Source organism: Canis lupus, chromosome 23 (assembly GCF_048164855.1).
Source record: "Canis lupus baileyi chromosome 23, mCanLup2.hap1, whole genome shotgun sequence".
Taxonomy (NCBI): Eukaryota; Metazoa; Chordata; class Mammalia; order Carnivora; family Canidae; genus Canis; species Canis lupus.
Window position 1 is genome coordinate 21,903,149 of NC_132860.1, and position 120,669 is coordinate 22,023,817.

The following is a 120,669-nucleotide window of genomic DNA, read 5'->3' on the forward strand; positions in this document are numbered from 1 at the left end:
CCCTAAGGCAACCTCTATGGTCCACTACTTTTCCTTCCCTCTCCCTTTCGGCTTTATTATTTTCTATTATTTTATCTTCTATACCACTGATTCACTCCTGCGCTTCATCTATCCTTTTTTCTTTATGGCCTCCATTTGGGTTTGCACCTTAGTTTTAGCAGTTTGAATTGTGGCCTGACTGTATTTTTGTTCTTTTAACTCACCAGTAAGAGATTATTCCAGTAAGGGATTCTCTTGTGTCTTCTATGCTGTTTTTAAGCCCAGCTACTATCCTTATAATTGTTGTTTTAAATTCTTGTTGAGACATCTTGCTTATGTCTATATTGATTAAATCACTGGCCTTGAGTTTTACTTCCCAATCTTTCTTTTGTGGTGAATTTCTCTGTCTTGTTATTTTGTCCAGAAAAGACAAGAAGAAAAAAAAACAAAACAAAACAACAACAACAACAACAACAAAAAACGAAAGAAAACACAAAGGAAAAAAAACAAAGGAACCCTCCCCCAAACAAAACAAAACCTCTAATTCTTGGATGTATTTTCATCTGTTTGTTAAAGAATTTGTTAAAGAATATATATACACATATATATATACACATATATATTATATAAATGTGTATATATATGATTCTATATATAATATTATATATGTGTTATGAAAATAAAAATAAGAAAAATATATGTCAGAAATACTTAAACACAAAAATTTTTAAAAATTAAAAATAAAAATGAATTGAAGATAAAAATAAATGAACAAATAATAATAGCAATAAAATGAAGAGTAAAACTAGAAAGGAATCTATATCCTGTTTCCCCTAGAGCCAAAGCTTTGCAGCACTGTGTTCAGTAGACCTGGTATGAGTGAGTTGTTTGTGCTGGTCTTCTGGTGGAGAGGGCTGTTTTGCTGATTTTCAAGATAACTTGTTTCAGTGAAAGTATGCCTCCAGGGCACATGGAGGTGGTCTTGATGTGAGTGGCTTCCCTCCATGATGTGGTGCCATTTCATTCCCAGAAGTCTTTCAATGCTGATGGGCAGGATGAATATGGCAGCACTCTGCTCTCTAGCCCTGGAGCTGAAATTCTTGATGCCCTGCTCAACACACTCTTCAGAGAGCACTCACAGAAGAGCAGTCAGTCACCCCTCTTGTGTTCCTAGTTTCTGTCTGAATGCTGGATTCACCCTCCCTGTGACTGAGCTTCTTTATCCCAGGTGTATGACTGAGGTTCAAAACTCTAAATTTTAGGGACCCCCTCACTGTTCTTGGGAATGGTCTTCCTGTGATTTTACCATTTGCTGGCTAGTCCCAGGGAAGCCTTTACTTCACTGCACAGTGGTTCACAGTTTATGGCAACACAGACGAGAAAACTGGCACCAAGCCCCATTGCTCCCAACTGTCTTTCCTCTTCCTATACCTAGAAACAGTGCAACAAGTTGGTGCCAACTGATATTCTTGTGACTCAAGGTATCCTCTGACCATGCTCTCACTCCTGGATCTTGGGGTAACTTAGTAGGCAGTCCCCTTCCCTACAGACATGTTCACAGCTGTATCTCCCCTAATTCAACTATCTGTGCCCCTCCTACCTTCCAAAAGGTGGTCACTTTTTGATGTGTAGACTTCCAATTTTTGTTCTCTGACCTCTGATTAGTTTCTTGGGTGTTCAGAGTGATTTGATAACTATCTAGCTGTGTTTGAGGGACAACATAAGCTTAGAGTCTCTCTACTTCACCATCTTAACTCCTTCTCTTTGCAAACAAAACCTTCTCTTTGCAACTGTTTTATTTTTTGAAACATTTGGTTCTTCTTTATAACTGAATATCCAACCTATTCTCTCCAGTATTTATTAAATTTTTGAGGATTTTAATGCTTTTGTTTATCTAACAAGTACTTTCTGCTTATATGCTAAGTCTTCCTAATTTATCCTTATTTGTTATTCTTTCTGGCACATTAGTTCTAATTGTTATGATATGGTTGTTCAATTCATTCCCTTTTCTTTTTTTAAAGATTTTATTTATTCATTCATAAGAGACACAGAGAGGGAGAGAGAGAGAGAGAGGCAGAGACATCGGCAGAGGGAGAAGCAGGATCTATGCAGGGACCCTCGCATGGGACTCGATCCAGGGACCCCCAGGATCAGACCCTGGGCTGAAGGCGGTGCTAAACCACTGAGCCACCTGGGCTGCCTTCATTGCCTTATTCAATAGTGTTATTATTTTCTTATTTTATATCCTGTATATGCATATGTCCCTGGGGTAATGATTTTCTTAAAATTTTCTTTTCTTAGGTTGCTTTATTGTAACAGTTCATTATATAATAAATATACCAAATGTGAGTTAGCCAACTATCTGGTTATTGGTGTGTCAGTGAGTAGCAGGCTATTAGTTAAGTTTTCTGAGGATCCAACGTTACACATGGATTTTTGACTTTGTAGTGGGTCAGTACCCCTAATGCATTTGTTGTTCAAGGTTCAACTAAATTGCTTTGACAGCATTTCAAGAATTTTGATGTGTTGTTGTATTTCAATTTTTTTTCTGTTCACAATACTTTCCACTCTCCATTTTGATTTCTTTTTCTCATGAATTGTTTAGGAGTGTATTGGTTAGGGATCCCTGGGTGGCGCAGCGGTTTGGCGCCTGCCTTTGGCCCAGGTCGCGATCCCGGAGACCCAGGATCGAATCCCACGTCAGGCTCCCGGTGCATGGAGCCTGCTTCTCCTGCCTGTGTCTCTGCCTCTCTCTCTCTCTCTCTCTCTCTCTCTGTGACTATCATAAATAAAAATTTAAAAAAGGAGTGTATTGGTTAATTTTCAAATGTTTGGGAATATTTTCAGACATCACTTTATAGTTGATATTTAATTTAATTTCACTGTGGTGAGGGAATATACTTTGTATGAATCTATTCAGGTGTCCTGGGCTTATCTTTATGTCCCAGAGCATAGTCTATTTTGGTTAAAAAAATGCATAATGCATATTCTAGTGTTGTTCTTGGCTTTCAAACTCATCTTTTTTGACATTGTTTTAGGTATTCCAGTTTTCTTTGTGAAGTGTTGATATGGTGTAGTTTTCCGTTTTTTTTTTCTTTTACTTTTCCCTGTTTGTGTTTATATTTGATGTGCATTTTGTGTTGGCAGCATTTATTAAGTCTTTCTTATTCATTCAATCTGACAAGCTTTGGCTTAATTGGATGTTTAGTCTATATGTACTTACTTTGATTTACGGATGTGTTTAAGTATATCGTTTTAGTGATTGTTTCTTTTTCCCTGCGTATATACAGTACACCTCTGTAACTAATTAGAGTACTCCTTCAAGTGACAGCATATCATTTCACATATATAGTGAGGTTTTACAATGATATGGTTTCATTTCTTCCCTCTTGGCTTGTGCTATTTATTATTGTCATACATTTTAGAAACCACATTTGTTACAGACAGTTATTTTAAAATACATTTAAATATTGACAATTATTTATTTACCCATGTTGTAATATATTCTGATGCTCTTCAATCCTTTGTGTAGATCCATTGTCACATTGATAATTTCCCTTTCAAAAGAATCTTTGAAAACGTTGTAGTGTGAGTCTACTGGTGATGAGTTTTGTGTACATTTTACCCCAGTTTTTATATAAATATTCCTTTACTGTCATTTCACTTGCATCGTTTCTGAAATCTGCTGTTGTGCTTAATTTAATCCCTTTGTATGTAATGTGTCTTTATTTCTGGATTTTACAATTTTTTTCTTTATCATTACTTCTGAACAATTGGTTTATGATGTACTCTGGTATATTCTCAAGTTTCTTAATCTTGGGTCTCTTGAGCTTCTTGGAGCTAAAGGTTTATAATTTTTAACAGATTTGGAAACTTGCAACAATTCCTTTTAAAATATATTTTATCTCCCTCTTTTGTCAAGAGATGTTGCTTTAACACAGCAAATATCTTTATGTGCACTAAGAGGACAGTAAAAACATATGTAAGAATTTCTTCTTTACCTGTTTAAACTATTCATTTATATGGTTTATGTTTTATAATGGGCCACATAGGCCCATCCATTTTCAATGTCTTTTAAACATGAAGTTACTTATATAGAAAACTACAGGTGGCCTTGGATGAAGGTAATCATAACTTCTTAAGTGATCACAGTCATTTTGAAGTGCTTTTTTAAAAATATTTTATTTATTTATTTATTTATTTATTTGAGAGAGGGAGAGCACAAGTAGGCGTGAGGGTCAGAGAGAGAGGGAGAAGTAAGCTCCCCACTGAGCATGGAGCCTGACACAGGGCTTGATGCCAGGACCCAAGATATTGACCTCAGCTGAAGGCACCCTTTTAATAGGCTGAGCCACCTAGGCACCCATTGAGGGCTTTCTTCTTGCGACTCTCGTATTTTTGTTCCCTTTAACCTGACCACTACATCTTTTTGTAATCTCCATGCTAATGTCCGCACAGCAGAAGTAGGGATGATATAGGGATTCAGCAGGGCTTTTGCTGGGCTTCCTTCTCTTCTTCTTATTTATTATTTCCTTAGGCCCTTCCACCTACTCCATTGCTTCAAGTATGATCTGTCGTCAATTCTCAAGTGTACATCTTATTTGAGTGTTAAACCCGTGTGTAGTAACCTGTGCTTACTATATACTTATACTTGTGTTTCTCATGAGTATTCAAACACAGTACCTAAAAATGTACTTCTGATCTTACCTCTAAGCCTCCATCTGTCCCAAGGCAATATTTTATACAGTCTTCAGATTTCAGACCATGGATTCTTGCATGAGATATAGTCTCCCTCACTCTTAATATGCAATGTAAGAACACAGAGAACAAGGACCGTATCTGAATTATATTCTTAGTAACTAGCATACATTTAATCATTTATTCAACTTGTATTCAGTCATTGATTTCACAAGCATTTATGGTCTCTCCTGTACACCTAGCACTGTTTGGACACTGGAAATACAACAATGAGCACATCAGGCAAAAGTTCTTGCCCTTCTGCTCCTTATATTTTAGTGAATGTAGGCTGACTTAATAAATAGATGAGCAAAATATACCTTTCAGTGCATGTGGGCTGACTAAATAAATAGATGAGCAAAATATACAGTCAGTATATAGTGATTGATGCTGTGCAGAACAGGGAAACAGAGAAAGTGTTAGAATATCATCTGTGCTTTGGGGGAATATTGTTGAACACTATTTTTAAATACTGTAGTCAGGGAGACCCAAGGAGGGAACGAGCTAAGTGGTCGGAGGAACAACAAGCAAAAAGTCCCAGAGACAGTGGTTCATGTTTTTGAGAAGCTGTTAGGGAGGCAGCTCTGACTAAGGGACTGAAGGAGGAGATCCGATATGCAAGGAATCCCACCTACACAAACAAATTCCTCTCTCCTCTGGGCTTATGATGAGTTTTAACCTAACCCTTCTACATTGATTTTACATGTTTTTGGGTTTTCCACCAGGCCTATTAGAATAATGGGATCAAGATTTATGTATGTTAGAGTCTCATTTTCTAGTTCTGTGCTGGATATAACATAAATTTCAGTAAATATGTTTGAATGCCTGAGGGAAAGGTTAAAGCATAATGGTTACTGTCAATATTTTTTAACAGTTGCTTTTTAATCTCATTTTACCTTTCTAAAGTCAATGCACTGTCAGTAAATACCGATGCTTCTTCCTATCAGCCACACATCTTTAAATAAGTATTTATTTTCTATCACACTGAGTCTAAAGGGATTTAATCAGGAGCAGACAATGAGATGTAATGTTCAGTCTTCAGCATCATGGCTGGGGGCAGTAAGAGGGAAACCATACAGTTCATATCTACAGGCATGTCCAGAGAGAGGATTAGGACTGTAATTTTATCTCCAAGTCCCTGCCTTCCAGCAGTGATTTTGAACATTGGTGGTTGAGAGAAGTCAAGCTAGAGTACAATTACTTGCATCTCTCTGCTACCCTCCTCAGTAACTTCCTAATTCCCTCTTTAATCTCCTGGGTTCGTATCCCATAAACAATGGGATTGAGAGCTGCAGGAATTACATGGTGTAGGACATTAAGTAAGATGGGAATCTCAGGGGAAACTTTTTTTTTGGCAATGTGGGTAAAAACCAAAACCAGCAGGATGGTGCTAAAGAAGAGGATGAGAATGAAGTGAGAGCCGCATGTGCTCAGAGCTTTGGCAGCTGCCCCTTTTGCCTTGAGTCTAAGAACAGTTTTTAGGATGAGGATATAGGAGAGGAAGATGAGGATGAGATCACAGCTCAGCAGAGTCCAGGCCACAATTAACTGGTATATTTTGTTAAGGGTAACATTATCACAGGAGAGCTTGGACACAGAGAGGTTGGCACAGATACAGTTCTCAATTATATTTTTTCCACAGTAATGCAGCCGGGCCGAAAGGATGGGAGTAGGTGTAGTAAGAAATGTGCTCCGGGCCACGATGAAGAGAACAGCCTTTACCACAAACTGGTCAGTGATGATGGTTGGGTAGTACAGAGGCTTGCAGATGGCGACATAGCGGTCATAGGCCATGGCCAGGAAGGTGCATGATTCCATGGGCAGGAAGCTATTCATGATGAACATCTGGAGGAAGCAGGCAGAGAAGCTGATGGACCTGAGATCAAACCAGAAGATAGCCAGGACCTTGGGGATGACAGTGAGGCAGAGCACGATGTCCAAAAGGGAAAGGAGGCCAAGCAAGTAGTACATGGGCTCGTGCAGAGAGGCCTCTAGCTGTATAGTGATCAGGAGGACGGCATTGGCCCCCATGGCCACGAGGAAGAGGATGCTGAGGGGCAGAGATAGCCAGTGCTGCCAGCTGGGAGACCTGACAAAGCAATTCAGGATGAAGTCTGAGACTTCAGTAGAGAGGCAGCTGCTGTTATAAGGTAGCATTAGCAGTGATTTTACTGAGGCAGATGTCTTTGAGTAGCTGAAGAAGAGATAAGGAGTTAGTCCATCATAGACTCTGAGGACTATGGACTTAGCTTGTAAAATCTATGAGGGTAACATCTACTCTACAGCCCTGTGCCTAGAACATTTTTTTGACACATAAGAAGTGGCTAATAGACAATTATTGAATATATAATGGCTCCATCATTGTTCTTTTGTTCTTTCATCTACTTTTCATCTCACATTTTTTCTTGTGTGAATGTGTCTTTTCAGTTTGTTGATCTGATTAATATTTAATGAATCAAAAATAATTTCAGCAACAAATGTTACTTAAATGAGACACATAAGATCAAAATCTTAGAGTACATTTCAGTTTAAAATTTAAAATGTACAGAAATGCATTCCAAGGGCTAGGTGGGATCCACAGTGAAGCTTTTAAGGAAGTAAATGGTGATAGTATCCAGTGGTATGATGAACTGGGGTACCTAGAACAAATGTCCTATTGAAAATGCATCAATTCATTTCTATGATTATGTCTGTATCTAATCTCTCTTTATCAATACCCAATCCCATAGTCATACCCACACATATACCTGTTTCTATGCCTATTTTTATATTTGACTGTCTTGAATACACCTATGAGCAGGTAAAAAAGAAAGAATTTTCAGGCTAAGGATTGAATGAAATCCAAACACTGAAATCAAATATTGGTGTTGGCTTTCAACCTGAGGGCACTTGTAGCATTCCATGAACTTAATCACCCATCTCCATTACCTGGGGAGCTTGAAAATCTAAAATCCAGGGACAGAAGATAAATCTAGGTTTAAGCAGGTAGAGAATGTAGTAGGGGGTTTCCCAATTAGATAGGACTTTACAAAAGTACATCCTGAATAAAACATTGTGCACTAGAAATGAACCCATTTCTTTACCTTGATTTCTCACTTTCACCTGGAACTTCATACACAACTGACTACCTCAAAGCTTGTTATGTGAGAGAAGACTTCCCCATAAATACTGAACCATAGGCTGGTCCTCATGTGACTTTGCAGGCTGAGTTCACACTGTTTGTCTCAGAAAAGAATTTGAAATCACCCTGGATTGGTAGCCGTTTCAGAAAATAACAGAAACAAACCCAACTCCTTTCTTGAGGAAGAAACTTTCATCTCATGCCTCAAAAAATTTTAACACAGAAACAGCTGAAGAAATTGAGTTGCTTGTAGTAAAAAGACAATTTATTTAAAGAGAAAAAAATTATAAGTGGAAGGCCTCGAGAGTGTCAGCCAAATCTCTGCTACAGAAACTTAAAACACTGTAGTTATTTGATAAAGAATATTGAAAAACATTATTTTAGCTAAGTTTTAAATTAAAAAAAGCTTGAAAATAAACACAAAGAAATAAATACACACCAAAGAAGAATCAGTCCTATATCCTAGAAACAAAATATTATATATAATAGTTAAAATTAACAAGACAAGATATAGACTTAGGGGTAGGTTAGCCACACTTCCAAAGGATAATTAGTAAGCTAGATTATAGAACTTAAGAAGTTTTTTAGAATGAACTTCCCAAGGAAACACTGATAATGCAAATGTGTAGTTAAGAGCAAGAGCATGGGATTTTGAATAGACAGAGTTGTTCTCAGGTTTTTTATTTTCTTAGGATTAAGAAAATGAAGTCACGAATTAATATTTTGCTCTGGGCACTGGCATCTGTAAAAAGTAACAAAGCAGATTTGAATAAAAACCAGATATATTTGAAATAAAAAAAAGAATATAAAGAATAAGAATTCGGTGATGAATTAAACAGTAGATTAGGGCCAGCTAATGGGAAAGTCTGTAAATTGTCAGAAGAGTGGTCAGAAGAATCTACTGAGAATGAAGATGGAAAGAAAATAAAAACAGACTGAAAATACTGAAGAAGATATAAGAGCAATAGTGGGTGGAATGGGAATATGTAACACATAGAATCAAAACTCCAGGTTGAAAAAGAAAGAGAATGAGACAGAGAAATCGGAACTTTTCAGGAGAGATGAAATACATCACTAACCAGATTCAGGAATTTCAATAAATCTGAAATGGGATAAATAAAAATAAATGCACACCTAGATATCATGGTCTAACTTCAAGTACCAGAGACAAGGAGACAATCTTAAAGATCAGTATGATTATTACAATCAGAATGGGTGTGAGGACACCTGAATGGCTCAATTTGTTATGTGTTATGTGTGACTCTTGATCTCAACTCAGTTCTTGATCTTGTGAGTTTAAATGGGTTTGGGCTCCATGCTGGGTGTGGATCCTACTTAAAAAGAAAAAAAAAATTGGTGTGTGTAGGGCCATCTGTACTAGGATTCCAGCTTAAGGGCTGCAAAGTCACCACAGGATTCTTGGCCTCTTTTTTGAAGAGTACTCTTACTGTCACAGCACTTTCATGCTTTCCTCCTAACTCCATGTAATTGTACCATTCTGCCCTTGTTTCCCCATTTGCTAGGTTTCTTTAACCATGTTAATAAGGTCTCTATGTCCATTTTGTGCACTACTCCAGGTAGCCTTCTTGGGGCAGCAATTATGACTTCTAAGGGGCCATTGCACAAGGGACCTTTCTCAGTGTCTCAGCCTGTAAGATTGTTGTTCTTGGTGTCAATAGGGGCCACGTCTATGCAGAGACTTTTCTAAATAATCTTTTTGGGTACTATGTTGGAGTATGTAGAAGGTGGATACAAATCTGTGTTAATCTCAAAAAATTATTGGGTCTGATGCCAAAGCTGTCAGTGGGGCCTGGAGGCAAGAGAACGGGATGAAAAGTGAAAAATAATGATGAGGGGAATGGAGAAAGTCATTGAGTGGAAATTGGGGCTCTAAGCTTGCTTCCCTTAGGGGCTCTGTTGATCTGGAGGAAGATACAGTGGGGGTGAATGTAGGCCTTTCAGATGAAGGATAGGCTGAGAGAAAGTAGAAGGGTTCAGGAGAACAGAAGCATGCATGCACAGAAAATAGATGGTGGACAGAAGATGGAAACAGAGAAGAAAAAACTGAAATTAAAGCAGAAGAGATTAGAGGGAGAATACAGAGGAGGAAGGAAACAAAAGAAGTAAAGGACAGAACAGAAAGCAGAGCAGGTACTTCTAGGGAATGAGAAAGGCAGTACAAGGCAGATTAGCAAAGATTTCCAAGTAGTGGCAAGTCAAGAAGTGTGATTGGAAACTTTCTTTCCCTTCCTAACCTGCATTCTCCTTTGTGTTCCCACAGTGTTCAATGAAGGAAGTTCAAGACATCTGATCCCCCGTGATACCCTGCTGCGGATCTTTGAACCCCTATCTGGTCCAGACCTCTCTGCAGAGCGCACGGAAGTCTGGCTCAGCATTGGCACAATCATCTCCATCTGGCCCTGTGTCATTCCTCTCTCTCACCTCCCTTCAGCCTTCCATCTTCAAACCTCAACCCCGTAGCTTTTACAGTTGCAAGCCTGGCTTTAGTCCCACTGCAACCCTTGCTCTGGTCAGGTGTCTAATATGGCACCTCCATTCTCTGCTGGAGCCAAACTTACTGGATGGAGACAGTGACCTTGGCTTTGGAAAGATATTCCTGGCTCTGTCCGAATCTCCTACACTCTGGCTTTCAGAAAGGAGAGTCTATGCCTGAGGTTCAGCTTCTTTGCTTCCCCAGGGAAAGACTGCCTTGCCGGCCCTGAAGGAGCCCAGAATCAGCAGCCCAGCATTTACTTATCCTTCAGGGGAAGTGCTTTCCTCTCAGCTCTTCACATTCTGCAGTCCTTAACCAGAGGCAGTACTGCCCTTGAAGACATAGGGACAGGCTCACAGTTAATTATCCTACACCAGCTGAATGGGTAGAATGTGATCCTTAGGAAATGAAACTGTAGTTAATGATACAAAAGTGAAACCTTAGGGCAAGAAGGATCAAGGCAAAATGTCAGTGAACCAAATTCTGATTTTCCAGAAACTTATTGTTAGAAAATTTGCATAAGATACTTGAAACCAATCATGTGTACTCCTATATTGATACTTTGTAGAAAGTATGAGACACTCAGATCTCCTCCTTGATTTTTGTTTATGACCAGTAGTTCTTTTGAGAAATGGTTTCAAGAGCCCTCTTCTAGTGACACTCTTAATACAAAAATCCAAGAGGATTGCTTATATCTAACTTCCTTCATGATATACCCTCTTAGTGCCTGGCAGGTCAAAGATACGGTTGATGTTGTGGTAATGACTTTTTCTAACTGTTCCCCACCCCTGTGGCCAACAGGCCAAGGTTGGAGATCAGAGGGAGCAGAATTCAACTCCCAGCTGTGTCACTTGACAAGCTGCTTAAAATCTCTGCCTCATATTCCTCATTTGTTATTTGTTGTGAGGAGTAAATATGATCATGTTAGCAAAGCACGTAGTGGTTATTACATTATTACAATTACTATTACTATAAAATTTGGTTTGCCAGCATTTTTTCATGCATGTGTGTAGAAAACCATTAGTCAACAATAAATGATTACATACCTGCTGCTAATCTTCTTGGAGCCTTTTACATAGAACTGCTCCTGTCAGAAGCTGTTTGATCTCAAACAGGTGCCTACTATTTGGAGCACCTTTACTTACAACTGTTGGTTTTACTCTCATTTTCTTTTTATAATTTTCTTTGCTCACACCATCTTAATAAATGTTTCAGACACCAGCAGTCACAAGCACCTCTGGGGTAGCTTTGGTTCATCTTTTTTATATTATTACCTGCCTCTTGGGGATGACCCTCCCATGCACCACCCCTCCAAAGTCAATTCTGTATATGCCTAAGAGCTAGTTTTTTTTTTTTTTTAACTCATACATCCCAGTGCCTGTAGAGCTATTTTCATTTGGTCGATAACCAAGATAAACTTAATTCAATGAAATTTAAATTATATAGGCTTTCTTTTTATTGTGTTGAATTGATTCATGTTGGGTGGTTGGGATTGGAGTGCTTTTCATGCCCATAACCCTCTAACAAGGTCAGTTTCAGGGCAACAAATGAACACTTGGGTCCCTAGAAGCTTTAGGTAATCACCATTTCCTCTCTTCTATGCTCTTTCCAATACAAAGTCCGTTGCACATTTTTTGTGATCTAAACATTTATCGTATCATATTATTTTTTTATTCAATTATCATATTATGATACTTCCTTGTAAAAACAAGCTTTGTTGAATGTTTTCTGAGAGTTTATTCTCAGCATAAAAACTATTTATTAACCTTTCCATATCCCTTTAGGAGATCTTGATGTTGGAAAGAGGCTCAGGGGGCTGCCAATATTTACTGCTTTCTATGGAAGTCATCTCAACATCAGAATTCTGTCTTCCACATATGGCTAACACCTGTTCTAGCACCGACATGTCACTGGGGAACACAGTATTAGATAAAACTTGAAAGGTGAGCTGTTCACTTCCCTTCAACAATAGATGGTGCTTAGCCTTCACATGACTAACAAAATCCTCTAGAATTCTGATGCACAAATTCTTCAGTTCCCATTCAATCCTTTTACACCCTGCCTTAAACAAGAATGCTTGTTTCCTGCAGCGTAATACTTTTATTTTCCCAGACTTCAGTAACTATAGTTAGAGGTTGCAATTTTTTTCTGCTCTTACTTATACTTCTAGCCTCATCTCCACAAAGAATTGAACAAGTAATTAAAAAATTTATCAAAGAATGGAGAGTTGTGGGCTGGAAACAACTATTGGAAAGGCAAAGCTAAGGTATAAGTTTGATAAGGCAGAAGCAACGTAGCTGAGAGATGTCCTCCTGAATAACTTGGGAAATAAGACTGAGAAATAGGTAGTAGCCACAAGTGAATGGTCAACATATGGACTAAGAGAAGGATTTCATGACATCTGGAAACTCCAGCATGACAAGCCAATGTTGCTATGAACCAGAGAGAAAAAAAGTAACAGAGGGTTTCTCCTCATTGTAATAACTCCTGTGACTTACCAACTGTTCCTTTAAGACGTTCCCACTGTACAGTTCAATAACATCTCAAAACACCAGCAGGCCCTGTTTTATTATTTACTAGGAAGGAATAAAGGATTGACAATATAAAAAATGCCTTATTCTACCAACATTTATTGAATACTATTTTTTTTTCTTTTAAGAAAGAGCATGTGTTCCACAGAGGCAGGCACGGGGGGAGTGAGAGAGAGAATCTTAAGCAGGCTCCACACCCAGCGCAGATTCTGTGGTGGGCTTGATTTCACAACTCTGAGTTCATGACCTCGTCAGATCCTTAACTAATTGAGCTACCCAGATGCCCCTCTTGAATATTTTATGTTATTCACATACTTTTTCCCCCCTTAATTTTCACAAAAATGCTCTGAGTTAGCTTACGGACTAGACTACTAATGCTCAAAGCAGTTAAGTAAATTGACCTCAAAAAGCTAATAATTGGAGAAGACAGGGTTAGAAAGAAGATAGATGTAATTCCAGAGCAGAACTCTATAGTAACACTGCATCATCATCATCAGTGCCTATGGAACAAGGAGTCATTGGGAACAAAAATAATCCAAAAGAGGGTAGATCACTATTACCAAATAGACTTTTAAAGGACTTTTACAGTTTTAAAAGGACTTTAAAACATTTTAATTTAATTTAAAAAAATTTTAAATATCTTATTTATTTATTTGTAAAAGAGTAAGCAGGAGGGAAGGAAAAAGACTGTGAAGCAGACTCCACACTGAGCACAGAGCCTGACATGGGGCTCAATTCCATGACCTCAAGATCATGACCTGAGTCCAAATTAAGAATTGGAGGCTTAAACTGACTGAGCCACCCAGGCACTTCAAAGCTTTTTAAAACTTAAATTTGCAAAAAAAAAAATAAAAAAAAATAAAAAAAAAATAAAACTTAAATTTGCTTTAACAAATTATGTTTATATGTACATTTCCTAAAATACATTTTGAAGAAAAATGTTTTGAAATAAACCCCTAACATTAAAATTACAGATCCCACACTAGTTGAGAATCACCATCTAAAGTCCAAATAGCAGAATTCAATGATAGTGAGTAAGTCTTGCTTGCCCTTGAGATATACGTATGCCACATGTTAGACTAACCTTACCTTTTACTTGACAGTCCTGATAGTTTTAATGTGTATTCCATTTTTCCAATAGTGCTCTGGGCTATATTTTACTATTTCTGGTTATACATTCGTTCATTTAATAAAATATTTGAGTATGTAATATGTATCAGACATAGTGCTGGGTGCTGGTGATACAGAAATGAATGAGAATTGGTGTTGAGTCAAAAAGTAAAGGTATAACTCCAAATGGATGTGGTGAGTTAAATGATAATCCATACATGGGAAGTCTAGAGACACAGATTTGGTGCCCCAAATCAACCTAGAGTGGTGGAAGTGTTACCCCGGGGAAGGCTTCTCGAAGTTTCTGGACCATAGCTTATTTGAAAAGTAGAAGCCATGGAGACTGGAGGCTAAAATGAAACTTTTAGACCTATGAGCAGTAAAAGCAGAGGCCTGGGTCAAAGAAGTACATTAGTTATGTTGGGATCTATAAGCAGCCTACTGCTGCCACAGAGAAGTTTAAAATAGGAATAGAGTGTTATTTAACTTCAGTTACATCAGTACCCATAGTAAGAAGGAGAGACTGAGAAGACAGCTCATCTTAGCTCATGCAAGAGAGAAAAAGGGAAAACATGTGATTTGCCAGTTGCAAAGGAATAATGTATTGGAAGATAGGCTTTGGAGTCAGACCGCCTGAGTTTAAATCCAATCTCCATCAATCAGTTTCTTGTGTAATATTGGGCAAGGTGCCTATTCTTTCTGAATGTCAAATACATCAGCTATGAAATGAGAATAATAATGTCATCTTCAAGCATCTTGGGAGAGTCAATGAGATGATGTAGGTATTGATTCAATTTCACCTACACATATCAGATCCTCAAAAACTGCTTACTGGGAGCAAGAGCTATGCATTCAAACGTTTTGCTATTATTAATAGAAATCCATACACATTGTTTGAGATATGTGTAAAAACTTATGAAAGGCCATGCTATGAGTATAAATACAAAAAATACATGTCAGAATTTGTGCCTAGTTGCTAACAATGTGCACACATTAGTAAAAATTTGTTTGTTGTTTGTGCCTACTGCGTGCTCTGACTTGCCAATGAATTCCATCCCATGTGAATAAAGAGTTCTCAAGTAAAAACACATTAAGTTTATTGGTTTTTAGAGAAAAAAAAACATTTTTTAGGTCACCTAGGTGGCTCAGTCAGTTAAGCATCCAGATCTTGATTTCAGCCCAGGTCACAATCTCACGGTCATGGGATCATGTCCCCCATCAGGCTCTGCACTCAGTGGGGAATCTACTTGAGATTCTCTCTCTTCTCTCTCTCATTCTGCTCCTCTCCAATTCTGTCTCTCATGCTCTCTCTCTTTTTAAAATAAATAAGTAAATCTTTTAAAAAAGAAAAAATACCTTTTAATAATTAATTCATTAAGATATACTGCAATATACATTTTATTAAAACATAGAATGAAGACAATAGTCAAGATGACTTTAACAATTCTTTAGGTTGAACTTGATAGAAATTTTGAAGATGGCAAACTTAAATACTACTAAAATAATCCTGAACTATTTATATTAACTTCTAAAATTATTTTTCTTTTTCCAAATATTTATTGTGGTGGAATAGAGATGACACAAAATTTATTATGAAAACCATTTTAATATACAGTTTATTGGTATTAAGCACATTCGTATTGCTGAGTGAGCATAAACATCTACCTCTAGAATTCTTTTCATCTTGCAAAACTAAAACTCTGTAAGTATTAAAGAAAAATTCCCCATGACCTTCTCCCTTCTGCCTCTGAAAGCTGCTGAGATGTTAAATCATTATTATTGTTCACAGTGGTCACTATTTCATAACATGCAATTATCTGGTGAATGTTTCAAAACCATCTGAAATAAAAACAAAAGAGGGCTTTATGCAAAAAAATCATCCAGAGTTTAGCAGTAGTTGCAGTAACCGTGCAGCATAGAACTAGTTCTCTGGACTAAATTTACAGAAGTTTTGTCCTCTGCTTTGTTTGTGTTTTATTTTTTAATCTTCCCAGTGATTCTTTGAGCCATTATTTCTCTTTTAGGTTTTATTTATTTATTTATTTATTTATTTATTTATTTACTCAACACACCTACAATTATGTATCATTGCTTGAAATTAAGAATTGTGATTGAAATTACTAGTGAAAAATGTGTGATGGATATATCCTTCATGCAGTAAATATCTATGGAGCATCTCCTATGTGCCCAACAGACTTGACAAAGAGGAAAGACATGGTCTTGTGTTTTCATAAATGAATGCAGAGTGGTAGTTAATATACTGATGCTCAGGTTAGACTAGCTGGTTAGAACTTTGGCCTCATTACTTGCCATACATGAATCATTTGACAGTTGTTTTATCTTTCTGTGCATCCTTTTCCTCCCCTGGAAAAATAATTATAGCATCATCTACCTCACGTTTATGGTGTATGTTAAGTGAGGTAACATATACAGGACTAAATGTGGTGCCTGATATATAGTTCTTTGCAAATATTATAAGGAACCTTTAGTAGAGAGTGTAATTGTGTAGAGGGAGTGGTAGGCATTGAACCATTAGAGACAGGTGTGGTCAGTTTCAAAGAAGAGGAATTTTGGGGTGCTATAGAAACCACTGATCAATGTCCCTCAGAAATAAGGACACATGGGATGCCTGGGTGGCTCAGTGGTTGTTTGCCTTAGGCTTGAGGTGTGATCCTGGGTCCTGAGATGGAGTCTAGCACTGGGCTCTCCCCAGGGAGCCTGCTTCTCCCTCTGCCTATGTTTCTGCCTCTCTGTGTCTCTCATAAATAAGTAAATAAAATCATTTTTTAAAAAAATAAAGGAATAAAGACACAAAGCACTTTAAAAATTATTGGAAAATTGAATCCTCCAAAATATATACTACGGATAATAAATCATGATCAATTTTTGGGTTGCAAGTTGGTTTATCATTAAAAAGTAAATTTTTAAAGAAGTGTTTTTAAAAAGATTTAATTGGAAAATTTAATGTGGAATTTAATTTAATGTGGAAAATCCTACAAGGTCAATTAAAATAACTATACATACTAAAAAGTAAATACAGAAAGGTACAGGGATACATGGTCAACATATAAAAATCACATTTATTTCTATATATTAGAAGCAAATATTAATAATTAAAAATTAATTAACAATTGGAAAATGGACTTTTAAAGCATTTAAAGAGTGCTACAATATAATATTAAGCAATATATTTTCGAAATATGTGCAAACCTAAAATCAACAATACGAACAACATTGTGTTGGCAATGATGTGGACAAAAAGGAACCCTCTTGTATTTTTTACAGGAATGCAAAGTAAAGAGAACCCTCTGGAGAACAGTGTGGAGGCTCCTAAAAAAGTTAAAAAATAGAACTACCCTATGATCCAGGAATTGCACTACTAGGTATTTACCCAAAGAATACAAAAATACTGGTTCAAAGGGGTACATGCATCCCAATGTTTATAGCAGCATTATCAACAGTAGCCAAATTATGTATAAAGCCCAAATGTCCACTGACTGCTAAATGGATGAAGAAGATATATATATGCAATGGAATATTCCTCAGCCATAAAAAAGAATGAAATCTTGCCTTTTGCAATGATGTGGATGAGCTAGAGTGTATTATGTGAAGTAAGTCAGTCAGAGAAAGACAAATACCACATGACTTCACATAGAGAACAAACTGAGGGTTCTGAGGGTTTAAATGGGTTATGGGCATTAAGGAGGACACTTGTGATGACCACTTGTGATGACGGCGGAGTGTTGTATGTAAATGATGGAATCACTAAATTGACTCTCGAAACCAATATTACACTATTTGTTACTTAACTGCTATTTAAATAAGTAAAGAGTTGAAATGGAAGAAAGAAATAAGAAATCAGTATGAAATATAACACACAGTTTCAAAAAATTTAAAATAAATGAAAATAAAAGCACTTTTGTGATCTTGTGGAATGTTCCTTAAATAGGATCCCCAAAGAAAATTTATTCATAGTAAAACAGAAATTTGACTTAAACAAATTGAAGAATTTCCATTGAATAATGGAAAGTGTACACTAAAATTCACAGATATATGACTGGCTAGAGGAATACTAATAATATCTAGTCAAAAAGGGACTCTAAGACTTAAAATATGCACAGATTTTGAAAAATATGCAAGAAAAACAAAAATTAGTAGAAAAAACAGGCAAAGGGTATCAAGATATAAATCACAGCTTGAAAATCACAAATGGCTAACACCACTCAGTTATATGAACACCATTCAGTTATGAGGAGAAAATCAAACAAAAATAAAAAGATATTATGTTATTTCCACCAAACTTAAAAAAAGGTAGCATCAAACGGTACGAGGAATGTGAAAAATGAAGAAACTATAAAAATTTTATAGTTATGCTAACAAATTATTTTATTAATATTTTGGAAATAGATTTGGTAATTTCTACGGAATTAAATATTTTTATGCACCGTGAGTTTAAAAATTCCCACTCCTACACACACTACTATTTTAGGACTAGAAGATAAATATCCGAGGATATTGACAATAATAGTATTTTTATTTACAATGGATTATAGGTATTTGTGTGTTGTCTACTCACATAAAATAGAAAATGCATATCATGGAAATTGAATAGCAATCAAAAAAATGATATACACAGAGCAACAGGAATGGTTGTTACGATTTAGTGTTGAGTCAATAGCCAAACTGTGGAAAGAGCCTCGGTGTCCATCGAAAGATGAATGGATGAAGAAGATGTGGTTTATGTATACAAATGGAATATTACTCAGCCATTAGAAATGACAAATACCCACCATTTGCTTCAACGTGGATGGAACAGTAGGGCATTACGCTGAGTGAAATAAGTCAATCGGAGAAGGACAAGCTTTATATGGTTGCATTCATTTGGGGAAAAATAATAGGGGAAGGGAGAAGAAATGGGTAGGAAATATCAGAAAGGGAGACAGAACATGAAGACTCCTAACTCTGGGAAACGAACTGGGGGTGGTGGAAGGGGAGGTGGGCCGGGGGTCGGGATGACTGGGTGACAGGCACTGAGGGGGGCACTTGACGGGATGAGCACTGGGTGTTATTCTGTATGTTGGCAAATTGAACACCAATAAAAAATAAATTTATTTAAAAAAATTTAGTGTTAAAAAAAATTTAGTGTTGAGTGAAAACTAAGATAACGTCTGATTTATGATCCAATATCATTTATAAAATTCAATATCCAGATCACTCTTTCATAGGTGGACATGTAGTTATGTTAGCAAACTTATGATTAATTACACATATTTTAAAAACACTGGATTTTTCACTTTTCTACAGAGAAAAGAAATAGGAATAATGTTGGGATATGACAAAGACAGAAAAATAAAAATAGCAATAAAGAAACTGATGATGATGGCACAGCACAGAGATTATACTCAATGGTACTGTAATAGCAGTTTGTGGTGATAGACGGTAGCTCCACCTGTGGTTAGCAGAGCATAACTGTATACACAATCGAATCACCACATCTTCTTTATCCACTCATCTTTCGATGGACACCGAGGCTCCTTCCACAGTTTGGCTAATGTGGACATTGCTGCTAGAAACATCGGGGTGCAGGTGTCCCGGCGTTTCACTGCATCTGTATCTTTGGGGTAAATCCCCAACAGTGCAATTGCTGGGTCGTAGGGCAGGTCTATTTTTAACTCTTTGAGGAACCTCCACACAGTTTTCCAGAGTGGCTGCACCAGTTCACATTCCCACCAACAGTGCAAGAGGGTTCCTCTTTCATCCTCTCAAAAATAATGAAAACTAAAAAATCTAAAGAAACTGATGATGCTTGCTCCCATAATTTGAAGGATATGAATAATTCACATGAGGTTCAAAATGAAAATGAAAAAGAAACAAATTGTGTTTTGAAGTATACAGTTGTAAATATATTGCATTTAAAAAATCTTTCATCTACAAAAAATTACTATAACATTTTCTCTTTTATTTTTTTTTAAGATTTTACTTATTTATTCATAGACACAGAGAGAGAAGCAGAGACACAGGCAGAGGGAGAAGCAAGCTCCATGCCAGGAGCCTGACGTGGGACTCCATCCCAGGTCTCCAGGAACACACCCCAGGCTGCAAGCGGCGCCAAACCGCTGCGCCACCGGGGCTGCCCAACATTTTCTCTTTTAAAAACATACTGCATTTTCTCATTAATATGTTTTTCAAGTTACTCTAGCATTATTATCATTATGATGCCATCATAAAAATCATGATAATTAACATCAGTGCATTACATAGCATGGTTTGGGAGGGTTTATCAAACGATTACGTGCAGGAAGCTCATGAGAACTTCTGAATGAGCTTATTGGACCCATGGAAGGCACTGAGTGTTCATGTGCAAAGGAGTGTGAATGTGGATGGACAGATGGATATAACAACTTTACATCCAGGAAATGGATGTAGCACCCCTACATCCAGGAGACTAGCTGCCTACAGAGCACCCAGTCAATGTTGGGCTAGATTAACAGAGCTCCTCACTTTTAGAGAGAAAGAAAATAATTTCCTTCTCACACCTGCCTGCCAGTCTGTCCCAGGAGGACATTTTAATCCCAAAGAGTAGGGATGGCAAAAAGTTCCCAGATGCCTATGTCCCTCAAGCCCTGGAGCTATAACTACACCAGATACTTGAAAAACTAACCAGAACTCCAGTATTGTTGGGGCCAGCCCCCCTGCTCACATCCTCTGTAGGTGAGTCTGGTAAGAGGGTGCCTGAGAGGCAACTATACCAAGATTAGCCAGAACATGGGGAACATCTCTCTCTTCAGTCCAGATCTGTGCTCCATTCCATTCCTGAGTCAGTACAGCTGAAGTACTTGGAAGATGGGGTAGTAGAGACTGCATCCTGTCCCAGGTCAGGAAGCACATGTGAGAATCTGTGTTCTGGGACCTGCCCTTTTTGCCTTTTGCCTTTTCCTGATCTTTTGCTGGGTGGTGAAGAAGGAGATGCAGAGAAGCAGAAATTTGTCCATAGGAGATTAAAGTAGGGAGCCTGGAAAGTACATCTTGTGGAGCTTAATTTAGATGATTTGGAGTTTTCTTTCTTTTCTGTTTTTAGGATTTTTTTTATATATTTGAGAGAGAGAAGGAGAGAGTGTGCATGCAAGTGGTGGTGGGTGTTGGGTGGAGATAGAGGGTGAGGGAGAAGCAGACTCGTCACTGATCAGGAAGCCAGACCTGGGCTATATCCCAGGACCCTGAGATCAAGAACTGAAATGATGTCAGATGTTTAGCTTATTGAGCCACCCAGGCACCCCTAGATGATTTGGAGTTGTCAACTGTACATATTAAAGTGTCAGGGCTGTAGAGCAAAGAATCTGTACATAAATGCATGAATCATGGGGGAAGAATTAAATTTCATCTAAATAACATTAGAGGCTGAAGACAGAGCTGACAGTTGGGGTCGGTGGAGTCAGCAAGCAGTTCTTCAGAGTAAGGTCAATCTAGAGAATTTCTAAAAACTATGCTTTAAAAACAGAAAACTATGCCCGGAAAGTCACTGAGGTACCTGTGACGGGTTGCACTCATTAATGTCCTAAACCTTATTTGAGAGAGCTGTTCCAAGTCCTGTCTGAATTTCTGGAGTTAGGCCGTCCCTACAATCATCATCATCATCATCATCATCATCATCATCATCATCATCAAGAATAAGAGACACAACATAAAAGAAAACAGAAAGACAATTGTACTCCGAGTAGGGAAAGCAGGAGTCATAGTTGTACGTGTAAGAAAAGGGGAGATTCGAGATTTCTAGAAAACTGTCCAAGAATTGCAGGAACATGCGTGATTGGAGGCAAGAGAGAGAAACCTAAAAACATATAAAACAAAATGCCAGATAAGATATTCATTTCTACATCACTGTGGTCACACAGGACACAGGTGTTTTCACATATTCACTGGTTTGATCCTTTTATTTCTTCCACATCTGAACCCTACTGTAAAGAAATAGCAATTCAATTAAGAGTGAAACTTGAATGAATCAAACATCTATAAATAAACCATTCTCGAGTCCTCTATACTGCTTAAAGTGAGAGGAATGACCTGGGAACACCACACAAAGGATAAACAGATGAATTCACATGGCTCTGGATGATCTTCTAGAACTCACATGTCAGCTAAGCAAAGCCAATTAGTCTAAATTCATGTATCATGTTACTAGCTAATTTTTATCCTAATTTTACAGATCACTGAAAGAAAACTGTAGAAATATTTGGCAAAATATGACAGCACACCAAAATGGCACCATCTCCACTGGGGCTTCAGAGTTTCTCCTGAATTGTTTTGTCAGGTCCCCCACTTGGCAGCTCTGGTTATCCCTGCCCCTCGGCCTCTTGTTCCTCGTGGCCATGGGGGCCAATGGTGTTCTCCTGATCACCATCTGGCTGGAGGCCTCTCTACACCAGCCCCTGTACTACCTGCTGAGCCTCCTCTCCCTCCTGGACATTGTTCTCTGCCTCACTGTCATCCCCAAGGTCCTGGCCATCTTTTGGTTTGACCTCAAGTCCATCAGCTTTGATGCCTGCTTCTTACAGATGTTCATCATGAATTTCTTCTATGCCATGGAGTCCTGCACATTCATGGTCATGGCCTATGACCGCTATGTGGCCATCTGCCACCCACTGAGGTACCCATCCATCATCACAGAACAATTTGTAGCTAAGGCTGCCATTTTTATTTTGGCCAGGAATGCTATTTCTACATTGCCTATCCCCATTCTCTCATCCAGACTCCATTATTGTGGGAGAAATGTCATTGAGAATTGCATCTGTGCCAATATGTCTGTCTCCAAGCTCTCCTGTGATGATGTCACCATCAATCGTCTCTACCAGTTTGCTGGAGGCTGGACACTGCTAGGATCTGACCTCGTCCTCATCTTCATCTCTTACAGCCTCATACTTCAAACTGTGATGGGATTAAAGGCGGAGGGTGCTATGGCCAAAGCCCTGAGCACATGTGGTTCTCACTTCATCCTTATCCTCTTCTTCAGCACCGTCCTTCTGGTCTTTGTGCTCACTCATATGGTGACAAAGAAGGTTCTTCACCATTGAGCAAGATGTTCCAGTTTTGCTCAATGTCCTCCACCATGTCATCCCTGCAGCCTTGAACCCCATTGTTTATGGAGTGCACACCCAGGAGATCAAACAAGGAATCCAGAGATTACTGAAGAAGGGATGGTAGTGAGGACAACTAGATCTCTGCATTCCTAATACAGGATGAGTTTTGACTCAATAATGGGTGAGTGGGCTGAAAGTCATGTCTATGAGTTATAATTCAAAGTGGGTACATGTGATATTGTCTTCTTTAATAAAACTTAAGGTTTAATAGTTAGTTTTGCTTCCTCTTATTTCTCCTTTAAAACTATCCCTGACCCCTTTTGCTTTCTCCCATCCATACGATCATATTTTAAAAGAAACTGGAATTTCCTAGGTAGGTTCTAAAGTGAGAAATCCATATTTCTGAATATACAGCTGTTAATATGTCATGTCTTTATATTCTTGAATATACAGCTACAGATATTTTTGGGTAGAGTTGCGTAGCGAGTAACGGGTTCTTATTCTTTTTTCCACAGAAGCGAGTATATTGGAGACAAAGAACTAAGAGTGAAATTTCAGTCAGTGAATGTTGGAAGTTTGCTTGTGACCTATTATTGGTTTTGCAATTGGGTGGTCTTTCAAAATGTGCATTGCAAGAGGACAGGGACTTCACATGGATTTCTTACTGTGCAACAATTATCAATGAGTTTCATTAGACTTATGAGACTCCTAAATTCTCCTCCAAAGTGGCTTTGTGCTTTGGACATATATCTTTTGGATCCAAGGTGTCATAGTTTACGGTATGCACACATAGCTCTAGTAATGAATTAAATACAGATTGTAAGGATTGTAATATAAGATCCAGTAATGAATCTAAGTATCAAAAATATAATATCTGAGCATAGTTTTGTATTAATCAGACAGCTTCCTTTTTAAAAAGATTTATTTGGGAACACCTGGGTGGCTCAGTTGATTAAGAGTCTTCCCTTGGCTCAGGTCATAATCCTGGTACCCTGGGATTCAGCCTCAAGTCAGGCTCCATGCTTAGCAGGGAGCCTTTAAGTAGACTCTGTTGAGCCTGGAGCCAGACAGGGATTGGTTCTCACCACCCATGAGATCATGACCTGAGCAGAAACCAAGAGTCAGAAGCTTTAACCAACTGAGCCAGCGAGGCACTCCAAATTGATCAGGTTTTTTTTCTCTTTTCATAGAGATTTTCTTTATTTATTTGAAAGAGAGAGAGAGGGAGAGACAGAGAGAGAGAGCCTGTGCAGGGGGAGGAGGCAGAGGGAGAGGCAGAAGCAGACTCCCCACTGAGCAGGGAACCTGATGTAGGACTAGATCCCAGGACCCTGGGATCATGACCTGAGCCAAAGGCACACATTTAACTGATTGAGCAACCCATGCTCCCCAAACCGGGTAGTTTCTAAGCACACCTTGTGTTCTCTGAATTCTGTTAGCTATTAAAACATAAACATAGATAGCACATTTTTTTAAATCAGTCTCTTATTTGTTGCCAATGGGAATGAGCCCCAGCTGTCCACAGCAATAACTTACTCATCCATGCATCCTGCATTGCCCCTGAACCAAAAAAGAACAACTTCCCTCATCATGGTCAATATAGTGAATCACATCCGATTCTGCATCCTGTGATGAACTGGCATAGAAACTAAAGGGGTATAAGGTGGTGGTCTGCAAACACATGTCTATTTAAATTCGTAGTATAGTCCCTGCATAAGCCATAGCTCATGGCAGATAAAGGTGGATAAAAGTAAATTTTACCAAGTTGTATCCTCAGTAACAACTACTGTGCCAGATGTGGCATCTTAAATACACAAGGTCTCTAGCATTTCTTATCCAGATATTGTTCTGGCTGATGTGTTCCCATCAGTTACTCCCCACCAAGAAAATATCCCAAGAGCAGTTTGTACTGAATTCTACCAAGGCAACGGTGCAAATTCAAGGACTTTCTCTAGCTACAGTAACTGTTCTTATCTTTGTCACAATATAGACTTAAAGAACCTAGAATGTTTTAAATGATTTTTTTAATAAAAGAATTTTAAAAGAATGTGTTTGTTGTCTTTATTTTTATTTATTTCTAAGTTTTAGTTTAATTAACATACATATTAGTTTCAGGTGTATAATACTGTGATTCAACAATTATACACATTCCTCAGCGCTCATCATGATGTTTTATAAATAGTTAAAAATAGACCTGCCCTACGACCCAGCAATTGCACTGTTGGGGATTTACTCCAAACATTCATATGCAATGAAATGCCGGGACACCTGCATCCCAATGTTTCTAGCAGCAATGTCCACAATAGCCAAACTGTGGAAGGAGCCTCGGTGTCCATCGAAAGATGAATGGATAAAGAAGATGTGGTCTATGTATACAATGGGATATTACTCAGCCATTAGAAACGAGAAATACCCACCATTTGCTTCAACATGGATGGAACTGGAAGGTATTATGCTGAGTGAAGTAAGTCAATCGGAGAAGGACAAACAGTGTATGTTCTCATTCATTTGGGGAATATAAATAATAGTGAAAGGGAATAGAAGGGAAGGGAGAAGAAATGTGTGGGAAACATCAGAAAGGGAGACAGAACATAAAGACTCCTAACTCTGGGAAATGAACTAGGGGTGATGGAAGGGGAGGAGGGCGGGGGGTGGGGGTGACTGGGTGACGGGCAGTGAGGGGAGCACTTGACGGGATGAGCACTGGGTGTTATTCTGTATGTTGGTAAATTGAACACCAATAAAAAATAAATTCATTATTAAAAAAAAAACTAGGGAAAAGGCCTTCAGGACAGGAATCAGTATCATCTGGATTTCTAATTTCTCCAGGAGCATATACTGAAAAGAGATTCCTTGCAAAATCATATTTGTCATAAATCAGATTGAAATATAACATTTGCTTTTTCTTCTACTCCCCATTCTGGTTAGTTGGTCTATCTTTCAATATCACACTATCTTAATTAGGCAGTTTCATAAAAATTCTTGAAGTGTGTAACCACATATGTCTTCTCTTTTAGGTTCTTTGCATTACCTTGTGCATTGAAAATCAACTTGCCAAAATATCTGTTGACATCTTTATTTGAATTGCATTTAATCTATATACCAATTTGGAAAGATTTGCATTACTGAAACTTCTAGTCCACAAACGTGATATATTTTTTTATTTATTTTAAGTCTTGATTTATTTTTCTCACCAATATATTCTAATTTCAGTGCAGACAACTGGGACGTCTTTATTCTGAGGTATTTGGTATTTTTGATGCAATTAAAAATGGTATTGATTTATGAATTTCATTTTCCATTTTTTGTTTGTTTCTAGTTGGGACTTGTAATCGATTTTTGTGTATCGAATTTCTAGGTAGCAAACTTACTAAATTTACTTATAAATTCAAATATTCTGTTTATTGGTACTTTTGGATGTTTCTATCCAAAGAATGAAATTATTTGCAAATAATGACATATTTACTTCTTCCTTTCCAATCTTTATACGTTTCCCCTTTTTTTTTCTCAGCATTTACTATTTTTAGCACTGAGTATGATATTGGCTATAGATTTTGGGAAGATAACCTTTAACAGATAAGGCAATTCCGTTCTATTTGCACATTCCTGAGATTATTTTCATTATCAATGGATGGTGAATTTTTTTACATGATTTTTTTGAATCTACTGAGAAATTTATATTTCCCCATCCATTATTTAAGTTTAAAGAGGTGAATTAAATGTAGATCAATTTTTAATGATTAAAGTTGACTTTTCATTCCCATAATAGACCTCATTGTTCATAATGTATTAATTTTTGTTGTTTTATACTCAATTTCAAATATTTCGTTAAAATTTGTATATCTATGTTCATGAGAGATGGTGGTTTATAATTTTCTTGTAATTCCTGTCAGTATTTGATGCTGGGTTTATGATGACCTCAAAAATACATTGGAAAATATTCTCTCAGTTCCTATTTTCTGAAAGCATTTATGTATTTCTTCTCTCACTCTTTAGAATATTTCACCATGAAGGTAATCTAGGCCCAGAGTTTTTTCTATGGAAAAATTTTCAATTTGCTTTAATCTTTAATGGATATGGAACAACACAGATTTTTTTTTCTTTTTGTCTTTTGCCATCTTTGAAAAGTTGTATTTATTAAGGAATTTTTACATTATGTAACTGTCAAATTAATTATCATAGGGATTCATAGTATAGTTTTATTACATTTAAAATATCTCTAATTCAAATGTATTTTTAAAAAATTAAAATTTATGTTTTATGTTTCTAAAAGTTTATATCTTATTATTTTTCAAAACATAACTTCTGACTTTGATATTTTCTATTATATATTTTTTTGCTTTATTGTTTTTTGTATTTGTATTCTTTTTTATCTTCTACTTTTTGGGGTTTAATTTTCTGATTTGTTTTGTTTTCTTTAGCTTTTTGAATTAGAGCTTAGTTCTGTGGGTCAGAAGTCAAGTCATGGCTTAGTTTGGTTTTCTTCTTCAGGGTCTCCTCATATTACATTCAATTTTTCGCCAGGACTGTAGTCCCATCTGAGGCTCTATCTATCTATCTATCTATCTATCTATCTATCATCTTAGAGAAAGACAAATACTGCATGAACTCACTTATATGTAGAATAGAAAATTTAAGACTTCACAAATACAAAAAACAGAATTGTGGTTGCCAAAGATACAAGGTAGAGAGGTTGTGGAAATGGGTAAAGGTGGTCAAATTTTAAGTTAAAATTTTTTTTTAATAAAGCAATTACGTAAAATTAGCAAAGTGATTTTTTAAAAATGTGGTGACACATGAAACAAGGACATGTCTCTTCTCAGCAACCATATTGAGCTTAACTTCTGCCATAAACTTATGGGCATCAAATTAACATTTTTAATGTGCTTATTAAGTGCCAGACACTAAGCTTGGGCTGGGAATATGAGAAATTTGGAATGTAACTCAAGAGTTTTTTGTAACTTACTAGGTTATGCTATCGCACAGCCAAGGTTGAGAATGGTAGTGTGGAAAAAGTTCAGGCTTCAGGAATCCAAGCAACATGGATTTACCTTGGCTTAATTGCTGTAATCTTAGAATCATTTGACTTCTATGAGCTTTAGTTTCTTCATCTAGGGCCAACAGAAAAACTTCTCATGGAAAATGTATAGGTAAAGTAAGAATGTATAAGAAGTGTCTGGCATATAGTAGGTATTCAATTAAAAGTAACTCTGTGGAAAGGAGAAATTGGAAGAAATAAAAGAAAAAGAGAACTCAGCCAACTTAATTCCTTGATATTTTGATGAGATCAATGTTATGAAATGTGATATAATAGACCCTAAGAAGGGTCTTTCAAAACCCAACACTTCAAAAACACATGCAGAAATGTAGCACCCTCCAAAAACAGACAAGTACCAGGTATCTAGTGCCAAAGAAAGACTTCCTTCCCCTCACCCCCCAGAAAAAATTCTCATCACAAGAAAAAAGTTGTAGCATCTGAATTGATGGATATTAACTAAACATATTATGGTAATCATTTTGCAATACACATATATCAAATCATCATGTATATTTTAAACAATGTTAAATATTAATTATATCTCAACAAAACTGGAAAAATAAAAGATAAAATGATACATAAGGAGAAATACTGTAGAAATATTAATTTCAATACAAGACATTCATCAAAATCAAATTTCAGTACAAAAGAAAGTAGGAGAGTCTAATGGGGAATGTCATTCAAATGATGTTTGGAAAAATGATGGACCACAAATTCTTAAAAGAGAAGTCTTAAGTTACTACTAGAAAATAATCCTCAGAAACATAGAACTAATGTGTGACATAATTAAAGAGGGGATTGAAAGATAGTTCAATGCACTTATCTGTGAAAAATCAAACACTAAAGTTTCTATGCCTGGAAAACTGTCAACAGCTACACCAGCCACAGCCCAGAATGGAGTGTTAGTGGACATGGTAGAGTCTGGGAGAGGTGTGCCTGTGATGTGATGGGAAGTTCTAAGTTCCTTATAGGAGGCATATGGGATAAAGTGAGGATTACAGGGTCATGAGGCTGAAAATAATGAGGAAAAGGACACATAACACATTATATAGTACAACTCCTCCCCCTTCCCTGCAAAAGCCCTAAAAAAGTGTCAATCTTCTTAATAAACAACAACAACAAAAACAAAACTGAAGAATCTTAGTAGAAAGAAAAGGAAAGAAGAAAGAAAGAAAGAAAAAAAGAAAGAAAGAAAGAAAGAAAGAAAGAAAGAAAGAAAGAAAGAAGAAAAAGAAAAGAAAAGAAAAGAAAAAAGAAAAGAAAAGAAAGAAAAGAGAAAGAGCCATCCAGATAAGACTGTACAGATGGAAAATCTTAACAGGCTCTATGAGGATCTGAGGACCTAGAAGATGGCACATCTGCCGTGAGTGTATGGGGATTGTCCAGAGTAAAGCACTTGACCCAAGCCAAAGTTCTGGGGTAACATATATACTTCTGCCCAACCAACTCCTCATGACACAAAAGTCATGTCTGAAAGAGGAGGCAGGAGAGGGATCTATGCTCTTTGTAAATCAGAGGGCAGACATCTCTTTAAGTATAAAGTTTACTTCTTTAGTGGCCAAATACTCCCACTCCAATTGAGCTCCATCTGGCTAAGGTTTGGCAGGACTCTCAGATAAGGAATCAGTCAAGGCAAATTCCCAAGTGACCACAAAATCCAGGAAAGGAAGATTTCCTTTGAAGTAATAGGAAACAAGGAATCACAGAATGTTTTCATTGTTGTCTGAGATAAAAGAGTCAGAACTCATTCTGGGATTAAAAAGTAAAATTTACTTTCCAATATAAAAGTAATTCCTGACTTTTATTAATAATTCCAAAGGTGGATATGATCCTTTTACCTCTTACAACCTTCTCAGCAGCTTCTGGATTCCTTGGTTGATCTCCTTAGTTCTCACACCATAAACAATGGGGTTCAGAGCTGGGGGGATGAGGTGGTGCAGGATGTTGAGTAGGATGGGGACATCTGGGGGAATTCTCTTCCTGGCCAGGTTAGTGATGACCAGAACCAACAGGACTGTGCTGAAGAAGAGGATGAGGATGAAGTGGGAACCACATGTGCTTAGGGCCTTGGCTGTAGCACCCTCAGCCTTGATCCTTAGCACAGCTTTCAGGATGAAGGAGTAGGACAAAACAATAAGGATGAGGTCAGAGCCCAGTAGGGTCCAGCCTGCCACAAACTGGTAGAGCCGATTGAAGGTGATGTCATCACAGGAGAGTTTGGACACAGACAGGTTAGTGCAGATGCAGTTCTTGATAATGTTTTCTGCACAGTATCTAAGCCTGGAAGAAAGAACAGGAACAGGAAGAGAAAAGATACTATTCCTGGCCACAATAAATATGGCAGCTCTAACCACAAATTGGTCAGTGATGATGGATGGGTACCTCAGTGGGTGGCAGATGGCCACATAGCGGTCATAGGCCATGACCATGAATGTGCAGGACTCCATGGTCAAAAAACTGTTCATGATGAACATCTGGAGGAAGCAGGCTGAGAAGCTGATGGACCTGAGATCAAACCAGAAGATGGCCAGGACCTTGGGGATGACAGTGAGGCAGAGCACAATGTCCAGCAGGGAGAGGAGGCCGAGTAGGTAGTACATGGGCTCGTGCAGAGAGGCCTCCAGCAGGATAGTGATCAAGAGGGTGGCATTGGCCCCCATGGCCAGGAGGAAGAGGAGGCTGAGAGGCAGGGACAGCCAATGCTGCCAACTCTGGTAGTTAGGGAAGCAGATGAGGAGGAATTCAGAGACTGGAGCAGTGGAGTAGTTGCTGGATGAAGCCATGTAAAGTATCCTGATCACACTGGAAATACAGAGTTTCTAAAAATATAGGACAAAATATGTTTTAAAAGACTATGTGTTCTAGATATAGCAAAACTCGGGTTTCCATTGGGGGCGCTAAACCTGTTTAATGAAATTTTCAAATCATCATTATTATTGCCATCATCGTCATCATCATCATCATCAATCATTGCTGATATTTAACCAAATACTTACTATGTGCCAGTTCTAAGTTGAATGCTTTATAATGATTACCTTATTTCATCCTTTACAAAAAACCGTTTATGAGTAATTAATAGTTATCTTAATTTCACAGATAATGAAAGTGTACAGGAAAAGGGGGACAGAAGAGTTTAATCAAAATTTGATAACCAGTAAGTGGTGAGACCAGGACTGTGACAAGAGTCTGACTGTAGAGTCTCTGTTTTCAGTCTCTACACATTATTTAGCTTCAACAAGCACAATTAACTGACCCTACCTTCCCTCAGAGTTTAGAAGGAATAGCTATGTTTAGCGGATTGTGTGGAGGTCCTAGAAAAACCAAGCCCCCTACTCCATAGATATGGACATAGTCTGACTTCAGCTCCCTACTCCATAGATATTTTTATTCAGGAAATAATTGGATTAGAGGTACAACATCCTTGACTGCACCCAACAGCAATAATTTCCTCCAGCCTCAAGGGGATTTCACTTTGGGGCATAATGTTTATCTCTTTCTTACTGGATTATTTGCCGTTGTTTTTCTTTGGAAGCTTAAAGAGTAGTTTTTTGTTCATTTAGCCCTTTCAGATGAGCCTGCGTTTTATATTCTGGTGACAGAGGCAGTCAGTACTGAGGGGTACACTAGGAGGGTTTAAAAATTGTCAAGTACTGGATTAGATAAGTGATGGAGATTAAGGAATATACTTGTGATGAACACTGGGTGATATATGGAATTGTTGAAACACTGTAGCATACACCTGAAAGTAATATAATACTGTATGTTAACTATTTGGAATTTAAGTAAAAACTTAAAAATTTGTATGACTATTTTTTAAAATGACTTAAAAATGACTATTTTTTAAGTAAAAAAACAAGTCTTTGAGGGGGTCCAAAAGAAAAATACATTTTGAAACTTAGAAGGAAGGATAAATATCCTGTTAGCCTGGGCAGGAAGTTGAGAGAGGCCTGGAGGCCACAGCAATATGAAGAGTTTAGGCCTAAAAATAGCTACTATTCCATGTCTGGAGGATTGAGTAGAGTGGTGTTATCTCCACCTCCCCCATGTGGGTTCCTTGGCTTGTAGGACTCTAGAAGGACTTTGGAATCCCTTGCTATAGTGGCAACAAACTAACCAGTCACAAGAATTCCATCCAAAGTTGAGCCACTCTAATCATGGGGCCTTGACTGAGGCACTGTTAACCCTTTCCTTTCCCACTCTGAGGGAGTCCAGGCTTAAACAGTTTACTCTGCCAAAAACTGTAAGGCATGTAAACCTATGAATCATTTTGGAGGCCACTTCCTGCTCTATTCTCTGGCTGAGTTGGTAGAGTCCTCTGAATTGTCTTGTGTTGCTGAAACTGTATCAAACTTCTACCTGCTCCTGGAACAGTGGTCTTTCCTTTATACCAAGAGCCATTCCTTGTTTCAGGATGGACAGGAAGCAATGGAGTAGACAGACATTTCAAAATCAGAATCAGTAAGAATTACATGTAGGGGATGAGTAAAGAAAAACATTTGAGGATTAATTACTCAAAAATTGCCCCAAAATGTACTTGCTGCTCATATTGGGCCAAGTGATAGAAGAAAATGGAATAAAGCAGGGTCTTGAATTTCACATCACAGTGTTAGAGATGACTTTATGTTTTTGAACTTGAGTGACAGAAAGAATGAAATATTTCCTGAAAAATAGGAAAAGGGAATAAAAAAGGAAAGGGTTTTCAGAGTAAGCATATGAATTTACATTTGAAGTGTTATGCAGGAGATATTTGTAAAATATACAAGTAGAGTTTTCAAGCAATCATTCAAAATATAATATGCTTGGAGTCCAATAGGAAGTTCAAGTCTCAAAATGAAGATTAAAAAGAAATAAGGTAAAGAGGCAGTGAACATAGCCTAATGTGAAACTTGTGGAATCATTTTGTACACTTGAAACTAATGTGACATTGTGTCAAGTATACTGAAATAAAAAAAATAATTTTTATTAAAGATTTTATATATTTAATTCATGAGAGACACACAGAGAGAGGCAGAGACACAGGCAGAGGGAGAAGCAGGCTTCTCACAGGAAGCCTGATGTGGGACTCCATCCCCAGACACCGGGATCATGACCTGAGCCAAATCAATGATGCTCGACCACTGAGCTGCCCAGGCATCCCATAAAATTAATTTTAAAAAGCAATGCTAATGGAATCATCACTGTCATATAAGAGACATCACTGAGAAATAGAGCTAGATACCTTTAGGAAAAGTATTCAAAATAGTTGAAGTTGACCAAAGGTAAAATGGAAGCTAGATAATAAGTCAGTTCTGGCATGTAAACCTATGTAGGTAGGAATTTTTATTTATTTATTTTTTAAGATTTATTTATTTATTCATTCAGAGATAGCGAAGAGAGAGGCAGAGACACAGGCAGAGGGAGAAGCAGGCTCCATGCAGGAAGCGCGATGTGGGACTCGATCCTGGGTCCCCAGGATCACACCTGGGCTGCAGGTGGCGCTGAACCGCTGCGCCACCAGGGCTGCCAGGTAGGAATTTTTTACCTGGTAAGCAGGATTGTCTGTGATTCCTTGTGGCTCAGATCAAATTATCCTAGCATGTGGAATCTATAATCTATAATCTGCTTTGATGAATTTCCGGGGTTTCTTTGGTGGGTGGTGGTGGTGGGTACTATCTTTTTCCCCCTCACTGCTAAACAAAGAAATGAATGGCCAAGTACTAAGAAGGATGACAGTAAAGGCTGTCATAGCCAAAGAAGCAGAAAAGAGCTGGGGAGTCATGGCAGACTAAGTAAGAGAAGGAGCCCAGGAGGCAAATAATTAGTATAGTTGGGAATCACTGATCCTACTCAGCTGTCCCATTGACAAGTCTCCTCTAGGAGAGTGATGTGTGCATGAGAAGGTATGAGACTACTGCCAGAGAAGATAATGAAGGTATTGATTTGATTCAAGGACTTTCATTTTTAATATCCCAGGTTTTACAAATACAGATTATTCACACACACACACACACACACACACACACATCTTTCTACCTTTGTAGATTTCCAAGCAAACCAAAGACTCATGGGTTAAATATGGGGTAGAGATAGATCTCTTATGCATTTACATGTGTGATCAGGAAAATGACTCTTAGTATGAAATAGTGAAATAAGAAGATAGAAAACATATCCACTGGGTACCTTAAAAAAAAATATCCACTTTTTTGGAAAAGCTGTGTCCTTTCCATAAGCTCTTCTATATCCTGAGAATGACCTGATCTACCGAATAAACAAAAGAGTTGGTGCCTTCCCTGTACCTGGTCTTAATTAAGCATACAAATGTATAGCAAAAATTGGTATCCTAATTAATAGAGGAAGACACAATACGGTTGTGGTAATAAAGATCATCTTAGAAACAAACAGTGGGAAAGAGACAAATGTGCAGATGAACAAAGCAATGTTATATGGTTGAGAAGTTGGCTTCAGACAGAAATGAAACCCGGCTCTTATACTCATTAAAGGCCCTGAGAACTATTACACTCTATGATATATACACTCCTCATTTATGAAATAGATAAATGATATTTAACTTTAGGTGTTGCTGCAGAGAGACAAAGGCTATGATTTCCAGAAGTCCTGTGGGGTATTATGCTGAGTGAAATAAGTCAATCAAAGAAGGACAAACATTATATGGTCTCATTCATTTGGGGAATATAAATAATAGTGAAAGGGAATAGAAGGGAAGGGAGAAGAAATGGGTAGGAAATATCAGAAAGGGAGACAGAACATGAGCTCCTAACTCTGGGAAACGAACAAGGGGTGGTGGAAAGGGAGGTGGGTGGGGGGTGGGGGTGACTGGGTGACAGGCACTGAGGGGGGCACTTGATGGGATGAACACTGGGTGTTATGCTATATGTTGGCAAACTGAACTCCAATAAAAAAAAATAAAAAAGGAAATCAAACAAAACAAAACAAACAAACAAACAAACAAAAAACAGAGATCCTGTTAGGCCCAGAGACACGATAAGCTGAGAATATCAGAGAAGCATACAAAAATGAGGCAACATTCACCAGGAGGAGGGGACTCTCTTTGTAGGCAATGGTAAAAGAAGAAACTTCTATGTGGATGTTCAGTATGATGGGGTGCTAGGGGATGGTAGATCCTAGTTCTTTGGGGAAGCAGGAAGGAGAGTAGACTGTCACCAGACATGGTTAAGGTATACAGAGGTAGTCATGTGAGGTCACCCTGAGAGTAGTAGAGTATGCACTATAAGGGAAGCACAGAGGATTTGAATGGGGAAATGATGTGCTGTAGATGGAACACAGAGAATTACATAGAGGGGAGGGAGGCTTCTGGAGAGTTCTGAGGAATCCAAAGGAAAAGTGATGAAGATCTGAAGGAAGGCCATGCAGGTAGAGAAGAAGGATGTATCTGAGGCATGGTGAGAAAAGATGAGTGGGCAGAGAGACTGGAGTCCAGAATGTTACCAAGGATCTTTTAACTGATACAGAGAAGAACCAGTTTCAGACCTCCTATAACACTGATATTTTCTCCCAGGTGGTTACATATTTTCAGCTTAGTTTTAGTAAATTCCTCAAGAGCTGGGACCATTCTTCCTCTCTGTCTGTATTCTCCTTAGGGAAACTGAGGACTAATCTGAGAAATGAGGACTCATTGGCCATCTGGAGCATTGCTCTGATATTTAGTATCCAGTTCCATTCATTTGTACTGGGGGACTCACATTTACAAAGGGCTAACCTTGTTCTAAGTGCTATTGAACAAACATGGTCTCTGGCAATGATTGACAGTCTGGAAAGGTCAGATAAGCCTTGAATAAATAAAATATGACAGAAGACCCATACCCACATAAGAAAACAGACCAATCACCTTGGCTCATAGTGCAGACTAGTGTAGAAAGGAAGAATCTGATCCAGCCAGTCACAGGGCCTTGGTCTCCCAGCCATGATATGGGTGGGGGGTCTTTAAGTCTACAGAAGTTTGCAAACCCTGGATGGACACAAAATGACTCAGCCCCATCTCTGATGAAATCACAGCATAGGTCGGTCCCTTCCACTCAGCCTTTTACTTGATCTAAGCATGTTGGCAGCGTCGGCATGTACACCAGGCCCTATTGAAAGAGTTCCTTTTCCTTTACATACTAGGCTCCTGGACTCTTCTCCCCTCCTCGTTATCTCCTTCCTCACAATCATCCTGCTGAGTCCAGCTGGAAACTCACCAGTTTTAGAAGGCTGCACTGCTGCTGTTTCTGGCTGCTGGAGAAAGCACTGAACTGGCATCTCTGAGGCTGGTTTTATGAACTCTGACTCCACTATGGTCCCCACTCCCCATCACAGGAGTTGGTGTCCTTGTTAAGCACTTGGGCCCTGGAGGCCCTCTGGTCTATTTCCCAAGAGAATATATTGTAAAAGGCTTACTGCAGCATTGTCAATAATGTAAGGGCAGGAGAGATCAAAGGCTCTAGGGGAATCTAAATAAAGAAACTCTAGGAAGAGAAGGTTAAGAAAACTGTGTGAGGAGAATCTTCCTTGGTGAAATTTATATGGATGCATCTGTGGGGAAGAACTGACTAAACTATCCTCAACCCTATAACTCTGTGGAGGAGGTCACAGAGGAAGACCCCCAGCCATCAAAGGATGATGGATCTTTAATTTTTATCTTCTCTTGTCAGGAAATTGCCAAATTTTTACTCCATTTCTTACTCACTTTTTTTCAGGATTGGCAAAGTCCTCAGAGTAGAAGAAGCTTTAAATTCTGGGTTTTCCTTTCTTTTTTTTTTTTTTAACCTTCTCTTAGATTTTGACTCTTCCTCCTTAACTCATTCGTGCTTTAAAATATAAATATTTATTTTATTATTCCAAACAGGTTTTTATTAGTGAAAATTTAGCTGGGTAGGATTTGAATATCAACAATTTTTTTTACATATAGTAATTGAATGTTATATATAATATATACATTATATACATATAATGTATAATATATACATTATATATAACATATAATAAGTATGCATTAACATATAATATGTACAACATATAATATTTTTTGCATTTTAAATGATCATACAAATAAAGAACACTGAAATATCAGAAAGGGAGACAGAACATGAAAGACTCCTAACTCTGGGAAATGAACTAGGGGTGGTGGAAGGGTTAGGTGGGCGGGGGGTGGGGGTGACTGGGTGACGTGCACTGAGGGGGGCACTTGACGGGCTGAGCACTGGGTGTTATTCTATATGTTGGCAAATTGAACACCAATAAAAAATAAATGTATAAAAAAACAAAGAACACTATATACATATATATGTATATTTCCACAACTTTCTGTTATCTATTGGTTTTCTTTTTAAGATTTTATTTATTTATTCATGAGAGACACACACACACAGAGAGAGAGAGAGAGAGAGAGGCTGAGACACAGGCAGAGGGAGAAGCAGGCTCCATGCAGGGATCCCAATGTGGGACTCGATCCCAGGTCTCCAGGATCAGGCCCAGGTGATAGCTGGCGGTGGCGCTAAACCACTGAGCCACCCGGGCTGCCCCACCTATTGTTGTTGTTGAGAATTATACCGTTACTCTTTTTTTCCTTGGAATGTTGGAGTGTCAACAAAAGTGTATAGATTATTTTTTTGAAAGGTTATTCTGCTTATGATTATTTCAGCATTTTGAATCTGAAGATAATTCAGACATGATCCCTTTGAGTATTTTTTTTCCTTTCCCCATTTTCTATATTTTTTATGCAAATCCAGTTTGGTGTATATTGGACTTTCCTTATTCAATTGCCTTTATTTTTCACCCATTTTATATTCTATTGTCTTTCAAATTGGACTGCTTTCAGGTTAAGCTCTGCCACTTCAGCTTCATTTTATAAATTGTCAACTCAGTTGTGTCAATCTTGCGTAATCTATTTTTTTAATTAGTTACTATACTTTTAAAATTTCTTAAAGCTATGGTTTTGTTTCATTCAAATAAACATGATAGGTTAATGCTCTTTTTACATGTATTGTTAACGCCTATTTTTGTTTCTATAACCATTTTAAGTGTAATCATTGTAATTTATATCTGAAAACCTCATTTTTCAAAATTCTTATATATAATCCTGTTGATTCTCCTCATGTTTAATAATTTTTGATTGTGAACTCATGATCAATAGAGCTATTTTTGTGGGATTCTTGAAGGCCATCCTAACAAAACTTTATATAAATTTATCCACTTGCACATTCCCCACAGCACATATTGTAAGTTCCAAATTAAACCTACATAAAGGAAACTTGTTTTAGTCTTCCTAAATCTAGTTCAGGACAAAATATGTGTGTGTGTGTGTGGGTGTGTACACGCGCGCACACACACACATGTATGTGTTTCTTATCTACTCCTTTACTAAAGTTATGTCCCCTCAAGATTCCTGGTGCTGTGGGATCTGTGTGTCTTAATTCTGCTCCTACTCTTGTGAGTATCCAACTTTTGTGTTCTTAATTTGTATGATCATTTAAAATGCAAAGCCCTTTGTTGTAAAAACTGATAAATGTTCCCATTACAGCCATAGATTCAGGCCTATTTAACAGTCTTTTTTCATCTCCAATTGCTTTTCATGTACTTTCAAATTTTCTTACTTTCTTTTAAACATATGCATTTGAGAGGAAGTTTATTGTATTTTACTTTGTTATTTAGCAACGTAAGGATTTTTTTTAGGCTACATGGTCTACCATGAAATGGAAGTCAGAAATGTTTTTTACAGAGAGAACAAGACTAAATTATTCATGTTGTATAAGGAATAAAACTTCAGTGTGGAACATGAGAAAATTTTATAAAAAACAAGTCTTTGAATTCTGTAACTTTGTTAGTTCTGTTTGTGTAATTATCTTCTCTCCTTCTGGATCTAGCTGGACAGGTAATAAAGCTGGTTACCTGTTCTTTATCTACCTGAGTTCAAAACATGTACTGAGATTATCTGAAACAATCATTGATCCTGAATTGTTATATTGGTGACCCACTTTGGAGGAAAAAAATTATGAAAAGGTAGATTAAAGCCCTGGTGTCACAATCTAGAGCAGAATAGCTTACCTGAGCTTCTTGTGAAAAGAATAGAAGGAAGGAGAAAATGGAGGAGAACATAGATGGGAAAGAGAAAGAAAGGAGCAGAGGAAAAAAGGAAGGATGAAAGAAGAATGAAGGAAGGAAGAAAGAGAAGGAAGGAAGGAAGGAAGGAAGGAAGGAAGGAAGGAAGGAAGGAAGGAAGGAAGGAAGGAAGGAAAAAGGGGTAAAAGGCAAAGAGGTAGGCAGAAGATAAGGAAGGAAAAAGAACAAAGATATTGAGTGACTATGGTTAATGTTTTTATGTATATGATTGAGCAAAAACTCACAGTGAAATAATCGTCTTATCTTTGTGGGGCAGTGAAACTGAAAATTATATACACAATGCAAACAGCTGAGCAGCCTTGTCAAGACCTAAATCTGACTTTCACAGTTGAAATCCAAGATGCTTTATGCTAAAAGTGAGTATCAGAGGTTTTTTTCTCATGAGCGTTTGGGCACATGGATCATTCCTTCACTGTGTGGGGACCAGGAAGAATGAGGTACAATGATCATTACAACATGGTGCAGAAGGAAAGTGAAAGTGGTAATATTAAGCAAGGCAGTATTTGCCCCACAACAGGAAAAAGACATGTTGAGAAATGTAATCTTACAGTCTTAGAAATATGTTATAGTGGAGGGTAGTTGGTTGGATAAACATAGCATACAAACTTCTTTAGACTCCTCCAAAGGCAGCAGCATACCCGGAAAGTCGAGGAATGCACTCTCACCTAGCTCTGAGGAAGCACAGAACATGGATCCATAAACAGACCTCTTTTGGCTCCACCTACAGACAAATCAATATTTACTTTTTCAGGAGCAAGAATGGGTCTGAGGAAACTCATAGCCTCTTTCTCAAACAGGACACAGTTCTTAATTCTATTATAAACATCCAAGTAAAGGCAATAATATCAGTGACTTTGTAGAGGAAATCCACCAAGGTCAGTCCTTCTCTGGAATATTAACTCATCAGGTCCTCTTCCTGCTGTGTCCTAACAGCAATGTCTCTTTACAGACCAGAAGAACTCTGCACAAATTCAAGGACTGAGCAGATAGTGCACTACTCATTTAAGTCCCATGTCAGGTTCCCGATGCCATCCTAGCAAGTGTCAAAGAGGATTCTAAGAATATGTTTAAACAGTCTTGGGCTAGGGAGCAGGTCTGGGTTCAAATCCCTGCACCTATTCACTGAGCTTCTAGTCTTGAGATGCAGTGTACCAATATCCCTCTCCATTATTAACACTGATACAAGAATGGTTGGAAAACATGGAAGGGACACAAAAGGGCCCCTTTCTTCTCTCTTAGGAATCTAAAACAAAACCTGATGATCTACTTAATGTTCACCTGGAGGAGGCAAACAAGCAGCAGTTCAGGATCTGGTTGACAGAGTCTCAGAGAGATGAGAACCATAAAATTACCAGAGGTCTCCTACCACTTCTCACTCTTCCCACTGTATAGCCTGGAGTTCAGCTGACAATCAATATGTACAAATGACACAGACAAGGTTAAGTTTACTAAACAGAGTTCTCTCCTATCTTAGATGCAAGATAAATTTACATTTTCCAGGCTCACCTATAGTTAGGTGGAGCTATAAGACGGAGTCTGGCCAAGGAGATGACACACACCCCTTCTAGGTACAATATTTACAGTCTACTTGAAGTCCTCTATACTCTCTCCCCCTCTACGTTTGCCAGTTGCACTTAATCCACTGAAGATATGAAGCCCTAGAAATGGTGGAACCACACAATTGAAGAAGCTAGGTCCCTGAAAGACAGCATGGAGGACAGCCTCTCCTTCTAAATGCATTGGATGGATGTCATCAAAAAATTAAATTGTACATATTAACCACTGACAAATTGGAATTGTTTGTTTCAACAGCCATCAAGTTATCCTAACACCACAGACACTGAGAAAATTGATAACAATGTTAGAAAAATCACGGCACAAGGAGATCTGATAAGTCTACTAAATAGTAAATCTAGAGGAAATGGTTGGTACAACTTAAAGTAATTGTGTGTGTTTGCAATTATTGATTCCATTTACAAGTTATTATGAAAAAAATTGAACAAACAAAAACAAAAACAAAGTTATTATGATAAATAGATGAGCTTAGCATAAAGTTGGCAGGTGTTCAAGTAGAAATTAATGATAGTAGAGAAAGTCCATATATACAGAGTTTTGAAGACTTATCCTACTGCTTGGGAGATCAAAGTTTAAGAGAATGTTTTACATTATTTTTGAAAAACACAGACTCATAGCAACCAGCACTGATAAGAGTAGATTATGTGTATAGTTGTCTTACTCAAATCCACTGCCTTAGATAGACACCATTACCTGAAAAGGAGTGGCAGGGTGAACTGGAAAAGACAAGAGAAATGAAAGAAAAATTTAAAATTATGTTTAAGAAAATATGTGCTTGTAATTACTAGTGCTTGGAAATGCCCTGATACAAACAGGTCAGAAATCTGTTTGTTTTTTTTTTTTTTTTTTTTTTTTAGAAATCTGGTTTTTGAGACTGTGTATTGCCAAAAACACTTGAGCCTGGCTTTTAAAGAAGTTTTTTGATTAATAATTAAAACAATTATTGGGGCACGTGGGTGGCACAGTTGGTTGAGGAACCAACCCTTGATTTTGGATCAGGTTGTGATCTTGGAGTCATGGAATTGAGCCCTACGTGGGCCCCTGTCTTGGTGCATAGTCTGCTTTAGTTTCTCTATCCCTTTCCCACTGCCCGGCCCCTCTACAACTCTCTCTTTCTCTCTCAAATAAAAATAATAAATAAATCCTTAAACAAAGAATTAAAACAATGATTGATTTTAATATTTTATCAGCTGGAAGCCCAGTCCAAATGCAGTAATGCAAAAGAAGCCACATGCATGGCATAATGTCATGAGGGACAATGAAGAAGACACAATCCTGCAAAGGCAGCACAAGAGGTTATAGAAACAATGGCAAGTTCCTCCCAGAGAACATAACCAATGTCTAGTCAGAGAACTTCCACCACTTCAGTGGATAAAAATGTGGTAGCACCTGCTCCCAAAGTATTCCAGCCTTACCATGGACAAGTTCCTACTGAATGAATTATATGCCTTATTTCCAAATGGGAATTCTAATGACCTGTAGCGGTGTCTGTTCCACCATTATCTATGCAGTGAGAGGAGAAAAAGGATTGGACCATGAGGAATCACGTCGGAACCTGATGCAGAAGACACTCACTGCTTGAGATCTTGGGCTTTGTGCTGCATACAGTGACTACATGAGAGCCTGGCTGGTCTCCCTTAAGAAGAGTGTAAGTATATTTTACATGTGAGAGTCTCTCATATCATTTCTCTTAAGAAATGAACATTCAGTGACTCAGCCTCACTTACAGGAAGCTGGATCTATGTGAGCAGTGTGGCCAAAGGAACGACAGAAAAAGTGATGTAAATCTCTTCCCGATTGAGCCACTAAAACCTCCTACAAGATCCTGAACATTGTCTCCCTTCCATCTCATGACAGCCAGATTCAGAAATACCTGTGGAGATCCATAAGGGCTTAATACATGGAGGATCCACATATGGAAGAGGCTTGCACCCCTCAGTGTTGACATGAAGCAAAACCCCCATGCACTGGAATAGGATATGAAGCAGTTGTAAACTTTTATTACGTTAAGTTACTGTGGTATCTTTGTTATAGTAACTAACTTTACTTGCTTTGAGTAATTCAGTGTATGATGGATTTTGATGTGCACTACCTCTGCTATCTATAATCTGGAGTATGAAAAACTTCAGAAAGCTACAAAGCTGTTCAGGTGAAGTACAAAAGTGTAGCTCAATCCTTAGACAATGTGCTAGGAAAAATGGATTAAATCAGCAAACATGCCTGATTTTTCTTTCCAATCTCTGGTCCCTGGTAGCTGAATAACCATTAGTAATTCATCTTTTTTCCTCAGTTGCCCAATTTGCAAAAATAATAATAATTCACGGTCTGTTTTGACTATAATCATTCTAAAAGTAGTTTACCTCTTGGTAATTATGTATGCTCATTCATTCTGTGCTGATCATGAGTAAAGCACTTGATAATTTCAGTTGAGTAGATAAAGATATTAGTAAATGTTATTATTACAAATAGTGCTAATGTAATATCTTATTAAATATAGATATATGGGTAAATATGAATACCTGGCCCATGTCATTGATTTGATATTGATCTTAGATATTATTGACAAAGAGAAAATCACAGAATAATTGTTATATCTCTTTTAAGTTTTAAATTAATCATTCAAATCCCCACGTGCCTAATGAGCTGGAAGCACAATGTCTTCTTCCTGAAGCCACTCACTAAACGTCCCCTAAGTGTTGGAGGTCCCAGGAATTTTCGTAACACAGAGTTGTTAGTCCCCCTTCAAACACCATGAAGAGATTGAGAACTGAATTCATCCCAGTATTTCTATTCCTGTTAGTAGCCACAAGAGAGCAGTGTTGACTTGTAGCTAGGAAGGTTTTTTCTTTCTTCTTTTTTTTTTCTTCTCCTGACTAACTCTAGGCTGTGTAGACTCCAAGGTTACAGAATTTTGATGTCCCACACTGGGCCTCTGAGGTCACAGCTCTCATTGTTAACACTAAAAGGTTTAGAATTAGCATATCAGGATGACTATGTATTAAGAGGCTCCCAAACACTACTTTATTCTATATGTAAAATGTAGTTTTGTTTTTTCAACAATATTTAGGTCTTTGTTTTGAGCATTGGTCACCAGCACAGACTCCCCTTTTCCTCCAGATATTTAATTTTTGCTCTCTCTTGCTACTGGATCTTGATTTAAATCTTCACTGATCCTGAGTGGCAGTGTTCAATAGTAGTTTTTGGTTCAAATGGTATAGATCTCTTTCTCAAAGGCTGTGTTCCTTATGCAGATTCCCCTTCTAATGTGACTAACCTGCAAACCAGGCAGTGAGGTGAGTGGCTGGTGGTTGGCTTTTCTCTTCCTCCTTTTCAGGTTTTTAATACACTCCCTTCCAGTACAACTGGATCATAGTCAGCCTGTGGTAGCAAAATGACTCCACAGAGTTTCTCTATTAAACTGACATAACATCTGTACTCTACCAGTTTGAAATGGCTTTAGTTTATACTACTTCATTCTACTAACAAGGTATGTCCAAAGACTGTACAAAAAGGACTTTTGTTTTGTTTTGCTTTGTTTTTTCTTTTTTGTTTTTTGTTTGTTTTGTTTTGTTTTTTTGCTATAAGAACTTCGTGGCAAAGTTGTGTCTGTCCCTCATGAGCTGGTTCTTTGGGTAATTCTGTTCCTCTCTCCCCTTTACGTGTAAGAGGACTCACCCTAAAGCCTATCTTAGGACCACTGTGCCCAGTTCCTTGAGCCACCTGCACTGGGCTTGACAATTCTGTGAGAAACTGTCATCCTCTTAACGTGAAACTCGAGTATATGTTTTGTCCATTCTTTATTTAGGGATCTACTACTGGGAACTAAAGATGCATTGTAGATGCAGTTGGTTAACTCTTCTCTTAGCCACTTCAATATCATAAACAAGGGGATGTTTGCTGAGCCCCCTGATGTGCCAGAGGCTGTGTTCATCACTACGGAGAATGACAAAAGGTGTACTGGACCCTACATCCCTTATAAAACCCCAATAACAAGTTGTAGTTTCTATAACCATGTACCTGTAGTTTGAATCAAGCTTCTCATAATTATAGTAGCCGTTTGCACTGATCTAGAGAAACCTGGTGGAGGAATTAAGGTCTGAATATGACTAACAGGAATTCTTCTTTGAGTCCCTTCTGGATTTGCACCTGGGAGAAGCATAGCAGAGGTAGGGAAAGCACTCCTTGAGAGACCAATGGAGTAGACGAAATGCTGGGCAATATCACCTAACAATATGTATCTTATTCCTATGAATTGCATCCTTTCTGTTAGATGTTTTTAAAATTAATTTTTATAATCATTCACACAAGGGTCTTATGAAAATTAATGTTATCATGCCCAGATACTATTATACTGCAAGTGTTCAAAACATGTGAGCTTTTGTTTTCTTTGTCATTACTATCACTGTTATCAGTATGTAAGGACATTGAGATTATTACTATCATTTAGGTCATCAGTGTTGAAGTTGGCCCTTCTGTCTTCTGAGGGACAGGACGAAGGTGGTGGTAGATAAACTCTTCCAGCAGCTGTGAGATGGAGGGGAGCCTGTGAGAAAATTCTTTTGTGGAAAATGACAAATGCTGAGTCGCACCTATGGCTTTGGCTTGAGGAAATGAGAGCCAAGCATGAGGGTATTGAGAGCCCCTTCATGTAGGCAAGCGGATGTCATTTCTCCTTTTCTGCTCTTACTGAGTGTGGCTCTATTATAGCTGTCTTAAAGCTCACTCTAATAAGAACTGTAGGCGATGGGATTTCCCTGAGGCCTCAAGTCCAGATAGAGCCCTCTTTTATTATTGTTATTATTTACCAAAATAGTTTGTTTGTTTTTTTACTTATCAATTTTTATTTAAGTTCTGTTAACATATAGTGTAATATTGATTTCTGGAGTAGACTTTAGTGATTCATCACTTGCATGTAACACATATTACACAAGTGCCCTCCTTAGCACCTATCACCCATTTAGGGCATCCCCTACCCACCTCCCTCCATCAATTCTCAGTTTGTTCTCTATAGTTAAGAGTCTCTTATGATTTGCTTCCCTCTCTCTTTTTTCCCTTCCCGTATGCTCATCTGTTTTGTTTCTTAAATTCCACATAGGAGTGAAATAATACAGTATTTGTCTTTCTTTGACTTATTTTGCTTAGTGTAATACACTCTAGCTCCATCCATGTCATTGCAAATGGCAAGATCTCATTCTTTTTGATTGCTGAATAATATTCCATATTTTATATGTGTGTGTGTGTGTATATATATTTGAACACCACATCTTTATCCATTCATCAGTTTATGGACATTTGGGCTCACTCCACAATTTGGCGGCTGTTGATAATGCTGCTGTAACTATTGGGGCACATGTGCTCCTTCTTATCAGTATTTTTGTGTCCTTTGTGTAAGTGTCTAGCAGTGCAATTGTTGGGTAGGGTAGTTCTACTTTTAGCTTTTTGAGGAACCTGACATACTGCTTTCCAGAGTGACCACCAGTTCTCATTACCACTAATAGTGTAAGAGGATTCTAGATTGGGCCCTTTTAATTCTTTGGGCTTTCTAGCCTCCTGATGAACAGACCCTCTTACTAAGGTAAGGGTTGAGGGTTGTAAAGAACACCAAGCAATGGGGTAATCTGGAGCTGGTGCCCTCACTTCATAACAGAGACTATATATTAGAATGGGTTTTAGTAGGCTAAACCTACATATGGTAGAAGTAACAACCATGCTAGAAATACATTTGTTTATTTTTTTCCAAATCTTTTCATGTTTTACAAACTGCAAAGATTTTTTCAACAGGTGTTTTTTTTTTTTTTTTTTTTGAGTTCACAGTGCCAGACTAGTATTGCTTTACAGCATTTTATTGGCAAGAATACTGAATTTCAAAGAGCTCTAAATGAAATTTTCAGGCATATCTTCTAATCAGGGCCAGGTCTTGAATTTAAATGTAGATCTTACGACTTCCAGTTAATTTCTCTTGCCACTGTATCTTGCTTGATATTGATGAAATCCCACATCATTTTAAGACATGAACTTTCCCTTCTGACATGTGAATGAAGAGAAACTCCATATAAAGGAAATTATTCAAGGCTTTTTACTGGGGCCACACTTTTTTGCCAACCTTTTTCTCTCTAAAAATTTTGTAATATCAATGTGGTTTAAATGTGAGTGTTTTTTGTTTTGTTTTGTATTTTTCTTGTGGTAAAGTAGAGAAATAGTTTGGGAAGCTTTGAACTATGCTTTCTAGTGGGTGTACAAATAGGAAGAGTGGGGGAAATATAGGTGATTGGCCTGTGTGGGAGTGCTGAAGTCTTACAAAAATATTTCCAATGTTTACTTCTACTTTTATATTATTATTTCCCTTAATTGTCATGGAAAATCCTCCTAGATCTAAATGTCAATAGGCTTTAGGGATAAGTATCCTTAGTACACGCTCTCTTATCTGTTTTGTCCTGACCCCATAGATAACAGGGTTAAGAGCAGGGGGAACAACCACGTACAGATTGGCCAGAAGAATGTGGATGTAATGAGGAATGTTGTGGCCAAAGCGATGTGTCATGAAGGAGAAGAGGGCTGGCAGGTAGAAAGCTAACATGACACAGACATGCGAGCCACATGTGTTGAGTGCCTTGAGCCGGGCATCCCAGGAGGGGAGGTGGAAGACTGCTCGGAGGATTTGGACGTAGGAGAATCCAATCACAGATAGATCAATGTATCCCACTGAGAAAGCAATCAATCCATACACAACATTGACCCTAATATTGGCACAAGCCAACTTTGCCAAGCCCATATGTTCACAGTAGGTATGAAGGATAACCCGGACACCACAGAAAGGCAATCTCAGGATGAGAAATATGAATGGAGTCACAAACACCAAAGTCCTGACTATGATGACTATGCTCAGGATAGCTATCACCTTATTGGTAAGGATCATGCTATATCTCAAGGGGTTGCAGATGGCAATATATCGATCTATGGCCATAACTGTCAGCACCACAGACTCCAGGCCGGTACATATATGGATAGTGTACATCTGTGTGATGCAAGCACCAAACCCAATCTCCCTGAGATTGAACCAGAAAATGCCCAGCATCTTGGGGATGGTGGCTGTGGACAAGCCAAGGTCAGTGCAGGCCAACATGGCCAGGAAGTAAAACATGGGTTGGTGGAGGCTATGTTCCATCTGGATCACGAACAGGATAGTGATGTTCCCCAGAAGGGCTATCAGATACACTGCAAAAAAGGGGAAGCCAATCCAGATGTGCACATCTTCTAGCCCTGGAATCCCCACCAGAAGGAAGGAGGGAGGATGGAACTGTGTATTGTTGGAATGCAGCATATTGCTAGGAATTGGTTATAGACACATTTCTTGCAGGAGTTTTCTGGCTTCCAGGGAAAGACCCTAATCTTTTTTATAGCATGTTGTCTGTTTTCTGAAGAAACAGAAAATCCATTCTTTAATTCCATAATATAGCAGTGGAGACCTAGAGAGGCAATACGAGGCACAATTAAAAAGACACTCACTTCAAAGTATTTGCCTCATCTACATAGAAAACCACGTAGAACATTTTCAAATATAGCAAATTCCTACATGTCTCACATTTTTCTCCCTTTCAGTATCTAAGGAATAGATAAAGTATATTTACCATAAGGGTGGAGGACTGGATACCTGGTGTTTTGGTCTGAGCTAAGTAATGGAATTAAGAAATTTAGACGTATTGGGAGACCATTATGTGATTCTACCAAAATAATATCCCTCCTCGAACTACCACGTCTTATCACTTACTAGGTTATATTACGTTCCCATTCCTAGGCAGTTTAACACGGTTGTTCTTAGATATTGTTAAGAGCCTTTGGTGATTTTTAACCTTCTTTCCTGCCTTCTTCATGCTGCATAATATTAATGGATAATCCTTCATGCTGCCTGAATACTGACAATATGTCTATCTTTCTTAAATTTAGAGAATTACCAAGGCCAGATACTTACCTCAATTTAGGAGGAGTGTAGGCTATATTAGTGCTGTAGTTAGTTTCCCTGATAAGAGTGATAGAAGCTAATGTGTTGAAGTTAGCAGCAGACTTTTTTTACTATAATAATGGCATCTGTCTGGTGTGCCTTGTGATTGAGTCTGGGTTGTAACTGGCCCTGTGCCATGCATGCAATCCGTGACATGGTGGAGCCTGTGTGATTTTCAAATGAGTGCAACCATTACAAGCTTTGCTGTTATAGGATGTATTCTATGGGGTGCTCTGGTCCGTGGGTGGAATACCTACAGTGACTGGGCTTGTTGAGTTTAGGTAGTGCTACATCTAAGACAGTGCTGTATGTTTTGCCTTGATGTTCCTTTGAGTGTAAATGAAGTTTTTTTTTTAACATAAGCATTCCTATTAATTGGCATATTTTCTATGGCTGTTTCAACTTTACAATGGCAGAACTGAGCATCTGTATTCAAGACCTTCTGGCCAGCAAAGCTAAAAATTTGTATTCTCTCTCCCTTTAGAGTAAGTTTGTCAACTCTGATTCATAAGAATAAAACTAGCAAGAGTGCCCTACCTATGTGAAAAAAGCCAATATTTTATAAAATGGCACCAAAGACTCTTAAACACGAATTCTGACCTATTTATGTAATCTTACCTCTATGCTTCGGTCAAACCGAACTTCAGACTTTCTGCATACTTTCTTCTCCATGTCATTCTTCTTATTTCTTCTGATGAGGAAATCTTCCCTACCAGCTCCAATCAACAAAATAGTTCTTAGCCCAGATTTAATGACATACCATCATCAGCGCTTTCTCTAAGTGGCTTATTCCAGGATTATTTATTATTTTTGTAGGTCTATTTATCTCTCTGTTATGTTAGCTATCATTGGTTATTAGTAGTTCTCAAAATGTTTCCTAGGCCAGGAGTATGAGCATCATCTCGTAATTTGTTATAAATGCAAATTCTTAGACGCTACTCCAGATTCACTAAACCAATAACTCTGGGGGTGGATGGGGCCCAATAATTTGCTAATAAACCCTCCAGGTGATTCTGATCTCACTCCAGCTTGAAAAACTGGTAGACATGAACTACTAGGGTATAATTTCCTTGAGGTCAAAACCAGTGTCAGATTTATCTCCATGATATCATGATACTTTATTTTTTTAATTTTTATTTTTTTAAAGATTGTATTTATTTATTCATGAGAGACAGAGAAAGAGAGAGAGGGGCAGAGACACAGGCAGAGGGAGAAGCAGGATCCTCACAGGGAGCCTGATGTGGGACTTGATCCCAGTCCAGGATCATGCCCTGAGCCAAAGGCAGATGCTCAACCACTGAGCCACCCAGGCATCCCATATCATGATACTTTATATAGTGATAGGTAGTGATCATGAATTAGTGACAGGCCCTAATTAGCAAATTAAAATTGAGTAGAAATGACAATCTTTCCTATGATCATATATAGTGTTTTAATTTGATTCTGTTGAAACTGAACTGAGATATAACATGGTGTGCAGAAGGAATTTTGAGTTCTCTAGAGAAATATACTTATAAAAAAGTCAATAAGGTAAGATCAGTTCAAAGGAGAAACTGACCTTTCATGAGATTGCATCCGATACTTCCAGTGATACAATGGGAAGCTCTGGAGCTGGAATAGCCCTTCTAAGTTATTCCACAAAGAGGCAAGGAAGCTAGTTATTTGTGTTCCTGTGGTGTCTAGTCACTAGCCATGGGCCACCCTGTGTGATGGGGCACAATTTTGGATGAGATTTTCCTTCTAGGGAGGAATGTAGATGTGAATTCTCAGCATCTGATATCTCCAGCAACTGAGGAATAGGTGGATAGGTCCTAAAAAGCAAACCCGGGAGGGATGCCATAGTAGATATTACAGATGGCATTGTGCCTTTGTTTTCCCTTGGCCTTATCTTATCCTTTAGCCTTGGGAAATATAGTCTTTTCCTAATTATTTTTCTGCATTTGAACTTCACATCTCATTTTGTCTTCTTTCTTCCTTTGCAAATATTCTCTATATTTCTGTGGTTGAAACAAAACTTTAATTTGCTACTATCTGAGGCTTGGAATAAAATTCATGTTTATTCCAAAAAAAAAATTCATGTTTATTCCTAGATCAACAAAACAATCCTTCGGAGACTCACCAGACATAATCCCCACTGCCAATGCAGGCACATGTACACACACACACACAGACACACACATTTTAGCATACTGCAGAAAGTCTTACAAATCTCATGCACTGCAATTAACTGTTCTTTGAGAATGCACGTTCTGATTTTTTTTTTCTGGACTTGATACTGAATCTTATGCAGTCCTTATAACTCCAATGTTCCCATTGCATGAAGACTAGAAATAACTAAATATAATAACTGGTTAGGGCATGGCTACAAACAGGGAGTGATAAATTCTTCATCTACTAATATATTTCTCATCTTCATAAAATGCTCTTCTCTCTTGGATTTTGAACACCTCTTCTGTTTTCCTTCTAAATCTCAGAATACTCTTTGAAATGTGTTTACTTCTTTTCTTCATCTTTCTTTTCAATAGTATTCTGTCCTTGTCTGTAGTCTCTCCTCATCCAGGTGCCTTTTAAGGATGATTCCGTTCACTTTCCTAACTGCAAGTAACACATTTTTTCCCTCGTGATTCTCAAAAATATGTTTCTAGAAATTTTCTTCCCCAATTCTCTATGTATCTCCAAGTACTTTACAGGATAACTGAAGCCCTTCTTATCCAACAGGTTTTGTAGTTCTCTACTCTGAAAACTTTTCTGTTCCATTTTCCTCAATTTTAGGTAGTGATGCTATGTACACAACATCCCAGGCAAGAAATCTTGAAGATATTTTTAATACTTTCTCTTTTCCATATTCCTGCCTGCTTCACATCTAGTCATCAATTCCTAGCAATTCTCCATTTGAACACAGTTAACTATAATTGGGCAACCAGTAGATGCCTAGTATTAGTGTTTAAAATATTGGATGGTGAAAATCAAATCCAAGCTCTGCTCTCATGATTCATGTAGTCTGTTGAGACAGACAAATATTATCATATATACTTAATAAGTGCAAAGTATCAGTCAGGCTCCAAGAAGAGTCACTATAGACTAAGAGCTTATTTAACCTGGCCAGGGTTCATGGAGAATGTTTTCCTGAGGAAGTGTTAATTGATAGCTGAAGGCTAAGAGTCCAGTAATAGTAAGTGGAAGTGAGGAATGAGTATAGAAAAATATTTCTAGTTAATGGGAACAGCTGGGGCAAAAACTGAGTAATCATGTAAACGCTTGTGGTTAATTTTAAGGAGTTTTTCTTTTCATTCTAGAAGCAATGAGAAGAGGGGCACCTGGGTGGTTCAGTGGTTGAATGTCTATCTTTGGCTCAGGTCGTGATCCCTGGTCGGGGGATTGAGTCCCACATCAGGCTCCCTGCAGTGAGCCTGCTTCTTCCTTTGGCTAGGTCTCTCTGCCTCTCTCTGTGTGTCTCTCATGAATAAATAAATAAAATATTAAAAATAAAAATAGAAACAATGAGAAGAAACTATAGGATTATAAAGTACAGTGTAACATGACCTGATTTGCATTTCAAAAAATCACTCTGGTTCACTGTCAAAAGTGTGTAATAAAAGGCAGCAAGTACATTTGTAGCCAGGTCAATTAGAAATTTATCACAGACTTCCAGGTTAGAAATGATGGTATTCTGTACCATGTTGTTAGTGATGGAGATAGATTGCAGTTGATCGACTTTATAACAGTTTAATAAGGTTAATCTTCAGAAACAGCTGTCAAATTTATTTTTCTTCCCCTTTGCAGCAACTGAGTAGATTAAAACTTCCATCCTCTTTTAACGTAACTTTTTCTATAATTTATCTCTTCACCAATGGCTCTCAATACTTTTCCTTTTGAAAAACGTGTATCTCAACAATATAGTCCTGTTAAATAAAATGTGATCGAGAAGCAGTGATTCACATCCTAAAAGGGGCTCGATGCAGGGCTATGGCAGAGGGATTGAGAGCTCCTTTACAGTTTGAGAAGTTTTCTGTTCACTCTTCTTGGTGGCACCTACAGTGGGCAGGGCGATGATTATTTCACCAAGCTGGGTTGTGTTTGTTGTATTATTCTTGTAATAAAAGACTAAGTTCGTGTATCAAGGTTCTAAAATCTTATAGGCTGTTACATGTTCTAATAACTTCTCCCAATGACTTACATTTTAAGTTTTTCACCTTCTATGTTTAATATCATCAGCAAACTTACCACTACTATACCCTCTGCCCTCATCTATTATAGAAGTCCCCAGTTCTGAATCCTTTAATTCATTTGACAAATTTAATTCATTTATAGAGTACTTACTACCCACCACGCATTGCTCCAAATGTGGGCATGCAGCAGGGACTGAACTGAAGACCCAATTTCACAGAGTTTAAATTCTATTAATGTCAGTATTTTCCTTCTTGGTTTATGCAAGGTTTCTACTGTCATAGTTTTCCTTCCATTTGTTTAAACTAGTATTTATGGGGAAACTTTTCAAAAATGTGCTTTGCATTCTAAATATACTCTGGATTCAGAATATTCCTGGTCAATAAGCTTATTACCGTTGGCAAAAATTATTGTCTGTTTGGGTCACTGCCTCTACTGTAACCGTTATCATTACTTATGCAGTCACCCTTCCTTTTTGTGTACTTAATCATTTTTTTTCTGTTTAATGAGCATTTCCATACATATTTCCTAAGTTTATCTTCACAGTAATTCTCTGAGGTTCTTTCTTCCTCTCGCTTTCTGAACTTCTTTCTTTCTTTTCAGGCACTCAACTTTCTGCTATACTGTTGTATTTCTTCCAGGGACTAGCTTCTATTCTTTGCCACAGGATTAAATAATTTCTGTATCAGGTTCCCAGGCTTCTCATCTTTCAACCTGTCTGTTCCTTTTTCTCAGATGTGTTGTAACCTCTTCCCGCTAGGATGTCTGTTGCCAGTATAAGAGGTTCCCCTCTGAGATAACAAAATAGAAGGACGTAGAGAAGAAAAGGCTTCATTTGGGCCAGATAATGAGAGTTATCATTGGTATTTTCCTTTGTGTTTGCATGTGACATTCTTTGTTATATGTCTGTATCTAGATATAGGTTCTTGGGTTCATAGATGTCAGTTTGTTATTCATCACTGTGAGAGTTTTGCTGTGTATTTTTGTGTGAGTGACTGATGTGCAGCTATGAATCCAAGTTGTTTTCAACACACCTCCCCTCTCTCTCTCTTGCTGTACCAGTTGGAGATGGCCCCAGCTACAGAGACTGTGACTGAGCCACCAGAGCTCTCTTGTCCCATGGACCACTTTGTTACTGCCATTGTGAACTCTTTTCCAGCATAAACAGGGACTAACTCACCTACCTCTGCTCAGCATCTGAGAAATTGTTTGCCAAGAACTGGATGCCACAGACTGCAAGCTGCTTGTGATTGAGTTCCCAGTAGCCAGAGCCAAGGAGTTATACAAGAACTAGTCTCCAGGGAAAGGCCTCTCTCAGTGAGCCATGTCTCTGGACCTAAAGTATGGGATAGAAAATTTCCATATCCCTGAGGATAGAGCTTTATGTTTTCTGGTTAGAGATACCTTCTGGTTACGGATGATCTGCAAACTACATCCTCTAGCAAATGCCATCATCAAACAGGTCCCAGATTACTAGCCAGTCAGAGGCTTAATGGCTTTCTACTTACACTTTAAATTTCACTGTGGTTCTTAAATCATGTAAGAATACCTAGGAACACAAACATAGCATGTGGGCGGCAATTACATGATTATTTCATTCTTATTTTTTTAAATTCTAACCTTCAAGGCAAACATATTAGATTTGATTTCAAAGTGTATTAGGCCACATTATTTTTTAAAAATCAGGATTACTTTGGATAACTCTGGGTTTTATTAAAAGGTTAAAAGGAAATTCAAATCTCTTTTAAGGGGACCCTGGGAAGAAAAAGAGACCGTATCTAATATCACAGATATTATACTGAAAAAAATATAGATTAGTAATTGAAAGGAGAATATATAAGAATTCAGGCTCTCAAGATTTTGTTCAGAATTTTCCCCCAGCTCTTGATTTATGTGGACCAATGTGTTGGATGTCTTCTCTTTGCCTTTCTAAGACCATGCATACTCCGTATCATGGAGGACTCACAAGTATGCACTGCATCAACATCATCCCTTGCCCTTTGGCATCTAGTTGGGTTAAAAAAAAAAAAAAACAAAAACAGAAAGTACCATCAGAGAATAGGACAGAAATAAAGTCAGTATATTCTGGGTTCCACCTGTTCTTTCCTTGCAGGTGACCTGTTGGCCATTATGGGCTGAGTGAACTCCTCAAAATAAATCCACTCCTATCAGGTAGCATTCTTCATAATGCTCTCTGAGCCTCTAAATTCCAGGAGCTACTTCTTGTCTTCAGGTGAATAAGTTGTAAATATCCCACACTTGTACTATCCTTATAATTTTCCTACATCGTGCCAAAAGTTTGTCATAATATAAGGGGCCCAGACCAAGTTTGCCAACTAAGGATGTGTGGCATTCGGAGCCCTTATATAACTCATATTTGTTGATGGAAGTATAAAAATCACAAAACTACTTGGGAAAACTGTTGGGAATTTTCTTAAAACTTGACATGTGGAATATGGAAGGGTCTCCAGGCATCTAGCATTTTTTACAATGTTTATTTTGTTTGTTTTGGGTTTTTTTTTTTTGGACCAGGATAATATTAATACTCTAAGTATTATGAGTTTTAAATTGATAAACCACTTAGTAGGCCACTGTTAGAACAGATTTAAGAAGATAGTATATCTGGACTAAATTTCATGAAAGTTTACTTCTCTATTTGAGGTTATGTATTCTCCTAAGGTGCTGGTGGATAACAGGGTTAGAGATAAGCAGCATTAATATTTAATGAGCTAGACTGGCTTCTGTATTCTGTAAAGTACCTAGTGATGCATAAAGCATTCCCAAGGAGGAGTCTCTAGGAGGGTGGAGTGTCTAGGAGAGCAAAGTTTATAGAAAATGGCATTGTCTTGGAACATTTAATCTAATAAAATATAATTAAATATGAAATTGTATTTTTCTCATTTCCTCAATTATTTTATCTTTTGTGTATTTTTTCTTCTTATGTCATAAATATTTACTATTAAGCCTATGAGTAAATGCATTTAATATTCACAGATATTAGTAAATTTATACCATATTTAACACAAAAATAAGCATGTGTGCATATATATACATATACACAGCTTCATACACAAACCAATATTCAAACTGCATACATGTTATTCTCAGAAAACTGGGGCCATGCTCCAAGTCCAGCACAGTATAACTTTGACATAGATCACGAGAGTGAGAAGGGAAGTTAGAAATTGGAAAAAAAAAAAAAAAAGAAATTGGACACACTGAGGCTGGATGTAAAAATGTATGCAGGGCTTGCCCTACCCTGTATGCAGTGCCTGGACAAACATTTTTGTGGGGTTCTTGAATATATTAACAATCTGACCATGAATGTATTATAATAATCATCGATCTTATGTAATACATAATAATTTATCAGTGAAGATTTAGGATAATGGGTAAAGAATTAATTACATATTTGGTAGTGGTCCAATCACTGAAAATGAGGATTCTTTGTAGTTTCCAGGTAATTTCTTCTTTCTCTTCAATTCCTTGAACTATCTTTTTTTTTTTATAATCCCAAATAGGCCATTTCTGGCCATTTCATTTTCCCTGACACAGAAGGAAGGTACTAACTCTATTATTACTTACAGTGCCATGGCTCTTCAGAACCATAGATTATTTTGCCTCTAGCATTTTCAAATTCCATTTATTTAATTCTGTTTGCATCATTACTTAAGATGCTACATCATCCATTGTATTACTTGTGAATAACAACTTCCAATGACTCTCTTGAAGGTTCTTTTTGTCCTTCATTGATGATGACCATAAATGTTAGGCTTAACCAGATCATTCAGGAAAATGTGAATGGTAATATTTTTCTGTTTGTGTTAAATTTTTTTTTAATTTTATAACATTAATGTAGAAAAGTGCATCTTTCAGCCACCTGAAGTATTTATGCCCTCATCACTTCTCTGTAGAACGTGATCTTTTTCCGTTCTGATTGCATTGTTGCCTTTCACAGTGTCACCAACTTGGAGTGTGGGTGAAGCATGTGGGCAGAGTGAGAAGAACATTCCCATTCATACAAGGAATACCTCTATCTCATCTGACATTACCTAACATTGACCCAGGAAAGCATGTCATCATATCAATTGGAGATAAAATAAGACAGATTGAAAGTACTTGGTGGCATTGCAGAACAATGGTCTCAAAAGCCTCTGGAATAGATAGATGCAACCAATTCTGGAGGAATACCTGATGGGTGGTATAGAGCCTGTGGAGCAAACGGGATTATCATTCTGGGTACCAACACCAAGGTAGGGGAGGCAGTGAGGTAGAGGATATATGTTGCTCCCACAGATATCCTCTGGTGCTTGTTCTGGGAGGCAACATGAAAGGTTGAACACAGATGAGTGGGAGTCAGTGAGCAGCTTTAACATGTATGTCCATCCCAACATTCAGGAGAAGACCATTGGTTAAACCAGAGCCCTGAACTTCTCTTATGTCTGACATAAGTGATGACTGGGAGTCATCATGTCAGCACTATTGTGGTGCCTCCATCTCATGTAATTCCATAAAAGAAAAACTTTGGTCTCTGGAAAATCTCAGCTGTTTACCAAGCCAGGTTTGAGCCATGAGATCTCAGGACAATCCTGTAGATGTGGGTCACAAAGCTCCTTAGGGCAAATGGCTGATTTCATAAGCTGGTGGATATAGGAAAAAGAGAATCCTAGAATTCTCCAAAGAGGAGAATTGAGGACTGGGTCCATATGTGTCTTGTCTAGGCTCAGAACACCCTGCCCAGACAGCATTGCTATTCCCAGACAGCCTCTATGTACCAGAAGCAGACTTAGAAAATTTTGAGGATGCTACTCCAAAGCACAGAAGTCCCCTGGAAAGGGAGCCTAAGACAGGGACTCTGCTGAATAAGGTCTAAGTAGTTTGCTCATGATCCATCTCAGGGCTAGCGTTATTGTGAATCCCAATCCACATTGTGTGCACTATTACTTTTACATTGAATTTTCTAAATATCATATATGGATTCAACCAGAAAGTTACTTTATACATGCCTTTCATATCATTTACAGAAGAAAACACTGTCTTTAGCATGCTTATATGTGATACGGATATGGATGACCAGGGAACTGGCCAGTCCTTACCACTTACCACTGATGGACCACACCAACGAGGATTGAACCACCTTTAGTCACTGTTACTCTTCTACTTGCTCCTGTGCTTAGAGTTTCTGTAGTCTCCTTTTTCTCATCACCCACACCAGTGCTAGGCTACTTGCTTTCTCTCTCACACTTTTCTGCATATCTCCACATGAGACCAATGGTTGAGCCTCAAGTACATACATAAAATGTTTTTGACTTAAATGTCTTACAAGGGCAGCTCCAGTGGCCGCAGCGGTTTAGTGCTGCCTGCAGCTCAGGGTGTGATCCTGGAGACCTGGGATCGAGTCCCACATCAGGCTCCTTGCGTGGAGCCTGCTTCTCCCTCTGCCTGTGTATCTGCCTCTCTCTCTCTCTCTCTCTCTCTGTGTCTCTCATGAATAAATAAATAAAATCTAAAAAAATGTCTTACAAGAGCTAAGAGTTTGTTGTCAAATAGTTTTATATCAGTAATCTACTCTTGTTACATCAAAATAATGTTAAATATGCATATATTTTATGTACACTAGTTCCTGCCATTCTTTGGACCTTGGTTTTCTTATTTGTAAAATAAAAGGGAAAGATCAGAAGAATTTTAACCTCTTTCTGACTTTAAAACACTTTGTTCCTATAAAATTTTAGAGCCATGAGATAGGCTAAAAAACAAACAACTTATTCATACTCACAGGACTCAACTTATTCACACATAGGGTACTATAGAATACGAGAATTTTGCTTTGCCAGTGTCAAATTTCAGGCCAAAAGCTACCCAGATTCAGAGAAATTGTCCAATTTACAGATTGCAACAGTCTGATTGTTGCTTTCTTTGTATTCTTGGTTCTATCTACCCTGATTTTCTGATTTTACCCTGGGGTGTTTTTGACTATTTTGTTTATCATCATGAAAAAGTAGAGAGTGGTTCTAAAACAGAGGATATGATGGAGACTTCTGATTTCTTAGAGGGATTGCCCTGGTCAGTCATACATTAAAGTTCAGTGTTTCTTTCACCTAGTTTGAAGCAAGCCACATGAGCTTAATAGGAAGACTGCTTTTGTGCCTAAACCACAGAAAAATGCTGATTTCCAAATTTTAAGAAATTTTGTATATCTGAAGGTAAATAGTGTAGCATAGAATGGAAATGTTAGGTATAATTCAATTGGAACTAGACACAGAATTCATACAATTATTCACATCTAAAATGCCTGCTTCAAGTGAGAAAATAATACCACGTATCCTTAATGCCTAAGCTGTAGTCTCTCACATTCCACAATTCATAGATGCTTAGTTTATTGGAGAAATAGTGAAGACAAAGTAGAGAGATATAGAGATAAAGAGAAAGGGAGAGAAAAAAGAATGATAAAAAGGAGGAAGAAAGGGAAAAAGAGGAGAAAAGAAAGGAGATGGGAGGAATCATATTAGAAAGAAAAAGGGAGCAAGAATGACAATAAGAACAAGATGGAAAAATTTAAATAAAAATAAGAAATGATATTTTTAAAAATGAGTAATGACTCTAAAGAAAGAAGACAAAACTTGAGGACTAATATACAGAATACAAATCTATAGAACAGAAGCTCTAATTTAAATTAAACATCGTCACTGAGCCAAGGCGTACACTTTATTATTATTTTTTCACCTGCAAAATGATATTATTAGATCAGGTTTTCTTCAGGGTCTAAAATTACCTAAAGAAGAGACACATGGAGAAATGGGAGAGTTCTCACCCTTTCTCAACAGTCATTCTACTCCCAAACCATTGCTGCCTCCAGGACATCTTCCCTTTCCATCAGTGCTTTGCCTTTGTCTGGTTTCATGGGGTTTCATGGGAACAGAGTGGGCAGCAGAGGTAGCTTTGGCTTATCTCCCAACTCTAAATGAAATTCCAATAAAAAATAAAAATATGGCTGCTACTGTCTACTCTAACAGGAAATCTAAAACAGGGGTGAGGTGAGACTATTAAAATGTGGGTGGTAGGTGGCTATGCCTTCCAATGTTGACACAGAGCTCTTATTTCTGTACAAATATCTTCACAACTGTCTCTCGGATCTGCTTGGTCCTGACTCCATAGATGACTGGGTTGAGGGCAGGTGGGACAACCACATATAGATTAGCTAAAAGGATATGGATATAGCGGGGGATGTTTCGACCAAAACGGTGTGTCATGAAAGAAAAAAATGCCGGTGTGTAAAAGCACAGCATGACACAGACATGAGAACCACAGGTATTGAGAGCCTTTAGTCGGGCATCCCGAGAAGGAAGGCGGAAAACAGCTTGAAGGATAAGCACATAGGACGAAGCAATCAGGATCACATCCACAATGATATTGGAAATCACCATGAGCCCATAGATAATGTTGACCTTGATGGGTGCACAGGCCAACCGGGCAAGACCCATGTGCTCACAGTACGTATGAGGGATGACGTGATGCCCACAGAAGGGCAGCCTCAGAATGAGAAACACAAATGGAGTCACCAGAATTAAATTTCTTCCAACAACAACAGAGGCGAGGATGCCGATTGTTTTATTGGTGAGGATCATGGTGTACTGGAGAGGGTTGCAGATGGCAACAAAGCGGTCATAAGCCATGGCCACCAGGAGAACAGTCTCCATGCCTGTGAACATGTGGATGAAGAACATCTGAGTAAGGCAGCCCCTGAAGCTGATCTCTTGGAGGTTGAACCAGAAGATGCTCAGCATTTTGGGGATGGTGGACGTGGACAGACCCAGATCGATCATAGACAACATGGCCAGGAAGTAGAACATGGGCTGGTGGAGACTGTGTTCAGTCTTGATTGCAAACAGGATGGTGATGTTCCCCACGAGGGCAATCAGATACACAATACAGAATGGGAAAGCAATCCAGATGTGGACAGTTTCCAGCCCTGGGATTCCTAGCAGGTGAAAGAAGGGGGGATGGAACTGAGTGTCATTGATGGAAGTCATTCTCCTAGCAAGTGTCACTGAATTCCCGTTAAGATGCAGGGATCTCAGTCTCTTTATGGTCTTTTCTTATCAAGGTCCTAGAAAGTGAAAAAAATTTTTAATTGGTATGCTAGAGGTAATGGCGGGAGTGGTTGATTACAAACATTAGAGAGTCCCTTCTTTCCAGAAGGTAATTGAATAACTTTCTTAATACACATTATTGTTCTGAGATTCTTCATGGTGATATTATCTGTACCTTAGATTTATCATAATATGAGATCTTTGAAGGAACTGAGAGTATTTTGCACAGTTGTGTGTGCTTATCTGTTTTGCTATTCTCTTCCATTTCTTTTCAAAATAGTCTAATGTTACTTTTGGGACATTGCTATATAAATTGGTAAAGAACCCAAAGTCGAAATGAGAGTGACTGACTTACACCATTGTCTGTCTTTTGATCTAATATATGTAGGGATTTGCATCATGGTTCCTATACAGTTATGTGACATAAGGGAGGATAATATGATGGTCTTTCTTTGAATTTCCCTCATTCTATCTCTACTATAAGACCATTGTTGTTTTTGATGCTTCCTATTCTTATAGAATGGCTTGGTTTGCCATTGTACACTTTCAGGCTCCAGTTTACTCTGCTGTTCCCTGATATTCTTTTAATAAATGGCCATTTGCTTATCAGGTAAATTATGTTCATCTTCCTTACAACATATAACACGAATAAGGAGCATAAAAATTACACCTTGTCCTAAAGTTGCACTTAGCTTCAGGTATGAATAGATCAAATAAGTGTAATAATTTAATAAGATCAAATTTCAAAGACAAATTAAATGAAGATGTTATGAAAATATCTCCAACAGTGCCACAGGAGGGTATGGTTCCAAGTTTTTCAGAATTCAGCTGTTGAATAGAATCAGGATTTGTGTATGTTTATTGTGTGTATGTGGGAAAGCATGGGTGTGAGTGTGTGTGTGTGTGTGTGTGTGAGAGAGAGAGAGAGAGAGAGAGAGAGAGAGCAGGAGAGTTATTAAAACTAATTATTTCATATATGTGGTTGTACAGAACTCTGCTGGCTAGTTATTGCAGAATAGTAACAAGTAGTTAATAACCCCCTGTTCTATGTGAGTAAGAGGAGCATTTCTTGTCCCCAAAGATGATGGGCAGAAAATTGTTTGTATATAGGGAGAAAACAATGTTTGCTAGTGTTTAGGGGAGGATGCAAGATTGAGAAATCAGAGGGCTGTGGTTGCTGGAGCTTAGAAAAGTCTGAGGGAGTAGCTAGAAGGACATATCATGAGATACAGTCTGCAGTTAGCCCCATCTTCAGGGTGGCTGTTTTACAGGAACTCTTTGCCAGCTGAGGGGGAGATCTCCAGGGGAGTGACAGAGGGGACTCTTTTCTGACAATAGAGTTCAACAGGACATCTACCCTCTCACAATTTTGATCAGAAAACTTACCCTCTTTCTGTTGCAGCTATGTGCCACAAATAATGGTAGATAATGTGGGGGCAATAAGCTCAAGGATTATTCCTGGTGAACACGGAAATAGGTTCATCTTTTTCTAGATGTGCACATTGACAAAAAGCCCAGACCCAGAGCCAACTTTAAAAGCCCAATTGATAATGTTAGAGATCTTTCCCTTTTAGTGCTCACAAACTCTCAGTTTATTGAAATTGTGATTTTTCTTTTATCCTACTGGTTCTTCTTTTCTTTGACTCTAATACTACAATATTATAGATGACTTATATGGAGTTTAGATTCATTAAAACATGTCTTGAAATCTTGCTATACCATCTACTAGCTGGAGATCCTTGGACAAATTCCTTTACTCTCTAGATCAGACTTTTTTTTTCTGTAAAATTGGGTGAATAAGTTCTATCTAATATGATTTGTTTTAAGCACAAATAAGACCAAAGCATATAAATGACCAGCTTTTAGGATATATTAAATAATAGTAGTTATTTAAATTATTAATCCTTCCCCAATTTTTCTTTTAACTCTAAACAGCTAAAAATGTCACCTATTAGCACAAGTAACTTACTTAATTGTAAAGAATTTATTATTTATAAATAACTCATGGTGGTTATAAGGTAAGATGAAAGAAGATGGTACAGGATATCCCAAAGTGAATGAGTAGCACAGGGTTTCATATTTAGACTTATATCTAGAATTCTTTACATACACATAAACTTTATGCACACATAAACTGATGAAGTTCAGTCTGAAAGCAAACTGTGTTCTCTCTCATTCTTACAGATTTCTTGAGCTGGGTGGAATCAAGCAGTGGATGGGAGTGGATACCTTCTTTTTAGGCACTGTGATAAATGAATGGGCAACTTGGCAGAAAATTAGAGGGAAGAATTGGATATGGCTGAGCTAACAGATGCATTGGGCTCCAATAAAAAGGGGCTTGGATATGCTACCATAAAGTAGTAGGTCCACGAAGTAGCCAAATTAGAATTGACAATCTCTAAACCAGGAAGAAAAAATGAGATGATAATGCAGACCAAGTGCGTAATGTCTATATCATCTATTTGGCTGTGACATCAGTTACACCTCTACATCTAACCTCAAACATATGATAGTGGCCTGCAATAGCCTCCTTATGCTTCCTATGAACCACAGCAAGCCTAGTTGTTGGATCTGCTTCCCTGCCAACAGTTTGGTAGCCAGAGCAATCTTCATTCTTTGGTGATAGAAGATGTGGTAATGCTACTGTAAAACTATATGTGGCTTTCTGGCTGTGAGGGGTGTACTATGTGTGGGTGAGAGAAACAGGGAGAAAGAGAAATAGGGAGACAGAGACAAGAGAGAAATTATGCATATTACCTATTGGTGTATCTCTGTGCTCAATTTCTGATGTTTATTCCAATCAATCCCATGTCCTCTGTAGTGTTCTTTTGTGAAGAGAATAGACCATGGGGCTTTGGTAATGCCTAAGTAGGGGAGAGGCCATTCTCCCTTTCTATCCTCATTTACCTCTGCTTCTCCTGACTATAGTATCTCATCTCCCCTGTCCATGTATCCTTTCTAATATTTCCTCTTTCAGCCTTTGCTTGAAGCAGTATCACAGCATGATCCCAGGTGCTTACACATGGTGACCTGAGCCCCTTCAAGCCTCAGGGGCTCCATCCTGTCACATGGAGAAAATCTTTATAATGAGAAGGATATCCTTAAGTCTAGGCATGTCCCAGAATCCCTGAGCTTTTCCTTCAGAGTCCTCTGGGCATAAACTTGGACTCATGGGTCATTAAGCCCACCTAACTCTTTGTTCCTCCCTACTGCATCTGCAGAGATAGATCACCAGACCAGATATAACTCCTAGCTCAGGGGAGATCATGTCTCCTGAGCTGTTAGGAAGGGAAATATCCTGAAGGGGAGTCTGTATGGGAGATAATATTGTTTCTGTTCCTCTCAGAAGCCATGAAAATATTAAGTTTACACCATTAAGTCTTCAAAGTGTGACTTCTTAGGAAATTGTCAGTAGTGACTCTTCTGCTTTAACATAAATGTGTGAATCCCTGCAGTCTGGGGTTATAATTGTTGTATTAAAAGATGAGAGCCCCTAAAATAGATACATTACACTCCGTGGCAGCAACTCTTATTATTATTATTTTTTAAGAGGTCATACCTGTAGACAATAGTTTCAACTTTCTTCCAATTTGACAAGAATCTCCTGGTGACCTATAACTAATAGTAAACTTTGGATAGGGGCTTTCATGTGTTTTAGTTCTTTTGGCAGGAGGTGAAGGAAACTCCATATTATCCTGAGAAAACAGAATTTAACTAGAACTCAAAGTCTAGTTTTCTTGAAGTCTCTTGCCCTGGGTGATGATGGAATAGACTTGCTAGTACCAGGGCATGCCATATCTCAGGAATTTTCTGAATATAGACAGGAAAAGACTGATTGGCAATTGAATACATTAGAAAAATAGTTTTTTATCTTTGAAGTTCAGATAATTCTGAGTGATTAGGAGGGAAGATAATATCTGTGATCCAAAAGAATTATGGTTAGATCTGATATGTTCTCCCTTGCATTGCTTCTCTTTTTGATGAATGAAAAGCTTACTCCTTAGCCTCTTTCTGGTCACTCGCTCATGGTATCCATCCTCCCCTCTGTATCAACATTTATCTTTCTGGATCAAATCTGACTAATTTCTACTTTATTTTTATGCTCTCTGCTTCTCCATTATATACTCTGGGCTTTATATGATAAAGTATAGACACCATTGTTGCCAAAGTACTTCAGTGAATGTCCAACCAAACGATAATTCTACTTCATGACTCTCCAAAACATTACACTGTCTTAGGTGACCAAAAATCCTACTTAGGAAATAACTACTGCTCATTTCCACTTTTCTTCAACTTTCTCCAGATTCCCACAATGGCCTTCTGTACAAACCATCCAGATACTATTGCTAGGTCTCTTATTTTTATACCAGTGTGTACTGCTATTATAATGTATACATTTTTCCCCTTGGGTTTTGTGTTCCATCCCTTTCCCGTTTTTTTTTTCCACTTTTTTTTTGTGGTTGAATACACATAACATAAAATTTACTATCTCAACCATTTTTAAGTGCACAGTTCAGTAGTATTAAGTACATTTATATTTTTGTGCATCTATAACCATCACTTATCTCCAGAACTTTTTCATTTTGCAAAGACTAAAACTCTGTATCCATTCAAAAATAATTCTCCATAGCTCCCTCACTCCATCCTTTGTCAACTACCATTCTACTTTTAATTTTTTTATCTCTTCTTTTCCCGAATGTCCTGGCCTCTGGTAACCACCCTCTTACTCTGTTACTATGAGTTTGGATTGAAAACATTCCACATAAACCTGAGATCATGTAATATTTATTTTTATCTCACTGGCTTATTTCACTTTGGCTTGATGTCTTCAGGTTCACCCATGTTCTTGTAATGGCAGGATTACCTTATTTTTTTAAATTAAATTTTAGTTAATATGCAGTGCAATATTGGTTTCAGCAGCAGAATTAGGATTTCCTTCTTTTTTTAAGGCAGGATAATATTCCATTAGTTTTATACTAGGGAGTGACCAGAGAGTTTCCACTTCTATGTCAAGGGATATTTGGTACCTCATTACTTTAAGGGATAAAGAATATGAAACTAAATCATACATGTGTAATTAAATGGATGATTATAAAAACTTGTGGATGTGTTAGTTCTTATGACTTCTACTGCTACCTCAATATTAACGCTTCACACTCAGATTGAATGATCATCATTAATAATATACTTTAGAAACATTTGTTTTATATATTAAATTAACAAAAATCACGAAGAATGTCATAGAATTCGGTGAAGTGATTATATGGTAACTTTTGAAGTTAAATTTGACTTTATTGTATCTTATTTACCATTTTTTTTCTGTTGCCATTTTTGAAAACCAAGAATGCACTGTTTCTATTGACTTCATCCATTTTAGAAGCCTGTTGTATTCACTTTTTACCATTACAAGTTTTCTAAGATTCTTTACAATTCAATTTCTTTTTCCATCCCCTTTCTTATATTTGCATTTTTGATGCTCATGAATAATTTTCTTTTTTCTTCTTACATATTTCAATGCTCAACCAAAGCCATCCCATTAAGAACAGATTAATAGGTATTCATCCTTGCTGTCTCTTGCTACTTTGTAGCTAAAGGGTACCCTCTGTATCTCTCCTTTATCACACCAGATACCTCCTCTTTGTTCGCATTACCACTATCCAAATGCTAGTTCTTCCTGAATCATAAAAATATCTAAAAATTAACTTTGTGTTTCACTAATTGTTGATATCTTATCATTTCTATATCTAGTGTGAGATAAGATGTTCTAAAATTCCACACAATCATTTTACTCACCACTTCATAGACTCCACGCTATTTTCTATACAATAAATTCAGGCCACTGAATGCATCTTTTAAACTTTCCAAAATATGGCTCCAATTGTTAAGTAACATTGTCTCTTTTTATTGTCCATATTTTTAACTAAGTGGCCTTATTAGTTGTTGAAAAATATTCCCTTTTACAATTTTCATTTGTTCTATAAGCATTTTTTTAACTCCAAGAAGAGCTATCCAAATGATACAGTATTAAATTTGTCAGTTCAAGAATCAGTGTGTATAATATAGGGATTAGGGTTATAAGGAACTTCATAGAATCTGGAATTTGAGAGCAGAGAAAGGGGAGAAAAACACCAAAAGATCTAGTTTTCCATATTTTTCTTGCAGAAGATTTAGTAAAAATTGTATTACTTATTTTTAGGCAGTACTTTATTATTTATAGAAACTTTTTGCATTTCACTCAATACTTGTCATTGGCTATGTGATCTCTAGTTGAACACCTCTATGAAGGGAATCTTATTATTAATTGTAAGAGATCTAGAACACCATACAGTTTTAACAGAAGGTTATTTCAGTGAATCAAAGTTCTTGAAATTTACTCTTGTATGTAGTATTCTATCTCAGTGGTCAATGGAGGATATCATTCCAAGTACACATTCAGACACACAGAAACATACATGCCTCCAACAACTACAGACAATATGCTTTTCTGATACACACAAAGTGAATTTTGGTGAAAGAAATTTATATTAATTTTATTATGAATGTTAGTCTTTTCAGACCTTATACCTTCATAACCCGAATGAATTACCCCTCATTCAATCTTTTTTTCAACAAAGAAACTCTGTACCCGCTCCTGGATCTGCTTGGTCCTGATGCCATAAATGACTGGGTTAAGGGCAGGGGGTATGACTACATAGAGATTAGCCAGGAGTATGTGGATATACTGGGGGACATTATGACCAAAGCGGTGAGTAAGAAAGGAAAAGAGAGCTGGACCAAAGAAGGCAAAGATGACACAAATATGGGAACTACAGGTATTCAGAGCCTTCAGGCGAGCATCTTGGGAGGAGAGGTGGAAGACAGCATATAAGATCTTAAAATAAGAGATAATGATGAGAAACACATCCAGAAACAAGATAGAAATATTCCCAAGACCATAGTAGACATTGGCATTAATGCTGGCACAAGCTAGACGTGCCACTCCCATGTGCTCACAATAGGTATGAGGGATGATTCTATGTCCACAGTAAGGCAGCCTCAGGAGGAGAAAAATGATGGGAGCAATCATGAATACGCTTCTTAGAACCACCACCACAGCAATCACACCAATGACTCTGTTGGTGAGGATCATGTTGTACCTGAGGGGGTTGCAAATAGCCACATAGCGATCAAAACCCATGGCAAGAAGTACAATGCTCTCCATGACTGTAAAAAAGTGGACAAAAAAGACTTGAGCAACACAGCACCCAAAGCATAGCTCCTGAAGGTTGAACCAGAAGATACCCAGCATCTTGGGGATGGTAGTTGTAGAGAGACTTAGGTCAATCACTGACAGCATGGCCAGAAAGTAGAACATGGGTTGGTGAAGGCTATGATCAGTCCAGATAACAAACAGAATGATAACATTTCCAATAAGGGCGATCAGATACACAGCACAGAAGGGAAATCCAAGCCAGATTTGTGCAATTTCCAACCCTGGAATCCCCAACAATAGGAATGAAGAAGGGTGGAATTCAGTGACATTGAGAGAAGACATTCTTTTGTGGGCTGATGATGGAATGATTTTTAAAAGTAGTCGCTGTTTCCCATTGGACAATTCATCCACGTTGAACCGAGATCTATAAAAATTGAAAATAAAAATATTTCCTAACAAAGGATTGATTTTGGGAATAAGTTTTTCTAAAGGCCTTTGATTCTTTTCCCCTTTTCAGCACTTCATAAATAATCCCAGTATCACTCCTGACCAGCACCATAAGAGCCTAATGTGTCATGTAGAAGCTAACATTGTGTCTTTCGTGAAATTATAGGTTTAGAAGAATTAAGTGCACTAAATAAAAACTACTAGGAGATAAAAAAAATTGAAAATAATAATAACCACCACACTAATCATGGCTATCATTAATTGTGTACCAATGATTTTTCAAACATTGTTGTCATTATTTGTATATATTATCTCATTTAGTTCTCCCCCACAGTTCCATGGCACAAGTTCTGCTGGTATCTGGTTTATGGAATAGAGAGGTTTTGATAAGTCCTTTAACTTCCTATTTCTTACTAAGCTATTAAGCAGCAGAATCAAGATGTGAAATTAGGTGAAACTAAGCTTTGTAACACTGATGTGGACCTGCCTTTGCAAATTTGTTAGTGGAAGTAGTGAAAAGTGGGAGAAAGAAAAATAAGAAGGGAAATAAAGGACCTAGAATAACCAAACTAATTCAAAGAAGAATTTGGAATATTTGCAAATCAACTATTGAGATTGTCTATAAAACTATGATGATTATGACTGTGTTACTGTTAAAAAAATAAGAAAAAGAAAAAGAGACAATGGAACAGAACTGAGAATCTAGTGGCAGATCCACACAATTCTTAGGGTCCAGATATCTAAAATTAAGGTATTTCCAAGTAGGAAGTTAAGATAAATTGGCAAGGAGGAATGATAATCTTCCTCAGATGAAATTCTTTCTGAAGAACCTGTTGGCCTCTATAACTATTGAGAGGTAGATGTGATATCAGATCTCATCTGCTGCCTGGAGCTGGTTACACAGCAGTGTGAGGGCATAGTTCTTGATACTGTCCTTATTTCTGATAAGTGAGTTTATAACTGCAAGTTCAGGAAGGTTCCCAAACTACCCCCAAGTTTAATAATCTACTAAAAGGAGTCACAGAACTCACTGAAAGCTATTATACTCATGGTTACAGTTTATTCTAGGGAAAGATTAAAATCAAACAAAGGAAGAGATACTGAGGACAGAGTGTGAAGTTTATAAATATGAAGCATCCTTTGTCCTCCCCCATGGAATCAGGATGAGTTACCTCCTGGCATTAATGTGTGACAATATGTATAGAGTCATACTGTCAACCAGGAAGCTCACCTGAGCTTTGGTGTCCAGAGTTTTACTGGAGCTTCATTAAGCATACATGATTGATTGATTGCGCAGATGGTTGAACTTAATCTTCAGATTAAATGATACCACATGACCCAAAGTCCTCACCTAAAGTTATATTGTTAGTATTTATGGCATGGCTAGCTCTTATGTTAAGATCTGGTTTGGGGGATCCCTGGGTGGCTCAGCGGTTTAGCACCTGCCTTTGGCCCAGGGCGCGATCCTGGAGTTCCGGGATGGAGTCCTGCCTCGGGGTCTCGGCATGGAGCCTGCTTCTCCTTCTGCCTATGTCTCTGCCTCTCTCTCTCTCTCTCTCTGTGTCTATCATAAATAAATAAATAAATAATAAATAAATAAATAAATAAATAAATAAATAAATAAATAAATCTTAAAAAAAAAAAGATCTGGTTTGACCACCCCCCCGACCCTAAATTCCTATCAGATATGACAAGATTACTTTCTAGAAGCCAAGAACAAAAGCCAAACCCCTCTTTGAATAAGGCAAAATTACTTACTCTACATCTACTCATTTAGTTCCAAAGATATTTTTGGTTTTGCTGTAGCTATGCTTTCTACCTCCTGGCTTATCTTGGGTCATGGTAACAGTCATAAAGTCAGGTCTCGCAATAATGAAGTTTGAATTCAGTTTAATCTTTTTGAAATACAAAGCATAGAGAGAGATCAACAGCTGATAACCATATTTTATCCTTTTTTATATTAATGTGTAGAGTCAGTCTAACTATAAAGGAATTCAAGCTCATTACTCTATCCTTACTTGCCTACTCTGGCTTGTTTTTTTTTTTTTTTTCTCTACGTCTCAGTCACTATCAAGGCAATATGGATAGAAAAAAGAGGCAAAAGTAGATAGCATTTAATATCACTGGCGTTGTGGCATGGATGCAATCCTGATTCTGTTCTTGCTAGATGTGGTTTAATGTGCCTGAAACAATGTAGGTGCTAGCAGATATTTCCTCTCCAACTTTTTGCTATTTTAGTCTTCTTCCTACCTCTGCCCAGACCAGTGATCTGTGCCACTTTATTCCCGACCTCAATTCTCTAGGTCTTAACTCAATTTCTGTGAAACCAATTCCAGTCTTTTTAAAAATTCATTTTTATTGGTGTTCAATTTGCCAACATATAGAATAACACGCAGTGCTCATCCCATCAAGTGCCCCCCTCAGTGCCCATCACCCAGTCACCCCTACCCCCCGCCCACCTCCCTTTCTACAACCCCTTGTTCGTTTCCCAGAGTTAGGAGTCTCTCATGTTCTGTCTCCCTTTCTGATATTTCCCACTCACTTTTTCTCTTTTCCCCTTTATTCCCTTTCACTATTTTAAGCATACATTGCAAACTCACTGATCACAAACACTTACCAAGTTCCCTATCTTCTATCTTAGGGAGTCATTTGGCAACTCAATTCAGTTACTGAAATTTACATATGTATATATATACTTTCAATATGCAGTAAGAGGTATTAACAAAATGTTGTTGTGTGTGTTAAGCGAATTTATAATGAAATCTCCAGGTGCCAGAGAGTCTGAGAAATTGAAATGAAAATGAGTAGAAATTCCCTTTGGTCATGACACCAGCTGAGACAGTCTAGGGAAATCTCAGTGAACCTTGCTGTCTGCTACTCAGTCAACTGCCAGTTCTTGTTATTTCACATAATTATGGTAGATAGGGGTGCCTGTGTGGCTCAGCTGTTGAGCGCCTGCCCAGGGCATGATCCTGAAGTCCCAGAAATGAATCCCATATCAGGCTCCCTTCATGGAACCCGCTTCTCTCTCTGCCTGTGTCTCGCCTTTCTCTATGTCTCTCATGAATAAGTAAATAAATAAAATTTTAAAAATATATATATTTATGATAGGTAGTATTTTCTCTTTTTCTCCTTCCTTTTTCCTTATTCTCTGGCTTTATTCTATGAAACGCTTAGACTAATTCTTTGGACTTTGTTAGTTATCATCTATCTATCTATCTATCTATCAATCATCTATCTATCTATCTATCTATCTATCTATCTATCTATCTATCATCTACCTATCTATGTATATATATAACCAGCAGTTCTTTCTTTATTGTAAAATATGCATAAAAGTTACCATTTTAGCCATTTTAAAGTTTAAAATTCAGTGGCACTTAGTACATTTATATCACTGTACAACTGTTACCACTATCTATTTCTATAAAATTTCATCACTTCAGAAGGAAATCCTGTGTCCATTAAGAAATTAATTCTCATTCTTCCACCTCTAGGCACCAGATCAGATATACTGTCACATTTCTCTTAACAGTTACAGAAGTCAAAAGTTATTGAAAAAGAACTTCATATGGTAAACTTCACAGATTAACATCCACTTTTACCAACTTATCTTAAATTCCTACTTAGGGATAGAAATTTTCAAAATGTGGTCTACATATACAATGGAATATTAACCAGCCTTAAAAAAGAAGGAAATCTTGCCATTGTAACAATATAGATGAACGTAAGGACATCATACTAAAGTTAAATAAGTCACATAAAGACAACTATTTGAAGATCTCAGTTTTTATGGAATATTAAAAAAAAAAAGCCAAACTCATAGTAATAGGAAGTAGAATGCTGGTTAGCAGAGCCTGGCACATGAGTCAAAAGAGGATATTAAAAAAAAAAAAAGTAGAATGGTAGTGACTAGAGATGGTGAGGAATTATTGTAAATGGGTAAAGATTTTCAGCTTTTGCCAAATGAAAAAGTTCTGTAGATAGTGGTATTGGTTGTACAACAATATGAATGTCCTTAATATTACTGAAACTTATACTTAAAAATGGTTAAGATATGTAATGAGCATTAGATATTATATAAATCTGATGAATCACTGATCTCTACCTCTGAAACAAATATACATTATATTTTTATTAATTCCATTTAAATTAAAAAATGGTTAAGATAGTAAATTTTATGTTATGTATATTCTATCACAATAAAATTAGAAAAAATTGGGAAAAATAAAAAGATAGTAAAGATTAAACGAAAGAAAAAATGTGTATTATATGATAGCAGTGCACACTAATACGAAAATACAAGAGATGTAGAGATCATAACTGAATATTTCATACAGAAGACCATCATGGAGGACATCGAATTGAATGAAAATAGGTATGTACTACAATGTGAAATACTCTCGGTTCCTTCAAAGATCTCATATTATGATAAATCTAAGGTACAGATAATATCACCATGAAGAATCTCAGAACAATAATGTGTATTAAGAAAGTTATTCAATTACCTTCTGGAAAGAAGGGACTCTCTAATGTTTGTAATCAACCACTCCCGCCATTACCTCTAGCATACCAATTAAAATTTTTTTTCACTTTCTAGGACCTTGATAAGAAAAGACCATAAAGAGACTGAGATTCCCTACACCTTAATGGGAATTCAGTGACACTTGCTAGGAGAATGACTTTCATCAATGACACTCAGTTCCATCCCCCCTTCTTTCACCTGCTAGGAATCCCAGGGCTGGAAACTGTCCGCATCTGGATTGCTTTCCCATTCTGTGTTGTGTATCTGATTGCCCTCGTGGGGAACATCTCCATCCTGTTTGCAATCAAGACTGAACACAGTCTCCACCAGCGCATGTTCTACTTCCTGGCCATGTTGTCTATGATCGATCTGGGTCTGTCCACGTCCACCATCCCCAAAATGCTGAGCATCTTCTGGTTCAACCTCCAAGAGATCAGCTTCAGGGGCTGCCTTACTCAGATGTTCTTCATCCACATGTTCACAGGCATGGAGACTGTTCTCCTGGTGGCCATGGCTTATGACCGCTTTGTTGCCATCTGCAACCCTCTCCAGTACACCATGATCCTCACCAATAAAACAATCGGCATCCTCGCCTCTGTTGTTGTTGGAAGAAATTTAATTCTGGTGACTCCATTTGTGTTTCTCATTCTGAGGCTGCCCTTCTGTGGGCATCACGTCATCCCTCATACGTACTGTGAGCACATGGGTCTTGCCCGGTTGGCCTGTGCACCCATCAAGGTCAACATTATCTATGGGCTCATGGTGATTTCCAATATCATTGTGGATGTGATCCTGATTGCTTCGTCCTATGTGCTTATCCTTCAAGCTGTTTTCCGCCTTCCTTCTCGGGATGCCCGACTAAAGGCTCTCAATACCTGTGGTTCTCATGTTTGTGTCATGCTGTGCTTTTACACACCGGCATTTTTTTCTTTCATGACACACCGTTTTGGTCGAAACATCCCCCGCTATATCCATATCCTTTTAGCTAATCTATATGTGGTTGTCCCACCTGCCCTCAACCCAGTCATCTATGGAGTCAGGACCAAGCAGATCCGAGAGACAGTTGTGAAGATATTTGTACAGAAATAAGAGCTCTGTGTCAACATTGGAAGGCATAGCCACCTACCACCCACATTTTAATAGTCTCACCTCACCCCTGTTTTAGGTTTCCTGTTAGAGTAGACAGTAGCAGCCATATTTTTATTTTTTATTGGAAATTCATTTAGAGTTGGGAGACAAGCCAAAGCTACCTCTGCTGCCCATTTTGCTCACCCACCCCATGAAACCAGACAAAGGCAAAGCACTGAAGGGAAGGGAAGATGTCCTGGAGGCAGCAGAGGTTTGGGAGTAGAATGACTGGTGAGAAAGGGTGAGAACTCTCTCATTTTTCCATGTGTCTCTTCTTTAGGTAAGTTTAGACCCTGTAGGAACCCTGATCTAATAATGTCATTTTCAGGTGAAAAAAAATCATAAAGTGTAAGCCTTGGCTCAGTGACGATGTTTAATTTAAATTAGAGCATCTGTTCTATAGATTTGTATTCTGTATATTAGTCCTCAAGTTTTGTCTTCTTTCTTTAGAGTTATTACTCATTTTTAAAAATATCATTTCTTATTTTTATTTAAATGTTCCCATCTTGTTCTTATTGGCATTCTTGCTCCCTTTTTCTTCGTAATATGATTCTTCCAATTTTCCTCTTTCTGTTTTTTTCTCCCTCTTTTTCTCTTTCTTTCTTTCTTTCTTTCTTTCTTTCTTTCTTTCTTTCTTTCTTTCTTTCTTTCTTTCTCTTTCTTTCTTTCTTTCTTTCTTTCTTTCTTTCTTTCTTTCTTTCTTTCTTTCTTTCTTTCTTTCTTTTTCTTTCTCTTCCTCACTCTATCCAATATATTCAGCCTTTTGGATCGAGGAATGTAAGAGACTACAGTTTAGGATTAAGGATACATAATATTATTTTCTCACTTGAAGCTAAGTCATATTAAATTTGAATAATTGTATGAGTTCTGTGTCTAGTTCCAATTGAATTATACCTAAAATTTCCCTTGTTTGCTACAATTTATATTCAAGATTTTGGAAAGTTTGGAAAAGGAAATTAGGATCATTATATGATTTAAACACAAAGGCAGTCTTGGTATTAAACTCAGAATAATCTCAGTGTAATTTATTAATCCTGTAGATTTCCAAAATATAGTCCTATTCCTAAACTCTGGATATAGCTAGAGAATACAGTTTCCTCCTATAGCAGGGTTTTATAGCTTTTAATATATAAATATCATACTTACAGAATATCTGGATGGCTCAGTGGTTGAGCATCTGCCTTGGGCTCAGGGAGTGATCTGGGTCCTGGGATGGAGTCCCTCATCATTCTCCTTGTAGGCAGCCTGCTTCTTCCTCTGCCTATGTCTCTGCCTCTCTCTGTGTGTCTGCCATGAATTAATAAATAAAATCTTAAAAAAAAAAACCCAAGACCAAAAAACATATACTTCCTTGGTTTCAATTTTCGTAAGTATGTATGTTATTATTTTTAATTGCTGTTGTAAATTGAATTTTATTCTTAATCTGTTTTTTTAGATTATTCATTGCTAGTATATGGAAATATATCTGATTCTTGTATGTTGAAATTGTATTGTGTAACTTTGCTGAATTCATTTATTAGCTTTAATAAAATCCTTTACATAAGATTATATCACGAGTAGAGATAGTTTACTCTTTCCTTTTATATTTTAATGAGTTTTTCTTGCCTAATTGCTGTAGTTAGAACTCCCAGAAAATTTTTAGATAGCAATGTTGAAAGGAAGCATTCTTGTGTATGAACTTAGGGAGAATGTTTTTAGTCTTTCACCATTGAGTATGATACAAACTATAGTTTTCTGTTTTTTTCCTCCCCAATGAATACCCTTTTTCATGTCGAGGAATTTCCTTATATTCTTAGTTTGTTGAGGAATTTTATTATGAAAGGTTTCTAGATTTTATCAAATGTTCTTTCTGCATCATTGAGAGAGTCATGTTTCTTTTTCCTTTATACCATTAATGTTAGGTAATATATTTATTGATTCTCTTATCTTGAATCACCTTGCATTTTTGTGATAAACCAAGCTAGATTATCCTTTTATTACGCTGTTGCATTTGGTTTGCTGTAGTTTGTTGAAGATTTTAAAATCTATATTCATAGGAATATTTTTGTATAATTTTTTAAATTAAAAATATGTACAATCTGCAAAGTAACAACAACCTCACCCATCCCGTGATGTGTGTGTGTGTGTGTGTGTGTGTGTGTGTGAGAGAGAGAGAGAGAGAGAGAGAGAGAGAGAGAAATGACTTCTTGAGTATACCAGATATTTTCTATCGTAATAAACTGCATTCTGCATTTTAATATTATTTCCTCAGTCACCCAAAGATGACAGATTAGGGATTTCTTCCTGGGCATGCGCATAGTCATGTACATGTTCATGGCTTTATTGTTTAGGAATATTTCAGAACTTCGAAAAACTCTGTAGATCAATTCATTCCCCACCTTTTCCTTTTAAGTCAATCTCCTTTTAGCTTGAACTAATATTTTTGCTTCAGGAAGCTATAGTGTTAAATAATTTCTATTTCTTCTTTTTGACTAATAGCCCAGGGAAAAGACTGTTCATAGGAAAAGAGCTTCAATTCAGGTCAAATAAATATGCACCCTCTAAGGGGATGCTTCCTGCAACTGCCAGGCAGGTCAAATAATTACAGTCCTCTGGGAGTAGATCTCCAGGATATTATTTATCCCAACCCCAGAGGAAGTAGGGCTGTAAGAAAAATATAAATATCTTCTATTCAGCATAATAAGAGACATGTCCTAAGAAGATACCTTGGAATGTTACTTAGAGATTTAGAGACCAATGTAAGTCATATCATGATTAAATTGACTAAAGCTCTGTCAGGTATAGTAAAGGTAACTAATAAGTGTTTTTGAATTAATAAATTGGTGAATAAGTGAATAATGAAGAATGGCCCTGAAGGATAGACTTTTTTTTTTTTTTTTTTTTTGAAAATAACACCTAGGAAAATGAAGTGTCTAAGGAAAGAAGGATAAGATGCAGGAAAGCAGGATGGCCACGAGACTACAAGATTAGGCAAGTATAGGGAAGCAGGTGTCCACCATCTCTTCTCCTTCTGCTGACAATTCCAGGAAATGGTAAAATGTGGATACTAGGATGTGGTGGAGCTTGATGGAATAACATCAAGTAAGAAGATGACACATGGAGGAAATGGCTGCTGGTTAGGTGGATATAATGCCATGTAGTACCTTAGAGTTAAGAGGTTAAATGAGGGACTGAGATGGAGTCTTATTTCTAAATCCGGAAGAGATTGGAAGATATATGGATAGATAATGAAATAGTTACAGAATGATAAGTGATTGGTTGCTTTGATCAATGTTTACTGACTGAAAATGAGGTTTTCTCAGAAGGACTAATTTTCAAGCTTTCCTAGAAAATCTAACGAAATACTTGGGATAGGTTTTCCTAGGGATGTAGCCCTATTTTATATTCTTAGTTTCTATTGTAGGGAGCCCCAGGACTGATAGAGACAACAGACAATTCAGAGTTTGCTCATCAACCTACTGAATTTCTGGAAAAGGTCATCAAGATGATAACAGATTCCTTTTTTGTGCCCCCACTGGCCACTCTGGTTGTATTTCCACTTTCTCCTTGCTCTTCACCCCATCTAGAACAAAATTTATGTTCTTTGTTAGCTGAATAATTGTTCTGTGAGTCTTAGCATTAGTCTAATCTTCTTTATGGAATTTTTCTTGGTCCACCTCCACACCCACAACATTCTGTACACACTTCTAACATAGCACTTGCTATCCAATTTTTAAATTTCATCTTTAGAATTTTATCTCCCTTACCACTTAATGGCCTCCTTGAGGGCTTGTGACAAGTTTCCTAATCAATGATGGTGCATAAAGGATCTCCTAAATATTTGTTGGAATAAACTGTGAAGAACACTTCTTCACTTAACCTGTATATTCTCCACTAATGGAAGACAGAAAACTGCCTCTGATAGTTACACATTACAAAATTGAGAACTTCAATTATCTCCTCCCTAGCCCTAAGTTTACTTACACATGTATACACATACAGATATCTATTTCCTGAGAAAACTTCCCCAATTTTGAAATTCTCTCTCTCTCTCTCTCTTTCTTTACTACTCTTCATAGATTTCAATTAGGCGCAGTTAGAAAGGTATTTATTTTGGCATGGGTTTAAAATAGAATGTACTGACCTTTATATGCATTTGTCTGTAATGGATGTCTGTCATTTCTGACTTACACCAACACCCAAGTAATCCTAAAGTTGAATCAAAGCTTTCTGCAGTTAGACAAGTCACAATCAGTTCTAAATTTTCTATATGACTAGTTTTTCCCAAATAAACTGTGAAGTAATGAAACTCTTCCTTGTTTGTTTAAAATTTTTAATTTACTATAAATAAATTCAGAATTCCCACATATTCTGAATGAGTGCTATAAAACAAAATCACTTGATACTTCCTCTTTCAATGTTACTTTAAGGGAGACATCTGTAAAGACATGAGTGGCAGGGTAGAATCTTGGTAGAAATTGAATTTTAGGATGTCTAAGATGCTCCTGATCTCCCCCCATGGATATATGGGAGAGATAATTTGAAAGCCCGGAATATTTCATCTTCCTTCCCCCAGATGGCCTATATCTAGACATGTTATTTATTGGATACTTTTACTTATGATAAGTTTTTCTAGATCAAAATAATCTCTCAATTTAGTTTCATCATCATTACAAAATACTTTTTGTCAAATATCTCCTCTTAGTCATTGTTTATTTTTTAAATCCAATAGGTAACTTTTTTTCAAGAACAACTGAGTTGTTTTCTAAAATATGACATTGAAATTATTTGCTGTCCTGTCTCTTCTTTTTTTGTCCTGTCTCTTCTTAATTAGTTCCTCTTTTATGAATTTCTTAAATTAAGAACTTTTATGTGGTAGAATTTTTTTCAAGCATATGAACAAACAAATGGTTTCTTCTGCTCTAAAAACTAGACCACCTAATATTCACAAGCACCCATAAAACGTATAAACACACATATGCACACATAAACACAGAATCATGTACACTACATTTTGGGGTTTTTAGATTCCCAAATAGGGGAATGATTGGGATTATAATTACCAAAGAAAGCACTATCTACATTAAGTAAAAATATGTGGACTCGATCAAATACATAATCTATGGAATTTAACCTTTCCTGTTTATTTCTGATTACACTCCAGAGTTTGAATTTCAACTGTACAGAGGATGTTCTTCTGCCCTCTTGTCTTTATGTTGCTTTTCTTATTAGGGATAGTGGCAGCAGATTAAGACTGGTTTTGTTCCTGGTAATGTGTGATGCTCAGGGGAGAAGAGCACAAAGTGAAGTGTCTTTAATCTCCTTTCATTCTTAAAAAAATTGAAATATAATTGACATAAAAAAACTATGTAAATTCAAGGTGCATAGTGTGTTGATTCAATGGATTTATATATTGCAGTATGATTACAACCATAGATTTAGCTATCACTCCTATCATATCACTTAATTATCAATTGCTTGTTTTGGTGAGAACATTTAAGATATAGTCTTTGAGCAATTTTGAAGTATATAATATGGTATCATTGACTAAAATAATTACTTAATTCCTTTCTGAATTAGAATGAGAGAAGATCAAAATGTTCTTTTGCATTTTGCCATAATCTGGTCAAAGGAATAAGAGGAGAAGAATTCACTAATGAGAAGTCAATAATTATATGCACAACAGAATTGTGCAAAAGTTCGCCAGAAAGAATGGCTACACCTAATGACACCCAGTTCCATCCCTCTTCCTTCCTTCTCCTGGGTATTCCAGGGCTAGAAGATGTGCATTTCTGGATCGGATTTCCCTTTTTCTTTGTGTATCTTGTTGCACTCCTGGGGAATGCTGCTGTCCTGTTTGTGATCCAGACTGAGCATAGTCTCCATGAGCCCATGTACTACTTTCTGGCCATGTTGGACTCCATTGATCTGGGCTTGTCCACAGCCACCATCCCCAAAATGTTGGGCATCTTCTGGTTCAGCCTCAGAGATATATCTTTTGAAAGCTGTCTTTCCCAGATGTTCTTCATCCATTTCTTCACTGCCATGGAGAGCATTGTGTTGGTGGCCATGGCCTTTGACCGCTACATTGCCATTTGTAAACCTCTTCGGTACACCATGATCCTCACCAGCAAAATCATCATCATCATTGCAGGGATTGCTATTCTGAGGAGTCTTTGCATGGTGATCCCACTGGTGTTTCTCCTCCTGAGGCTGCCCTTCTGTGGGCACCATATCATCCCTCATACCTATTGTGAACACATGGGCATTGCCCGTCTGGCTTGTGCCAGCATCAAAGTCAACATTCTATTTGGCCTTGGCAACATTTCTCTCTTATTATTGGATGTGCTCCTTATAATTCTCTCCTATGTCAGGATCCTCCATGCTGTCTTCTGTTTGCCCTCCAGGGAGGCTCGACTCAAAGCTCTCAACACCTGTGGCTCCCACATTGGTGTTATCTTAGCCTTTTTCACTCCAGCCTTTTTCTCTTTCTTGACACATCGATTTGGCCACAATATTCCTCAATATATTCACATTTTCTTGGCTAATCTGTATGTAGTTGTTCCACCAGCTTTCAATCCTGTAATTTATGGGGTCAGGACCAAGCAGATCAGGGAGCGAGTCCTGAGGGTTTTCTTTAGGACAGATAGCTAATCAGTCTTGGAAGGTCTGTGTTATATTTCATGTGTCCTGCATTATAAAAAGTAAAGTTACCTTAATTCTAACCCAGTAGGAAAGAGATGAATTATAGGGGAATATTAAGACCAATAATATTATTTATCCAGAAACTGAAACTTTCTTTAATAGTAATAATAGAATGTTGGTGATGATATTAAAATTTATACAAATCTAGTTTATAAGTATTTCCATTTATATTGTTGGATTCTCAAGATAGTACTTTAAAATATATAGCACTTCCTCCACTTTTGAGATGAATATATTTATGTTTAAAAACCATAAGTGATTTATTCAAATTCATTCCATCATTAGTAGGAAGTTGTCATATAAGCCAAAGGGATGTTTTCAAGTTGCAACCCTCCTATATTCCAAGGGGTTTATTAATTGAACAAAATGTAGGTTACCATTGATAATATCTAATAGGTTATAAAGAAGTAATGTGGTAGCTAGAAGTATAAAAAATAATAATATCTTACACTAATATAACATACCTATGCATTGTGAATGCAGTATATATAGAGGTAGATGTCATTATTTTATAAACGTATATGCATATAGTGCTCACTACAATCCTCAGTAGTTATATCATTTTCCTCATGTATATAGGGAAGCCAGCATAATCATGAATTTAGAAATTAAATAAAAGAAAAAGAAAATAATGGAGACTTAGACTGGCTTATGCATTCTTAAATTAATATATTTAATTTATTGAACTATTTCTATAAATGATATTTAGTTAATATAATCATTATATGTATCTATCCATCTATATTAAATTTTGGAATGCTGCATGTGTCTATTTTAAAACATTAAAACAGGTAAGGACACAATCTATTGTCTTTAAGTACTTATATTAGGAAAGTTAGTTCTGAATTAGTTTAGAGAAATAAAAATTTCAGAGAAATAAACTTTTTGAAAGGTGTGGTCATTAACTGTTCCATTCATGGAAGGCTGTAAGATTTTGGAGGAAGACTGTTTTAAGAATATCTTGAGTAAATGCTCTTTATATCTACTTTCTATGCCTTTTATATAGTTAAGATAAAGAAACAGGCAGTAGACTATACTGGTGGCATGCTGAGGAATATATAAAGTAAAATACTTAATTCAACTATGATTCAGTGATCTCCTGGAGCAGTCAGTCATTATGTCAATTATTAGATGACCAGATGAAAGCAGGATGCACTATGCAGAAATATCTGTGCCTTCTAACCATAGACACTATAAAATAATAGAGCACTCTCTGCCCTGGAAGCACAGAAGCCCCAAGGCTTTAATTCACAAATGGGAAGTTGAAAAAACAGCTTCATTTATGTCTCTTTGCTTTTGAGTGTCCTTAATAGGAATGTGTGCCAAACCAGACTTGGTACAGTTGTCAAAAATTCCAAATCACAAATTGGCTACCTGAGGGGGAAGTAAGATAAACACTAATGGGGGATCCCTGGGTGGTGCAGCGGTTTGGCGCCTGCCTTTGGCCCAGGGCACGATCCTGGAGACCCGGGATCGAATCCCACATCAGGCTCCCGGTGCATGGAGCCTGCTTCTCCCTCTGCCTGTCTCTCTTTCTCTCCCTCTCTCTGTGACTATCATAAATAAATTAAAAAAAAAAAAAAAAGATAAACACTAATGGAATTGGCAGAGACCAATGCTGAGGCTAGTGTGAGGAACGGGGAGACTAGAAGGCATTTTTAGATCATTGCATCCTGTCCTCTGTCCAAAGACTTCTGAGTATTTAGGCTCAGTTTCTGTCCTTTTCCTGTGGTAGGTTTCAGGGAGTGATGACATGGCACCTCACTCTTTTGGCTCTAAGTGTTATGTGAATCTTCTCTCCTTAGAGCTGGCTCAGTGACACAGAACAGGCAGTTATTGATGAAGTTTAGGCTGGGAGATTGTAGAAGTACTTGATGGTTCCATTCTTAGAGAATATTCTCAGACCATGGTAATGTGACTGAGTCTACTCCAAAGGAACCTATGTGGAAGTGGCAGCTACAGAGGAATTTGGAGAAAGATAGAGCTCAGCCTGGTGGGGGAGGGTACAGAGAGAAGAGTTATCAACGCATGTGGATAGTGAATGGATAAAGATGTGGTTTATGTATACAATGGAATATTATTCAGCCATTAGAAATGACAAATACCCACCATTTGCTTCGACGTGGACGGAACTGGAGGGTATTATGCTGAGTGAAATAAGTCAATCGGAGAAGGACAAACATTGTATGGTCTCATTCATTTGGGGAATATAAATAATAGTGAAAGGGAATAGAGGGGAAGGGAGAAGAAATGGGTGGGAAATATTAGAAAGGGAGACAGAACATGAGAGATTCCTAACTCTGGGAAACGAACAAGGGGTGGTGGAAGGGGAGGTAGGTGGGGGGTGGGGGTGACTGGGTGACGGGCACTGAGGGGGGCACTTGACGGGATGAGCACTGGGTGTTATTCTGTATGTTGGTAAATTGAACACCAATAAAAAATAAATTTATTATTAAAAAAAGAGAAAGAAATCACCTGGTGAAAAGTAAAATGGATAAATAAAAAGGATTGCAAGAGTGAATTGGTAGATACGTATTCTTTCTCAATCACATTCAGAGAAAAGTCCCAGAGATCCCAAATACATTTTCATTATTGTTTTTGTCTCTGTATCTTCCTCTGGTTTTGTTTTGTCTTTCTCTCTCAGAATTGCTAGTTATAACAGTTTAAAAATGTGTGTTCTCTGTACGTGTATGAGTGCTTATGTGTGTCTTTAAGAATGATTCTGTTGATGTGTTCATAGAAAGAGCAGATGGTGTTTAAATTGACTGGTGTGGATTGAATGTATATTAATTATGTCTCAGCCATTCAACCAGCACATCTAAATTGTGACGAACAAGATTTTTCTCTGAATGAATTATTTCTCCAAAATAATTCTAAACCCATGGGATTTATTGGGGCACAACATTTATTAATGGGGGGGGGGGAGAGTTTATTGGGAGTCATTGAGAAGCATTCTTGGACATTATGACCATTCTGGTAAAATTATAAATAAATGGTCACTAAACATTCTAATGGTGGTAATGAGGAACAGAGAAAGTTTGGCAGGATAGGGGTGCTCCAGGCTGAGGAAACATGAAATAACACTGCAGATTCAAGGATTTTTCTAATGGATCGATTGATGTAAAAGATAAATTCTCTCAGTTGAGTTTTTAGATGCTGGCATTGGCCAAAGGATAGATACCTTTACAAGCAAAGCTGATAAATTTGAACTGTACCTATCCCTGTGGATGATATAGGCCTAACAATCCCTTTAAGCAGAGAGCAAAGGTAATTTGACCTAAATTTTAGAAAATTATTTTGGCTAGAGAGGGATTGATACTCAGATACTTGAGCCTGAATTACTATGTCAGTTCCAGAATTCTGGCAGTGTTTTTCTATTTGGGAAACCCCTGACTGTGAAGAAATTCCTTAATTATTTATTTATGTGAGATCAGGTACCTTATCCTTTGCATTTTGTGCTTTCATCTAAAACAATCATCTGTCTCCTCACTACAGTGTCTCTGAAGATGAACATAAAGCTCTTCTTCCTCAGAAATTGACATTATTTTATATCTTCAAGTGAATTTTAGAGTGCAAGAAGAGATTAGTTGTATAGAAATGGGTGGAAGAAAGGAAGTAAGAAAAACATATTTCTGAGATCTTCATTTTTTATAATACTTTGTATATTTAATCTCAATCCGCAGATTATTTTGTATTTTTGATTTCATTAAGGTGAATTTCATATTTATTATTTTTCATCTATTTTGTTTTAAATTTGTTATTTATTGATTTAAGTTTTTATTTAAATTCATTATTTACCATACAGTGTAATAGTAGTTTCAGGTGTACAATATAGAGATTCAGCAATTCCATATATCAACCGGTACTCATCACAAGTGCACTCCTTAATCTCCATCACCCATTTAACCCAACTCCCTCACCTACCTCCCCTCTGTTAACCATCAATCTGTTCTCTGTAGTTAAAAGTCCATTTCTTGGTTTGCCTATTTTTCTTTTTCCCCTTTGTTTTATTTCTTAAATTCCACATATAAGTGAAATCATATGGTGTTTGTCTCTCTTATTTAACTTAGCATTATGTTCTCTAGCTCCATCCATGTTGTTATAAATGCAAGATTTCATTCTTTTTTATGGGTAATATTCCATTGTATCCATTCATTTGTTAAGGGACACTTGTGCTCTTTCCACAATTTGGCTATTGTTGATAATGCTGCTATAAACATCAGGATGTATGTATCCCTTTGAATTAGTATTTTTGTATTCTTTTTTTAAATTAATTTATTTTTTGTATTTTTGTATTCTTTAGGTTAAATACCCAGTAGTGCAATTGCTGGATTGTAAGGTAGTCCAAGTTTTAATTTTTTAAAAAAGATTTATTTATTTATTTTAGAGCAAGAGGGAAAGAGGGAGAGAGAGAGCACATGCCCAGAGGGAGGGGCAGAGAAAGAGGGAAAGTCTTAAGATCCAATCTAGGGCAGGATCTCATGACCCTCAAATCAAGACCTGAGCCAAAAACCAAGAGTCAGATGCTCAACCGACTCTGCCATTCCGGTGCCCTCTATTTTTAACTTTTTAAGGAACCACCATACTGTTTTCCAGAGTGGTTGAACCAGTTTGCATTCCCACCACACTGCAAGAGTGTTCCCCTTTCTCAGCATACTCATCCACACTTGTTTTAGTCATTCTGTCTGTTGATTACTTTTTGCTACAAATGTTTTTGAAGTTATATTTTGAAGTGGATATTCTTGATTTTTATGTATCTTATGTCTCTTCCTTTTAATAATTGTTAACTTGATTCCGTTGTTTCATAACAGGTCTACTAATACACCATAATTTTTCTTATTTTATTTTCTCAGTATCTCAAAAAAAATTAGTAGTGCTTTGTCATTTAAAAATGTTTTATATCTCCCTCTGCCTATGTCTCTGCTTCTCTCTGTGTATGTCTCTCATGAATAAATAAACAAAATCTTTAAAAAGAAAAAAAGGACACTTGGGTGGCTCAGTGGTTGAGCATCTGCCTTTGGCTCAGGTCATGATCCCAAGGTCCTGGTGTCAAGTCCCATATTAGGCTCCCCACAGGGAACCTGCTTCTCCCTCTGCTTGTGTCTCTGCCTTTCTATGTGTCTCTCATGAATAAATAATTAAAATCTTTTTTTAAATAAAAATGTTTTATAAAACATTTGTCATACATACAGAGTTGAAAAATAGGGAGTCAAACAACCATATACCCACATTCAAGAGTTATTAGTATTTTCACATGTATGTTTCACACATGCACATGTGAATATGCATGTAATTTCTGAAACATTTTAAAGTAAATAATATTATGATACTGCACCCCTAAATACTTTAGTAGACTTATCTATAAAACATATTTTTGCAATATAGCTATTATTCCTCTATATGTGCCTCTGTATATGTATGTGTCTTTGTGTATCTATGTGAAATTGTTGAAGGCACTAGGTAGTTTTCTGTGTATTAAATCATTTTTTATATTTTTTATTATATATGGATTAAGGAGCTCTTATTAAGAATACTCTATAAGTGGTGCTCTGAGCTCAATATTGAGTTACATTAGGATATACAGAAAATTTCATTATTCCCTTATTAATGATGCTAGATTTGATTAATGATAAAGTGACAGTGTGACTTCTTTGTAAAGCTCATTTTAGCTGCACCTGATTCTGGACATGGTTATCTGCTTCTTATAAAAGCCAAGTTTGGGATCCCTGGGTGGCGCAGCGGTTTGGCGCCTGCCTTTGGCCCAGGGTGTGATCCCGGAGACCCGGGATCGAATCCCACATCGGGCTTCCGGTGCATGGAGCCTGCTTCTCCCTCTGCCTGTGTCTCTGCCTCCCTCTCTCTCTCTCTGTAACTATCATAAATAAATAAAAAAATTTAAAAAAAATATTAAAAGCCAAGTTTGTTTATTAATGTGACAGCTTTTATTTTGAGCAACTTATTTTGCTCTCTCTAGTCCACTCCCCCTGAGAAGGGCTAACAATGTTAGCTGTTTCCTAGATATACTCACAAGGCAAGGAAAGTACATATGGACCAAGAGCTTGAGAGTGCATGAGGCTTTTCAATGGCCATGTGGCTTCTTTGTGGTGCGTGTCCCCCAATGAACACTGAGATGACTATGGCTCTCACTGTCTCATACTTCTTACCTTTTATCCCTTCATTTTTATTTTGGAAAAATGCACATAACCATTTTTAAGTGTACAATTTAGTGTTACTAAATACATTTTTAATGTTTTGCAACCAACACCACCATCTATCTCCTTAACACTGTCCATCTTATAAAATTTCCTTTCAGAAATTTGGTGAGGACGCAATATTATGAAGGAGAGAGTGATCAATATTGTGACATGCAAGAGAAGTCACGAAAAAGAGTGAGAAGAATAAAGGATCATTTCATACTCAGTTATGAGAATAGGTGTCCCATTAAGACATTGAGAAGACAACAAGTAGTAAGAGTATATTCCAATATGTTAACATTCCCCTCTTTGGCATTGTTTTATTATTTATTCATTGAGGAATATTATTTTGTTATCGCTATGTTCCAGATACTCCTCTAGTGACTGAGCATACAACTATGATGATATTCATGGTCTCTGCCTTCTAGGAACCAATAACCTTGTGAGAATGAGAAAAAAAGGAATGAATAAAATATAGTCTTACATAGGTACAAATGTATTCTAGCAAAATTAGCAGGCTAAGTAAAGAAATAGAGTTCTAAATACAAATTTCATGAAGGGCTTCTTTGAGGCAGGTGTATTTGAGGACAAATTGAATGAAAAGAGAGAATAAGACTTTTGAAAGCATTAGAAAAGGGTGTTCCAGGTTGTGTAAACAGAAAAGAAAAAAAAAACTGGGATGAAAATGACCTAATAATATTTGAGGAAAGGTACCAAGTATCCTGTGGCTAGAATGAAATGAAGGAAGGAGTGAGTGGTGGGAGGTGGCTTTGAAGAACACTTCAAAGGCCAACTGGCCATCCGAAGAAGTTTAGACTGGGTTATGTGAATAAAGAAGGAAGAGGATGAATAGATTAGCAGAGTTTCATCCAATGGAGTAACTGTATCAGGGAGATTGTTTAAATGGTAAAAGCATGAATATTATTATAAGGAGGAGTGAGAGAGCAAAGGAAAGAGAGAGACTGATGAACTGAGGAGGAGAGAGAGAAAGGATTGGTGGACATGATAATGAAGAATATAAGAAAAGATCAAGGCTAATAAACTAGATTTCTAATAGTGGCTTTGAAAATGTAACTTTTCTTTCTTTTTTTTAAATAAATTTATTTTTTATTGGTGTTCAATTTGCCAACATATAGAATAACACCCAGTGCTGATCCCATCAAGTGCCCACCTCAGTGCCCATCACCCAGTCACCCCCATCCCCCGCCCACCTCCCCTTCCACCACCCCTACTTCGTTTCCCAGAGTTAGGAGTCTTTCATGTTCTGTCTCCCTTTCTGAGATTTCCCACTCATTTTTTCTCCTTTCCCCTTTATTCCCTTTCACTATTTTTTATATTCCCCAAATGAATGAGACCATATAATGTTTGTCCTTCTCCAATTGACTTATTTCACTCAGCAGAAAATGTAATTTTGAAAGAAGAAATCATACAATTATATCATCTTGGCAAAAGGATTGATTAGTTAGGAAAATACAGAATCAATGGAAAAATCTTGTCCTGTAGTCTCAATGTAGAGATAAAGAGTTTGCAAAAGAGATTCCCTAGTGGCTATTAATTAAACCATGTTAAAGTCTCAAAGATACAATAATACCTATCACAAGGGAAGCAGGGCTTTAATAAAAACATAAATACTTTCTCTTCAGCATATTAAGTAGTGTGCTCCGCAAAGACACCATGTGGTGTTACAAAGTGTTGCTTCTTAGAGATTTAGACATCAAGGTAAGTCATATCAAGATTAAAGTGTGGAATACAGTGGAAGAGATGGGTAAAGGGCTATGCCAAATCTGTATAGATAGATGGAAGTCAGGTCAAAGTATGAAGATGTAAAGCACAATCACACTCATGACTTCCCAGGACTACACTCATGATTTTCTAAATAAATAAAATAGTTTTCCTAAATATGTGTTTACCTATGACCAACTAAAGTCTCATAGGCAAAACCAATATGACTGCAAAGCCAATGAGGAATAAAATGCACTGATATATCCTGTATCCATTTAGCTATTGTTTCTGAATCCATCTATAAGTGTCAAATATGATAGCAAAAGGGAAAGGGACTACTATATTTCTTCTAAAAAGTACTAAGTAACTAAAGAATATCAAATATATATTTGAATGCAAAAATTTGTGAAGTTATTTATGAAGCATGGACTTAAGGGATACTTTTGTAAAAACAGAACCCAAGATTAAGGTTATAAAGGGAATGATGACCATGAGATTAAGGGTTTAGTAGAGATTAAATGAGAGCATCCATATTATCTCTTCTCACCCTCTTCAGATATGTGACAAGGAAGGAAGCATTTATGTGGACTGTGGTGGAGATAAATGGAATATGGTAGAAAAAGAAGATTTAAGGTTGAGGAAATGACTGCTGGAGAATTACAGGGAGGGCCTTAGAATTAAGAATTTACAGAGGAAGGGCAGCCTTGGTGGCTCAGTGGTTTAGCACTGCCTTTGGCCCAGGGCATGATTCTGAGACCCGGGGGTAGAGTCCCACGTCCGGCTTCCCGCATGGGGCCCTCTGTCTGTGTCTTCTTCCCTTCTCCCTCTGTCTGTGTCTCTGCCTCTCTCTCTCTGTGTCTCTCATGATTAAAGAAAACAAAATCAGAGAGGAAGGACTGGAATCTAGTCTTCTTTCTGAACACAATCCAGGCTGTAGGTTATATAAATAAACGTTGAAATAATAGATCTGTACACAGTTGTAGAATTAAGTGACTGGGTGCTTTCAGAAATATTTGTAGACTTAGAAATGATGTTTTCTCTGAAGAAAAGAAGGTCCATTTACAAGGAATCTTTTGGGGGGCTCAGTTGGTTAAACATCTGACTCTTGGTTTTGGCTCAGATCATGATCTCTCACGGTTATGAGATCAAGCCCAAGTCATCAGGCTCTGCACTCAGCAGGAGTCTGCTTGAGGATTCTCTTCCTCTGCCCCTCCCTCTCTCTCTCTCTCAAATAAATATTTAAAAAATCTTTTGGAAAATCCACAATTATAAGTGAAATAAATTGATTTTCTAGGGATATGGGATATGGTCTATTTTATTTTTTGTTTGTATTTTATGCAGCTCTAAAAGTAAGTAAGAGATAATGAGCACTGAAGAGTCCATATGATGAAGTTTTGGAATATAGGTGAGGTCTGGAGCCAATGACCAAGAAAGAATTCTTGAGATGTCTTTGGTGAAAAATAGTGGTTTTACTAAAGCATGGTGACAGGACCCATGGGCTGGAAGAGCTGCTGCCCTGGTAAAATAAATAAGGTAAAATAAATTTTACCTTTATTGTTTGCATGTACCTAATAAGGGAATAGTTGAGATTATAAATACTAAAAAAAATCACCATGCACTTTAAGTGTGTTTAAAAGTACCAGATATGCAGAGCCTGGAACTTTATTTTCCAACCTGATTTTATATAAATTTCTGATTATGAACTTCTGTATAGCAGAGAGATGGTTTTCTCCTATTCCTTCTTCATGTCTAACATTTTCTAGTATGGGAAGTGGCTGCAGAGTCAGGTTGATTCTGAGGCTGTTTTACACTTAAGTGGGGCTAGCAGAATATGAGGAAAATAGTTTATGTTAATTCTGAGTAGAAACAAAGAAAGGTTACCTTGCTGTTTTACATTTTACCAGGAATCTGAATAAAGGGAAAAGAGGAGAAGAATTCACTAATGAGAAGTCAATGATTATATGCGCAACAGAATTGTGCAAAAGTTATGCCAGAAAGAATGGCTACACCTAATGATACCCAGTTCCATCCCTCTTCGTTCCTCCTCCTGGGTATCCCAGAACTAGAAGATGTGCAGTTCTGGATCGGGTTTCCCTTTTTCTTTGTGTATCTTGTTGCACTCCTGGGGAATGCTGCTGTCCTGTTTGTGATCCAGACTGAGCATAGTCTCCATGAGCCCATGTACTACTTTCTGGCCATGTTGGACTCCATTGACCTGGGCTTGTCCACAGCCACCATCCCCAAAATGTTGGGTATCTTCTGGTTCAGCCTCAGAGATATATCTTTTGAAAGCTGTCTTTCCCAGATGTTCTTCATCCATTTCTTCACTGTCATGGAGAGCATTGTGTTGGTGGCCATGGCCTTTGACCGCTACATTGCCATTTGTAAACCTCTTCGGTACACCATGATCCTCACCAGCAAAATCATCATCATCATTGCAGGCATTGCTATTCTGAGGAGTCTTTGCATGGTGATCCCACTGGTGTTTCTCCTCCTGAGGCTGCCCTTCTGTGGGCACCATATCATCCCTCATACCTATTGTGAACACATGGGCATTGCCCGTCTGGCTTGTGCCAGCATCAAAGTCAACATTCTATTTGGCCTTGGCAACATTTCTCTCTTATTATTGGATGTGCTCCTTATAATTCTCTCCTATGTCAGGATCCTCCATGCTGTCTTCTGTTTGCCCTCCAGGGAGGCTCGACTCAAAGCTCTCAACACCTGTGGCTCCCACATTGGTGTTATCTTAGCCTTTTTCACTCCAGCCTTTTTCTCTTTCTTGACACATCGATTTGGCCACAATATTCCTCAATATATTCACATTTTCTTGGCTAATCTGTATGTAGTTGTTCCACCAGCTTTCAATCCTGTAATTTATGGGGTCAGGACCAAGCAGATCAGGGAGCGAGTCCTGAGGGTTTTCTTTAGGACAGAGAGCTAATCAGTCAGAGGTCTTGGAAGGTCTGTGTTATATTTCATGTGTCCTGCATTATAAAAAGTAGAGTTACCTTATGTCTAACCCAAAAGAAAAGAGGAAGAATTGAGAGGGGGAATATTGTGACCAGTAACATTAATTATCTTTGAGTGGAATTTTATATTTAAAGTTATGTATCATTGATGATATCAGATTGGGAAAATTTGATATCCACTTGCAAAATAAGTTAATTTAGATCCTTACTTCACATCATAGAAAAAATTAACGTGCAATGGACTAGGTCTCTGGTAAAGTATAAAATCCAGTGTTAAAATTATTTGTAATATTTCTCACATAAAATTTTATATTTATGACAATAATAGCAAGAAATATATTTAAATGATTGATTAGACTTCACTAAACTTAATATATATATTTTTCTTCAGGAGATACTAGTAATAAAATGAAAAAGGAAGTCATAATCTGAGAGAAAATATTTATACCTCATGTGTACAATAAAGGGGTTATATAAAAAATAAAGAATTCTTGTAATTCAATTATGAAGAGTCAAATTAATTAAAATAGAAAAGTAACATACATACATTTGTTAAAACCTAAATAACTAGTCATTAGGAGCATATAAATGATCTTTATAATTCATCACTATGGATAACGCATATTAAAACTATAGTGTTGAATGTCAACCCCTCTCTCTGTCCAATACAAACTTCCTTAAAGGTCTACTTACTGAGAATACTTCTCAGTTTATCTTCTACATGAACCTCTCTATCTCAGAAACTATTTCTATAGAACAAAGTTGACAATGGTTTTCTTTCTTTATGATGTATTTTCACCATTTTTGTGTCATGCTTTATATTTTTACTTTAAGTTTTTGTTTGTTTGTTTGTTTCTGGACTTTTTTATTTTTTAAAAGATTTTATTTGTTTATTCATGAGAGACACAGAGAGAGACAGAAAAATAGGCAAAGGGAGAAGCGGGCTCCCAGTGGAGAGCCCAGTCGGGACTCAATCACAGGACCCTGGGATCACAACCTGAGTCGAAGGCAGGGGCTCAACCACTGAGTCACCCAGATGCCCTTTTTTCTTCTTTTTTAATACACACTGCAGTTTTACAGAGGTAAGCATAAGGCTACTCCCACATGTTACTACACAAAAGTTTACAAAACCTTGTATCATTTTTTTTGGTAAATTTATTTTATTTATATGTTTATAAGTTTTTACTTAAATTATGATTAGTTAACATACAGTCTAATATTAGTTTCAGGTATACAATATAGTGATTTAACACTTCCATATCTTGGTTATTGTAAATAATACTCAATAAACATAGGGATACATATATATTTTCAAATTAATGTTTTCATTTTCTTTGGGTAAATACCCAGTAGTGGAATTATTGTATCATATGGTATTTCTATTTTTAATTTTTTGAGAAAACTCTGTGCTGTTTTCCACATGGCTGCACCAATTTACATTCCCATCAACAATGCATGAAGGTTTATTTTTCCTTACATCCTTGCTAACACTTGTATTTCTTGTCTTTTTTATTCTAACCATTGTGGCAGGTGTGAGGTGACATCTCATTGTTGTTTTCCTTTGAATTTTTCTGATGATTAGTTATAGTGAGCATCTTTTCATGTGGTTGTTGCCTATTTGTATATCTTCCTCTTTTTAGAAATGTACTTGTGTCTTCTATCCATTTTTTAATTGGATTATTTTTGGTGTTGAATTGCATAAATTCTTTATATTTTGGATATTAACTCCTTATTGGATATGTCATTTGCAAATATATTCTCCCATCCAGTAGGTTGCTTTTTGTTTTGTTCATGGTTTCTTTTAAACTCAAAATGGATAAACACGTAAATGTGAGACTTGAAACCATAACATATGCAATAATTTCTTTGACATTGGCTATAGCAGCATTTTTCTAGGTATGTCTCTTAAGAGAAGAGAAACAAAAGCAAAAACAAAATGTTGCATCAAAATAAAAAGCTTTTGTATAGTGAAATGTATTTCTTTTTAGATGAAATTATGTCTTTCTGCAGTTTTATAAAAAAATATAAAGAGCAGAAATCCTTTAAAATATTGCTTCTATGTCATTTTCTATCTCCTTGCTCATGTTAAATTCTAGTTAAATGTAAGTGGCTTGATTATTTATTACTGTTTTGTCAACTTGTTGTTTAGAGGCATGAAGGCATAAAACAAACTAATTCATCTCATAAATTTTATTGACTGGAAATTTAGAAAGGTTAAGCAAAAACTACTTTTCTCTGCTTCATAATGTTTAAGACCTGAGGTATAATCATTCAAATTGCTGAGAGTGACCCGTATGACTGGTGGCTGTAACTAGTGGGCATTCAACTAATTTCTACTTTCATGTCTAGTTTCTAGGCATAGCTGAAGGACTGACCTCGGACCCTTATCTGGAATCTGCATGTGATTTTTCCAGTATGGTGGTCTTAGGATCAAGCTTCTTACAAAGGCCCTAACAAATAGTCGTCCCAGCAGTATAAGATGGGAGTTGCATGGTCTATTAAAACCAATTCTGGGAAATTATATAGCACTACTTTGACCATACTGTACTGTTTTAAATAGCCACTTGCCTCCTCAAACACACAGAAAAACCACACTTTTTGATGAGTGAAGTGTCAATACTTTTTAAAGAATACAAGCTACTCTTTCAAAATAAAACACTCAGCAAATTAGGAATGGAAGAGAACTTCTCACCACAAAGGACATTTTTGAAAAATCCACACTAACATTATATTTAATGATAAAAGACTGAACAGTTTTCCCCTAAAATAAGGAATAGGACAATACTTCCTGTTCTCATTCTTGGTATTCAACACAGTATTGAAAGTTCTAACCAGAGGAATTAGCAATACACATAAAAAAAACTATTGGACTTAATGAATATATTAATATTTTCATATTTATTTATAATAAAATATTCAGCAAAGTTGCAGGGAAAAAAGGAAACACACAACAACAATATATTTCTATAAACTCTCAATGAAAAATATGAAAAGTAAGTTAAAACAATTCTCTTTATACTATCTTAAAAGAATAACATACCCAGAAACACATTTAAACAAAATTTGCACAACAAAAATTATAAAACATTGATGATATTTTGAAAGAACTAAGTAAATGAAAATACATCCTTTGTCCATAGATTGAAGACTTAATATTGTTAAAATGGCTAATGGTTAATGGTTAATATTATGGTTAATAATATGGTTAATAATATGGTTAATATTCTCCATGGCATTCTATAGATTTAATGCAATTGTTATTAAAATTTCAATAGACTTTGCAGAAATAGAAACCTAGATCTTAAAATTCATACTAAATTTCAAGGATTGCCAAATAGTCAAAATGATCTTAAAAAACCCCACCAAGGTTAAAAGACTCATACCTCTTACAAAGTTATGGTAATTAATACACTATGATGCTGGCATAAGGATAGACATATAGATAAATGGAATAGGGATGAAATTCAAGAAATAAACTCAAGTATATATAGTCAAATATCTATGTTCATGACTATTCAAAAGAGGAACAAAAAGTTTCTTTAAAAATAGTAATGGAGGAGTGCCTGGGTGGTTCAGTTGTTTGTGTTTGCCATAGGCTCAGATCATGATCTCATGATCCTGGGATCCAGCCCTGCATTCAGCTCCCTGCTCAGTGGGGAGTCTGTTTCTTCCTCTGCCTCCCTCCCTCCAATTTGTGCTCACTCTCTCTCTCTCTCAAATAAAGAAAATCTTGAAAAAATAAAAAAAATGAAATGACAATGGAACAGCCAGATATCCACTGCAAAAGAATTAAGTTGGATCTTTGCCTCATATCACACACATACACACACAAAGGGAATGAAAATGAATCAAAGGCTTAAATACAAGAACAATAAATATGAAAATATTGGAAGAATACAAAGGAGTAAATCTTTGTGACCTTGAATTTGGCAATAATTATTTAGGTATAATACCAATTATGGGGATCCCTGGGTGGCGCAGCGGTTTGGCGCCTGCCTTTGGCCCGGGGCGCGATCCTGGAGACCCGGGATCGAATCCCACGTTGGGCTCCCGGTGCATGGAGCCTGCTTCTCCCTCTGCCTGTGTCTCTGCCTCTCTCTCTCTGTGACTGTCATAAATTTAAAAAAAAATTATTAAAAAAAAAATACCAATTATGTAACAAGAGAAAAATTGATAAATTGGACCTCATCAAAATTTAAAAAGTGCATCAAGTGACACCTCAAGAGTGAAAAAAGAACCTGTAAAATGGGAAAAAAATGTTTGCAAACCATATATTTAAAAAGGGTATAGTACCCAGAATATACAAACAAGTCAACAATCAAACACAACTCAATCAGAAAATTGGCAAGGAACTTGAGTAGACATTTCTTTAAATAGATAATGTAAATGGCCAACATGCCCTTGAAAATGTGCTCCATAGCATTAGTCATTAGTGAAATGCAAATCAAATTCATGAGATATCATAATACATACAATGAAAACTGTAATAATTTTTTAAAAGACAAGCAAGTATTGATGAGAATGTGAAATGGGATTCCTCATATATTTTTGTTTGAAACATAAAATAGTGCAAGTGCTGTAGAAAACAAATGAGTGGTTCCTCTAAAATTCAAAACTAGACTTATATATGACCCAATAATTCTATTCCTAGATATATACTTGGAAGAAGTGAAAATAGGTGTCCAAACAAAAACTCCTATGCTACCATTTTTAATGGCACATTAATTTATTTTAATAAATTTATTTTTTATTGGTGTTCAATTTGCCAACGTACAGAATAACACCCAGTGCTCATCCCTTCAAGTGCCCCCCTCAGTGCCCGTCACCCAGTCACCCCCACCCCCCACCCTCCTCTCCTTCCACCACCCCTAGTTCATTTCCCAGAGTTAGGAGTCTTCATGTTCTGTCTCCCTTTCTGATATTTCCTACCCATTTCTTCTCCCTTCCCTTCTATTCCCTTTCACTATTATTTATATTCCCCAAATGAATGAGAGCATATAATGTTTGTCTTTCTCCGATTGACTCATTTCACTCAGCATAATACCCTCCAATTCCACCCACGTTGAAGCAAATGTATTTGTCATTTCTAATGGCTGAGTAATATTCCATTGTATACATAGATGTTTTACATTAGATGAAAAGTGGAAGCAACTCAAGTGTTCATCCTTTAAGGAATGGATAAACAACATGTAGCATAACCATAGAATTGAATAATATTCCTCCATAAAAACAATGAAATACTGGCACATGCTGCTACATGTCTGAAACTTAAAACATTATGGAAAGTGAAAGAAGTCACGTACAAAAGGCTACAGGTTGTATGAAACTCAGGCTGGGGAAATCCACAGTGACAGAAAGCAATTTGATGGTTTCCAGGGTCTGAGGAAAGGGGGAAATGTGCAGTGGTTGCTTCATGAATATAGGGTTTTCCTTTGAAGTGATAAAAATACTCTGGAACTAGATAGTGGTGATGGTAGCAAAACATTATATATGCTCTAAATGTCACTAATGGTAAACTTTATGTATATTTTCCCACAATTAAAAAAATTAAAAATAATATCACATTTATTCTGCCTACATTTATTTACATTCCTCCTTCATGTAAATCAAACATACATACAGAAGTTCCTATCCTGTTATACTCTAATGCTTAGTCTCAAGAGACATTATCTCACTATCTAAATCAGTTTCAGGTGCACATGAGACTGTGTGTTTGTTTATTGAGTATGATTTATCTTTGTATAGAGACCTCTGATCTCATGCAGAAAGTATCCTGGCCCACACACATCCAACATAAAATAATGAAACAGGCGCAGCACAAGTATACAAGACATTTCAATTCAAAAGAGGAAAATGAGAGGGACACAGTGATCATTGGCCCATGGCCATGGAGAACATAATTGCTGATTATTGCTCTGGAAGTGATCCCTATTGCTCTTGGTTTTGCCTTCTGTAGTCTTGGTTCTACCACCTAAGTCATACTTTTTATTATTTATTTATTTATTTATTTATTCATTTATTTATATGTTTTATTTATTTATTCATGAGAGGCACACACACACACACACAGAGACAGAGACACAGGCAGAGGGAGAAGCAGGCTCCATGCAGGGAGCCCAACTTGGGACTCAATCCCGGGTCTCCAGGATCACACCCTGGGCTGAAGGCGGTGCTAAACTGCTGGGCCACTGGGGCTGCCCTTTTTTTTTTTTTTTTTTTTAAAGATTTTATTTATTTATTCATGAGAGGCAGAGAGAGAGAGAGAGAGAGAGAGGCAGAGACACAGGCAGAGGGAGACATACTTCCTTTTTAATAGAAAGCAGGTTATATTGCCCCTTGGCAATTGTTCTCCACTTCCTTCTTGCCTGTCAAAATTAAGTTGTTCAAAGTCTTCTTTTCCTTTTGTATTGTATCTGTCTCTTTCATTCCAAGCTGATATAAGTTCCTTAAAGTTTTGTGGGGTTTCTTATGTGTCAGTTTACAAATCTGGACTATTAAACAAAAGCCACAGTTAGAATTCCCTTTAAGATACATCTTTCTCTACTTCACTCCTTCTGTGAGGCTTCCTTAGGAGTAATGTCATTAAGATTCTTAGTAGCTTTAGATTAATAGAGTCTGTGAGGCATGCCCTTAACATTCTGTCAGAAATGATGTATGAGAAAGTACCTTAAGTCTTTGAGATCTTAAAGATTTTATAGTCACACTCTTGGTATGATCTTTGCCTTGGAGCTGTTTCTTGTTTTGAGAATGGTTTGCAGTGAAGAGAAGATGAGAATGGAAATAGACTTGATTTTAAAAAGCAGTACATCTCTATTTTCTCTAAATTTTGTTTGAAAGCCAAATAATCTAATCTTTAACTCTTCTTTATCTATCCAAATTTTATTATACATAGCTAAAAGAAACTACCTAGTACTTCTGACACCCTGCCTGGAAATCTCTTTGGCCAAATCCACCAGTTCATTTTAAGTATTTTTTTCCAGTTATTGAATGCAATAGCTTGGCCAAATTCTATATCTCTATATAGAAAAGATCCTTTTTACCTTAGCTTGCAATTCTGTCTTCCTCACCTTTCTTCTGTCCCCATTGGCAGTCCTATTAAGGCCCATCAGTCTTGGGATCCCTGGGTGGCTCAGCGGTTTAGCGCCTGCCTTTGGCCCAGGGCGCGATCCTGGAGATCTGGGATGGAATACCACGTCGGGCTCCCGGTGCATGGAGCCTGCTTCTCCCTCTGCCTGTGTCTCTGCCTCTCTCTCTCTCTCACTGTGTGCCTATCATAAATAAATAAAAATTAAAAAAAGAAAGGCCCATCAGTCTTCATCTCTATGCACAGCTGTCAAATCAATGACACATGTTTTAGGTTTTAATAAGATGGAACCAGGTTTAAGGTAGCCAAGTTTCTTCTGGTTTTCTATTCTTTTGTATGTATCATCCTGAAACTTAATGGTATACAGTCAACAGATATATATTTTATTATGTTCACATATTTTTAATAATAAATTTATTTTTTATTGGTGTTCAATTTGCCAACATACAGAATAACACCCAGTGCTCATCCCGTCAAGTGCCCCCCTCAGTGCCCGTCACCCAGTCACCCCCACCCCCGCCCTCCTCCCCTTCCACCACCCCTAGTTCATTTCCCAGAGTTAGGAGTCTTCATGTTCTGTCTCCCTCTCTGATATTTCCTACCCATTTCTTCTCCCTTCCCTTCTATTTCCTTTCACTATTATTTATATTCCCCAAATGAATGAGAGCATATAATGTTTGTCCTTCTCTGATTGACTCATTTCACTCAGCATAATACCCTCCAGTTCCACTCACGTTGAAGCAAATGGTGGGTATTGGTCATTTCCAATGGCTGAGTAATATTCCATTGTATACATAAAACACATCTTCTTTATCCACTCATCTTTCGATGGACACCGAGGCTCACATATTGTATAGTTCAGGAATTAAAAAAAAAACATATTGAGGAAAGTTCTTTATTTTCTCTACAAAAGTTAAGAGTATAAGTTAGGGTAGCTGAAATGGATAAAGTTGTTTTAAAGAACTTCAATAGGTGGAGTAGGTCACCCTAAACTAGTCTCTTCACTTTGATGTCTGGGGTCCAGGCTAGGAAAGTGGATAGATGGGCTCAGCTAACACTCTTATATGGAGCTAAGCTCTGTAAATTTCCTTGTGTCTGAGTGGCTTTCCTCTACCCTGATCATCAGTCCCTTTCCTTGCTCCTGTAATCATTAAACAATTAGTGGGGGTAATGATAAGTAAGAAGTTTAGCTCAACTTTTGAGCTTCCTTCTTTACAGGATCTTGTCTCCTCATATATTTTTGCTTTATCTTGTCTTTCACAAGAATAGGTCATGAGGAGTGGGGCAAAGGAATTATAGAAACATCGATTTAGGCTATAACACAGATGATGTAGAACCAAAAGAGCAAGGGCAGACTGATGGAATATAACATTGGCGAAGGTAGCTGATAAACATCTTGACAGCTCAAGTATTAATCAGGAGCTTAGACTTTTAATTTTGAAAGCAGAAAAGATACAGAATCTCAATTGAAAGGAAAGAGTAGATGGTTCTTGCCCTGTAGTTCCAGTGAGGATGGGGAGGTCTTTTAGAACCCTCCAGTGAATATCACAGTTGATGCTAAGAAACAGGGGAGACTACAGCCGGATCCCACTGGAAGCAGGGCAGCTGCATCAATATAAATGCCTACTCCTTGCATAGGAAAGTGTGGATCCAGAGAAATGTCGGACAATGTTTCCAAAGTCCATCCTCTCAGAGACATTTGGAAAGCTAGGTAAGGCTGTGTTGGCCTTGGTTAGGGCTGTGGGAAATAGCATGAGAAATGGGAAATGAGTTCAGGCTTACCCAGAATAGGGAGAGGGAAGGAAAGTAAGGACATAATACAGATAAATGCAGGAAATGCATAAATATAGGGAAAAAGGTAAAGAGAATACACAAACAAGATTTGGGCATTACCAAATTTTATACTCATAAACAATCATGGTCACAGATATTCCTATGAGTATATATATCTCTTTGCCTTTTTAGTCTCATCCATGCAGCCCCAGGTGACATGCAGAATGAAATTCTGTATCATCTCAGCTACTTTTTCTTACCTTATATACTAGGAAACTAATGTGAATATTAAGAGATCAATGACCACATTTCCTTGGTAACTGACACATTTCCAGGCCTAATAAATTAGATAAACAGGTATGTTTTTTAACAGTGAAATTCATGGATGAAACATCATGAAGGATAACTATGAATGCTGGTAGAGTTTGTTTCATTTTGTCTTGTCTTATCTTGAATAGGGTCCAAAACCAAGGTGAAAAGGTAGCTGAGTCATGGGATAGCACGTGGGTAGTTCTGGTTATTTCAGAGTAGCATATACCATGGGACTGGGAATTAGGGATGGATAAGATGAAAAGGTGCACAGTAGAGTTTCTCAACCTTGGCACTATTGATATTTGGGGGCATATCATTCTTTGTTCTGGGAGTGGGGGCTGTTCCATGAACTGTGGGATGTTTAGCAGCATTTCTGGCACCTACCCAATAGATACTGGTAACACTTCCCTCAAATTCTAACAGTCAGAGATATTTCCAGACATTAACAAGTATACCCTAGGGAGAAAATGACCACTGGTTGAAAAACACTGGAATAATCATTTCTCCTTTTCTTTATCATTTACAGGACATGAAATGGTATTTATGTATGTGGGGCAAGGTAAGTGGGTAGGTGGAGGCTGTGGAATATGGTAAAGTAATGAGTAACATGATGTGGAATTGAGAAAATGATTGTCTTGTACAATTTGTTTCAGGAAGGTAGAAATCATGGTCCCCAGGAGGAGAGGCTGGGGCCCAGTCACATCACTCTACCTGGCAAATATTTGAGGATATGTCAATATATATTGATGGAATATATCAGTATACACAAACTTATGGAATGAATAAATGACTATTGGTTAACTGATTTGGAAATGTGGCTGTTGAAGCACTCAGGAGGATACATACTCATAGGAGGTTAATGCTCCCAGAAAATTAGGGGTGGGAATGAGATTGGTTTCCTTCTTTGGATGTAAATATCAATCTACAATTCTACAATCTTACAATCTAGTTCACTTGAGTGCTGGTTGTTTTTATGACTTTCCTCTGACTTTCACTTAAACTTTTTTTTCCCTGAGAATTTGTATTACACATACAATAGTTTCAGGTGCATGAGTAAACAAAACTAAATTTGTTGTCTCTGTTTCAGAATCAAAGAGAGGTATATGCACAAACACACACATATACATATATATGTATAACATACATATACATAAGCACACACAAAACTCACATTAATAGTCCTCAAATTCCCCAATAAGAGAATGGGTTGAATTACATATGGTAAAGCATTTTTCATATAAATTAAATGCAGTGCCTGTAACTCCATGAAATACAAAGAACAAAACCCTGCCTTGAATATCTACCTGATAGATGGATATTCTTCTTCCCTCTCTTGTTCAATCTTTAATATAGGGGAATGATCTGAGGAATAGAGAGACTTGCTCTATTCCTGGAGCCCTCTGATGTTCTGCTAAGGATGACAGATAAGTTTTGATAATATTGGAAGAAATGGGAGAAAATGAATACTGCACACTCATTTTGCATTTAACCAAGAGTCAGGAAAAAGATGAAATTGGAGCAAGAGTCACTAATGGGAAGTTGACATCTAACATGGTTATATCCAGTCACCAACAATAACAGAGACAATGTCCACTCTTAATGATACCCAATTTCACCCTTCTTCATTCCTACTCTTGGGTATACCAGGGCTAGAAGATGTGCATTTCTGGATCGGATTTCCCTTTTTCTTTGTGTATCTTGTTGCACTCCTGGGGAATACTGCTGTCCTATTTGTGATCCTGACTGAGCATAGTCTCCATGAGCCCATGTACTACTTTCTGGCCATATTGGACTGCATTGACCTGGGCTTATCCACAGCCACCATCCCCAAAATGTTGGGCATCTTCTGGTTCAGCCTCAGAGATATATCTTTTGAAAGCTGTCTTTCTCAGATGTTCTTCATCCATTTCTTCACTGCCATGGAGAGCATTGTGTTGGTGGCCATGGCCTTTGACCGCTACATTGCCATTTGTAAACCTCTTCGGTACACCATGATCCTCACCAACAGAATCATCATCATCATTGCAGGCATTGCTATTCTGAGGAGTCTTTGCATGGTGATCCCACTGGTGTTTCTCCTCCTGAGGCTGCCCTTTTGTGGGCACCACATCATCCCTCATACCTATTGTGAACACATGGGCATTGCCCGTCTGGCTTGTGCCAGCATCAAAGTCAACATAATATTTGGTCTTGGGGATATGTCTATTTTATTATTGGATGTGCTTCTTATTACTCTTTCCTATGTCAGGATCCTCCATGCTGTCTTCTGCTTGCCCTCCAAGGAGGCTCGACTCAAAGCTCTCAACACCTGTGGCTCCCACATTGGTGTTATTTCAGCCTTTTTCACTCCAGCATTTTTCTCTTTCTTGACACATCGTTTTGGCCACAACATCCCCCAGTATATCCACATTTTTTTAGCCAATCTATACATCGTTGTTCCACCAGCTCTCAATCCTGCAATCTACGGGGTCAGGACCAAGCAGATTAGAGAGCGGGTTTTGAGGATTTTTTTTAAAGACATTTAACCATTGGTAGTCCTAGAATTACAGTTCATATTTGCTCCATTCACTCATTAGAAGGGGGTTATCATTTTAAAAGATAGAAGTAGCAAAGGTGAATATGAACATTTCTTTCTCTGTAATCCATTGAGTTTACAGATAATAATAAATTTATTGGTGATAATATTACAATTTTTAAGTATTGCATCTTTTACAAAATGCTTATACTTATACTATTTGATAATCAAGGTAGTCCTATAAAGTCATTACTATATTCACAAGCTTTCAAGTGAGAGTTTGATGCTGAGTATTGCTAAATTATTCATCTGAAAATTCAGCTGTTAGGAATAGATTCTTAAAAAAAAAAGGAATAGATTCTTAAGTCAGGTAGTTTTAGAATTATACTAGTTTCTGAATCACCAGAAGAAATATGAAAGCAACAGAATGAAATTTGTTCAAGGATTATACATAATTTTGGTGACAGAATTCTTAAAACACTAATGACATTATTTAACTTACTATGATTTACTGTTCTAAATAATCTACTTACAGTAAGACACCTATTTCTTATGTGAATCCCATGATGTAATCACTTAATATTTGTATTTTCATATAAATAAACTGTAGATGAAAAACTTCTCCATAAAAAGGTATGATTGATATTTTGGCCCCAGGCATCTAGAGAAATAGAAGGCATGCATTTAGAAATGAAATAAAGAGAGCAGGAAATAATGGTACATGATTATGAAAGATACATTCATTAAGTGAATATTTATTAACTTCTGCATGTGCTGAATGATACGTGGCTGGTTGGTGATAGACAGATGGAAAGACAGGATCTAATATTCTAAGAAACCAATGATGGCAGTTAGGCTACTAAGGCAAAGAACATCATGCTATATAGGATTACATATTAACCTATATTTGGGAGGCGCTTTATAGAAACTTTGTAATAATATTAAATAAATATTCAGAAGCTGGGCTAATATATTAAAAATAGCCACATGAAACTAGAACTGTATTTGACTTTTTTTCAATTTCTAAAATAGTCATATGGAAAATTATTGCCCTAGTCATAAAGGAGGTTTTATTTTTTGTTTGTTTCATTTTGATTTCTTTCCTTAGAGAGAGGGAAGGGATGCACGTGGTGGGAAGGGGCAGAGGGAGAAGGAGAGAAAATCTCTGGTAGACTTTCCATTGGGTGAGGACCCCAGACATGTGGCTCCATCTCAAGACCCTGAGATCATGACTTCAGCCAAAGTCAAGAGTTAGGGACTTAACTGAGTGAGACACTCGGGTGCCTCTCTTCCTTTGAGGAAGGACATCTAGCTTACAATTTTTTTTTTTTTAGTAATAAGAGGATAAAGGTTAAAAATATTTGCTTGGCACATCTAGGTTAGACATGACTGGTGTTTACTGATATTTCCAGCTTTCTTTTTCTTCCAGGAACATGAGTGGATTACATGTGTCCAAATTCTTGCAGTTACACTTGGCCATGCGACTTGTTATATCAGTGACATATATATATTATGAGAGGAACCATTTAAGAGTGATTATGTACTTCTCCATTTCCCTCCCCCTACTCTTGTGTACCCTGAAGGCTTTTGTTAATATGCTTTATCAAAAATTCTGGTGCCTTCATCAGAATAGATCCTTGAGTGACTACAATAGAATCTTTCCCCACCCCCAAAATCTCTATTAGTTGTGTAATCTAAACAAGAATTAAACCTTTGATTGTTTAGCACACTGAAATTTGGGAGACGATGGGTGTTACCTCAGCATAATCAAGAGTATCTGGAATGATATCACACTCATGGACAAGAAAGAGCCCAAATATATATGCTTAGCTAAGATTAACTAAGTTTTTCCTGAAGAACAAAGTTAGAAGATTTATTCTGACAGAACACAAGACCTGCTGAAAGGCGATAAAGACCAATAGCAAAGCTAAAGTAATTGAATAGTTTGCTTTTGACTCAATTGTAGAAAACCAGTCCAGTGAGGTTGTGCAGAGTCCAGAAACAGACCCCAAGATACATATTTATTTGAATTATGGCAGAGATAACATGGCACTACCATGACAAAATATAGTATCAACAAAAGATACTGGATTGATTGGAGAGTCATGAAAAAATAATGAATCTTGATATTTATCACACAAACATCCTTCCCAAATGAATTGTAGGTGTAAGCTTGAAAGGAAAAAACAATGGAGCCTCTAGGAAAAAAAAGGAGAGAATATCTTCAGAACCTTACAATAAGGAAAGATACTAAAATAAGACACACATACATACAGATATATTAACAATATTGGGAACATATTGACTAGTCAGTGTATGTTCAAATTAAGATTATCTTTCATCAAAGACACTATTAACAGAGAAAGTAGGCAAACCAGATGACTTGTTTTAAAGAATATATAGAGGACTCCTCTATAGATAGAAAAGAAAAAGAACATCACCACATAGAAAAATTAGTAAAAGACTTGTATAGGATTTCATAAAGGAGGATATGCCAGTGAACACAAAATGATGGTCTACTTCCTTAAACATAAAGTAAATGCATTTGAAGTGACCAACTAGGTCTACTATGGATGACCAGAATGGATAAAATTAGAAATGTTAAGTAGCAGTACACATCCAGAGCAACTAGAATCTTCAGACATTGCTAGTGAGAAGGTAAATTGGTAAAATCAATTTAGAAAACTAGGGACAGCCCGGGTGGCTCAGTGGTTTAGCTCTGCCTTCAGCCCAGGGCCCAGTCCTGGAGACCCAGGATCGAGTCCGACGTTGGGTTCCCTGCATGGAGCCTGCTTCTCTCTCTCTGCCTTTCTTTCTCTCTCTCTCTCGAATAAATAAAATCTTTAAAAAAGTTTTGAAAATTGGCAGAATCACAGAAAACTAGTCATGTGCATATGCCATGATCCCAAACTTCCACTCCTAAAATAATACCCAATAAAAGTATTACATAAATTCACTGGAAGACATGTACATCAATGATCATAGAAGCACTATATGTAACAATAAGCAATTGAGACAGCTCAAATGTACATTAATACTAGAATGTATAAAGAAAGTGTGATATATTCAAACAGTGAAATACTATGTACCAATGAGAATGAAAACTGTGAGTATAAACAACAAATAAGTCAAGTAGAATAAAATATACACACATGTATCTACCTACATCTATACACATGCATCTTTTAAACTTCAAGAATAGAGTGTTACTACAAGGGCGGAAGTGTCAAAGTAGATTCATATAAACCAATAGCAGTGACTTATCCTTACCAGGATGTCTAGTTACTAGTAAACTTACAATAGAAATTAATTAGAGCAATTGTTTTTCCTGAGCCACCAAGAGTGCAAGAGAAAAAAAATGGATATTTTAACAATATTTGTTCCTCCAATCCATGAGCATGTAATGCTTTTTCATTTCTTTGTGTCACCTTTAATTTCTTTCATCACTGTTTCATAGTTTTCAGAGTATAGGTCTTTAAATTCTTTGGTTAGGTGTATTCCTATGTACTTTATCATTTTTGGTGCAGTTAAAAATGAAATTGTTTTCTTAATTTCACTTTCTGCTGCTTCATTATTAGTATATAGAAATGCAACAGATTTTTGTATGCTGATTTTGCTATCTTACTGAATTCAGCTATCAGTTATAGTAGATTTTTGGTGGAATCTTTAAGGGTTTTCTGTGCATAGTATTATATCATTCGAAAATAATGAAAACATTACTTCTTTCTTACCAATCTATCTTACTGAATTCAGTTATCAGTTATAGTAGTTTTTGGTGGCAATTTTAGGATTTTCTACATATAGAATTTTTAAAAAGATTTTATTTATTTATTCATGAGAGAGACAGAGAGAGAGAGAGAGAGAGAGAGAGAGAAACCAAGAAACAGACTCTTAACTGTAAAGAACAAATTGATGGATACCAGAAGGGAGGTGGGGGAGGATGGATGGAATAGATGATGGGCATTAAGGAGTGCATTTGTGAATTGCACCAGGTGATGTATGGAAGTTTTGAAACACTATACTGTACACCTGAAACTAATATAACACTAAATGTTAACTATACTGGAATTAAAACAAAAACTTAATAAATAAATTTTTTTTCTCCTTAAGAGTTACATGAGAGACTCCTAACTCTGGGAAACAAACTAAGGGGGGGTGGCAAGGGAGGTGGCGGGGGATGGGGGTGACTGGGTGATGGGCGCTGAGGGAGGCACTTGATGGGATGAGCACTGGGTGTTATGCTATATGTTGGCAAATTGAACACCAATAAAAATAAATTTATATAAAAAAGTTACTATTTAGGGAAGGAAAAAGCCAACTACAGAGTAGGAGACAATATGTGCAAAACACATATGTCATGAAAGACTTGTATCCAGAATATATAAAGAACTCTCAAAACTCAAAATTAAGGAAACAACCCAATTTAAAATATGGACAAATGATTTGAACAGACTCTTCAGCAAAGAAAATTGTATGGATGGTAAATAAATGCATGAAAAATGCTTGTCATCACTAGACTTCAGGGAAATGCACATTAAAATACAATGAGGGAGCACTAGAACCTATTCAGATGAAAAATCCCAAGAACGCCAATTACTGGTAAGCACGTGGACCAGCTGACACTCTCATACATAGGAAGTATTAATGATCTCTAGCCAACAGTCACCAGGAATACGATTATAGTTTTTTAAAAAGGAGAGTTTACCACCTGTTGCACAAGAGACGCTACATGCTGTGGTGAAATGTTAGGGATCTCAGTAAGAGTGTTCAAGGAAGGGCTTGATATTGGATTTGTACTTCTTTAGGGGACATTTTTCAGAAGCAGATGCTTTTAAGAAAAAGGACTAATTCTATTATAGGTTATCAATAACTTTTAAATAGAAATTAGGAGAAATGGAGTGGGGCTCAAGATATATTTTATTAAAATAGCCACAGTCACTCACATTAGCTAGGAGAAAACTTTTTTTTTTAACTGTATCTTTTGTCTCTGCTCAGACATACTTATAGAAAGAAGAGTGTTTTTTTTTGTTGTTGTTGTTGTTTTAAAGATTTATTTATTCATGAGAGACACAGAGAGAGAGGGGGGCGGGCAGAGACACAGGCAGAGGGAGAAGCAGGCTCCATGCAGGGAGTCTGATGTGAGCTCGATCCCGGGACTCCAGGATCATGCCCTGGGCCAAAGGCAGGTGCTAAACTGCTGAGCCACCCAGGGATCCCCAAAAGAAGAGTTTTTGTTACACTCCATCAGCACAAACACAAAGTGACCTTGCCTGATGCTCATACTTAGTGAAATTGTTTATATTAACTGGACATCATCATGGTCAAGATATTGGTGTCTGGATAGCTATCAGCTGACAGATATTAGAGCTACTTTTTTCTTTCTCAGAAGAGAGCCAGTCTTTCATGATTTTGTACTTATCCAGGCTAAACACAGTACATAATCTTTCTGTGATGTCCTCTAATGATATATGTTGCTACTTTGCTTTGCAGTTTTTATTGTGCCACTTTCAAAGCCTCCTCTGAAGGAAATTGAGTTAGGAAGCCTAGAAAACTCATCAGTTCCTTGAATTTCTGTAATTCTAAAATGCCCCATATATGTTAAAACTTAGTTATTTGTATAGTCATATGTGGTTAGTATTAACTATGCAACCAGAATATAAACTTCTTGGGGAAAAGATTTATGGATGCAAGATATTATTGATCACATACTTAATTTTAAATAAGTGCTCAGTGGCTAACTTGACTTCTAAATTAAGTAAATGATATTTGCTGGAAAAAAAGTGGTACAATCATTAGAACAGCCATGGGTAATGAGGGAAAAATTACAGGCTGGCTTATATATCATTCTTGTGGGGCTGATGGCAAGAGAATAATTAGAGAGAGTGGATTGTAGAGAATGAGAAATTCTTTCAAGTTGGGAATCTAAGAGGAGAAACTTGAAAGTCCCAAGGGATTCTGTTGCCCCTGTGCTTTTTTTCTACCCATAAACCTGTGTTGAGAACTTGTGAATTCACTGTTGTTCATGTTCTCTCTGGTGTGGCCCCAGAAGAACAGCTACTCTCAGTTAGAAGATTTTCAATATCAGTATAAACTTTTCTCCTTGAATCCAAGTTATGGTGCTAAGACATACTTGGAGCAGATATTGGTCAGGATTGTAGATTCAATATTGGCTTTTCCTGAAGCTGGTAAGTTGGATATATGCTTGGCTGCTATGTGTATTTAAACATATAGGTTAGGAAGATTTGGGCTTGGGTTTATTGATCTAATCCCCTCATTAAATTTATGATATATAGTTATATATGATATAAATATTAATTTTAAGCCATAAGCCAAAATATTTTACATGGAATTTCTAATTGGAAGAATTTCAGGTAATTTTGCATATTTTAGTGTTTTACAATTTTTTTTTTCACAACAAGCATACCTACCTTAATGATAAGGAATAAACTAAGCAAAAAACTTATGTTGTGGAGGTATTATGACCTTTCTCTCTCCTGTTTTCTCTTTCCCATTCTGCCCCGTCTTGCCTCATTTTCCTATCTCTCCCAATCTCTCTGTTCCGTCTTTCTTCTTCTCTATCTCTCTTCCTTTCCCTCCCATTTCTAAAGCTCTTTAAGCCTAATTCTACTTAACTTTATTATGTGATTGCCTATTTCAGAATTTCTTTTGTATTTAATATCAAAAAATTATATTCTCAATTTTTTCAATACATTTTTTATTTTTTATTCTGATCTGTGCATATTATATGGCCACATGTTTAGATGTTTAGATATATATATTCACTCTTATTTTAGTCTTCCCTATTATCAAGCAATTTTAGCATTACATATATAAGCTGTGGATAAAAATGCAAAACATTTGAAAAAATGATGTTCATTTAAAGATATCACTTTCCTAATAGCAAAACTCAGTCATTACTCACTGACTCTTCCAGTCTATCTATCTTTTACTATTTTCCTAATACTAGGGCCTAGTTTGGTAAAAATAAGATGATCTAAAAAAAAAATAAGATGATCTTCTTTCCATCACCCACATCATGAACATGTATGTATTTATTTAGATATCTATCTGCCTATTTGGTCTGGATTAGGAGGGTGGATATCATTTGTGTTGATATGAATCTGGCACATGGTAATTGCTCCTAAACTAGTCTTGCTCCATGGTTTGCAAATGAACAATTCTTATCTCAGGGAAGGCTCTCACTTTACTCAGCACTGTAGAATACCCGATAGAATGTGTTTTTGGTTTTATCATAGTTCTTGAGTTTTTATTGTTTATTCTACACATGGATAAAGACCTGGATAGATGGCATAAGCATCTCCGGGGTAGGTGGCATGCAGAATGAGGCTGTCTTTCGGTCATTCCTTTTCCACCTCCTGTCCTAGTCTCTTTTCTTGAGGTCTCTTAAATTCACTTGCAATACTAAGGCTTTGATTACAAATTTCACAAGTCTCTGGCCTCATCCTTTTGGCCCTTGAAAAATTTGATTTAGTTAGGCATTCTAGGTTAGACAAAATAATGACTTTATGTGAAAACACTTGGCATTGTAAAAGACTGAATAGCTCAGATTTTGCAAAATGCACTACTATGAAACTTTTATATTGATATCAGTTAATGCCATTGAGCACCACAATAGCCAAGGGTTTCCATGTGAAGTATAAGATATACAAAATAAAGTTATCATTCATATGTTATTGCCTACTTTTGATTGTCATACCACCTGCTTTTGCTAAGTATTCCTACAGTGTCTGCCTTGTATTCTCTCTTTGCTATACCAGAGACCCATTAATAGACCCCTTGTCAGGAAAGCCTCTGATCAAGAAGTTATTTTATATATTTGCAGTTTCCTGATAAGGATCATGGTTTTGAATCTCATTTCTCTATCCTTAACTGCCACATACACAGTGTTTTCTGTTCTCGTCCTTCTAACATTATGACTTTTGACAAGGAGTTAGAATTAACAATTACTTGCTTATCCAGTCTTCCATTCACAAATGTTTTGAGTGGCAGCTATCTGCCAGATGTTATGTTAGAGAAATAATGATGACCGAAGTGCTCTCTGGCCTCCTCTGCAACCTGCAGAAGCTTATAATTAAATGGGAACTCAGACGTTGATAAAGTAGATAGACAGAAAGCTGTGTAGTAGGATAAGAGGGTCTTAGAAGAGACTCTTACCAGCTAATACACTGAATTCAATGATGGCCTTTTTGAGAGTGGATACCTTAGGTAAGATGTGGAGGATTAACTGGAGAATGATACTTGTTCCTCCTCCCTTTCCTCACACCTGTCTGGAGGATCTCTCCTAAACATTTCCACTTTTAGAGATTTCATCTTTCTCAGCATACTCACAGGTTCAGGTCCTCTTTTATTCTTAAAATTGACCTCGATTGTCCGCAATCTCAAGTACATAGTATATTGTGCAATATTCAAACTTCCTTGGCTTGTAGGAAGCAGTCATGTCTCATATTAATGCTATTTTCATCCTCTTCAAATAGCTATTCTTTATTGATTATAATTAAGAACACATTTATCTTTGGTTCTCATTTTTTAGAAATGTAAATTTAGAGAAATTATATTAGTAAAATATGTGAGAAATAGTAGAGAATGAAGAAGAGGAAGGTGGCAGGAAATTTGGAATGCTGACTGTGAGGGTAAGTAATTCAAGAAGCCCAATAAAGGGCTAAATGCTTGAGACAATATGAAAATCCCATTAATACATGAATTTGAGTAGAACCCTAGGAATACGAGGAGATCAGAGGGTGGTGACTGCAACCAAGCAGTTGTTTTGAGGATGGAGATGTGTTCCTGTGATCCAGACATAAAATAAATCTACTGATTCAAGAGCTAGAATCTGTCCTATTGTCCCCACGTGGCTGATGTGAGTAGCAAGTGGTATAATTTGTCTGAAATTTCTTTGTGAAATTCAAATAAATAGTGTTAAATGCTTATATAACACTATTATTTCTGTACTTCTTCTCTGCCTTCTAATAGCAATGACAATATTGATGAATTCCCATTTGGGGACAAACTTGGAAATAGTATGGGTTATTTAGAAGTGAAGTGAACCCAACTTGTCTGCTATGAGGAATAAGGTACATAAATGAGGAGCCTGAATGGTTTAGCCAGTGCTTTAAGCCTCAGTCAATATTTTAATAAAGGTTTTATATCTAAGATTAATTATGTTTAATTGAATTTTGTGAACTCTGTGGCCTCATCAAGCAAGGTCTTTGTTTTAAAGAAGGAAGCAAATGTCTTCATCCCTTAATGACAAAAGTAACATTAATTTAGAAAAAGCAAAAGATATGCTGAGATTTTGATGAGAGTTATCTACAAACAAGTTGAAAAAGAAAGACAAGCCATATTAAGTATCAGAAATAAAAGTCCATAGGTTGTAAGTGGAAATGCACAGAGGAATATATTGGATTCATATTTCTAGTTAAATGTTCTTTAACTTTATTATTATTATTTTATTGAAGTATTGCTGATGCCCAATGTTACATTAGTTTCAGATGTTCAGCATAGTGATTTGACACATTTATACATTATGCTGTGCTTACCACAAGTGTAAGTACCATTTGTCACCATACAATGCTATTACATTACCATTGACTATATTCCCTGTGCTGTACCTTTTATCTCTGTTAATTCCATAACTGGAAGCCTGTATCTCCTACTACCCTTCATCCATTTTGTCCATTTTCCCATACCCCTGCCCTCTGGCAACCATCAGTTTGTTCTCTGTATTTATGGGCCTATTTCTGCTTTTTGATTGTTTTTAAATAGATGATCTTAAAAATGCTTCTGAAACCTACAATATTGTCAGTGCTCATAGATTATATTATTTTATCAGTGGGATATCAATGTGTATATCTTTTCCCAATCTATAAGTATTTTTTAAAAGCTAGAGCCTAATATAGAATCTTATATCAAATGGCTTAGTCATTGTTCTCACTAAAATTAATTTAGATGATCTCATACAATATCTAAATAACCATTCATTTCTTTTTTTAAAGACTTTATTTATTTATGAGAGACACACACACACAGAGGCAGAGACATAGGCAGAGGAAGAAGCAGAGGGAGAAGCAGGCTTCCCATAGGGAGCCTGATGCAGGACTCGATCCCAGGATCCCGGGATCACGCCCTGAGCTAAAGGCAGGTGCTAAACCGCCGTGCCACCCAGGGATTTCCATCATTTCTTAAGCAATATTCTCCTTCATTTGTCATATGTATGTATCAATGAAAGTAAAGAGGAATGAATAAAGAAGATGTGGTATGTGTATACAATGGAATATTACTCAGCCATTAGAAATGACAAATACCCACCATTTGCTTCGACGTGGATGGAACTGGAGGGTATTATGCTGAGGGAAATAAGTCAATCGGAGAAAGACAAACATATGGTCTTATTCATTTGGGGAATATAAAAAATAATGAAAGGGAATAAAGAGGAGAGGAGATAAAATGACTGAAAATATCAGTGAGGATGACAGAACATGAAAGACTCTTAACTCTGGGAAACGAACAAGGGGTATGGAAAGGGAGGTGGGCGGGGGGGTTGGGGTGACTGGGCGGTGGGCACTTGGGGGCACTTGATGGGATGAGCACTGGGTGATATGCTATATTTTGGCAAATTGAACTCCAATAAAAAAAAATCAGAGAGGGAGGTAAGCTACAAGAGACTCTTAACTCTAGGAAACAAACAGGATTGCTGGAGGGGAGGTAGGTGGGGGTGATGGGGTAACTGGGTGATGGGCATTAAGGAGGGCATTTGATGGAATGAGCACTGAGTGTTATATGCAACTGACAAATTACTAAACTTTACCTCTGAAACAATTAATTACTTAATTAATTAGTTAGCTAATTAAAATAAAACGAAATGGTTGGGGAAAAAAAGAAAGAGGAAAAGATGTATGAGGGAAAACATGATCTGTATTCCTAGAGGAAATGTAGTACTTACATCTTTTTTTGTTTTTATTCAGCATTAGCAGTATTGATGAGGCATTGGGAAGCCTCATACAGAAATAGATTCCTTCAAGTGAGGAGAGTGTAACAATTAGAAGCCTTTGCCAGTATGTCTCCAGCCAATACATCATGTATTCACCCCTCATCCTTCCTGCTGTTGGGAATCCCAGGACTGGAAAATATGCAGTTCTGGCTTGGTATCCCATTTGGTACGGTGTATCTGATTGCCCTCCTGGGGAATGTCATCATCCTTTTTGTGATTCAGACTGAGCACAGCCTTCACCAACCCATGTTCTACTTATTGGCCATGTTGGCTCTCACTGACCTGGGCCTCTCCACTGCCACCATTCCCAAAATGCTGAGCATTTTCTGGTTCGGCTTCAGTGAGATTGACTTTGGGGGATGCTTAGCTCAAATGTTCTTCATACACCTGTTTACAGGCTTTGAAACATTCATGCTTGTAGCCATGGCTTTTGATCGCTATGTTGCCATTTGCCACCCTCTTCGATACAACACAATCCTCACCAACAGAACTATTTGTATTATTGCTGGAGTAGGAATGCTGAAAAATTTTGCTTTGGTGCTTCCACTTGTGTTTCTCCTTCTAAGGCTTTCATTCTGTGGGAATAATATTATACCTCATTCCTATTGTGAGCACATGGGCATTGCCCGCCTGGCCTGTGTCAGCATAAAGGTCAATGTATTATTTGGATTAATCCTCATCTCTATGATACTTTTGGATGTTGTTTTGATTGCTCTCTCCTATGTGAAGATTCTACATGCTGTCTTCAGACTCCCTTCCTGGGAGGCTAGGCTCAAAGCTCTTAATACCTGTGGTTCCCATGGATGTGTCATCTTAGCTTTTTTCACTCCAGCATTTTTCTCCTTTATGACTCATCGATTTGGCCACAATATTCCACGTTACATCCACATCCTCTTGGCTAATTTGTATGTAATCATCCCTCCTGCTCTTAACCCCATTATTTATGGGGTGAGAACCAAGCAGATCCGAGAGCAGGTAGTGATGATCTTCCTTTTTAAGGAAGTTTGACTACAAACACCTGATTTGGAAAGAGTCTTCAAATCTTTTTCCTTTTCATCCATAAAAGAGGCAAGTGTTGTTAAGCTTTTTTAGAGTAAATGCTTTACAGTATATGATGTTAAACACAATGTTTCCTCATTTATGTGCAGCATCAAATTAGAGATAAATTGACAGATAATTGTTCCTAGACTAACTATAAGTATTATTGTTAAATAAATACAGGTCACTTATTTATGTAAATCATACTAAAATTCGGATCCAAGGATAAAGTCTTAGTGCAATTCAAGTACTATTTTTTTTTTTTTGGAGTACTATCAATTAGTCTCTTTACAGAGTTCACTGATTATGGTGGAGTACTGAGCTGCCAAGAACCATCATAGCTATGAGACTGATTAGACAAGCTGTAGAGCATGGGTTCCAGGAGCAACAATTAAAGACATCAAATATCAATTTTATTTCTCCCTTGGCACAGTTGACTTCCTTAATCATGTAACCACATGGAAGAAAATAATCAATAAAACAGCGTAGACAGCATTGTGTACTCCATTTTTATAAGTCTTAAAATAACAACTACAACAACTACAAAGAGTTAAATATTTGATTCATGGGTCTTCACAGGATATACTCATTTAGGCTTTAAGTAAGGTCAAAGTAAAATATAGCAGGAACAAGAAATAGAACAGGTAAACAGAAAGATAAAAAAAATTCAGGCACAACTCCTAGGACATTTTCTCAGTTGTACAATGAACTTCATCTTTGTTGTGAACCACTAAAAATGTGGAAAGATACCTTTGTTTCACCCAAGCCAACACACAAGGTTAATGAAAAAATTTTTTTTTTAAACTTACTGGTCACATAGCAAAATTGGGACCTTCATAATATGTGTGGGCCTTACCCAATCAGTTGAAGCCTTGTACAGAAAAAAGACTGACCTTCATGGAGCAAGAGGGATTATGGCAATTGCTGAGTATATTTATTCCAATTATACATTCTAGAATGGGGGGAAATAGCCACAAGATGATTAGGAGATCCACTGATCACCTGACCTACAAAGTTGCTATTGGGACTGTAAGAACTTCATCAAAATAAGAAATATGTATACTTATTTTCAAAAGATGTGAACTTACTGATGAAGAGTATTGGATATTGTATGGAAATGTTGAATCACTAAATTGAACACCTGAAGTTAATATTATGCTTCATGTTAACCAGTCGGAATTTAAATAAAAACTTAAAAAAAGAATATTAAAGGTAACATGAAAGAGTGTCTTTGTGTTACTGAGTTCAACAAAGATTTCTTCAAAAGGACACAAAGATCAATAATTTTAATGTAAAATATTAATAAATTTGATCTTTATTGAACATGAAAACTAGTATTCCTCCAAAAACACATTGTAGAGAGTGGAAAGCCAATTCATCTAGTGGGAGCAGTTATTTTCAGGATATATATCTGAGAAAGGAATTATTCACAGACTATAAAAAGAACGTGTACCACTTCCTAAGGAAAAGATAACACAATTCTAAAGACTTTAAATAAAATGGTATTCCACTAAAGAGAACTAAAGAGAATGGCCAATAGTTATAGTTTTTACAACATCATTAATGGTAAGGTGATGTATATTGAAGCCACATCACAATAACATTACATGATGCTAACAAATAATGGCAAAAAAATAAATATACCTATCCACCCTCGCACCAACACACATACAAAACCAATAGTGCTGATGAGGATGCGCAGCAACTGGCTTCTATAAAACTGATGAAAATGTAACATTATACATATAATTTCAGAAAACTGTTGGAGCTTTCTAATAAAGATAAAAACATACCCTCTCAGTCACTCAGCAATCATATACATGAATTATTACCAATGGGAAATGTCTCTCAAACAAATAAATACACATAACTTTATTCAAAATAGTCAAAATGAGATAAAACTCAAATGTCCATCCAGAAATAATAATTAAATTTGCCACATTTATAAAATGTAATACTATGCAATAATAAAAAGTAATGTTACAATTAAATGCAGTCACATGAGTTAATCTCACAGATATAATTTTAAGTGAAGCATCACAAAAGACATATATCATATGATTTAATTAATACTAATATTAATATTAAAGTCATAAACCATCCAATCTATAGTACTAGATATAAAAAATGATGTACTCTGGAAATTATTCACTGGTAAGGGCATAAAGTCTTCTTCTAGATTGTTGGTAGTGCCATGTATTTTCATCTGAGCAGTAATTACATAGATTCTGGGCTGCCCACAAGGTGTACAAGTGTTCAGCAAATACTTTATATGGGCCTTCTGACCACATATACAATTTGAATCACTCTAATTCAGCATGCCAGCACCATTTTGGTAAACTGGCCCTTAGCAATCCATGAAATAAATACTGTACTACCCAGTGAAACAAGCCACCATGCTAGAATAGGGGCCATTTAGAAGGCCTTGGGAAACTATAGGCATTACCCCTAGAGCTCTTTGGGCATTTGTTCAACATCATCAATGCAGAACATTAGGCTGAGGAGTGGCCCAAAAGGGAGTCTCTTAAAGTGGAGAAACAGAGAAGGAGCTTAAGAGGGTTACTTTGAGTTTGGGGAATGGTTGCTAGTTCCAACCACTGGAAAGGGACTTAGAAACTTTCAAGAATGGTATTCCAAAGTATAGGACCATACATAGTTTGTGCATTCATAAAAATCCATATCATAATAACATTACAAATGTAATATCAATGGCATATCAATATATCAAATGATATGTGTAAGATTCTTTCATTTTACTATGTGTATATTGTACTTGATAAGTTTTTGTTAATATCTTTTAAGTTTTTTATTGAGATATAATTGACACGTAAATTTTATTAGCTTCAGGTGAACAACATAATGATTCAATATTTGAGCATATTGTGAAGTGATGCCACAATAAATTTAGGTAACATTCATCACATGGTTATACTTTTTTTCTTGTGATGGAAACTTTTAAGATCTACTCTTTTACCACCTTTCAAATATATAATACAATGCTATTATCTATAGTCCCTATACTGTACATTACATCCCTATAACATATTATTCTCCCATTTCGCTCACTCCCCCACCTCTGGCATCCAACAGTCTGTTCTCTGGATCTATGAGTTCTTTTTGTTTTGTTGTTTGTTTCTTAGATTCTACATATAAGTGAGATCATGCAGTATTTATCTTTCTTTAACTTACTTCACTCAGCATGATGCTGTCAAGGTCCATCTGTATTGCCACAAATGACAAGATTTTCTTCTTTTTTTATGGCCGAATAATATTTTTACGTGTATGTGTGTGTGTGTGTGTGTGTGTGTGTGTGTGTGTATGTACATTTTCTTTATCTACTCATTCATGGATGGACATTTAGATTTCTACATATCTTAGCTATTGTCAGTAATGTCGAAACAAACATGAGGATGAAGATATCTTTTCCAGTTAGTGTTTTCCTTTCCTTCAGATAAATACCAAGAAGTGGAATTTCTGGATCACACGGTAGTTCTATTTTTAATTTCTTGGGGATCCCTGGGTGGCGCAGCGGTTTAGCGCCTGCCTTTGGCCCAGGGCGCGATCCTGGCCCCGGGATCGAATCCCACGTCGGCTCCCGGTGCATGGAGCCTGCTTCTCCCTCTGCCTATGTCTCTGCCTCTCTCTCTCTCTCTCTCTCTCTCTCTGTGTGACTATCATAAATAAATAAAAATTAAAAAAAAAAGAAATTAAATTATTTTTAATTTCTTGATGAAACTCCATACTGTTCTCCTTAGAAGCTGCACCAAGTTACATGCTTACCAACAGAGCAAAAGGGTTCATTTTTTTCCCATACCTTCACCAATAATTGTTATTTCTTGTCTTTTTAAAATAATAATTATTCTAACAGTTGAGGTGATATCTTACTGTAGTTTTTTTTTTCTAGATCTTATTTATTTGAGAGAGACAGAGAGAGAAAATGAATATGAGAGAGGTAGAGGGAGAGAATCCACCCACGACCACTCACTGAGCATGGAGTGTGTCTTGGGGCTCGATCCCACCACCCATGAAATTATAACCTTAGCCAAAACCAAGAGTCAGATGCTTAACTGACTGAGCCGCCCAGGCACCCCTATCTCACTGTAGTTCTGATGTGCATTTACCTGATGATTAGTTAAGCTAAGCACATTTTCATGTACCTTTGGAAGATAATTTTTTTAAGTAAACAATTATTAAGCACCTACTATATGAGTTGCAAGATGTCATGAAGTAAACATTGGCCAAATACATATCATTGATCAAAAACTATAAAATATGGGTAGGATACTCAGGCTTATGTGATAAGACACAAGGAAGAAGTACAAATTAAAAAGTGCTGGACAAGGTACTTAATAAATGATAAATGAAAATAACTAAAGTTTGTGAATCAGAGAGTAACTACTATCTATGGCATTAGATTCAACCTTCGAGAATGTAATTGACATATCCAGAAATTCACTCACTTAGAAGTGTTCATTCCTGAGCATCTTAAATTCTTTATCATACTGATGCCTCTATGAAATTCCCATTTAACAACAGAGATAGAGATATATTTATATTATATAAGTTTTACCATCTTGCATATACATACATCTAAAGACTTACTGGTTCACTTTGAACAGTAAGACACTTATTGGAGATCTGCATAGATGTGATGAACCTGGGAAGATTGCACACAGAGTGAGTCACAGGGTAAATTTCTCCAAATTCTTCCTCCTATAAGACCTTGAAATCTAATGTGTATTTTTATTTTTATATTTTATGATGTCAGTGTCTGGCATATAATATAGTATCAATACAATTATGGATAAAAACAATTAAGCAATTAAGAAAGGAATGAAAGAATCTGTCACAAGTATTAAATACCTGTAGTCCTTGATGTAGATATATATGTATATATATAGGAGATTATATATATATAATTATATATATATAGTAATCTGGCCAACAGAGTTAACTATTTGCAAATAAAAAGTGTTTCATTCCACATAGTAGAAAATATATTGTAGAAATACAAGACCTGCTCTGTAAAGGTTATACAGGAAAGTAAT

The 120,669-nt window shown here is 37.0% G+C and overlaps 10 protein-coding genes and 1 pseudogene across 14 annotated transcripts; 6 read left to right on the forward strand and 5 right to left on the reverse strand.

The window, feature by feature from the left end:
• Positions 1-5,913: 5,913 nt before the first annotated feature.
• Positions 5,914-6,873, reverse strand: LOC140615251 (olfactory receptor 56A3-like). Its single transcript, XM_072795170.1, has one exon. The coding sequence runs from the start codon at positions 6,871-6,873 to the stop codon at positions 5,914-5,916; it is 960 nt and encodes a 319-aa protein (XP_072651271.1).
• Positions 6,874-22,212: 15,339 nt separating this feature from the next.
• LOC140615452 (olfactory receptor 56A3-like) lies at positions 22,213-23,170 on the forward strand (annotated as a pseudogene).
• Positions 23,171-29,925: 6,755 nt separating this feature from the next.
• Positions 29,926-30,867, reverse strand: OR56A4 (olfactory receptor family 56 subfamily A member 4). Its single transcript, XM_072795313.1, has one exon. It carries the CDS (start codon positions 30,865-30,867, stop codon positions 29,926-29,928), a length of 942 nt encoding a protein of 313 aa, XP_072651414.1.
• Positions 30,868-43,750: 12,883 nt separating this feature from the next.
• On the forward strand, positions 43,751-103,891 carry LOC140614897 (olfactory receptor 52E8-like). Of its 4 annotated transcripts, none has more exons than XM_072794313.1 (4): positions 43,751-44,067; positions 87,320-87,473; positions 101,587-101,619; positions 101,714-103,891. In XM_072794313.1, the coding sequence occupies exon 4, from the start codon at positions 102,647-102,649 to the stop codon at positions 103,583-103,585; it is 939 nt and encodes a 312-aa protein (XP_072650414.1). In that variant the 5' UTR covers positions 43,751-44,067; positions 87,320-87,473; positions 101,587-101,619; positions 101,714-102,646; the 3' UTR covers positions 103,586-103,891. The 4 variants fall into 4 exon arrangements, with proteins under 4 accessions (XP_072650414.1, XP_072650416.1, XP_072650413.1 ...); XM_072794315.1 differs by having other exon boundaries at positions 87,320-87,395; XM_072794312.1 differs by lacking the exon at positions 43,751-44,067 and adding an exon at positions 46,293-46,349.
• On the reverse strand, positions 47,154-48,095 carry LOC140614896 (olfactory receptor 52E5). The gene has a single exon (XM_072794311.1). The coding sequence runs from the start codon at positions 48,093-48,095 to the stop codon at positions 47,154-47,156; it is 942 nt and encodes a 313-aa protein (XP_072650412.1).
• Positions 60,003-61,151, reverse strand: LOC140615454 (olfactory receptor 52E4). Its single transcript, XM_072795314.1, has one exon. It carries the CDS (start codon positions 60,968-60,970, stop codon positions 60,035-60,037), a length of 936 nt encoding a protein of 311 aa, XP_072651415.1. The 5' UTR covers positions 60,971-61,151; the 3' UTR covers positions 60,003-60,034.
• On the reverse strand, positions 63,983-68,564 carry LOC140615455 (olfactory receptor 52E8-like). Of its 2 annotated transcripts, none has more exons than XM_072795317.1 (2): positions 67,656-68,564; positions 63,983-64,091 (listed from the first exon to the last, which is right to left on the reverse strand). In XM_072795317.1, the coding sequence occupies exons 1-2, from the start codon at positions 68,562-68,564 to the stop codon at positions 64,071-64,073; spliced, it is 930 nt and encodes a 309-aa protein (XP_072651418.1). In that variant the 3' UTR covers positions 63,983-64,070. The 2 variants fall into 2 exon arrangements, with proteins under 2 accessions (XP_072651418.1, XP_072651416.1); XM_072795315.1 differs by having other exon boundaries at positions 67,595-68,564.
• On the forward strand, positions 73,274-74,618 carry LOC140615456 (olfactory receptor 52E4-like). The gene has a single exon (XM_072795318.1). It carries the CDS (start codon positions 73,348-73,350, stop codon positions 74,281-74,283), a length of 936 nt encoding a protein of 311 aa, XP_072651419.1. The 5' UTR covers positions 73,274-73,347; the 3' UTR covers positions 74,284-74,618.
• On the forward strand, positions 80,014-80,955 carry LOC140615252 (olfactory receptor 52E8). The gene has a single exon (XM_072795171.1). It carries the CDS (start codon positions 80,014-80,016, stop codon positions 80,953-80,955), a length of 942 nt encoding a protein of 313 aa, XP_072651272.1.
• Positions 90,800-92,088, forward strand: LOC140615457 (olfactory receptor 52E8-like). The gene has a single exon (XM_072795319.1). It carries the CDS (start codon positions 90,910-90,912, stop codon positions 91,861-91,863), a length of 954 nt encoding a protein of 317 aa, XP_072651420.1. The 5' UTR covers positions 90,800-90,909; the 3' UTR covers positions 91,864-92,088.
• A 10,758-nt stretch (positions 103,892-114,649) lies between the features above and the next one.
• Positions 114,650-116,816, forward strand: LOC140615458 (olfactory receptor 52E8-like). Its single transcript, XM_072795320.1, has one exon. It carries the CDS (start codon positions 114,650-114,652, stop codon positions 115,589-115,591), a length of 942 nt encoding a protein of 313 aa, XP_072651421.1. The 3' UTR covers positions 115,592-116,816.
• The last annotated feature ends 3,853 nt before the right edge of the window (positions 116,817-120,669 follow it).

What these genes read in the sequence shown, in the direction of transcription:
- LOC140615455 (XM_072795315.1), bottom strand. Translation starts at nt 68,564, where the DNA reads ATGTCTTCTCTCAATGTCACTGAATTCCACCCTTCTTCATTCCTATTG.
- LOC140615457 (XM_072795319.1), top strand. Translation starts at nt 90,910, where the DNA reads ATGCCAGAAAGAATGGCTACACCTAATGATACCCAGTTCCATCCCTCT.
- LOC140615454 (XM_072795314.1), bottom strand. Translation starts at nt 60,970, where the DNA reads ATGACTTCCATCAATGACACTCAGTTCCATCCCCCCTTCTTTCACCTG.
- LOC140615252 (XM_072795171.1), top strand. Translation starts at nt 80,014, where the DNA reads ATGGCTACACCTAATGACACCCAGTTCCATCCCTCTTCCTTCCTTCTC.
- LOC140614897 (XM_072794313.1), top strand. Translation starts at nt 102,647, where the DNA reads ATGTCCACTCTTAATGATACCCAATTTCACCCTTCTTCATTCCTACTC.
- LOC140615456 (XM_072795318.1), top strand. Translation starts at nt 73,348, where the DNA reads ATGACTTTCATCAATGACACTCAGTTCCATCCCCCCTTCTTTCACCTG.
- LOC140614896 (XM_072794311.1), bottom strand. Translation starts at nt 48,095, where the DNA reads ATGCTGCATTCCAACAATACACAGTTCCATCCTCCCTCCTTCCTTCTG.
- LOC140615251 (XM_072795170.1), bottom strand. Translation starts at nt 6,873, where the DNA reads ATGCTACCTTATAACAGCAGCTGCCTCTCTACTGAAGTCTCAGACTTC.
- OR56A4 (XM_072795313.1), bottom strand. Translation starts at nt 30,867, where the DNA reads ATGGCTTCATCCAGCAACTACTCCACTGCTCCAGTCTCTGAATTCCTC.
- LOC140615458 (XM_072795320.1), top strand. Translation starts at nt 114,650, where the DNA reads ATGTCTCCAGCCAATACATCATGTATTCACCCCTCATCCTTCCTGCTG.